At 44.3% G+C, this 104491-nt stretch overlaps 1 protein-coding gene and 1 long non-coding RNA gene across 12 annotated transcripts; one reads left to right on the top strand and one right to left on the bottom strand.

The window, feature by feature from the left end:
- Window positions 1-3464: 3464 nt before the first annotated feature.
- Window positions 3465-93971, bottom strand: plekhg7 (pleckstrin homology domain containing, family G (with RhoGef domain) member 7). Of its 6 annotated transcripts, none has more exons than XM_073066040.1 (17): window positions 93841-93971; window positions 77604-78301; window positions 57977-58002; window positions 49727-49860; window positions 49529-49569; window positions 47130-47225; window positions 46226-46369; window positions 43025-43120; window positions 39831-39914; window positions 36230-36340; window positions 35634-35808; window positions 33658-33773; window positions 16137-16230; window positions 15961-16040; window positions 12708-12861; window positions 7076-7118; window positions 3465-3696 (listed from the first exon to the last, which is right to left on the bottom strand). In XM_073066040.1, exons 2-17 carry the CDS (start codon window positions 78282-78284, stop codon window positions 3609-3611), a joined length of 2163 nt encoding a protein of 720 aa, XP_072922141.1. In that variant the 5' UTR covers window positions 78285-78301; window positions 93841-93971; the 3' UTR covers window positions 3465-3608. The 6 variants fall into 6 exon arrangements, 5 of the variants coding, with proteins under 5 accessions (XP_072922141.1, XP_072922140.1, XP_072922142.1 ...); XM_073066039.1 differs by having other exon boundaries at window positions 7021-7118; XM_073066041.1 differs by lacking the exon at window positions 7076-7118.
- LOC140738573 (uncharacterized) lies at window positions 93914-98842 on the top strand. 6 transcript variants are annotated; one of them, XR_012101398.1, is made up of 3 exons: window positions 93914-94047; window positions 96134-96237; window positions 98713-98842. It is a non-coding gene; the product is annotated as an uncharacterized lncRNA (long non-coding RNA). The 6 variants fall into 6 exon arrangements; XR_012101397.1 differs by having other exon boundaries at window positions 93979-94047; window positions 96109-96237; XR_012101395.1 differs by lacking the exon at window positions 93914-94047 and adding an exon at window positions 94073-94187.
- The last annotated feature ends 5649 nt before the right edge of the window (window positions 98843-104491 follow it).

Consider the following 104491-nt stretch of genomic DNA (forward strand, 5'->3'; position numbering starts at 1 on the left):
GGCTCGAACTCGGGTGTGAGGGAGCAGGACCCCAAACTGCGGGCTCGAACTCGGGTGTGAGGGAGCAGGACCCCAAACTGCGGGCTCGAACTCGGGTGTGAGGGAGCAGGACCCCAAACTGCGGGCTCGAACTCGGGTGTGAGGGAGCAGGACCCCAAACTGCGGGCTCGAACTCGGGTGTGAGGGAGCAGGACCCCAAACTGCGGGCTCGAACTCGGGTGTGAGGGAGCAGGACCCCAAACTGTGGGCTCGAACTCGGGTGTGAGGGAGCAGGACCCCAAACTGCGGGCTCGAACTCGGGTGTGAGGGAGCAGGACCCCAAACTGCGGGCTCGAACTCGGGTGTGAGGGAGCAGGACCTCAAACTCCGGGCTCGAACTCGGGTGTGAGGGAGCAGGACACCAAACTGCGGGCTCGAATTCGGGTGTGAGGGAGCAAGACCCCAAACTGCGGGCTCGAACTCGGGTGTGAGGGAGCAGGACCCCAAACTGTGGGCTCGAACTCGGGTGTGAGGGAGCAGGACCTCAAACTCCGGGGTTCAAACTCGGGTGTGAGGGAGCAGGACCCCAAACTGCGGGCTCGAACTCGGGTGTGAGGGAGCAGGACCCCAAACTGCGGGCTCGAACTCGGGTGTGAGGGAGCAGGACCCCAAACTGTGGGCTTGAACTCGGGTGTGAGGGAGCAGGACCCCAAACTGCGGGCTTGAACTTGGGTGTGAGGGAGCAGGACCCCAAACTCCGGGCTCGAACTTGGGTGTGAGGGAGCAGGACCCAAAACTCCGGGGTTCGAACTCGGGTGTGAGGGAGCAGGACCCCAAACTGCGGGCTTGAACTCGGGTGTGAGGGAGCAGGACCCCAAACTGTGGGCTCGAACTCGGGTGTGAGGGAGCAGGACCCCAAACTGCGGGCTCGAACTCGGGTGTGAGGGAGCAGGACCCCAAACTGCGGGCTCGAACTCGGGTGTGAGGGAGCAGGACCCCAAACTGCGGGCTCGAACTCGGGTGTGAGGGAGCAGGACCCCAAACTGCGGGCTCGAACTCGGGTGTGAGGGTGTAGGACCCCAAACTGCGGGCTTGAACTCGGGTGTGAGGGAGCAGGACCCCAAACTCCGGGCTCGAACTCGGGTGTGAGGGAGCAGGACCCAAAACTCCGGGGTTCGAACTCGGGTGTGAGGGAGCAGGACCCCAAACTGCGGGCTTGAACTCGGTTGTGAGGGAGCAGGACCCCAAACTGTGGGCTCGAACTCGGGTGTGAGGGAGCAGGACCCCAAACTGCGGGCTCGAACTTGGGTGTGAGGGAGCAGGACCCCAAACTGCGGGCTCGAACTCGGGTGTGAGGGAGCAGGACCCCAAACTGCGGGCTCGAACTCGGGTGTGAGGGAGCAGGACCCCAAACTGCGGGCTCGAACCCGGGTGTGAGGGAACAGGACCCCAAACTCCGGGCTCGAACTCGGGTGTGAGGGAGTAGGACCCCAAACTGCGGGCTTGAACTCGGGTGTGAGGGAGCAGGACCCCAAACTGCGGGCTCGAACCCGGGTGTGAGGGAACAGGACCCCAAACTCCGGGCTCGAACTCGGGTGTGAGGGAGTAGGACCCCAAACTGCGGGCTTGAACTCGGGTGTGAGGGAGCAGGACCCCAAACTGTGGGCTCGAACTCGGGTGTGAGGGAGCAGGACCCCAAACTGCGGGCTCGAACTCGGGTGTGAGGGAGCAGGACCCCAAACTGCGGGCTCGAACTCGGGTGTGAGGGAGCAGGACCCCAAACTGCGGGCTCGAACTCGGGTGTGAGGGAGCAGGACCCCAAACTGCGGGCTCGAACTCGGGTGTGAGGGAGTAGGACCCCAAACTGCGGGCTTGAACTCGGGTGTGAGGGAGCAGGACCCCAAACTCCGGGCTCGAACTCGGGTGTGAGGGAGCAGGACCCCAAACTCAGGGCTTGAACTCGGGTGTGAGGGAGCAGGACCCCAAACTGCGGGCTCGAACCCGGGTGTGAGGGAGCAGGACCCCAAACTCCGGGCTCGAACTCGGGTGTGAGGGAGCAGGACCCCAAACTCAGGGCTTGAACTCGGGTGTGAGGGAGCAGGACCCCAAACTGCGGGCTCGAACCCGGGTGTGAGGGAGCAGGACCCCAAACTGCGGGCTTGAACTCGGGTGTAAGGGAGACAGAGTTGCCACCAAGGGAGCAAGAAGGTGGAGAAAGGAATTGTGGATTTTGATACACTTAAAGTTGTTGAGTTGTTATTTACTGTTTATCTGGCCTTTTACCCGTAGCTTCCCATAAGCCTTGACGATGCCTCAGGAGCTGCAGGTGACCCAAGAATGAGTTGAAATGGTGAGTTCCCATTCCTGACAGCATCAGTGAAGGCAGCCCAAGATCACCTGCTTATATATTGGCCCACCATGCAACAGACTGTAAGATCGTCACACAGGAGCCCACACTGCCCATTAGATCTGTAGTCTTTCTGCCAGGGCCACTGCCCATGCTTTTCTTCAACGTGCATTTATCCAATTCCTCCTTCAAGGTCTCAGTGAATCCTGCCCCCATCACATCTTCAGGCAATCAGTAATAATCGTCAGGAAAATTATAGTCATCAGGCCATCTCTGGGTGACAAACACCTATGTCATGGACAACCTGTACATACAAATGAGCTCCCAAAATAATGAATACAAATCTCTAACTTATCTTGATTCCTACAAACAGCAACACCAACTTATCCCCCCTCCCCCTTCCCCAAGTGTTCTTTATCAATCTTGCATACTTTTGATGCCTTTTTTTTTTACAACGTGTGGAGATGTGGTTACAATATTGAGGGATTCTTGTGTATTTTCCAACTGTAAAGCAAAAAGAACCTGATCACTATCTGGGAACAGCCTATGATGAGGCTGATTTGCTTGTCCAGTTCCAGAACCATTACCTGACAAATTCCCCTAAAACTTAAGCCTGTTTCAGTCCACAGGAGAATAATCATCTCAGAGGTCTGATCAGCGAGTTTCTGGGTAGTAATGGTGAATACTCTTGCAGAGGAGTAGAAAATTCAGCAAAAGGTTTGGATTTGTCACACAAGTCAATGCACAGAGAGTGACATTCGGCTAATACCCCAAGCAGCAGCACACTGTGGAATGCTGTTGGTTTCAGGTGGCAGGTGAAGTATCGTTTTTCTTAAATTCTAATGTTTTTTCTGTAAATGCTTGCTTGAAAATTAATCTCGGGGTAGTATACGGTGACATATACGCACTTTGATAACAAATTTACTTTGAACTTTGACATTTGGCCACGCCCTGCATCCTGAACACCTTGATGCAGAGCTGCGACCTCTCTGTTCAAAGCAACACAGCTAGAGTGGGCAGTGGGTCTTCAGCCTTGCTGAGACACAGACAGCACGTGACATTTTATCCAGAAATGTCCAACCTATCCAGTTTGCCATTATAATGTGTTACTATTCATGTAGAATATTGAAATAACGGATATGTAAAAAGCCTTTATAATTTTATTAAAAACCTGAAGTACTTTCAAAACTGAATACAGGAGGTAGTTTTTTCCAAAATACACTGAACAGAACGGGGTACACGGGTAGAGTTTGTGGCTGGAGTTAAATCTCTGCTGATTCATTCACAGTTGATCGTGGTGGAAGTTGAGGAGGGTTGATAGCATCCTTGTATGCAGATGATGCTGTCTCAATGTGTGATATCCATGTTTTCTGAAACAAAAAAAACAAATTCACAGTGTCTCCACCATTGTTCTGTCACAATGCAGACTGCTTCTATTAAAGGGAGACACACTGAGGAATTATCTCAATGAGGAATTCGTTATTATTTCCCAGTGCAGGTTTGTGTCTGCAGAGAGCCCTGATCTAGGAGTCTGTGCAAGACTTATTGGTGACAGAGAAGTAAATTGAGATCATATATTTGTCACATGATCTGAATTTCTATGTTTTAAAAACTATTCTTGGCCCTCGACCATAAGACACAAGAGCAGAATTGGGCCATGCATCCCATCAAATCTGCTCCATCGTTTGATCATGGCTGATTTATTCTCCCTCTCAACACCATTCTCCCCATAACTTTTGAAGCCCTTACTTATCAAGAACCGATCAACCTTCATTTTAAGTATACCCAGTGACTTGGCCTCCACAGCTGTGTGTAGTAATGAATTTTATAGATTCACTACCCTCTGGCTAAAGAAATTCTTCCTCATCTCCATTCTAAAGGGAAGACCTTCAATCTGAGGCTGAGGCCTCTGGACCTAGACTCACCCACTATTGGAAACATGCTCTCCACATTCACTCTATCTAGGCCTTTCAGTATTTGGTAGGTTTCAATGAGAATCCCCTCAATATTATGAGCTCCAGTAGGCACAGGCCTAGAGCCATCAAATATTCTTTATATGTTAACCCTTTGATTCCCACAATCTCATAAACCTTCTCTGGACCCTCTCCAGTGCCAGCACACCCTTTCCTAGATGTGGGAGCCCAAAATTGCTCACAATACTCCGAACGTGGTCTGATAAATGCATTTTAAGAAGGCAAAAAGTGGTTGCAAATGAGTCATATTCTGCATGGAGGTCAGTGACCAGTGGTGTACCTCAGGGATCTGTTCTGGGACCCCTTCGTGATTTTTATAAATGACCTGGATGAGGAAGTGGAGGGATGGGTTAGTAAATTTGCTGATGACACAAAGGTTGGGGGTGTTATGGATAATGTGGAGGGCTGTCAGAGGTTACAACAGGACATCGACAGGATGCAAAACTGGGCTGAGAAGTGGCAGATGGAGTTTGATCCAGATAAGTGTGAGGTGGTTCATTTTGGTAGGTCAAATATGATGGCAGAATATAGTATTAATGGTATGACTCTTGACAGTGTGGAGGATCAGTGGAATCTTGGGGTCCGAGTCCATAGGACACGCAAAGCTGCTGCGCAGGTTGACTCTGTGGTTAAGAAGGCGTACAGTGCGTTAGCCTTCATCAACCGTGTGATTGACTTTAAGAGCCGAGAAGTAATGTTGCAGCTATATAGAACCCTGGTCAGACCCCACTTGGAGTACTGTGCTCAGTTCTGGTCACCTCACTACAGGAAGGACGTGGAAGCCATAGAAAGGGTGCAGAGGAGATTTACAAGGATGTTGCCTGGATTGGGGAGCATGCCTTATGAGAATAGGTTGAGTGAACTCAGCCTTTTCTCCTTGGAGCGATGGAGGATGAGAGGTGACCTGATAGAGGTGTACAAGATGATGAGAGGCATTGATCATGTGGATAGTCAGAGGCTTTTTCCCAGGGCTGAAATGGCTAACACTAGAAGGCACAGTTTTAAGGTGGTTGGAAGTAGGTACAGAGGAGATGTCAGGGGTAATTTTTGTACTCAGAGAGTGGTGAGTGCATGGAATGGGCTGCCAGCGACAGTGGTGGGGGCGGATATGATAGGGTCTTTTAAGAGACTTTTAGATAGGTACATGGAGCTTAGTAAAATAGAAGCCTAAGGGTAACCCGAGGTAATTTCTAGGTAAGTACATGTTTGGCACAGCATTGTGGGCCGAAGGGCCTGTGTTGTGCTGTAGGTTTTCAATGTTTAAAGCCTCAGCATTACATCCTTGCTTTGATATTCTAGTCTCAGACAGGGTAAGCTCTCACTATTCCAGAGTTTTGGCCCTCCCTTACAATGAGCCCAGAACTAAATCAGTGTTCAGTGGAATGGACATCAACAGCCCCATTCATTTCCTACTCACTCAGCAGGAGCGTGTTCTGACCTATTGGCTGTACCCTGCCAAGGCTTTGTTTATTTGGGGTGCTCGTTGTGCACCCATTCCACCAAACCCCAGCATTCTCTTTTTCTGCACCCTCAGATTGATAGGCCAATCCTTGTCCAGGAAGATCAAAGACCCTTACCCAAACTGTTCCCAGCCCCTTGTCTCAGGCACTATTGCCTTGGTTTGATCCTGAGCTGACTTCTGATCACCAAGACCATGCACTCCACATCTGCCTCACTGCAGCACATTACACTCCATTCCAGTGACCTCCCCGCTGGCTTCCCATTGTCCACCACCTGCAAACCTCCATTCATCCTCAAGCTGTTGCTGGCATTTAGTTCTGCATCAAGTCCCAGTCACCATCAGTCCCACACTTGTTCTTCCACTGCTTGTCTAATACTGCTGCAAGGAAGGTTTACATTGCACCTGTGTATACAATAATAAACTCGTCTTTGACTTTACTCACTGCCTCCAAGAACAATCGTATTTCAAATCCATCCATGGCCCTGCTCATTAACTGGGTTTCTTCTTCGGGCCCTTGGGCCTTCAGCTGTAGCTTAAGCTCGTATTGAATCCTGTACCAATACTCCAGCCCAGCCATGAGGTAATGTTGCAGCTCCACAAAACCCTAGTTAGACCACACTTGTGTTCATTTCTGGTCACCTCATTATAGGAAGGATGTGGAAGCTTTAGAGAGCGTGTGGGATCCCACCTGAACTAGACGGCTGACTTAGGGGTTTTCTCTTTGGAGCAAAAGAGGATAAGAGAAGACTCGATAGAGGTCTACAAGATGATAAAAGGCAAAGCTAGAGTTAACCACCAGAGACTTTTTCCCAGGCCGGAATTTTAGGGGGCATAATTTTCAGGTAAATGGAGGAAAGTATAGTGGGGATGTCAGAGGTAAGTTTTTTTTTACACAGAGTGAGATGGGTGCATGTAACACACTAGCAGTAGTAGAGACATTTAAGAAACTCTTACACAGGCACATGGATGATAGAAAAGTGGAGGGTTATGTAGGAGGGAGGGGGTGGATTGTGGTCAGCACAACATCATTCACCAAAGGGGCTACTATGTTGTCATGTTCTATGTTCTAACCATGTTCCCCCTCCTTTAACCGTACTATTGGGAGCCATGCCAGAATTTGCTGGTCTCTTGAGCTTTAAAATCCATTGGTCTTCGTAATCCAACATGGAAACAAGCCTGTGGGCCTAAATCATCCATTCTGACCCAGATACTAGTCCTGGCACAAAGTTCAAGTCTTCCATTTTGTAATTTAGTTTTACCTTAACAGACTCAGAGTGTGCTTGAAGGGTGAAGATTCCTATGCACTGCTGATACCTGTTTTGATGTATGACTAGAAAAGCGTCACGCAGTCCAGACCCTGCAGACAAAAGAACCGGATGTAGCATTAGTGAAAGGAATAAGTGAAACCGAGCAGCACTGGGTCCAGAAAACGTGTGGTCTCATATTGTCTGTGGACTGTGAGAGGAGGTCATCATGGACTTGCCTACAGTACTCTATATCAGCTAACATAGATGTGCTAACCTGGCCTGTCTTTAAAGCAACTGCTCCTGTTGGGAATTGCAGGTGTCTAAGTTGGCTGTATGCTAGGAAGCTCTTGTACTCCTGTCCCTACAACGAAGGTTTCTCAGGTTAGTGAAGACTTCATTATTATTCTGTGAATACTAGAGGGTGTTGCGTACATTATTCTATCAATAAGATTATCATTATAAAGGACAACCACAAAGCAATGGCCACTCCTATTATTCTGTCCTTAGTGATGACTCAGTCTTTATTTCAGCAACACCCAGCGTATATCATTGGGCGGATGTCACAACAATAACCATTTTACCCACAAGCATTAAGTTTAGTTGGAAGCACCTAACTCACTCACGTAACAGGTAATTGCACTTGTGTAAACATAAGAGATTTGCTGGAAATCCAGAGCAACACACGCACAAAATGCTGGAGGAACTCAGCAGGTCGGACATCTGTAGGGAGAAATAATCAGCTGACATTTCATCAGGACTGGAAAGGAAGGGGACAGAGTCCAGAATAAGAAGGTAGTGGAGGGGAAGGAGTACGAGCAAGCAGATAATAGGTGAAACCGGGTGAGTGGGGAGGTGGACAGTTGGTTGGGGGGGGAGTGATGTGAGAACGCTGGGAGGTGGAAGAGATACAGGGCTGAAGAAGGAGGAATCTGATAAGAGAGGAGAGTGGACCATGGGAGAAGGGGAAGGAGGAGGTGAGGAGATGAGAAGGGGTAGAAGGTGATCCAGAATGGGGAATAAAAAAAGAGAGAAGAGGGAAAATTAGCAGAAGTTAGAGAAATTGATGTTCATTCCATTGGGTTGGAGACCACCCAGAGAGAATATGAGGTGGTGCTCCTCCACCCTGACAGTATCTGAGTATCTCTCACCCTTCGGCGCCCAATAGCAGTAAAACACTCGTTACCTGTCTAAAGATCTACTCAGTTTTGTTCAAATCGTGCAGTTTTATTTTTAAACATTATTTTTAATTGTGATTGTTGACTACCTGGAGATGAAGTGTCCAGACCTGGAAATGTTACCTGTTTTCACTTCCACAGATGCTGCCTGGTTGGGGAATATTTTTTTGTTCTATGATGATAAAACACACTCTCCTTTCCATTGTACTGCTCCCCCAGCATGCATACACGGGTAAACTTTACATGGCTGATGTGTGATCATACACCAGTCAGAATCAGTGTGATATCGTTGATGTGATGTGAAATTTGTTGTTTTGTGGCAGCAGTCCAAAATTACTATAAACCTCAAACAGTGTAAGTTAAAAGGAATATCATGTCATAAACCACCACCCTCCTTCGTCTGGCAGAACTGGTCCTTACCATCAACAATTTCTCCTTCTGCTCCTCCCTACCTTCTGCAAACTCAAGGGGTAGCCATGGGCCCCAGCTGTGCCTGCCTTTCCATTGGCTACGTGGAACAGTCCATGTTCCGAGCCTTCCCTGTAATGCTCACCAACTATTCCAGTGCTGCATTGGTGCTGCTTCCTGCACCCAAGCTGAGCTCGTCAATTTCATCAACTTTGCCTCCAACTTCTACCCGGCCATTTCTGACATTTCATTCTTTCTCGATTTCCATCTCTGGAGACAAACTTTCTACAGACATCTTCTACTGATTCCTACGGCTACCTTGACTGTACCTCCTCCCACATTATGTCCTGTAAAACTGCCCTTCCCTTTTCTCAGTTCCTCTGAGTCTGCCACATCTGTTCCCAAGATGAGGATGAGATAATTCTTTTTAGGACATCAGAGATATCCTCCTTCAAAGAATGGATTTTTCCTTCCTCCACCATTGATGCCCCCACCTACATCTCCTCCATTTCCCAGACCCCATCTTCCCACCATCTTAACAGGGATAGAGTTCCTCTAGTCCTCACCTACCACACTCGGAGCCTCCACATCCAAGACCTCATTCTCTGCATCTTCCACCATTTTCAACAGGATCCCACCACCAAACGTATCTTTACCCCACCACCTGCCCACACTGCTTTCCACTGGTATTGCTCCCTCTATGATTCCCTTGTTCATACACCCTCCCCACCAACCTCCCTCCTGCAAGTGACAGAAATGCTAAGCTTACCTATTCAGGCCCCCAAACAGCCCTTGCAGGTAAGGTTGTCCATTGTACCTGGTGCTCCAGCTGTGGTTTCCTCTACATTGGTGAGACCCGGTGTACAGTAAACTGGTGTCTGCTTTGTCAAGCACCTCCATTCCATCCACAAAAAGAGGAATTTCTCAGAAGCCAGTCATTTTAATTCCTATCCCCATTCCTGTTCTGACATGTTGGTCAGTGGCCTCATCTTCTGCCACAATGAGGCCACTCTCAGGGTAGAGAAGCAACATCTCATATTCTGTTTAGGTAGCCTCCAACCTGACGGCACGATCATCGATTTCTCCTTCTGGTAATTTTTTGCCCTCCTCCTTCCCTCTTCTTCATTTCCCCACTTTGTCCTCTTACCTCTTCTCCTTGCCTGCCTATCACCTCTCCCTGGTGCCCCTCCTCTCCTTTCTCCATGGTCCACTCTCCTCTCCTCTCCTATCATATTCCTCTTTCTTCAGCCATTTACCTTTCCCACCCACCTGGCTTCACCTACCACTTTCTAGCTATCCTCCCAACCCCTCTCTCCACCTTTTTATTCTGGCATCTTAACCCTTCTTATCCAGTCCCAATGAAGGGCCTTGGCCCAAAACGCCATCTGTTTATTAATTTCCATCGATGCAGCCTGATATTCTGAGTTCCTCCAGCATTTTGTGTGTGTTGCTCTGGATAATGAGGCAACATTCACCTATTATTGAATTTTTATTGGTCAGTCATAAATTCAATCGGCCAAGTCTGGATTCTAAATTAACCACATGTAACTAATTGACTGGCCACCATAAAGAGGTGGCAAACAAAACAATTTTGTTGCCACATGACATGCAGTGCCCACACCCATAATAAAAAGGTACATGATGAATATCTTTACTGCCAAATGAAGCAGCAAATTACTTTTTACAACCCGAGAGCAGGGAGATGTTTTCACAGGAAAACACTGGATTCACTCTGCTTTTACTTTTTCTTCTGAATTTGTGAGTGAGCACTGGATATCCAGGGATAATAACAGTTTGTGAGTGAGCACTGGATATCCAGGGATAATAACAGTTTGTGAGTGAGCAGTGGATATCCAGGGATAATAACAGTTTGTGAGAGAGCACTGGATATCCATGGATAATAGCAGTTTGTGAGTGAGCACTGGATATCCAGGGATAATAACAGTTTGTGAGTGAGCACTGGATATCCAGGGATAATAACAGTTTATGAGTGAGCACTGGATATCCAGGGATAATAACAGTTTGTGAGTGAGCACTGGATATCCAGGGATAATAACAGTTTGTGAGTGAGCACTGGATATCCAGGGATAATAACAGATTGTGAGTGAGCACTGGATATCCAGGGATAATAACAGTTTGTGAGTGAGCACTGGATATCCAGGGATAATAACAGTTTGTAAGTGAGCACTGGATATCCAGGGATAATAACAGTTTGTAAGTGAGCAGTGGATATCCAGGGATAATAACAGTTTGTGAGAGAGCACTGGATATCCATGGATAATAGCAGTTTGTGAGTGAGCACTGGATATCCAGGGATAATAACAGTTTGTGAGTGAGCACTGGATATCCAGGGATAATAACAGTTTGTGAGTGAGCACTGGATATCCAGGGATAATAACAGTTTGTGAGTGAGCACTGGATATCCAGGGATAATAACAGATTGTGAGTGAGCACTGGATATCCAGGGATAATAACAGTTTGTGAGTGAGCACTGGATATCCAGGGATAATAACAGTTTGTGAGTGAGCACTGGATATCCAGGGATAATAACAGTTTGTGAGTGAGCACTGGATATCCAGGGATAATAACAGATTGTGAGTGAGCACTGGATATCCAGGGATAATAACAGTTTGTGAGTGAGCACTGGATATCCAGGGATAATAACAGTTTGTAAGTGAGCACTGGATATCCAGGGATAATAACAGTTTGTAAGTGAGCACTGGATATCCAGGGATAATAGCAGTTTGTGAGTGAGCACTGGATATCCAGGGATAATAACAGTTTGTGAGTGAGCACTGGATATCCAGGGATAATAACAGTTTGTGAGTGAGCACTGGATATCCATGGATAATAGCAGTTTTTGAGTGAGCACTGGATATCCAGGGATAATAAAGTTTGTGAGTGAGCACTGGATATCCAGGGATAATAACAGTTTGTGAGTGAGCACTGGATATCCAGGGATAATAACAGTTTGTGAGTGAGCACTGGATATCCAGGGATAATAACAGTTTGTGAGTTTATGAGTGAACATTGGATATATGCAGATAATAACAGTTCAGGCACACTCAGAAATATTTTTCAATTGTCTTTCTAAAAGATTAATATTAATAATGTTTGAGCAGGTTTTCTAAAATGCTTCATCTACTTCAATCTGTCTTTTATACTGTTATTTAGTAGTAAAACAGTGAATACAAGTAAACAAGCACTGGGATATGTTTTTTCATAAAAATGTCCATACTTATTGTTACTAATTCATTAATCAGTGATAGTCTCTGCTCAAAATTACTTTGGCATGTGAGATAATTTTTTGGATTATCAGCAATTTGGGCACACACACTCAAAATGGTTCACCACCCCTGGAAGAGTAAGGCTGCCAAAAAGATACACTTGGGTGAAATGATTCACTTTGGAAAATTGAACTTTAAGGCAAAGTACAAGGTTAATGGCAGTAGGAACAGAGGGATATTGGGGTCCAAGTCCATAGATACTTCAAAGTTGCTGTTCAAGTTGATAGGAAGATGTAGACCTTCATTAGTCAAAGGATTGAGTGCAAGAGCCACGAGGTCACATTGCAGCTCTATAAAACTCTGATTAGACCACACTTGGATCATTGTGTTCAGTTCTGGTCACCTCATTATAGAAGAATGTGGAAGCTTTGGAGAGGGTGCAGATGAGATTTACCAGAATGCTGCCTGGATTAGTCAGAAAGGCTGAGCAATCTAGGGCTTTTCTCTTTGGAGCAAAGGAGGATGAGAGATGACTTGACAGAGTTGTATCAGAGGTATAAATAGAACGGACAGCCAGTGCCTTTTTCCCAGGGTGGAAATGGCTAATTCTAGAAGGTATAATTGTAACATGATTGGAGGTATGTTTGGGAGGTGATATCTGAGGTAGGATTTTTTTACACCAGTAGTGGTGGGTGTGTGAAAAGCTCTTCCCGGGATGCTGATGCTGATAAACACATTAAGGAAACTTTGGAGATTCTTAGATCGGCACCTGGATGAAAGAAAAACAAAGGGCATTGTGGGATTGATCTTGGAATAGGTTAAGAGGTCAGCACAACATTGTGGGCCACAGGGCCCGTACTGTTTGATGTTCTAAAATAGTGAACTGTACCAGCTGAATAGAATGGATCGATGTTCTTCAGCATCAGTCTGTCCAGTGGAATGGGTTGGTCAAGTACACAACACACAGCTCCGTCCCTGACCATGGCTTGTAGCTCAGGACTGGATGAGGAGTTTCTGAACCCGGTGTCTAGGGCTGCAGTTTTCTGCCAGAGTATAAAATCATTAATCCATCAGCCAAAACGTTCCATCATACTTCTTCCAGATGCCACTTTCCCACTCCTCCCTCTCTCCCTCACTCCTTCCCTCCCTCCTTTGCTCACTCCCTCCCTCCCTCCCTCACTGCACTTCAGACACCTTAACTGGAAAAAATGGACAAAGTCTTCACAGGCACAGGATCGAGGTAAGCTGCGGAGAGTTGAAAAATCAGTCAGCTCCATTTTGGGTACTAGCCTCCCTAGCATCCAAGACATCTTCAAGGAGCGGTGTCTCAGAAAGGCAGCTTCCATCAGTAAGGACCCCCACCACTTAGAGATGCCCCTTTCTCACTGTTACCATCAGGAAGAAGGTACAGAAGCCTGAAGGCACACACTCAGCGATTCAGGAACAGCTTCTTTGCCCCGCCATCCAATTTCTAAATGGACATTGAACCCATGAACACTACCTCATTATTTTTTTAAATTTCTGTTTTTGCACTACTTACTTTAACTATTAAATAATCACATTTATGATGAATAAGCTCTTCTCGGGCTTCCAGCCGAGCACAGGTATCTATTATAACCAATGTTTTGATGACAAACTCTGCTATCTTCTTCAGGGATGAATCCCAAGAAGACTTTATTCATCATATATACCGGGAAAGCACTATATCCATTTTTATGCATATATACTTACTGTAAATACATAGAAACATAGAAAACCTACAGCACAATACAGGTCTTTCGGATGCAATGCTGTGCCAAACATGTCCTTACTTTAGAAATTGCCTAGGGTTACCCATAGCCCTCTATTTTTCTAAGCTCCATGTACCTATCCAAGAGTCTCTTAAAAGACCCTATTGTATCTGCCTCCACCACCGTCACTGGCAGCCTATTACACACACATTCACCATCCTCTGCGTAAAAAAACTTGCCCCTGACATCTCCTCTGTATCTACTTCCAAGCACCTTAAACCTGTGTCCTCTTGTGGCAACCATTTCAGCCCTGGGAAAAAGTTTCTGACTATCCACACGATCAATGCCTCTCATCATCTTGTACACCTCTATCCAGTCACCCCTCATCCTCCATCGCTCCAAGGAAAAAAGGCCAAGTTCACTCAACCTATTCTCATAAGGCATGCTCCCCAATCCAGGCAACATCCTTGTAAATCTCCTCTGCACCCTTCCTATGGTTTCCACATCCTTCCTGTAGTGAGGTGACCAGAACTGAGCACAGTACTCCAAGTGGGGTCTGACCAGGGTCCTATATAGGTGTAACAGTACCTCTCGGCTCTTGAACGCAGTCCTACGGTTGATGAAGGCTAATGCACAGTACGCCTTCTTAATCACAGAGTCAACCTGTGCAGCAGCTTTGAGTGTCCTATGGACTCAGACCCCAAGAATCCTCTGATCCTCCACACTGCCAAGAGTCTTACCATTAATACTATATTCTGAATCATATTTGACCTACCAAAATGAACCACCTCACACTTATCTGGGTTGAACTCCATCTGCCACTTCTCAGCCCAGTTTTACATCCTATCGATGTCCCGTTGTAACCTCTGACAGCCCTCCACACTATCAACAACTCCTCCAACCTTTGTATCATCAGCAAATTAACTAACCTATCCCTCCACTTCCTCATCCAGGTCATTTATAAAAATCACAAAGAGTAAGGGTCCCAGAACAGATCCCTGAGGCACTCCACTGGTCAACGACCTCCATGCAGAATATGACCTGTCTACAACCACTCTTTGCCTTATGTGGGCAAGCCAATTCTGGACCCACAAAGCAATGTCCCCTTGGATCACAAGCCTCCTTACTTTCTCAATAAACCTTGTATGGGTTACCTTATCAAATGCCTTGCTGAAATCCATATACACTACATCTACTGTTCTACCTTCATCAATGTGTTTAGTCACATCCTCAAAAAATTCAATCAGGCTCGTAAGGCACTAATCATATTATACCTCTCCAAATGTTCATAAATCCTGCCTCTCAGGATCTTCTCCATCAACTTACCAACCACTGAAGTAAGACTTCCTGGTCTATAATTTCCTGGGCTATCTCCACTCCCTATCTTGAATAAAGGAACAACATTTGCAACCCTCCAATCCTCTCCTGTCCCCATTGATGATGCAAAGATCATTGCCAGAGGCTCAGCAATCTCCTGTCTCACCTCCCACAGTAGCCTGGGGTACATCTCGTTCGGTCCCAGAGACTTATCCAACATGATGCTTTCCAAAAGCTCCAGCACATCCTCTTTCTTAATGACTATATGCTCAAGCTTTTCAGTCAGCTGCAAGTCATCACTACAATCGCCAAGATCCTTTTCCATAGTGAAAACTGAAGCAAAGTATTCATTTAAGTAACTCAGCTATCTCCTCCGGTTCCATGCACACTTTTCCATTGTCACACTTGATTGGTCCTATTTCTCACGTCTTCACTAACAGTTTTCCCCCTATGATTGCATTGTACTGCTGCCACAATGTTAACAAATTTCACAGTATATAGCAGTGAAATTAATCCTGATTCTGAAGTAATGTTGCAGCTCTATAAGGCCCTGGAATACTGAGTTCAGTCCTGGTCTCTCATTATAGGAATTGATGTGGAAGCTTTAGAGGGTGCAGAGGAGATTTACCAGGATGCCACCTGGATTAGAGAACATGTCTAATAAGGAGAAGTTTAGCAAGCTAGGACTTTCTCTTTCACATGAAGGTGGATGAGAAATGGCTTGACAGAGGAGCACAAGGTGATAGGAGGCATAGACAGAGCCTTTTCCCAAGAGCAGAAGTGGTGAATACAAGAGTGCATAATTGGAATAAAGAATAGAGGAATGTTATTTTTTAAAAACAGAAAGTGGTGAGTGTGTGGAATGCCCCCTCAGGGGTGATGGTAGAGGCAGGTACATTAGGGACAGATAGGCACATAGATGAAAGGAATTAGAGGGCTATGTAGGAAGGAAGGTTTACATTGATCTTGGAATAGGTTAAAAGAACAGCATGACATTGTGGGTCGAAGGGCCTGTACTGTGCAGTAACGTTCTATTCTGTATAGAACCCGCTAATGACTATTTTCTGAAGTTATAATGTGGAAATAATTCATTACCTTTTTTGCATTTTTAATCTTTGTGATTAAGAGTAAGTCATCAAAAAGAAACAAATGCACATCCAGGAATTTTGTAGCTCCTGTTTATAAAAAAAAACATGAATTAGAAACAATTTATTTTACACACTTGATAATGAGCATGACTGCTTTTCCAATGTGGAATGAGAAACACTGACCTACAAGGCCTAATCTTCCTTCATATAAAATCTGTCTGTTTGCAGGCGAGAGAAGACCATCTAAACTGTTGTCTTTGACCAGATATCGAAGACTCTGCGAAGAATCAGGAAAGGAAGAATCAGACCAAAATCTAACCTGTTAAGCATTTCCATAGAAATGGTGAGGATTTACTGAGAGTGGCACGATGCCATTACAGTCAGAATTCAGAGTTAAATTCCGGCCTCATCTGCGAGGAGTTTCTACATTCTCCCCATGAACGTGCAGGTTTCTTCCTGGTGCAAACACGAGGAAATCTGCAGATGCTGGAAATTCAAACAACACACACAAAATGCTGGTGGAACACAGCAGGCCGGGCAGCATCTATAGGAGAAGCACTGTTGACGTTTCGGGCTGAGCAGGCCAGGCAGCATCTATAAGGAGAAGCACTGTCGACGTTTTGGGCTGAGTCCTGACGAAGGGTCTCGGCCCGAAACGTCGACAGTGCTTCTCCCTATAGATGCTGCCTGGCCTGCTGTGTTCCACCAGCATTTTGTGTGTGTTGTTTCCTCCTGGTGTTCTGGTTTCCACCCACAGTCCAAAGACATACCAGCAGGTAGGTGAATTGGTGGTGCAGGCCAATCTTTGCACCACTGTGCTGTTTCGCACTTACCATTAAATTTACTGTTGTATTTACCAGCACCATGTACATTGTTTACTCTGAGCTTCATGCAAGAAGGAATCTCACTGCACCCTGATGTACGTGATACTGAACTAATCTGAATCGGAGTCTCATTACGTCCTCCCCGTGGAATGCACCAGCTTTCTTTATATCCGCCACTTTCTTCCCACAGTCCAAAGGTTAACAGGTCATTGAAAATGTCCCTGTGATTAGGTTAGGGGTAAATAAGGATAATTAGGCGTAGCTGGGGCCACATGACTCAAAAGGCCAGAAAGGCCTGTTGTGCTGTATAAATAAAAATTCAGTGTTGTGATGGACTGGATTTATGATGTTTTGGAGCCAGTGTCCACTCCAAAGACAGTGCAGTAACAGGCCCTTTGACCCACAAGTCTGGTGTCGATCTTTCGGTTGGCATTTTTTACTCATCCCATTTTATGCCCCCTCATTCCCTCCAAATACCCCCCCCCACAACCCAGATTCTAGCACTCCCCAATAGAGTAAGAGCAATATATGCTGAGGAAAGGTCTTGGCCTGAAACATCGACTGCTGACTCTTTTCCAGATATTCTGCCTGGCCTGCTAAGTTCCTCCAGCATTTTGTGTGTATTACTTTGATTTCAGTATCTGCAGATTTTCTCTTGTTTGTCTACCAGCCCACAAGTCTGGGGGACATGGGAGGACAGGGTCAGAGGGAGCAAGCGTGAACTCCACACAGGAAGAAGTGTACACCATTAATGAACCTGGATTCCTGAAGCTGTAAGGCGTCAGGCCTACCAGTTGTACCAGTGTCTGTCGGGCTTACACTGGATTTTCTGGGCCATTGCCGGTAACCCCACTGGAATCGGAGACGTGTCACTGGCGGCATGATCCAAGACCCCAGTCAGCCTGGGCATCCTCTCTTCTGCCCTTCCCTTCAGGCAGGAGGTAGAAAAGTCTGCACTCACATAACACCAGACACAAGGCAACTGCTACCTCACTTGTCAGACACTTTAACCATAAAATGAACTCTTGACATCATAATCTACCTTGCTTATAGTTTACCTGCACAATGCTTACGTTTTATTCTGCATTGTTACTCTTCAAGCCTGTTCTACCACAATGCATTGTGTAATGATCTAATCTGTATGTACAGTATGCAAGATAAGCCTTTCACTGCACCTTGGTAATAAAAGCAATACCAGTACATTCACTCCCTCACTAGTTGTTAGCTATCCTGCCTCGCCAGGGAGTGTTCTTTAGCCTCCTTCCCACTCCCTTCTGTCTTGCTAATGATTATGCTTTGTGTGTGCCCTTGGCCAGAGGAAACAACCTGTTGATGTTCACCTCACTGTAAGCCTGCACATTTACAGCAAGAGAACATAACTGGAAGAGTAGGTATGTGGGAGGGTGCAAAATCTCTCACAGCTGGTGAAGTGCAGCCTTTGGGAAAGGCAGTAAGTAGCGTGGGAGTGATGATGACAATGGACCACCCCAAACTACAGTGAGAAATGCGCTGGATTTTCCTCATGCTGTGAATTCTGCTTTCAGACCTCCTACACTTCTCCAGTCAAGACCACTGGACTCTACAGCGCAGTACACACCCGTGACTTGCCTTGACTTGACACCCTTTGACCTCTGATGCTGTGCTGACCTTTTAACCTACTCCAAGATCAACAAAACTCTTCCCTCCTACATAGTCCTCCATTTTTTATCATCCATCTGCCTATCTAACAGTTTCTTAAGTGCCTCTAATGTATCTGCCTCTACTATCACCCCTGGTAAAGCACTTTACACACCCAGTACTCTCTGTGTAAAAAAACATTACCTCTGGCATCTCCCCTTATACTAAGCCTAGTGTACGCTCAAGGAACAGCACCTTACCCTCTGACTGGCCATGTCACAGATTCTGGACTCAACACTAAACTTGACAGTTTCTGAAACCAATCCTCCCTTTTTTTTTGCAGAACAGGTCAGTTCTGCTAGAAAGTTGCTCACTCACCTTTTCCTCTTCATGGAGGCTGACTGACCTGCTGGGTAATTCCAGAGTTCTCTTTCATTTTAGATTTCTAGCATTTGCTGAATCTGTGTTTTTCTCTCTCTACTGTCCTCACTCATCTCCCTCTGTCCTCACTCCTCCAGAGAGAGCAGATATGACGGACAAGCATTCATCTCCTTCCTTTAGGGGGCACCAGAAGCATCTGGGTCCCCTGAAGAACCATGGTCCTGCCCTGTCACACACATGTTCTCCGTTCATTTGACTCCTCTCCCTCTCTGCCATTTAAAGCATATTTGCATTTTTTGGTTAAAGAGTATCATTGACGTGTGAAATGTGCACCCTGTTTCTCTCCCACCACGGATGCTGCCTGATGTCTTAATACTTCCATTCCAGTTGTAATCTCACTCTTGAGATTCTCAGACCTGGCCTTGGCTGACAGCACTTGGATACCATGAAAACTTTTAAATGGTGCTTTTAAACCTAACCCAAAGCATTTCACTGAAAGGGTAAGTAAGTGCTTGGCATTAAATGAGAGGCACAGGAGTTTGGGGAGGTTCTTGAAGTAATGAAGTTAGAGAACGAGAAACAACAGTGGCTGCACACCTGACCTGGGCCAAAATGCCAGATAAAATAAGAAATAAATAGTTTAATACACTTGTTAAACCTCAGTCTAGGGGAAACTCCAATCTTAAACCTCCGCTGCCGTGCGGCTATACCCACTCATGGGGAAGGCTTTGGGAGTACACCCCGAGGGAAAACTCGAGCTAGAATCCCTAAGCAGTCCTGCATTGAGTTCAATGCTGACTGGAAACTCCGCGATGCTACTGGTACCAAACTCTATCAGTCTCTGCCGTTCCTTTGGGTTCATCAGATGCGTGGAGAGGGGGAGCTTGCTACGTGGGCAGCAGCTTGCTCTCCATATCGGACTGCTCAGGCTTGCTAGGACACAACATCCATGGTCAATCCTGACCGACAGAGGCCTCACCTCACAAAACCTCAGTCTGTGATATTCTTGTTCAAACTGCCCTATGTGTCTGGTCACACTTGTTTGTGGCAGAAGTGGTTGGGACATGTATGTGAATAACTTACAACCTCAAGGGCAGTTTCCACTAGAGCCGGTGAAATATTCCTTCAAGCAAATACAATCTTGGGGATTATCTTTCATGGTATTTCATTACAGAACAGCTCTATAGATGCATAGTGGGGAACATCCTAACTGTTTGTGTTATGGCCCAATATGGAAGCACCAATGTTCAGACAGAAAAGCTTCACAAGAGAAGCCCTCCCCACCTTTGAGCACATTTACATGGAGCGCTGCCACAAATGCAGAGATTTTTGGTAGGCTGAAACCAGTGCAAGAGGTCGTAGACTGGTGATGCTGTCTGAGGTTTGTAAAGAGCTCACGAGCTTTCAGCAATCAAAGGGAAGGAGCTGAGAGTGGAGCAGCCATTGTGGGAGAGTCGGCTAGCTGTGGCTCAATAGGCCTAGGCAACAACAGGCAGAGTCAGTAAGCAAGTATCTAGTAAGTTTTTTTCTCTATTAATACATAGCTATAGGCATCCGTTAGTCTTGTGAGACCACGGATTTGCGCCTTGGAAGGTTTACAGGGCGCAGGCCTCGGCAAAGTTGAATGGGAGACCAGCAGTTGCCCAAGCTGCAAGCCTTCCCCTCTCCACACTACCAATGTTGTCCAAGGGAAGGACCCAAGCAGCTTGGCACCGGTGTCGTCGCAGAGCAATGTGTTGTTAAGTGCCTTGCTCAAGGACACAGCGCGCTGCCTCAGCTGAGGCTCGAACCAATGACCTTCAGATCACTAGACCAATGCCTTATCCACTAGGCCATGCGCCAACACTAATACATAGCTAGGGTACTGAGAATGGATCTGGAGATAGTGTTATGTTCCTTGTGTGAGATGTGGGAACTCTGGAAGATCTCCAGTCTCCCCGATAAGTACACCTGCACAAAGTGCATCGATCTGCAGCTCCTTAGGGACCATGTTAATGGAACTGGAGCTATAGCTCGGTGGCCCTCGCCTCACACGGGAGGATGAGGAGGTGACAGATAGGAGCTACAGGGAGGTAGTCACCCCTAAGTTACAGGAGGCAGGTAACTGGATAACTGGCAGGAGATGGAAAGGGAATAAGCAGCCAGTGCAGAGTACCTCTGTGGCTGATCCCCTTAATAATAAGTATACTGCTTTGGATACTGTTGGGGGAGTCGTTCTACCAGGTCTCCGGCACCGAGTCTGGCTCTGTGGCTCAGAAGGGAAGGGGGAAAAGAGGCGTGCAGTAGTGACAGGGATTCCATAACTAGATCATCAGAAAGCGGACTCTGTGGATGTGAAGGAGACAACCGGATGGTATGTTGCCTCCTGGGTACCAGGGTCAGGGATGTCTTGGATCAGGTCCACAATGTTCTAAACAGGAAAAAGCTAAAAAGCTAAAAAGCAGAACTTCCAGTGTAGTAATCTCTGGATTGCTGCCTGCCAGTAAGGGTAGGAATAGGATAATTAGGTTAAGGAACTACAAGGATAAAAAGACCCTGATAGGTGTTGCCTCTGAATAGTAGTCAGGATGTGGGCTACAAATTACAAAGGAGATAGAGAAGGCATGAATAAAGAGCAATTCTGCAATACTCATGGGGGATTTCAATAAGCAGGGAGGTTGGGAAAATCTGTTTGGTACTGGATCCCAAGAGAGGGAACTGCAGAATGCTTACTAGATGGCTTTTTAGAGCAGCTTGTGTTTGAGCCCACTAGATGAAAGTCAATTCTGGATTGGGTGTTGTGTAATGGAGTAATGGTGGACAAACTTCTTAAGTATTTAGTGTCAGTTTAGACTCCAGCAGAATGTTGGAAATGCAGGAGTGTCGGGCAGCAGTGAGTGAGGTGGCTGTTACAGAAGAGAAGGTGCTTGGGAAGCTTAAAAGCCTAAAAGTCACCTGGACCAGAAGGACAACATCCAAGAGTTCTCAAAGAGGTAGCTGAAGAGATTGTGGAGATATTAGTAGTCATCTTTTCACTGGATTCTGGAATGGTTCCTGAGGACTGGAAAATTGAAAATATCACTCCACTCCTTAAGAAGGGAGGGAGGCAGAAAAAAATGGAAATTATAAGCCAGTTAGCCTGATTTCAGTGGTTGGAAAGATGTCTCAGTCTATTATTAAGGCTGAGGTTTCCAGGTACTTGGAGGTACATGATAAAATTAGTGAAGTCAGCACAATGTCCTCAAGGAAAAATCTTGCTTGACAAATCTGCTGGAATCCTTTGAGGAAATAACAGGCATGGTAGACAAAGGAGAGTAAGTGGATGTTGTTTATTTGGATTTTCAGAAGGCCTTTGACAAGGAGCTGTACGTGAGGTGTTTAACAAAATAAGAGCCCGTGGTATTACAGGAAAGGTACCAGCATAGATAGAAGATTGGCTGACTGGCAGGAAGCAAAGAGTGGGAATAAAGGGCACCTTTTATGATTGGCTGCTGGTAACTAGTGGTGTGCCAGTGGGGTTGGTGTTGGGACCACTTATTTCCATGTTGTATTTCAATGATTTGGATGAAGGAATTGATAGCTTTGTGGCCAGGTTTGCAGATGAATTGAAGATAGGTGGAGGGCCAGGAAGTGTTGAGGAAGTAGGGTGTCTGCAGAAGCTAGACAGACTGGGGGTATGGGCAAATAGGTGGCAGATGGAATACAGTGTAGGGAAGTGTATGGTCATGCACATTGGCACAAGGAATAAAGGTGTGGACTATTTTTAAATGGGGAGAAAACTCAGAAATCAGAGGTGCAGAGGGACCAGGGAGTCCTTGTGCAGGATTCCCTAAAGGTTAACATACAGGATGAGTCGGTGATAAGGAAGACAGATGCAATGTTAGCATTCCTTTTGAGAGGATTAGAGTACAAAAGCAACGATGTGATGGTTTGAGCTTATATGCCATTGGTCAGACTACACTTGGAATACTCTGAGTGGTTTTGGGACCTTTAGCCAAGAAAAGATGTGCTTGCATTGGAGACAGTCCAGAGGGGGTTCACAAGAATTACCTGAGAAATGAAAGGGTTAACATATGAGAAGCGTTTGATGGCTCTGGGCTTGTACTCACTGGAGCTTAGAAGAATGATAGGCAATTTCATTGACATCCATCAAATATTGAAAGGTCTGGATAGAGTGGATGTGGAGAAGATGTTTCCAATAGTGGAGGAGTCTAGGACTAGAAGGCACAGCTTCAGAATTGAGAGACCTCCATTTCGAAAAGAGATGAGGAAAAATTCTCTAGCTTGGGTGTGGTGAATCTGTGGAATTCTTTGCCACAGGTGGCCGTGGAGGCCAAGTCATTGAGTGTATTTAAGGCGGAGGCTGATAGTTTCTTGATGAAGCATGGTGTTAAATGTTACAGGGAGAAGGCAGGGGAATAGAGTTAACAGGAATGATGGATCAGCCGTGGTGGAGTGGTGGAGCAGTCATGATGGGCCGAATGGCTGAATCTGCTCCTTTGACTTATGGTCTTACTATTCAAGGATCCATCACCCAGGTGGATTCACTCTTCTCACTCCTATCATTGGGAAGGAGGCACAGGAGTCTTGGTATCCACACAGCCAAGTTCAGGGACAGAACTACCCTACAGCCATCAGGTGTGAACCCGTGTGGATAACTTCACTCACTACAACTCAACTGATTCCATAACCTATGGACTCACTGCCTACAATTCATGTTCCCAATATTTTTTAATTGCATGGTTTGTTTTCTTTTGCACATAGGTTGATGTCAGTATCTGTTTAAATATGGCTTTCATAAATTCTATTGTATTTCTTTATTTTCTCAAAGGTAGTAAATGCTGACTCGCATGTTATTTGATAATAAATTTACTTTGCCTTTGACTTCCCAATTAATTACTGTACGTCCCATCTGCCATAAAACTTAATCATAAGAAGAATTTCTGCTTTGAACTGTGCCCCTTAAGTGTCTTGAGAGGAAGGGATAAAGTGGCTGACTGACACCAGACCCTAGTGAAAGGTGAGGCAAGGAACCAAATGAGGAGGGTTGGGTGGGCAGGTGCAACACTAGGAGGAATGTGCGGCTGATAGGCAGATGGAGTGGAAAGAACCAGAGGAGGTTTACAAAAATGACCCTAGGAATGAGAGGGGATCTCATTGAAACCTATTGACTATTGAAATACCTATACTGAGTGTAGGTGGAGAGGATGGTTCCTATAGTGGGGGAGTCTGGGATCAGAGGGCACAGCCTCAGAATCGAGGGAAGTCCCTTTGGTGCAGTTGAAGAGGAATTTCTTTATCCATAGAGTGGTGAGTCTGATGCACCGATATAGTCAGCAGAGGATATTTAAATGGGATATTTAAAGCAGAGGTCAATAGAGGTCAAAGCAGAGGTCACATATAACTCACACAGCACAGGAAGTACACAACAAGGCACCGTACATATAACTCACACAGCACAGGAAGTACACAACATGGCACCGTACATATAACTCACACAGCACAGGAAGTACACAACATGGTACCGTACATATAACTCACACAGCACAGAGGATATTTAAATGGGATATTTAAAGCAGAGGTCAATAGGCCTCAATAGAGGCCTTTCTACTGATTAGAAAGGCGTCAAAGATTACAGGAAGAAGGCATAAGAATGGGGATGAAAAGGGTAACTAATCAGTCCTGATGGAATGGCGGACTCAATTTGTCCCTAAGTATTATGGTCTTTACCGTCTACACAGGGTGGTGGGGAACCAGCTGGTCAGACTTGCACATTGGATGTTTGTCCATCTCGTTGTGTGTGGTCTTTCATTGATCCTATTGTGTTTCTTTGTATTTACCATAGGAATCTCTGGGTTTTATATGGTGATATATATGTACTTTGATAATAAATTTGCTTTGAACTTTTGAACCAGACGCTGTTTCGGGCTGGAACCATCTTCAACAGATGCTGTGCTAAAAACAAATCAAGCTGTTGATGAAATGTTGCTGAGATTATTTTGGGAATGGGAATCATCTGTTTGTTTGGGGTAGAAATGTTCCATATCAGCACTGGAAATGCAGGCTCAGAGTTGTTTAAAGCCTCAGGAGACGCTGTTTCTGCCTTGGTTGACAGGTTAGAGTCTCTGAAGCTGCCTGAGGCGAACAAGCGCTCAGGTGGTGAGCATCACGTCCGGTCCTTCCTGTTCCACGGCAGGAAATCTGGGTCATTAGCCTGGAGAAAATGGTTTCAGCTGCCTCTCCTAACGCTCTGGGGAGTTTAAACCTCTTCTGCAATGGTGCTGACAGTCTTGTTAGTTAACTGGAAAGGGCTAAATCCTTTCCCTACAGGGTTTTAATTGTAATGGTGAAGCAACTACCAGACTTAAGTCATGTTGGCCATCAGACCCTTCTCATATTAACACAATAAGACATAGGAGCAGAATTAGGCCATTCAGCCCATTGAGTCTGCTCTGCCATTCCATCTTGGCTGATTTACTATCCCTCTCAACTCCATTGTCTTGCGATGTCCTCTCCACATCCACTCTATCTAAGCCTTTCAATAATTGATAGGTTTCAGTGAGATCTCCTCATTCTTCTAAACTCCAGAGAGTCCAAGCCTAAAGCCATCAAATGTTCCTCATTCATTAATCCTTTTATTCTTGGGAGACCTCCAATGCCTTAATGCCTTCAGCATTATATCCTTATTTTTATATTCTAGTTCTCTCAAAATAAATGTCAACATTGCATTTGCCTTCCTTACCACCAACTCAAGGTGAATTTTTCCCCGTTTAAAAAAAATTGCCCATGTCTTTCTTCCTTCTACCAAGGTGTATGACCATACACCTCTCTACACTATATTCCATCTGCCACATTCTTCGCCAATCTCCTAAGCCATCTGGCAAACTCCCTGCTTCCTTAACACTACCTTCTCCTTTGCCTGTCTTTGTATTGTCCCCAAACTTAGCCATAAAAAGCCATCAATTCCATCATCCAAATCATTGACCTATAACGTGAAAAGAGGCACTCCTAACACTGACCCCTAGGAAATACCGCTTGTCACCGGCAGCCAACCAGAGAAGGTCTCCTTTATTCCCACTCTTTGCCTGCTGCCAGTCAGCCAATCTCCTATCCATGCTCAAATCTCTCCTGTGATACTTTAGGCTCTTATCTTGACCAGCAGCCTTATGCATCACACTTTGTCAAAAGCCTTCTGAAAATCCACATAAACAATGTCCATTAACTCTTCTTCGTCTATCCTGCCCACTATTCCCTCAAAGAATTTCAACAGATTTGTCAGGCAAGATTTCCCCTTAAGGAACCATGCTGACTTTGACATATTTTATCATGTGACTCCAAACCTCGTCCTTAATAATGGACCCCAACATCTTCCCAAGCATTGAAACAGGTCAGGCTAACTGGTCTATAATTTCCTCTCTTCTGCCTCCCTTCCTTCTTAAAAAGTGGAATGACATTTTCAATTTTCCAGTCCTCCAGAACCATTTCAGAATCTAGTCATTCTTGAAACATCATTCCTAATGCCTCCACAATCTCTTCAGCCACCTCCTTCAGAACCTTGAGGTGTAGTTCATCTGGTCCAAGTAACTTATCTACCTTCAGACTTTTCAGCTTCCCAAGCACCTTCTCCTTAGTAATAGCAATGACACTCACTTCTGCCCCCGATACTCTCGAATTTCTGGCATAGTGCTGGAGTCAAAAACACAGCGAAAACTGATGCAAAATACTTATTGAGTTCACCTGCCACTTCTTTTTCCCCCATTACAACCTCTCCAGCATCATTTTTTAGTGGTTTGATATCCACTTTTGTCACTCTTTTGCTCTTTATATATCTGAAAAAACATTTGATATCCTTGTTTATATTATCTTCATATTTCATCTTTCATCTCCTTATTGCTTTCTTAGTTCCCTTTAATTAATTAAATCCCAGCTGTCCGCACAACCTGAGCTGTTGGCACTGGCAATACTTGGTCACAAAATACTAGATACACTTCTGAACTATGATCACTGCATCCACAGCCTATAATTTCTCTTTAAGAAACATGCTTTTGAACTGTCTAAACGAATTAGTAAATTTACGATCTCCTGAAGGACTCAGCAAACTTGACTTTCAGGAATGCAGGTCGGCTGCACAAAGTCAGCCATTGCTATGAAGAGAGTGATTTCAAGCCAGATGAAAGCGTTGAGGTATGAGATTACCTCTTCCAACATCCTCCTAGCCACTGGAGCACAAGACAGATCTGAATCGGAGGGAAATGAGAAATTGCCGCATTATCTGCTTCATGGAGACGTGGCACAATCGGAACATGTCAGACAAGGCGATCACACACAGGGGCTACTTGATCGACCAGATGGATCGATCTGCATTCAGGGAAGGCAAAAAGTGGGGAACTGTTTCTCATGATAACCTCTTTCTGGTTAGATGTAGCAATCTTATCATACTCTTGTTCTCCCTACCCAGAACATCTAATGATTAAGTCCTGACTGTTCTACTTACTAAGAGAGTTCTCTATAACCCTGACCATAATTTATGTACCACCAAGAGCAGCTGTTAATCAAGCACTCGATGTATTGAGTTCCAAGATATACAAACAAGAAATAGCCTACCCTGACGCCCTTCACCTCATTGGCAGGGACTTCAATCAGGCTTGATAGAAGAAATCTCTGTCCAAACATCATATTACTTGCAGTACCATGGGTCCCGACACACACGACCACTGTCTACCATCAGGAATGCCTACTGTTCCACCCCTAGAACACATTCAGGAAATCAGATACTCTAGCTGTCCTCCGCCTACCTGCAGAGGCTAAAGAGCGAGGCTCCAGAAGTAAGGACAACAAAGAGGTCCTCATGGGAGGCAGAGGAATAGCTACAGGTTTGCTTCAGGTCATGTTCAGGGACTCTTCAGAGGACCTGAGTGAATAGGCCACAGTTTTCACAGTCTCTATAAAGTCACTTGTGCTCGTGAATCCCCACAAAATCATTCAGAGTTTTCTGCAACTAGAAGCTTTGGATGAACCAGGAGATCTGCAATCTGTTGAGGTCTAGAATGGTGACCTTCAGGTCTGGCAAGAGATCCTTATGTGACCTATGGAAAACCATCTCTCATGCAAAATAGCAAACTCAAAACACAGCAGGGCTTGAATGCCATCACCTCCTACAAAACCAAACAAAGCAACATAAATAGGTACATATAGCTTAGTAAAAGAGAGGGCTATGGGTAAGCCTAGTAATTTCTAAGGTAGGGACATGTTCGGCACAGCTTTGTAGGCCGTAGGGCCTGTATTGTGCTGTAGGTTTTCTGTTTTACTACAATAAGGTTTCACTCCCAGATGAGTCAAAGGCTTTTCTGCTCACTTTGGCTGATAACTTCATGAATTTCCACAGCCATGATGACTCTGTGATCTCTGAGGCTGACGTGAAAGCTTCCTTCAGGAGGGTGAACCCATGGAAAGCATCTGACCCAAACGGTGTACCTGGCCAAATACTAAAGACCTATGTTGGTCTGCAGGCTGGAGTGTTTATTAACATCGTCAACCCCTTACCTCAGCATTCTGAGGTATCCGCCTGCTTCAAGCAGGCTTCAATAATACCAGTGCCCAAGAACATGACACAATGACTATCACTTACATCCACTGTGAGAGTTTGGTCATGAGCACATCAACTGCTGCCCTAGGAGAGACTTGGATTGACTTCAATTTGCTGACCGTCTCATCGGATCTACAACAGATGCCATTTCATTGGCTTTCTGCTCACCTGCACCATCTGGACAGCGAAGATGCTCTTCATTGACTACAGCTCAGCATTTAACACTAGCATCCCCTCAAGACTAATCAATAAACTCCATGACCTATGCCTCGTCATCTCCTTGTACAACTGGATCCTTGATTTCCTCACTTGCAGACTTCAGTCTTTCCGGATTGGCAGCATCTCCTCCAGAATCACCATCAGCACAGGAGCACCACCGGGCTGAGTGTTCAGCCCCCTGCTCTACTCACTTTACAATAACGGTTTGGCATAGCTCCAATGCCATATTAAAAGTTGTTCATGACACCACTTTGTTGGCCAAATCAAAGTTGGTGACCAATTTGCATATAGGAGTGAGATTGAAAAACTGGTTCAATGATGTCACAACAAGAACCTCTCACACAACATCAGCAAAACCAAACAGCTGGTTATTGACTACAGGAGGAAGAAATCGGGGGTCCCTGAGCCAGTCCTCATTAGGGGATTGGTGATGGATAGGGTCAGTAACTTAAAATTCCTGGGTGTTATCATATCTATCCTGAGACCACATGTAAATGCCATTTAAAAGAAAGCACAGCAACTTCACTTTCTTAGATGTTTGCACAGATCTGGCTTGCAATCTCATGCTTTGACAAACTTCTATAAATGCACTGTAGACAATATCCTGACTGATTGAATTGTGGGAACATTGGCTGGTGGTGTAGTGGCATCAGCACTGGACTTCAAGGCAGATGTTCAAACCAGAGTTCAAACCCAGCCGGCTCCCAACCTGGGCAGCAGCATTATCTGTCTACAAAAAAGTAGTGGACACAGCCCGGTCCATTACAAGATATATCCTCCCCACCACTGAGCACATCTACAAGGCGAGCTGCCACAAGAAAGCAGCAGCCAGTATCAAGCACCCCCATCATCCAGGCCATACTTGCTTGTCACTACTACCATCAGGAAGGAGGCACAGGAGACTTAGGTCCCACACTACCAGGTTCAGAAACAGTTACTTCCCTTCAACCATCAGACTCCTGAACCAGTGTGGATAACTTCACTCAACATAACACTGAACTGACCACTGAACACAACCTTTGGACACACCTTCGAGGACTCATGTTCTCCGCGTTATTTATTTATTTATTTATTTATTGTTTCTCTGTATTTGCACAATTTGTAAACTTTCATTTGCGTGTAGTTTTTATTTGATTCTATTGTACTCCTTTGCTCTACTGTGAATGTCTGCATGAAAATGAATCTCAGGGTTGTTCTTGGTGACGTATATTCACTTTGAACATTGAATATGGTAGATCGTCTAAATTCCAATGTCTCGGTTTAGAATGAGTTTAAATGATAGCATCTGGAGGGTGGTGGAACAGATGGTGATGCGTTTACTTGTTACTCATGGAGATAACATTCCACACTACCACCAAGACAATGACATCCTTCCCAGTGACTAATAACTCGCTTGGCATGCAGTGCAAAAGCAGTGAGATAGAATATGAACTCAGCAGGCCAGGCAGCATCTACAGATGAGAGTACAGTCACCATTTTGGGCCGAGACCCTTCACAGGACTGAAAGTAAAAAGCTGAGGAGTCAGAGTTAGAAGGTGGGGGAAGGAGAGGGAGAAACACATGGTGATAGGTGGAACTGGGGGCGGGGGGTGAAGTAAAGAGCTGGGAAGTTGATTGGTGAAAGACATAGAGGACTGGAGAAAGGAGAATCTGAGAGGAGAGGGTAGAAGAAAGAAAAGGTGGAGGAGCATCAGACGGGGGTGATGGGCAGGCAAGAGGTAAGGAGTAACGTGAGAGAGGGGAAAGGGGAAGGTAAGTGGTGAAGGGGGGGGACATTACCAGAAGTTTGAGAAATCAATGTTCATCCCATCTGGTTGGAGGCTACGCACTAGGGTTATATGGTGTTATTCCTCCAATCTAAGTGAGACTTCATCACAACAGTAGAGTAGGCCACGGACTGACATGTCAGAATGGGAATGGGAACTGGAATTGAAATGTGTGGCCACTGGGAGATCCCGTTTTTTCTGGTGGACAGAGCGTAGGTGCTCAGTGAAGTGGTCTCCAATCTATGTCAGGTCTCTTCAATATAGGGGAGGCTACACCGGGTACAATAGATGATCCCAACAGTCTCACAGGTGAAGTGTCGCCTCAACTGAAAGGACTGTTTGGACCCTGAATGGTGGTGAGGGAGGAGGTGTAGGGGCAGGTGTGGCAAGGATAAGTACCAGGAGGGAGATCAGTGGGGAAGGACGAATGGACAAGAGAGTCACGTAGGGAGCGATCCCTGTGGAAAACAGAAAGTGGTGAGGAGGGAGAGATGTGTTTGATAGTGGAATCTCTTTGGAGATGGCAGAAGTTATGGAGAATTATGTGCTGGACATAGAGGCTGGAGGGGTGGTAGGTGAGGACAAGAGGAACCCTATCCCTGGTGGGGTGGCGGGAGGATGGGGTGAGAGCAGACTGCGTGAAATGGAAGAGATTTGGTTGAGGGCAGTGTCGATGGTGGAGCAGGGTGGGAAGAGGTATAATCCAGGTAGCTGTGAGAGTCCGTGGGTTTATAATAGACATCAGTAGATAAGCTGTCTCCAGAGATAGAGAGAGAGAGATTCAGAAAGGGAAGGGAGGTGTCAGAAATGGACCAGGTAAGTTTGAGGGCTGAGTAGAAGTTGGAGGCAAAGTTAATGAAGTCAACAGGCTCCACATAGTTGCAGGAAGCAGCACCAATGCAGTTGTCGATGTAGCGTAGGAAAAGTTGGAGAGTGACACCAGTGTAGGCTTGGAACACGTAGCCGACAAAAAGGCAGGCACAGCTGGGACACATGGCTACACCTTTTGTTTGAAGAAGAAGTTATTGAGAATGAGGACAAGTTATTCTGTCTTATATCTGGTCTGGGTAGCCTCCTACCTGATGGCATAAACATTGATTTCTTGAACTTCTGGTAATTACCCCACACCCCACCTCTACCATTCCCCAACCCCCTTCCCCTCTCTCACCTTACCCCTTGCCTGCCCATCACCTCCCTCTGGAACTCCTCCACTGTTTCTTTCTTCCATGGCCTTCTGTTCTCTCCTGTCAGATGCTCCCTTCTCCAGCCCTTTATCTCTTTCACCAATTAACTTCCCTGCTCTTTACTTCATCCCTCCCCCTCAGGTGTCACCTGTCACCAGGTGTTTCTCCCTCCCCTCCCCCATATTCTAACTCTGACTCCTCATCATTTGTTCTCCAGTCCAGCTGAAGGGTCTTGGCCTGAAATGTCAACTGTACTACTTTCCACAGGTGCTGCCTGGCCTGCTCAGTCCCACCAGCATTTTGTGGGTGTTGCTTGGATCTCCAGCATCTGCAAATTTTCTTGTGTTTGTGATAAAAGGTGATCTGGAAGGGGTCGGTATTTCCTCCAGTTTCCATCACAGGGGTTCAGGTACCAAAGCTGTGCCAACACCTATACTTTCTTCGAACCCTCAAACAAACTTGTATGGATGTACGTCAGAAAGTACCCTAACAGGGATGGGCTTCCAAGATGGCACTGAGATGGTCCCTGCCAAGGTCATGGCTCAGATTAGGTTGTTTTTTTTTAAATGATTCCTAAGGATTTATTTTTTGGAGATAGGGTGGGGAGTTAGGGATCAGGTTTGGGTTTTGAGACCCGGATGCAGGGTAATTGGAGGACAGACCTGGGTCTAAGCCTCCTCTGCATGTTCGAAGGCCAAGGACCTGGATGTGGCTGGTTGTCCGGTCTGCTAATCAGAAAGGACCAGGGCTGGTGTTGTCGGCATGTACTGGGATCAAAGTCCCTTGCAGGCAGGCGTCATGAAATCTGGCCACCCTCTAGGTGTGCGAACGGTGAGACCTGTGTTTAACCCCCAGTGTTCCGATCAACAAGTCCGCAGCTCATTGCCTGGGTTTCAAGTCCTCATTCGGGGTCTTCATTAATCATCATCAGCAAATCCTGGGTCAATGCCAAGGACCAGAGCCTTGGCATCGGTCAGAAGCTTGAAAGCCGACTAGATGTCCAGAAGCTGAGTCCATTAGCAGGAGCCCCAAGTCTGCACGTCCAGTGGGAAGGCGAAGGCCCAGTGTCTGCAAATTCACAAGTTCATTGGCGGCTGGAAGCCAAAGTACACGGCCTGTCCTGAAGTCAGAGGACTCTTTCTGAGAATGGGTGGGTGGGAGGGAGGAGCAAAGCTTGTTTTGGTGTAATTGCTTTGACCCTGTGTTATTCTGATAAACATAGAAGAATACAGCACAGGAGCAGACCATTCAGCCCACAATGTTGTACTGAACCAGCTAATAAGCAAATCAAAAACACCCAAACACTCATTCCTCCTACCTACACAATCTCCTTACATCCACGTGCTTACCTAAACATCTCTTAAAAACCTCTAATATATTTGTCTCTATTGCCATTCCAGGCATCCACCACTCTCTGAGTAAAAAGCTTACCTTCACATCCCCCTTCAACCTACCCCCGCTCACCTTCCATGCATGCCCTCTGGATTTAGGCATTTCAACCCAGGGAAACGTACCCTCTCTCATAATTGTGTAAACCTCTATCAGATCTCCCCTCAGCCGCCGGTGCTCCAGAGAAAAGAACCCAAGTTTATCCAGCCTCTCGTGACAGTACGTGCCCTCTAAACTAGGCAGCTTCCTGGTGGACCTCTTCTGCGCCCTCTCCAAAGCCTCGACATCCTTCCTACAGTGGGGGAGACCAGGACTGTAGGCAATACTCCAGATGAGGCCTAGCCAGAGTTTTTGTCCTACTCCAGACCAAACAGTAATGGCTGATTGAATTAGTGATGCAGGCTCTGGACTTATGTTCCATGTACTGCGTTTTGCACCTTGGCCCCAGAAGAACAAGGTTTCGTTTAGCTGTATACTCTACGTGTGTATGGTTGAATGTCAATAAACTTGAACGTGAGCTTGAACTGAGAATTCAGGAAATGGTGGGGAGGTTGTGAGCTCAGAGTAGTGAGCTGATTCACGTTGAAGCCGACTAGTTCACCACGGGAGAACATGCACGAGGACCCTATCAGAGACAAGAGCCAAAGGAAATGTATGGATTGAGGGTTTAGATGAAAGCAAAGAAATTAACCAAGAGTTTAAGCAGAGGTGAGAAGTGGATGCCGGGCAGCAGTAAAACAGTACAGAGAACAGACCCACCTCAGGCACAAAGGCTTTCTTGTTCCTTTCCCAGACTGCAGGCCAAACAATAATCTCCTGGAGCTGCTGGAACTTCTGAATCCCTTCCAGCCATTTCACTTTTCCTTCAAGATCACCTGACACAGAGCACACAGACAAAGCTATCAATAAAAGTGACTTTCACACTGAAGTGATTCCTTAAAGTTGTTATAGCCGGGGGTAGTAATGGGGACAAGCTCCCAGTGCTTGTTAAATGCTCCCAATGGTATTTGCCTCAAATAGCCTCTGACAACCAACTCTAGCTCCTGGCCTTCATGTATGGTTTAATTACTAACCTTGGAAAAAAAAGATTTTTACTAACTTGAGAAGAAGCAAAGACATTCTGGTGCCTTAAAACCAGTTGTTCATCAGCCATGGTTGGCGGCTCACCTAGAAGAAGGAAATTTCTGATCTCCAGCCTCAGCTGCCTTGCGGCCATACCCACTCGTGGGGAAGGCTTCAGGAGTAAACCCCAAGTAAAAATCTGGAGCTGGAGTCCCTAAGGTAGTCCTATATTGAGTTCAATGTTGACCGGCAACTCCTGCAACCTCGCTGGTGCAAAACTCCATCGGTCTCTGCCGTTCCTTTGGATTCATCAGCTACGTGGAGAGGGGGAGCTTGCTGCATGGGAACAGCTTTCTCTACGTACCGTACTGTCCTAGCGTGAATATTGACTGAATGTAGACAGCTATGATGCATTATCCATGGTAGATCCTGACCAACACCCTGAACTATTCTTCTAGACACAGATTATTTGCTGGAACTACTTATAGTGTCCCTTCCAGAATAGGTGGCAGACCTGAGCTAGAGATCTGGCTGATCACCAATTAGCTAATCACCAGTTTTAGGTGGGAATGGCAGTCGACCACTGGGGAGAGTGGGAGATCACATCACCAAGGGAAGACTGTTCTTAAGTTCAGTTCAACTGCTCAACTGCCTGAGGGGTAAGGAGAGCTCTGTAGTGTCAATCCCCCCCCACCCTTCCTCCCAGACAGGCTTCAGTAACTGCACTCCAGCCAATTACCTGTATTTCACTATTTCACAAATCACTATTTCTTGCCATTATCTTTTTGTTTGTTTGAATAACTCAATAGAGTTCCTGTAGAAAACTTGGTCCATTGACCGACCACCCACACGGAATTAATGTTTTGACTATTAAGAGTCAAAGTTATCTTGTCAGGGTGTTGTATCCCTTTGTTCTGTTACTCTGGAGAACATGAACCTGCATTGTCATGCATTTCCAAGTAAAGGCGCAACAGCATGTCATCTAAAACTTTGACAAACTTCTATAGAAGTGGAGAGTGTCCTGACAGGTTGCATCGTTGGCTGGTAGGGAAATGGAACTGTGTACAGAAAGTGGATACAGCCCAGTCCATCACAGGCAAAACCCTCCCCACCATGGAGCACGGCCACAAGAAAGCAGCATCCATCACCATGGCCCCCAGCGTCAAGGCCATGCTCTCTTGTCGCTACTACCATTGATCAGGAGGTACAGAAGCCTTAGGTCCCACACCACCAGGTTCAGAAACTGCAAATGCCCTAGAACCATCAGGGTCTGACTTCATTCACCATAACTTTGAACTGTTTCCAAAATCTACAAGCTCACTTTCAAGGACTTTACAACTCATGCTGTCAGTATTATTTATTTTCATATTTGCAAAATTTGTCTTCCTTTGCACATTGGTTGTTTGTCAGTCTTTGTTTATGTATGGTTTTTCATAAACTATATTGTATTTATTTATTTTCCTCTAAATGCTTGTAAGAAAATCAATCTCAAGGTAATATATGGTAACATATACATACTTCAACAATAAATTTACTTTGAACTTTAATGTAAATTAACATTCAAATTAAGGTTGCAGGTCTCCCATTGTGGCAAAACGGACAAGTTTGCACTCAGTGGGAACCCTTGTCCTGACCAGTTAGAGTACGGCCCGGAGCTAGGGATGTGCACTCACAAATAGAATTGTCCACCCGCCTGATGATGGCTTCGATCTCTTTCTTTGCATTTGCATCAGTGCTTCTGTTCCAAAGACTCCTCAGGAGCAGGGGGTACCTTGTCAGCCTCTGTAGCGGTGAGACCAGCAGGTCGGAGAGGTGCAGTCGCTTGCACTGTTCGTTCTGTTCACACCACTGTCTTGTGCAAAACAAAAACAGAGGGAAACTTTTGTAGGAACAACACTGAGCAGCAGTTAGTGGAATGTGACAGTGATACCGTGTTTATTAAAGAACTAGCAAAGAGTCATAGTGTTCTACAACAAGGACACAGGCCCTTTGGCCCAACTCGTCCATGCCGACCAGGACAAACACGAGGAAATCTGCAGATGCTAGAAATTCAAGCAACACACACAAAATGCTGGTGGAACCCAGCAGGCCAGGCAGCATCTATAGGGAGAAGTACAAAGATGTTTCAGGCTGAGACCCTTCGTCAGGACTCAGGTCATCTTATAGATGCTGCCTGGCTGCGTTCCACCAGCATTTTGTGTGTGGTGCATTACTACACACTTAATGTCTTATCATAGGCAATGTTAGAAAGTAGGAGTCGGTACTATACTTTAAGAAAGATTCCAAAGTCCTCCCTGGTCTTCAGATTATTGAGGTAGAGGTTGGCTGAAGAATAGTTCAGGCAGTACTTCTGATGACTGCAGCACAGACTGTCCTGGAACTGACAGAAAACAAATTTCACATCAGATCGGAAAATCTTCCCCTTGCCACAGAACAATATTTCGGAAAATCCGGAAGTATGGATCAAGTCTAAACAGACCTGCCTGTTCCCACCATGGATGCCAGAGTAAAATTCAAACTTACCTGTCATGACTTAGACTGCCAGAGAGGTCCAGGTCGATCTACTATGATGAGACACAGTGCACTGAGAGCCCCTTCCGTGACCGGCGGACAGATTGAACCCAGCCCAGAGTAAATTGAACTGACAGATATCTAAACCACAGCAGCGGGTTAGCTGGATAGTCAGCTGGATATTAGCTGGAGCACCGGATTAAATAACACTTACTTCAAAAAAATCTTTAAGTAAAAAACCACCTTTAAAATTAATTTAATTAACCTAACTGAAGTAATACTTATCAGTTCTCTCCGGTGAAATGAACAAGAAGGCATTCTCAATATCCCAGGTCTAACTTGGCTCATGATGTTCACTCCATTCAATGCTCTTGAAGTGTGGGGAATTGCTGCAACTTTACACTCTCATGGTCAAAATGCAGTCACCAAAGTGACCATGGCAAACTCTGGGCTTCGATTTTTTGGGACTTCCACAAAATGTTCTTTTTTATTTTTCCAGGTGAGGACCTCACTGGTGAAGCCAGCATGTATTGCCCACCCCTTGTTGAGCTTGGTTTGCTGAGCCATGGTAGTTAAGTGTCAAACACATTACTGTGAGTCTCGTGAGAGCAAACATTAGCCATATTTCTAAGGAAGCATGTGCTGGCTCTGGAGAGGGTCCAGAGAAAGTTCACAAGAATGAGCCTAGGAGGAGTGTTGGGTGGTTCTGGGGGGAATGTACTTGATAGAGTTCAGAAGGATGAGTGGGATCTCATTGAAACCTACCGAATACAGAATGGACTAGAGTGGATATGGAGAGGATGTCTCCATTAGTAGGAAGATCTGGGATTTGAGGGGATAGCCTCAGAATAAAGGATGTCTCCTTAGAACTGAGATGAGGAGAATTATCTTCGGCCACAGGGTAGTGAATCTGTGGGGTCATTGCCACAGACAGGCCAAGTCATTTGGTGTATTTTAAGGCAGAGATTGAGAGGTTCTTGATGGCAAGGGAGTTAAAGGTTACAGAGAGAAGGCAGGATAGTGGGGTTGAGTAAAATAATAAGCAGAGTTGCCTCAATGGGTGAAGTGACCTGATTCTGCTCCTATATCTTATGGTCTGGAGTCACACAAGTCGGAATAAGGACACTGTTTCGACAAGAATTTAGTGAACCGGATGTATTTCATTTCACAACAGTCTGGTATATATTAATGATTAGAAAGATAGAAAAAAAATTACTGGATTAGAAACTCCAAATTATTAACTCAAACTGAAGTCCGCAGTTGCCATGGTGAGATTTGAATGCAGAGCTTCGGATGTTGTCAAGAATGGGTCAATGGTTCCCTGGATCGAACCTCAAATGCTGCTGACAGGGAGACAAGGCCATATCTCTCCCTCAAGCATCAATCCTTTGAGTTTCAAGTTCACCCCAGGATGCCTGAAGAGTTGATGGAGTTAGGGAGATGGAGGGGGGGCCTTGGGAGATTCAAAGGAAGGATGAAAAGCAGAATGAAAACAGAGAATGCTGGAAACAGTCAGAAATCAGGCAGACAGAGAAATAGATTAATGTTTAATTACAACTGTGGACTCATCAATCTGAAACATTGTCACTAAGAACGGTAGCATTAAACAGGCTCTCAGCCCATTGAATGCATGCTAACTGTCTACTATCTATTTACTCTAATCCTATATTAATCCCTGCATTCTCACTGTCTATCCTGCCCTCCCCTCCTCCCCATCCCACCACCCAGTCTACCATCTACCATGCACTATGTGCAATTCAAAGCAGCCAATTAATCTACTAACCCACACACCTTTGGGATGTGGGAGGAAACTGGAGAATGTGTGGGGGGCGGGATAAAGAGGGGAACCCCACACGGTCACAGGAAGAATGTGCAAACTCCACACAGACAGCACCATAAATTAGAATTTGACCTGGATTTCAGACACTGTGAAGCAGCAGCTCTCCAGCTGCCACACTGTGTAATCCTCATTCCACGGATACTGTCTGACCTGCTGAGAATTCCTAACATTTTCTGATGTTATTTCAGTTGAACAAAATCTGCTGTATTTTACTCTTGAATACCACAAGTAGACTTATGCTTACATCAGTGTAAGGCAAGACCTCACAGCCCGGAAACCATGGGCACTAATTTAATTCCCCAAAGCAGACATGCTTGTACTCCTAGATTAGCTCTTGATGTATAAACAAATTCTCTTGTGATCTGCCTGTAATCTTTGCTGCCCTTGCTAATCAAGAACCTATCACCCTCCCCTTTAAATATACCCAATGACTTTGCCTCCACAGCTGCCATTAGCAATGAATTCCAGAGATTCAACATCCTCTGTCTAACGAAATTCCTCCTCACCTCTGTTCTAAATTCTGAGGATGTCACCTCTAGCCCTTGCCTCCCCCATCTTCTCCATGTCCGTTCTACCTAGTTCTTTCAATATTTGATAGGTTTCAACAAGATTCTCCTTCATTCTTGTAAACTCCAGTAAGTACAGAGCCATCAAATGCTCCTCATTAACACTTTTATTCTTGGAACCCTTGTAACTCTTGGACCTACTCTGGGCTTCTCTAATACAACACATCCTTTCTTGGATAAGTGGCCCAAAACTGCTCACAATACTCCAAATGTAAGTCTGTATCTGTCATTGTTCTGGAATTATATAGAGATGAGTGCCTGGCATTCTCTAAAAAATCTTCATTTTCAAGAACTCATCGAAGTGCAAAACAGTTTGTGTGATACACTCACACTTACCGTTGTGAAGATCCCGGGAGCTCACCAATGCTCAGTCAACATCAGAAAAATATTCCTCATTTCTGTTCGGTCTGAGTCTCCTTCATTACACTCCAGAAGTACTTCACTGTCTGGGACGTTATGAGATCTTGAAAGGAGCTATATAGTAAATTTAAACTCTTTCCTTTTTCTCTGAACACTGGCTCCAGTGACAATGGGGGCACTCTGGATGCAAATTGTGTTGCTCCTCATCTCAGTGAGAATGAAAATCAGGAGCTTAGAAAGGGCCATCAGTAATCATGTCTCAGATTTAAAGTCTACTCCAATATATTGAGGTAGCCCCACAGAGCAGAGCCCAGTACTGAGTTTTAACCTGTTGTGACTGCCACTCTTAACCAAGTGATGCTGGGTGCAAGCTGTGTGGATATCCAGCTGGCCATGGGCAGTGACCTTTTGTGGTCCATAGGCCACAGAGCTGCTTGATAACGGTTTTTATTCTAACGTTAAGTAGAATGGGCAAAGACAGGGGTAGCAGGAAGTCAGGACAGTTGATAAAGCTTTTTTCATATTAAGAGCAGGATGTTTATCTTTCAGTAAGCATTGATGGTCTGAGATATTAAATATTTAGTAACACGTACCTTTGACAGCACTGCAATGAGAGATGATAGATCCCAGCAGGTCCGTATTGCATCTAGAAGACTGCTCAAGAAGTCCAAACTCACCTGGTAAGATCAAATAATGCACAGGGTTATGGCGATCGTAATAAAGTCATAAAGTTATAGAGCAATACAGCTCTGAAAAAAAAGCCCTTTGGCCCATCTGGTCCTGCTGAACTGTTACTCTGCCTAGTCCCATCGACCTTCATCCAGACCATGGCCCTCCATACCCCTCCCATTTACTTATCTACTTATCCAAATTTCTTTTGATTGTTGAAATCGAACCCACATACTCCACTTCCACTGGCAGCCTATTTCACCTTCTCACCACCCTCAGGTTCCCCTTAAATATTTCACCTTTCACCTTTAACCTATGTCCTGTGACCTCTGGTCTCACTCAACCTCAGTGGAAAAAGCCTGCTTGCGTTTACCCTATCTTGTTGTTGTTCCTTTCCATGCTTGCCGTTTCTTTAGTTTCGTCTGTTTTACAAGACAGAATTGCTAGCTCGACACTCAACCCAGCATGGGTGGAAAGCGAGCGAGGAACCCGCCGGTGTGCTACTTCAAGAAGGCAACGTGTGTCCTTGAAAATCCCCACCACCCAGGCTATGCCATCTTCTCGCTGCTACCATTTCTGCTTGAGCGCTCAGGTCTTCTTCCACCCGTCTCTTAAATAGAACCAGTCTCCCTCAAAAGATACCTGGCAGGTCAGCTATTTTGAACTGTGCTCCTAAACTGTGGAATTCAATGTGTAAAGCAATAAAGGATGCAGACTCAGCTGAGACTTGTAAACGCCAACTCAAAACCTATTCATTTAACCTTGCCTTTGTCTGTTTGTCTTTTATTTTTATTTTCATGTTTGCACTTTGAATGACATTGTCTCTATGAAAAATGCTCTAAAAATAATAATTATGATTATTACCATTGGGCAGGAAGTACACCGGCCCTAAGACCCACATTGCTAAGATCAAGAAGAGCTGCCTCCCTTCAATAGTTTGATTCTTGAACATCGCTGACTGCTACCTCAAAAGAGCATCAGGGTGACCTCTGTAAACACTTTGCACTACAGTGAACTGCAGAGACCCCCCAAGCATTACTGGAGCGGCCTCTGAAGCAATTAGGGATTAGCGCTAAAAGTTGGGATGCTGACAGAATGAAGAAGCCTAGTGCCAAAGTACTTCCTTTTTTTTGTTCTTTCGTATAAAAATTGTGTCTAATTAATGTTTATGTTTCCTTGTGAATGATGAGTCTCTGATGCTATGTACCCATGTTGCTGCTGCACGCAAGCTTTTCATCGCACCTGCGAATGAGTGTACTTGTACAAATGACTTCGGGCCAACTCAGCAACAAACTGCGTTTAAATTACAACTTTAGTGCAGAGAAAGGCTCAATTGGTTCACTGGATGTCAGGGAAGGAAAGCTGCTGACCTTGACTAATCTGGACCAGCTGGCCTCACATCCCACATCCAGTGAAACCCCACATCCAAGCAGCCCAGTGGAGAGCAGCGAGTGGGAATGAATCGAGATGGGGTGGTAGGCAAGGATGCTAGAGAATATTTAATTGGGTGCTAGAATCAGAGTTGGGGAGGTGAAGCGAGGTCAGGTTGAAGATCTGAAATTGGTAGGCAGGCGTTAACCAGAGGACACTGATTTAATGGCTCTTGCAAAGACAAGAGGCCAAATGGCCTCCTTTTGGGTAGTAAGGATCTCTGTGGGATGTAGAGAAATGAGAATGTTTGGGTACCAGATGGCTGAATTTAATGTTCGGTGCTGTTTGTGGTGTGGGAGATCCACCATATTGCCTACATGAGGCATAGTGATCTTAGATCAAACCCGTGAGATAGTTACAGTAACATCCCACAACTACACTTCCTCCTTATTGATGCAGTGGTTGATGTTCTTTTGGAACAGCTCCTTCCCCTCCACCATCAACAAACCCGTGGACTGTGTTTTTTGTTCTATTTTTGGACTATTTATTTGTTAACTCTATATTTCTTATTGTAATTTATAGTACATTTTATGTATTGCACTAAGGTGTATGGGGTGTCCAGGCAGGGGTAGCACCTCTGGTAAAGAGGCTTGTCATGTCCATTCTGGGGCAGCCCACTCACCTTTGGTCCCCACTGGATGTTCAGCTCTCACCTGTGGCTCCAAGTATGAGGGTGATTGATAGGTTTGTGGCCTAAGGTAGAAGGAGATGAGCTATACAGCTCTCGTTAAATGCACGTGCAGTTCAACTCTTTGAGTGACTATGCAGAAAGTTTGAAGTTAATAACTCATCTCCTTCTACCTTAGGCCACAAACTTATCAATCACCCCTCGTAGCTGTTTGCATGTGACAGCGGCCACACCGCGGTACACCTCTTTGACAGGAGGGCTAAACCAGGTGAGAGCGGCTGGTGGCCTCGTGTCCCGGTGAGGTAGGGACATGCCTGCTCACCATGTGAAACCAGCTCTGGTGGACTGGGCAGATGAGGTCTACAGTGAGATCCAACGGCCAGGAAGGCGGTACTGCAACGCTCCGTGGAGAGCAAAGGGCATGACAAAATACAGAAGGCGTCAAGGTCATCCTCTGCAACCAGGAAAGACCCCAGTTTATGGCGCTTGTTTGTACCACCTGACCCAGACTTCAGAGGTCAAGAGAGTGGAACTGCCCAGTGCAACAGCTTTTTGACTTTAAAAACTCTCTCACACAGGTCGTGAGTGATGGACAACCACCATGATGAACTGCTACCGCAAAACAACAAATTTCATAACTTAAGTCAATGATAAGAAACCTGATTCTGATTCAGTTCACCCAGCAGAGCTGCTGCCTCACAGCCCCAGAGACATAGGATCATAGAACATAGAAATCTGCAGCACATTACAGGCCCTTCAGCCCACAATCTTGTGCCAACCATGTAACCTAATCTGGAGATCAACCCTGACCTCTGGTTCTGCACATTCTCCCTACGAGAGCATGGACCCCTCTGGTCCCTTCCTCCAACATCCCACAAATTGACACAATCTCCAACAACAGTTCTGGGGGAAGCTGTTGGAAACGAGTGGAGAATACAAACTGGATTTGTGTGGGATCAGTGTAGACAGCTGACAATTGGAACGAGTCCAATGGGCTGATGGGCTTGTTTTCTTCTATGTGGCACTGTTTTCTATTCCAACTCCAAGGGCCCAGATTACCTTGGACAATTCATTGAGGTTTGCAAACAGTCTCCGAGGGTCAACGTCCAGAAGCCATCCTCTGCTCTGCAGATACTTCAAAGTATTCAGAAAAACCTGCAAGACAGAGTCACTTGTTGAAGCCAGGATGTGGTGTGTGTTCAAGGTTGCAGGGGATCTGACTACCGTATGGGAACATGTGGAGTGACTGTTCTTTGTGACTGTGCTGGGTTGTACAAGTCGGATGTGCTGTGACTTTATGGAACATTGGACAAATCTCAGCTGGAGTACTGGGTGCAGCTCTGGTCATCAGACTGTTGGAAAGATGGACAGAGTGCAGAGGAGATTCACCAGGGCTGGTGCATTTTCGGTAATGTCTGGAGAAGCTAAATCTGTTTTCCCTGGAGCAGAAGAGGTTCAGAGGGGACATATTTGAGCTATCTGGAATTATTGAGGGCTAAAGCTAGGATAGACTGCTAGAAACTATTCTCCATATCAGAAGTAGATAATACTAAAGGACCGATTTTAGGTAGGTTAAGGGGTAAAAGAGGGAGGTCATTCTGTACCCACTGCTCTGACAGATGAAGGCAAGCACTCCAAATGCCTTGTAACATCTGTGAACAAAGGAGAAATACTTTAAGGGGAAGATGAGGGAGAATTTCTTCACTCCGAGAAGTGAGAATGTGGAACGAGATGCCAGCGGGTTTGATTTCAACATTTAAGAGGTGTTTGGATAAGTTCATGAATGGGAAGGGGATTGAGGGTTCTGGTATGGGTGCAGTTTAATGGAACTAGATGGAATAGTAGTTTGGCATGGACTGGATGGGCCAGCAGAAAGGCCTGTAGTGACTCTACTTTCTATTACACTACGAAGTACCCACAACATCTTTAGGGAGCGATGTCTCAGAATGGCAGTGCCCATTAATAAGGACCTCCAGCACCCAGGGCATGCCCTTTTCTCACTGTTACCATCAGGTAGGGGGTACAGAAGCCTGAAGATACACACTCAGCAATTCAGGAACAGCTTCTTCCCCTCTGCCATCCGATTCCTAAACGGTCATTGAACCCTTGGACGCTACCTCACTTTTTTAATATACAGTATTTCTGTTTTTTGCACATTTTTAATCTATTCAACATGTAATTGATTTACTTGTTTATTTATTTTTATTATTTTTATTGTATTTTTTTTTCTCTCTGCTGGATTATGTATTGCATTGAACTGCTGCTGCTAAGTTAACAAATTTCACATCACATGCCGGTGATAATAAACCTGATTGAGATATTTTGACACATACAGCAACACTACAGGATACCAGGAATGGCCCTTCCCTTCTGTTGGTACCTCAATGTAAAATAAACCCGAGCAGTTTAGAGGGGACCTAAAGATTTTCACGCAGAAAGTGGCGAGTGGAAGGCACTGCCTGGGAGAGTGGTGGAAGCAGAGGTGCTGACAGCACTTGAGAGGTGTCTAGGTGAGCGGTTAAGTCATCTTAGCGTAGAAAGCTACAGGCCAAGAGCTAGAAGATGGGATTAATATGGATGGGTGCCCCATGATCAGCAGGAACATGATGGGCCAAATGTCCTGCTTCCATGCTGCATGACTCCATGATAACCTTGCCAGAGAACTCACAGACACCAGAACAAAGATTACTGGAATGGCCTTGGGCATCTCAAAAGCAATTTGGGATCAACACTGAAAGCTGGAATGCTGAAATATTAAAGAATCCCCTTTGGTAGCACTAACCAAGTGAGGGATTGTCCCAACTGAAAAAAACATCACCCAAGTGAATGGTGATAAAAGGGTGAAAGGAAAAGGGATGAGTACATCAACTCTCCACTTGACTAACGTGAACCATGTCCCCTCAGATCCCGGGCCACCCGAGGAAACACAAACAACCCCGATCTTGGGAGCTTTACAGAGGTTGTAATATTGCTTGTAACACGCTTCCAGCAAGTTGGACTCAGTCAACACAACAAGCTGTTGTCTCTCTTGATGACCCATGTTAGTGACACGCAGGTACACGAGCACGGTAGGAACCACAATGCAGACCAGGTGAGGGATACGGAAGTGCCATAGCGTGGTTGAGCTCGATGGGGCCTGGCCCATGTTCCTGCGGTGGAATGACAAGCTAGATTGTGTGCGTCTGTACACCGCTGGGAGACTGTACTGTCGATTGCTGGACATTGACACTCACGGTCTGTTTTTTCCAAGTGAATATGCTTCTTTGCTTGATATTTTGAATTATGTTACTCACTATTTCTGAATGTTTTTGCACCTTGGCCCCAGAGGAATGCTGTCTCATTCAGCTGTATGGAAACATAGAAAACCTACAGCACAATACAGGCCCTTTGTGCAATATTGCAACTGACCATGGAAGTCTCTTTCACAAATGGCTCTAGCCCTTCAACAGAGAACAACAGCCATCACCTCCCTCGCCTGAGCAGGAGGAGTGAACCGAAACAGATGCCTCACGATTCAGATGCCAGAATAGGACAACACACAAAATGCTGGAGGAACTCAGCAGGCCGGGTAGCGTCTATGGACAGGAATAAACAGTCAGCGTTTCCAGCTGAGGCCTTTCATCTGGACTGGACACAGAGTTGAAAAGGCCAGAATAAGAAGGTAGTGGGAGGGGAAGGAGTGCAAGCTGGAAGGTTATAGGTGAGAGCAGGTGAGTGGGTAGGCGTGTGGCTGGGGGAGAGGTGACGATGTGAGAGGATAGGTGGAAGAGCTGAAAAGGAAGGAATCTGATAGTAGAGGACACTGGAATAAAGGAAAGGAGATAGGGAACTGATGGTGGGGGAAGAGAAGGGGTGAGAGGGTCACTAGAATAGGGGAGAAGCCAACAGATGGTTGGGAGAGGGGGAGGAATGGGAAACTGAGGGGTCTGCAGGATTTGACAGGCTGGCAAGAGAAGAGAGCAACAGGGCTTCTGGTGAGAGAAACAGGAATGCTAGGAGGAGTGGGAACTGGAATCTGGCTGGTGAAATGGGAAGCATAGAAGCAGCCATGTGAATTAACGCACACAATCTACACATGTTCTCTTGGTAGCCATATGAATTATTTGTATGTAGAATGTGAGCACTAAATATTTGATACTCCCTTTATGGAATATTAGTGATGTCCCTCAGACTTAACTGCAGGAGGTTAGAGAGCAGAAGTGGGCCATTCTGTGACAGGCACAATGACACTCGACAGGTCGGAGCAGCCCACAGACTCACCTCCTCCATCACCAGCAACTGACCCCTGAGGTAGGTGCATTCCGTGGTGAAGATCTCCCACATGGCCTCCTGTAGCTTCTTCTCCTTCTGCTGCATCTCCGGGTGACAGTTCTGACTCCTCACCGTTTGTGGCCAGCACTCATCCTGACAGGGCAGAAGATGGATTATAGGTGCTGCTGTGGACTGTGCAGTTACATGTGGAGATGGTGAACTGACTGCCCAGTTCATGATATGAACCAACCCCCTGCCGTCACCCCATCTACACTTCCGGCTGCCTCAGGAAAGCAGTCAACATAATCCAGGTCCTCTCACACCCTGGTCATTCTCTCTTCTCCCCTTTCCAGTCCGACAACATGTATGGAATTCCAGTGCTGCGGTCTGGTCTTTTTACAGTTTATATTAATGGCCTCAATAAAGCGATTGCTAAATTTTCTAACGATGATTAGCAGGAGAGTAAGTTGCAAAGAAGACACAAGAAGGGATATAGGCAGGTTAAGTGAGCGGGCAAGGATCTGGCCAATGGGCAGTGTGAGAAAATCTAAAATTATTTATTTTTGCAGGACAGTCGAAGTTCTGGAGTGGGCTGATGGAAGCACTATCCATGCATGTGGCACTGCCAAGTGTCCAGGTTACAGAACGTACACGGGTAAGTGGAGCTCAGCTAGAGGTAAAGCTCAGTAGGGAAGCAGGCTTAAGGCTGCATGGCCAACAGCCAATCACGTGGAATTTCACCTTAACACACAAAGCAGTGAGGATCGAGACCCAGAAATACCCGATGCCAGCAGAAATCCTCCAGAACACTGTAGATGAACTGCCAACCATACTATCATCAGGTGGTGAGAGAGCCTGAGCGGCCATGGGAGAAACGTCTGGGCAATGAAATAGGTGTAACAGAACAAATTACCTTGTACGGTTGTGAGCCCTGATCCACACTGTCTGCGATCTCCAAAGTCGCCAGAAGGTTTTCTAGATCAGATATTGGCTTTTGCTTCACTTTGCTCTGCAGTCAGAAACATAAAATGAAAGCAGTGTGCTTAAAACCCCTTCAATACACACTAATACCACACCGGTCTCTTGCTGGAGCATTTTGGGATGCACGTCTCTGCCGACATGCACCCCAAAGGCTGCATATCCTTCCCAAAAATAAAACATCTTTGGGCTGAGGAAACATGTTCTTCATCAACTGAAATTTCTCACAGTGTCCTGGTGCCTATCAACTTTAGTTCAATGAGGGCTCTTTGATGAAGAACGACGTCAGTTGCAGTCGTTCTCATCTTGCCTCTGCAGTCCAGTTCTTTGGTCCATATCTGTGATAATAGGGCCTGGAGAATCGAGGTCTTGCAGACAGGTCATTGGTAAGCATGTTAATGCAGAGCAAACATGATGGAATTATTGTCAATGACACCTTCCATCATTACATAGAAGCAATGCTGAGCCTTTATAGAGCATTGGAGACACTGCACTCAGTGTATTGAGAGTAGTTTTGGGCTCCTTATCTAGGAAAGGATGTGCTGGCATTGGAGAGGGCCCAGAGGAGGTTCACAAGAATGATTCCGGGAATGAACGGGTTAACGTATGAGGAGCATTTGATGGCCCTGAGCCTGTGCTCACTGGAATTTAGAAGAATGAGGGGCATCTCATTGAAACTTATCAAATATTGAAAGGTCTAGATAGAATGAATGTGGAGAGGATGTTTCCAATAGCAGGGTAGTCCAGGACCAGAGGGCACAGCCTCAGAATTGAAGGATGTCCCTTTAGAACAGAGATGAGCAGGAATTTCTTTAGCCAGCTGGTGGTGAATTCATTGCCACAGATGGCTGTGTATATTGAAAGTGGAGGTTGATAGGTTCTTGATTAGTCAGGGCATCAAATATTGCAGGAGAAGGAGGTTGAGAGGGATAATAAATCAGCTATGATGGAATGGTGGAGCAGACTGGATGGGCCGAATGGCCTAATTCTACCCCTGTGACTTATGGAGTTAGGGATCACAACAGCCATTCAGCATCACAGTGCAACAGAATGCCAGCAGTGAAGAGGCAAGCAAAATGTGGGTACGATCGTTATTCACCCAGGGTTTGGCAGATCCCACTCAACGCAATGAGTTCACCTTCATCCTGAGGTGGAATGGGAACACGGTGTCTCAGAGTTCCTGGTGACATAAACTGAGCATTGATCCTGCCCCTGTCATATCTTAAGGGCTACAAACGCAAAACGCTGGAGGAACACAGCAGGTTAGGCAGCATCTATGGAGAGGAATAAGCAGCTGATGAGCTGGGCCAGGACCCTTCATCAGTCTTGATGGAAGGTCTCAGTTTGAAACATCGACTGTTATTCCTGTCCGTAGTCGCTGCCAGACCTTCTGAGTTCCTCCGGCACTTTGTGTTTGCTGCTCTGGATTTCCAGCACCTGCAGAATCTCCTGTGCTTATGTCCTAAGGGCTGTTAGTTGGGGATGTTCCTTCCTACACATTTGGAGAGACTGCTTCCACTGGTGCCCATACACCATGGCCACTCAGGGAAGTTGTTTGATTGCCACAGTCACCGTTTGGGAGAGTAGTAATGAATAACCCAACACTTCACCCAATCATAAAGGCCCAGAGGTTTAAGGGTACATGAAGAGGTCTGAGAAATACTGGACGATGGACTCTAGATCTGGTGCTAAGGACAGTTTTAAAGATGGAAGAAGTGCATTGTTGTAAGGTCAGATAACTCATGCCATCAGTTAACACCCGGCAATGTTGGTTTCACTGGAAAATATTTATCAATTATATATCAGTATTTAAAGCGAGGAAGAACATTTCGTCTACAGAACCTGACTGCTGACACCCCACTAAGGGTGGTGGGAGAGGCAGATGAATTATTGGGATTTAAGAAACTCTTAAATAGGTGCATGGATGATAGAAACATGGAGGGGTACTTAGAAAGGAAGGGTTACATTGAACTCAGACAGGTTGAAAGGTTGGCAAAACATGGTAGCTGAAGGGTCTGTCGTGTGCTGAGTGTTCTGTGTCCTGTGATCTATGTCCTACCATCAGAGACTCATCATTATAGGGATGAAATTAGGACTAGATGAAACAAACTTTCACCTGCTATACTGGGCAGATCCTGCCCAAGGCTCACAAGGAGGGTGGAGTAATTTCTCTGTTCTTTGGGAATGTTTGAAGCAAATCCGTTCAACCTATACCACAGTTTTACTACAATCCATACCAAATCAGTACCATATTTCATACTAGAATGTTACCAAATTTTACGTACAACATCTGAGTGAGTGATAGAATTTTAAATATGAAGACACAAACATTACCATTCCTCGTTTTGTAAAGGGCCATTTTAACTTCTTTGATTCTGAAAGAGAAAATTGAGATGGCATTATAATTTTAAAACATGCCCTGATTGTTAATCCGCATCTTATAAATCACACAGAACATTCCACCTACCAGGCTTCTGAAAAGTGACACATTTTGAACCAGGTCAATGGTTCCTAATAGGTCCATGAACTCACCTATATTGAGAGTGGGTGTCCATGGTGTACGATAAAGATGCTCAGCATCATTGGAAATTAATAAATCCCCTGGAAATATATCAAGTTCAGGCAAACAGACAACCATTGAACTGCCTCTGCGACTGGACAAGCACCTACAATGGACAAAAAACGCATCAGGCTGGGTTTTGACCACAGTAGTCATTGAATATTTCCATATGTAGAAAATTCAGAGCGGGACACAATGTACTTCCTTCAAAACTTGACTCTTGTATCTTATTTAGCCCCCAGACAGGTCCTTGCTGACCAGCACACAATCCTAGCCTCTCTACAGCCTCAGAACAACACCTCTGCATAATCTCACCCCTCATTCTTCCTGTAATCTCTCCTGAAACCCTCAGGGATAGACATTGCTGTGTTCGATTTTCAGGGGTAAAGTGACTAGTGATGTTTTCACAAGCTCTCATAATTGTCAGCCTGCAGCACAGCGGGTGCAACCTCTGCAAACAGCTCTCGAACGGACATAAAACAATATCAGAATTAGTTTTATCTCCACTGACGTTTATTGTTTTGCAGCATATGAATATGTATACAGTAAATTCCAGTTAATTGGGACACACCAGGACCAGTATATTTTGGTCCAATTAGCTGGTTTCATGGAAGTAGTTAAAAAGGTATAAAAAGACAAACTGTATAACAGATTAAATACTAAATGAAATACAGAACAAATTAAAACACTGCAATAGTACTACAATATTATAAAACTGGGAATTAGTTATTAATATTTATTGATGGAGGAGTTTATCCAGTGTACACAATGAATGGAATCAGCACAGACACCTTGCGTAGTTAATGGACTGCCTTCATACAATGCTATTGATGACTGCATCCTCCAAATCTTCATCTTCATTGTAACATTCAAGGTGATTGTCGATAGCTTCAAATTCTTGGTAGTTCTAAACTTGCTGAAGTAGTGAAACTGTTTCATTTCCACTCCCAGCCATTTTTCACATCTCCAAGCCTGAATGCTTAAAACCGCAGTAAGCAGAACAGTTCTGAATTGTCCTACTGCTTAATTCTCGCCAACCATCAGTGATAAAAATCACTGATTATTGAACACAAACACACACAACTGACACTATTTTAAAACTGTTTGCTGTAAGCATGGTGTAGTATCCAATGGTGTCAGGGTCCGGTCCTGAATCCGCGTTCCGGGTCTTGATCCGGTCCAGGGGCTCCGGACTCCAGGTCCTGCAGTTGTCCCTCCCGTCACCCGTGATCTAGTTAGGACCCTCCTGGCTCAAGGAGGCACACCTGTAACTCATTGAGCTGCAGGTGTTTATAAGGGGCCTTGGGACTGGGACCAGGCAGGTGGTCGTTTTGTTCTGTTTCTCCACTGGCTCTGAATTCGTCTCTGCATTCTGTTATCCTGTCCGGGCTCAGATCTACTCTTCATCATGCTTCTCTGTCCCGTACCAGTACTGCCAGGTTGGTCCGCTCCCCCACCTTTCTTCCCATGCGCTGGTCCCGCTTCTCCACTGGTTTGTTTTGTTCGCGCGGTCTGCTGGCCATTCCTGATTTTCCCGTTATCATGACTGTTGTGTTGGTCACCCTGGACCTATGCCCGTTCCTACTCCTTGCCTCCATCGGGCAGGTCTGGCTGACCTGCTGCTGCCCAGTGGGGGTTCTGCCCCGTCCTCCTCTTCCGCCTGAACCCTGGGATTGTGCCCCGCACCCGCCTAGGGGTCCGCGTCGTGCCCAAGCCTCCGGTGTTACCGCCTGGGAGGCAGCCCTTCCCGGGATATATGCGGCCCGCCCAGGGAGGGCTCTCCGCCAGCCTATCTAGCCAACTAGACTGGCCTGCCTGCCTGCCTGAACCCCGAGAGCCTGTCTACCTGAACTCGAACTCCGGGAGCCCGCTCCACTCTGCCTGCCTGAACCCCGGGAGCCTGTCTATCTGAACTCGAACTCCGGGAGCCCGCTCTGCTCTGCTTGCCTGAACCCCGGAAGCCCGCTCCACTCTGCCTGCCTGAACCCCGGGAGCCTGTCTACCTGAACTCGAACTCCGGAAGCCCGCTCTGCTCTGCCTGCCTGAACCCCGGGAGCCCGCTCCGCTCTGCCTGCCTGAACCCCGGGAGCCCACTCCACTCTGCCTGCCTGAACCCCGGGAGCCCGCTCCGCTCTGCCTGCCTGAACCCCGGGAGCCTGTCTACCTGAACTCGAACTCCGGGAGCCCGCTCCGCTCTGCCTGCCTGAACTCTGGGAGCCGCTCCGCTCTGCCTGCCTGACACTGTATCTACCTGAACCCCAGCTCTACCCTTAAATGCCACGGCATCCCCATCCTGCCCTCCCCCTAGTACTTCAGTGTCTGCGTCCTGCGTTTGGGTCCATTCGGCCGCGTTCCTGACAAATGGCCACCCAAGTGTGTACGACTGATGCCAGTTAGCTAGTAGTAATGACCCTCTGTGATGAGGGTCTTTAATGATGGATGCTGCCTTCTTGAGACATCACCTTTTGAAGATGTCCTCGATAGTAGGGAGGGTGGTGCCCACGATGGAGCTGGTTGAGCTTACAACCTCTGCAGCTATTTCTCATCCTGTTGAAATGATTCCTCTACACCAAATGTTGATGCAACCTGTAAGAATGTTCTCACAGTACATCCACAGAAATTTGTCAGAGTCTTTGGTGACATATCAAATCTCCTCAAACTCCTAATGAAATATAGCCGCTGGTGTGCCTTCTTCATAATTACATTAATATGCTGAGCCCAGGATAGATTTTTAAATAAGCAAACACGCTTTCCACTGCTGGACCCCCCCCCCACCCCCACCCCCATGAGGACAGGAGTGTGTTCCTTTAATCTCCCCTTCCTGAGGACCACAATCAAACCCTTGGTCTTACTGATGTGGAGTGCCAGTGTGTTGTTGTTGACACCACTCAACCAGCTGATCTATCTCACTCCTATATGCCTCCTTGTCAGCGCCTGAGGTTCTGCTAACAACGTATGTGTTATCAGTGAACTTACAGATACAATAGAGACAACACTCTTCCAGCCACAAGGGAGAGTGGCTACTGGACAAATGGCTGCTGTAGAGGTGAGTACTCCCAGGGAGAGGGATAGAGACAGCTTGCAAGAGGCATGGTCTTTGTCTTACAGGCAGGTCCTCATGGCAAGAGGTTGTTAGTGATGGCTCAGTAGAAATGAACGCAGTTTCTGACTGCTTGTGCTGTGGCGATGCCTGTAATGCTCGTGTCTGCTCTGCCTGCTGAGCAGGAAGAAAAATAAATTAAGTCCTTTCTTGAGTATGGAGTATGGGTGATACTTCTGATTCTGCAGGGATCAGCAAGCCAAGAGATGTGGCAGAGATCAGCGACAGCCTGGAATGACACCATTGCAGGCAAGTTGAGACTGACCTTGACCTCCAGGGGCAGAGTAGTCCAGCAAGCTGTGAGGCTGTATTGCAGGCTGGAAAGCCACAGGTCCCAATAAGGATCAAGAAAGTTCAAACTAAATCTATCATCAAAGTACAAATATGTCACCATACTTGAGATTCATTTTCTTAGAGATTCACAGTGAACATAGAAATACAATAGAATCGATGAAAGACTACACACATCCAATGTAAAAAATAAACTGTGCAAATAAATAAATAATACTCAGAACATGAGTTGTTGAGTCCTTGGAAGTGAGTCCATGGGTTGCAGAAACAGCTCAGAGTTGAGATGAGTGAGGTTATCCATGCTGGTTCAGGAGCCTGATGGTTGAAGGGTAATAACTGTTTCTGACTCTGGTGGTGTGGGTCCTAAGCTTCCTATACCCCGTTCTTGATGGCAGCAACAAGAAGACAGCGTGCCCTGGCTGGTGACCTTTCAGTGATGGTTGCTGCTTTTCTGTGGCAGTGCTGACTGGTGGGGAGGGCTTTGCCTGTGATGGACTGCGCTGTATCCACCATTGTCTGTAGGCTTTTCCATTCCTGGGCTCTGGTGTTTCCATACAGATCATGCTGCAACCAGTCAGAACACTCTTCACTCTGCATCTATACAAGCTTATCAAGATTTTAAGCGCCATGCCAAATCTGTATGAACTTCTAAAAAAGTAGAGGTGCTGCTGTGCCTTCTCTTTGATGGCATGTGCTGGTCCCAGGATAGTTCCTCGGACATGATAATGCCGAGGAATTAAAAGTTATTGACCTCCAATCCCCTGATGAGGACATGCTCATGGACCTCCAGATTCTTCATTCTGTAGTCGATAATCAGCTCTTTGGTTTTGCCGATGCTAAGTGAGAGGTTGTGGCTGTGGCACTATTCAGCCAGATCTTCAATCTCGCTCCTGTATGCTCTTTGTCACCATATTTGATTTGGCCAATGACAGCGACCAACATCAGCCAACTTAAGTATGGCATTAGAGGTGTATTTAGCCACACAATCATAGGTATAATGTGAGTAGAGCAGGGGACTAAGTACACTACATTGGTGCACCTGCGCTGATGGTGATTATGGAGGAGATGTTGTTGCCCATCTATGCTGACTAGGGTCTGCATGTGAGGAAGTTGAGGATCCAGGTGCGTGATGAGGCATGGACGTCTCAGTCTTAGAGCTTAGTGATTAGTTTCAAATGGATGATAATGTTGAATGAAGAGCATCCTGATGTATGCATCTTCACTGTCCATTGGTTCCAGAGCTGAGTGAAGAGCGAATGAAACTGGCAAATTGGAACTGACCACGTCAGTCATCAAGCAGAAGTGAATGTTCATGACCAGCCTCTCAAAGCACTTCATCACGGTGGATGTATGTGCGACTGGACAATAGTCATTCAGGCAGGTTCCCACATTTTTGTTGGGCACTGGTGTGACTGTTTGAAGTAGTTGGGTACCTTGGGCTGCTGAAGCGGGAGTAAACACTCCAACCAGTTGATTAGCACAGGTCTTCACTACTTCATCTGGCCCAGATGCTTTCTGTGGGGTCACCCCTCTAAAGGGGGTTTTCACATCAGCCTCCGAAACTGAAATCACAGGGTTATAGGGGGCTGTGGGAGCTCATGCAGCTGCCTCTATGTTCAGCAAGGCACTTTTAGCAAGGATTTCAGGACGAAGAAGTTTAATAAGTGCTGGTTGTCAAGTGCTGAAATAAAAATAGTTGCACTGAGATTGAAAATCTTTCTGCAGATAAATATTTGCTGTTGCAGTACAACTGACATCATTCAGGGGAGTTTTATGCCAGTGAGAGTGAACATCCTGATGATAAAGGAGGTGACAAACATCTTGGCAGGTGCCAAGACAACCAAAGCCTGGGTAAGTAACCAGGGATAAACCAGTTTTCAACAGAACACCATGGCTGCGTGAACTAACTTCAAGCCTCCAGCCTCGGACTCACAGACACATGGCTTCACTCATCATTTGTAACCTTTCTCTGTAGTGGGGCCTCTCTCCCACAAGCAAACATCCAGAATCAGGCCCCAGCTCTTCCTTTTATGTGCTCTGAGGGATGGGCTTTTATTGAGAAGGCCTATTCAGCAGCAGAAGTCAGTGGGCCCATGGGTTTTACTGAATTTGCAAGCATAGGTCTGTGACTGAAATGATCAGCCAATGATTGAAATGCCACCCAGGAGCCAATGAGCCTCTAGTCAATTGTACTACTTCACCGTTCTACCACTACAGCGCATCTTCAACATGAGCCTGGAGCAGAGAAGAGTACCCAGACAGTGGAAAACATCCTGTATTGTCCCGGTACCGAAGAAACCACAACCAAAGGAGTTGAATGACTTCAGACCTGTTGCCTTGACGTCGCACGTGATGAAGACCATGGAGCGGCTGATAATACAGAATCTGAGGCCACAAACCAGGCACGCCCAGGATCCTCTTCAGTTTGCGTATAAGGAGAAGGTGGGAGTGGAGGATACTATCACGTATTTGCTGCACAAATCACTCTCTCACCTAGAGGGGGTCAGTTGTGCTGTGAGGATTACATTCCTTGACTTCTCTAGTGCCTTTAACACCATCCAGCCCAAGATCTTAAGGCACAAACTAACGGAGATGGGAGTAGACTCTCACATGGTGGATTGGATAGTGGACTACTTGACAGATAGACCTCAGTATGTGCGGTTGGGAGACCGTAGGTCTGACACGGTGGTCAGCAGCACAGGGGCGCCGCAGGGAACCGTACTCTCTCCGGTCCTGTTCACCCTGTACACATCAGACTTCCAATATAACTCGGAGTCCTGCCATGTATAGTGGGGTGTGTCAGGAATGGACAGGAGGAGGAGTATAGGAAACTGATACAGGACTTTGTGATATGGTGCAACTCAAACTACCTGCGTCTCAATATCACCAAGACCAAGGAGATGGTGGTGGACTTTAGGAGATCTAGGCCTCATATGGAGCCAGTGATTATTAATGGAGAATGTGTGGAGCAGGTTAAGACCTACAAGTATCTGGGAGTACAGTTAGACGAGAAGCTAGACTGGACTGCCAACACAGATGCCTTGTGCAGGAAGGCACAGAGGCGTCTGTACTTCCTAAGAAGGTTGGCGTCATTCAATGTCTGTGGTGAGATGCTGAAGATGTTCTATAGGTCAGTTGTGGAGAGCGCCCTCTTCTTTGTGGTGGCGTGTTGGGGAGGAAGCATTAAGAAGAGGGACGCCTCACGTCTTAATAAGCTGGTAAGGAAGGCGGGCTCTGTCGTGGGCAAAGTACTGGAGAGTTTAACATCGGTAGCTGAGCGAAGGGCGCTGAGTAGGCTACGGTCAATTATGGATAACTCTGAACATCCTCTACATAGCACCATCCAGAGACAGAGAAGCAGTTTCAGCGACAGGTTACTATCGATGCAATGCTCCTCAGACAGGATGAAGAGGTCAATACTCCCCAATGCCATTAGGCTTTACAATTCTACCGCCAGGACTTAAGAACTTTTTAAAAGCTATTATTAATGCTTTTGAGATAGTGATTTAGATGCATATCATATTTTTTTTACTGAGCTAAGTATTGTATGTAATTAGTTTTTGCTACAACAAGTGTATGGGACATTGGAAAAAAGTTGGAATTTCCCCATGGGGATGAATAAAGTATCTATCTATCTATCTATCTATCTATCTATCTATCATAGTAACATCTTATCATGTTACACAGGTATAATGAGCAGAGGGGGGCAAAACCCAAGACAAAAGGAAGGGGGTAAGGTGCAATGCAAAGGACTGGGAGATCTCCAGCTGCCCAGTGGACACTGAGATTTCTGTGTTTCTTTCATTTAGACTTCTTACACCTGCTCTTGTATCTTCTGTTCTTATTCACAGCCTCAGAATACAAAGATTTCCCTTTAGAATAGAGATGAGGAGGAATTTCTTTAGCCTTTCTGCAGAATTCATTGCCACAGAAAGCAGTGGAGTATATTTAAATCATTGGGTATATTTAAAGTAGAGGTTGATACTGTAGGTTCCTGATTAGTGAAGGTTACGAGAAGGCCGGAGAAAGGGATAAGAGGGAAAATAAATCAGCAATAATCAAATGGCAGAGCAGACTCAATGGGCCAAGTGGACCAATTCTATGTCTTATGGTCTTGTTTGACCTCAGTTGTAATCGCTCTCTGTAGACAGCCATAGCTGTGGCAATTCATCTCTATGTTCTGGAATCCTCACCTTGATCCCCTTAATCTTCGCCAGTGATTTTGTTAAGCTTCTATGTGAGCAGTAAGTCCTGATTACATTTACTCATCAAATTTCCATATCCCTTTAATCGCTTCCTTCGCTCACTCAGCACTGAGTTGACAGCCATTAACTCCTCAACTACATTCCACATCTTCGCAGCTCAGTGTGTAGACATTTCTCTCGCCCTCTGCTTTAAACCCAGTTCAATTAACCTTATACCTGTGGCCCTCTTGTCAGGACCTATGAACTTTGACATTCAGCCTATATCGAGAAGGGTATCCAGTCGTCATTGAGCACCACAGCACAGAATCAGGAGCTTCGGCCCATCTAGTCTGAGCCAAACAATTTTTCTGCCTAGCCCCTTCACCCCACTCCTGGAATATAGACCCCCATACCCCTCCCATCCATATACTGTACTTATCCAACTCTCTCTTAAATGTTGAGATCGAGCCCATATCCACCACTCCTACTGGCAGCTTGTTCCACATTCTGAACCTAGAATCATACTGACCCAACTTTACCATACTGAAATAGTTCCTTTGAGTAAAGGCTGCTGATTATCATTTATCCTCCATTCCATCTACACGGACAGAAAGCAGAAACGGTTGAGTTGTTGTGACGTTCCATACCTTTCAGGCTCTGAATCCTGGGTGGTCTGGGGAAAGAGAAGAGAAAGAATCCTGAGATGCAGCTAATAGTTTCCTAACCATGCAGTTATTCAGGCAAATCAAATGACCCATGAGAAGCAATCATACATTAAAGTTCATTCACTTGTATAAAGTATTGTATACCATTTGAAGACTGCAGATGAAATAAATTACAAGCAGATTCTCATGTGGTGATGTCCATAATAATCTGATTGCCTTAGACCTTAATTCTCATCAGATCTGGGGAATATTTACCACTGAACATTCCTCAGCAATTTTAATTTCGATGAACAGGATGATACCTGCTCCTCAGTTCCCAACTCAGCGTGACCTCTCGCTCTCACAGCCTTGCCTCAGAGGCAGATGGCTCTGCTCAGCCAGTGGGTCCTCACTCAGTCTGCCGGAGGAACTCGGTGGCTGAGCAGCGCCCGTGGGAGGAAAGCAACCATCAGGGTTTTCGTTTGAAACCCTGTATAAGGGCTATTCCACAGATGCTGCTCGACCTGCTGAGTTCCTCCAGCCAATTGTTCATGGCTCCTGATTCCTGAATCTGTTCCTCCATTGCATCCTTATTGCTTCAGTGACAGGGTCTCCTTCAAGGAAATCACCATTGGGACACTGAGGATCGGATAGGTGTTTGAGATGTTAGATAAGTGCAAAGTTAAACAGGATTGTTGTCATGGCTGATTTCGACTTCCCAAATATTGATTGGCACCTCCTCAGTGCAAAAGGTTTAGAATTTGTCAGGTGCGTCCAGGAAGGATTCCTTACACAATATGTGGACAAGCCATACTGGATCTGGTCTGAGGTAATGAACCAGGTCAGATGACAAATCTCATAGGTGAGCATTTCAGAGACAGTAACCACATCTCACTGACCTTTAACACAGCCATGGACAAGGATAGAAGCAGACAGTATTTAATTGGGTGAGGGCTAATTAGAATGGTATTAGGCAGGAACTTGGGAGTTTAATTTGGGAACACGGAAAAGCACAGCAGAAATGTGGAGGTCATTCAAGGAGCACTTGCATGGGATTCTGGATAGGTTTGCCCCATGGAGGGAAAGGCTGGTGGGGTAAAGGAACGAGTGAAGCAGAACATTTAGTCAAGAGGACAAAGGAATCATACTTAAGGTACAGGAAGCAAAAATCAGGCAGTGCTCTCCAGATTTATAGGGTAACCAGAAATAACTCAAGAGTGGATTTCCGAGAGTTAGAGGGAAAATGAGAACCCCAAATGGTTCTACATGTATGTGAATCACAGGAAGATGAATAGAGTGAGAGTAGGACCACTCAGGGATAAAGGGGTAAATGTGCCAGGAGGCAGAGGAGGTAGGGAAATCCTTATAAATACTTCGCTTCAGTATGCACCAGGAAGAGAAACTGTCAATCAACTAGGAGTTCAGAGTAAAACAGGCTAATGGAGCATGTCTGTAGCCAGTGGTGTTCCACAGGGATCTGTTCTGGGAAACCTGCTCTTTCTGAAATGCTATAAATGATTTGGATGAGGAAGTGGAAGGATGGGTTAGTAAGTTTGCTGATGACAGGAAGGTTGGTGGTGCTGTGTAGAAGGTTGCTGTAGTTTACAGTGTGTTAGAGATAGAATGCAGAGTTGGGTGGAGATGTTACAGACAGAGTTCTATCAAAAAGTGTGAAGTGATACACTTTGGAAGGTTGAATTTGAAGGCAGAGTACAGGGTTTGTGCCAGGTCTTTTACAGCAGTCTGAAGGAACAGAGGTATTTAGAGGTCCATGTCCATGCAAAGTTTCCACGCAAGTTGACAGGATGGTTAAAAGACATATGGGGCACTGGCCTTCATTAGTCAGGAGACTGAGTTCAAGAGCTGTGAGGTCATGTTGCAGCTCCATAAAATCCTAGTCCTTTGTGTTCAGTTCTGGTCACCTTGTTTCACGAAGTATGTGGAAGCTTTAGGGAGGGTGCCGAGGAGATTTACCAGGATGCTGCCTGGATTAGAGAGCTTGTCTTATGAGGAAATGTTGAGCAGAGGGCTTTTCTCTTCAGGGTGATGAAGGATGAGAGGTGACTTGGTAGAGGTGTACAGCATTATGAGAGCTATGGATAGAGTGGACAGCTGAAACTTGTTACCAGTGTTGCAATGGCCAATATGACAGGATGTCAATTTAAAGTGATTAGTGGGCTCTTTTACACAAAGAATAGTGGGTGCCTACAATGCACTGCCTACAATAAGAACATTTAAGGAACTCTTAAATAGGCACCTGGATGTAAGAAAAATAGAGAGTTATAGGCTGTGCAGGAGGGAAGGGTTAGATTGATGGTTGAACAGGTTTCTATAGGTTGGCACAAAACTATGCGTCAAAGGGCCCATACTGTGCTCTATAGGTCTATGTTGTATGTTCCGAGTACCACCACTCCCAAAGCACTACATAGCTTAGATACATAGAGCAAAGTAGGAGAACACACAATGGTCCTCATCCAGAGGTCAGCAATGGAAAGGACGTGCAGCTTCAAGCTCATGAGTGTCAACATCTCTGAAGATCTACCCTAGGCTTAACATATTGATGCGATTATGAAGGCATGCCAGTGGCTATTTTTCATGAGGGATTTCAGGAGATTTGGTATATCACCAATGACTCTGAGAAATTTCTACCGATGACATTCTGACCAGATGCATCACCATCTGGTACGGAGGCCCCAATGCACAGGATCAGAAAACGCGATAGAGGGTTGTAAATTCAGCAGTCTTCATCATGGACACTAGTCTCCCCACTACCTGGGACATCTTCAAAAGGTGGTGCCTCAAGAAGGTCCATCATGAGGACCCTCACCATCCAGGGTTTGCTCTCTCAAGATGCTTGGAAAGCTGAAAGGTCTGAAGGTTAAATAAATCACTTGGATCAGATGGACTACACCCCAGAAGTAGCCGAAGAGATTGTGGAGGTAGTAGTGGTGAGCTTTCAAGAATCACTAGATTTTGGAATAGTTCTGGGGAACAAGAAAATTGCAGATGTCACTCCACTCTTAACTTAAGAGAGGCAAAAGATAGAATATTATATGCGAGTCAGCTTGACTTCAGAAATTGGTAAGATGTTGGAGTCTATTATTAAAGATGATGTTTCGGGGTACTTGCAGACATGTGACAAAATAGGTCAAAGGCAGCACTTTTTTCCTTATGGGGGAATAATACCTGACAAACCTGTTGGAATTCTTCGAGGAAATAAAAGGGAGACAAAGGAAAGGGAAGAAAGAAAAGGATAGACAAAGGGAATATGTTGTTTACTTGGATTTTCAGAAGATTGGCTGACTGGCAGGAAGATAGAAGTTGGCTGATTGGCAGAAGGCAAAGAGTGGGAATAAAAAGGCTTTTTCTGGTTGGGTGTTGGTTTAATGGTGTTCTGCAGAGGCCAGTGTTGGGACCACTTCTTTTCACGTTATGTGTCAATGATCTGGATGATGATCTTGTGGCCAAGTTTGTGGACAATATGTAGATAAGTGGAAGGGCAGGTAGCTTTGAGGAAGTAGGGAATCTACAGAAAGATTTAGACATTAGGAGAATGGGCAAAGAGTGGCAGTTGGAATACAATGTGTGGAACTTTGGTAGAAAGAATAACAGTCTGGATTTTCTAAACGGAGAGCAAGTTCAAAAATCAGAGGCGCAAATGTTATTGGGGGTCCCCATGCAAGATCCCTAAGGATAACTTTGGTTGAGTCGGTGGTAAGGAAGGCAAATGCATTCATTTTGAGAGGACTAGAATAGAAAAGCACCAGTGAATAATGATCCCTTCAATGAAATCGTCCAGATAGGCAATCTCTTCAATTATTTCACTTTCTCTACATCTTCTGTGTCTTCTTTTTGTTTAGATTGTGTTTTGGAAACTGTTGGAGCCTCTGATGTGCAGTTTGGAATTTGGTTGAATCTTATAGTCCTCTGCTGTCCCCAGAGAGGATCACAACCACAAGCCGATTTAGGGTCTGATGTTCTTGTTGGTGTGTTTCTGTGAGGGCCATCTGTTGATTTTTGTGTGTGAGAGAGGGAGTGGGGCTTTGATGCTATTGTTGCTGTTTGTTTTTGTGAGGGAGGGCGTTGAGGGCTTGATGTCATTGATGCTGTTTTTTGCAAGGGAGGAGACTGGAGTTTGAGGTTTTGATGTTCTTGCTGCTGTTTTCTGTGTGGGCGATCTGTTAGTTTTTTGTGCAAGGGAGGAAGTGGGGGCTTTTGGGGTTTGTGAGTTTTGTTTCTCTTTCTTTTTCATGTGGGAGAGGGGTGAGGTCTTTTCTTTCAAGAGCTCCCATTCCTGTGCTTTTTTTTCTGTATTTCGTGACTATCTGGAGAAGGCGAATATCAGAGTTATATTGTACATGCATACTTTGACAATAAAGTGAACCTTTGAACCTTATAGAGGCAAGGACATAATGCTGCAGCTTTATAAAATATTGATCAGACCACACTTGGAGCAGTGTGAGCCGTTTTGGGCCCCTTATCTAAGAAAGGATGTGTTGAAGTTGGAGGAGATCCAGAAGAGGTTCACAAGAATTATCCTAGGAACTAAAGGGTTAATGTATGAGGAGTGCTTGATAACTCTGGGTCTATACTCACTGGAGTTTAGAAGAATGAGGGATCTCACTGAAACCTATCAAATATTCAAGTGTCTAGATAGAGTGGATGTGGAGAGGATGTTTCCTAAAGCGGGGGAGTCTAGGACCAGAGGGCAGAGCCTCAGAATAGAGGGACATCCATTTAGAAAAGATGAGGAGGAATTTCTTTAGCCACAGGGTTGTGAATCTGTGGAATTTGTTGCTACTGACAGCTGTGAAGACTAAGCCATAAGGTATATCCAAAGTAGAGGTTACTACTCCATGTTCTTGATTAGTAAGGGCGTCAAATGTTTCGGGATGAGGCATGAGAATAGGGTTGAGACAGACAATAAATCAGCCGTGATAGATTGGCAGAGCAGGCTCAATGGTCGGAATAGCCTAATCCTGGTCCCAGGTCTTATGATCTTTTGGTCTCTTCGCACTACAAACATCAGGGAGGAGGTCCAGGATTCTGAAGAGGCACCTTCAACATTTAAGGAACAGCTTCGTCCACTCTGCCATCACAGTTCTGAACAGTCCGTGAGCCCGTGAACACCACCTCACTATTTTTGCTTTTCAATATGTTTCATATTGTAACATAGAATATTTTATGCACTGCACTGCACAGCTGCCACAAAGTAACAAACCTCACTAGATAATAAACCTGACTCTAATTCTGTTTTTAACCAGTTTAAAAGATTAGCTTTAGCTTTATTGGTCACAGGTGCGTTGAAGCCTACAGTGGAATGAATGTGTTGTTTGCACCACCCGAGGTAGAGGCTGTAGCACTCAATTTAAATGAACAAGTGATCTGATTTACATGTGGGGGGAGACGTTGCACTCGTTCCCTGCAATTTGGGGTTTTTGTTTCCATAAATGAAAAAAGAAAATGCTGGAAACTGTACTCAGTCAGTCAGACAGCATCTGTAGAAAGCTAGTCAGGTCTGAGAGAAAGATAAACAGGTTAGACTGGGTAAAGGAGAAGGTGGGGAGGGTAATAGGTGGAACAATAGGAATTTCTCTAGTAGGGTGAGACAACACAGCAGATAAGGGGCTGTCTTGATCAAGTTATCTTAGTCCCACTCATTATCCTCTCTCACCTTTGGGACTACTTAGACTAACTTGTATCTTTCTCAGTTCTGATAAAGGTCCTGGACCTGAAAAATTAACTGTTTCTGATCCTGCAGATGCTGCCTGATCTGCTGAGAGTTTCTAGCATTTTTTGTCTTTTATTTCAAATTATTAGCATCTGCATTTTTCTGGATTTGCATTGACTGTTTACGTGGCACTTTACAAACGAGATTGTACTCACTTTGATTGTAAGTCACAATGTAAACTCATCTCCATGCTGATGCAAACCGGACACTTTTTACAAAATAATTTCTGATCATTCATCAATCCCAGATCCCAATCCCAAAAGCTCAGAGCAGAGTTGAAGTTTTGCTGAGTGTGACGATAACATTAAGTGCATTTGAACTATTTTGAGTACGTGGTGACTTGGCTGCTGAATATATTGAAGACAGAGATCAAGAGGTTTTTAGGTATTAAGGGATATCAATGGCAATGCATCTGGTGCAGGGAAGTGACGCCATGATCTAATTGACCAGTGAAATAGGAATAATGGTCTGAAAGACCTATTCTCACTTCTATTTCACACTTTCAATTCTCTAATAGTGGTTGAAGTTAACCATGTCTGTCTGGGTGAAACTGAAATGAGGGAAGAGACTGAGGGAACTGTGAAAAACTGGTGAAGAAGTATCATTTAAGAAGCATTGGGATAGGTACAAGGGAGGGTAGGGCTGGAAGGGATTTTCAGCACGGGAAGTGGAGACAGCTGCGATGGTAACATGGGCTGATCGGAACCAGGAGCCTGTGTCGGTGCCGTATTGCTCCATATCTCTATGAGTGAAAGACGTGTGAAAAATAAGATTAAGGAGAGACAAGCAGCAATAAGGACAGAGGAACAGAGGAAAAAGGGAACATAAAAGGCAGCACATTGTCCGGTTTATTGCGTGATCATATGGGAGATCAGTGATGCATGGACCACATTTGCTACATTTCCCTTCACCTTTTGCTGCTTATTTCCACAATGAACAGCACCTCTTTTCCAACACAGATACAACGGGACACACGGGATAGTAGTGGGAGACACAATGAGCTGTACTGACCACATTTCCCATCCAGTTTTTGGATTAAAAATTGATGTGTTCACACTCATAATGGAGACAACCTATGGGAGTATGTGGGCAGCACGATGGCATCGTGATCAGTGCACCAGCTGTAGAGCGGGGGTTCAATTCCTGCCAATGTCTGTAAGGAGCTTGTACCTTCTCCCCATTTCCTCTGTGGCCCACATTTCAAAGATGAATTGTTAGGGTTAGTGAGTTATTAAATCATCATTAACATTTCTGGACCAAATCAGATCTGGAAAATTTGCAAAGAAAAATAAAAACAGAACTATCTAATTTTAGAAAACACCATATACACTTAGATTAACACTACCGAGGACAGAAGGAGGAGGAATAACTAACATAAAGAATTGACACAGCAGTCAGATAAAACTTGTAAGTACATATATTCATCAATGAAACCAGGAATCAGCACTCTCTGTGAGCGTATGCAGTTCTGATAAGAAGTACACACCACAAAATGTAAATGAAAGCACAGCTCAGACAAATGAAGAAATTATCACTACAGATGAAGAAGTTAACCAATGGAAAAGCATGGCTGTCCATGGAAGGCAAACCCAGGATCTGAACAGCCTAGATGTCGACAAGGCTCAGAGTGGGAGACCACTTCCCAGAAACAGACGCTCCTTGTGGCAATACAGGACCAGGTGGTTAACACATAAAATGACCAAAAATGCAGAATAAAAGATCAACAAATTGAAGATGATAAATGCAGAAAAGGCTAAGAGAAACCAGATACAATCCAATACATTACAGGGTCCTGCAGCAGTTTGACTCAATCAGGCACAATCATGTGGCAAGCATCATTCACCTAAATCTTACTTTAAAATACAATCTCAGAAAAGTCACCATACCTTACCAAAAATACCTTATTATAAGACTGATCTAGTTTTAGAGTCAGAGTCCCACAAATTACATTACAACCAATCCATTATTGCAGATAGATCAATCCATAATAACTGTCCAGGTAGAATAATACAGGGTAAACAAGGAAGAATAACTTACTTAATAGATATAGACATTCCAAACACAAATAACATACAGAAATCAGTAAGTAAAAAACACCAAAAATATGCTGAATTAAAAGAGGAAACTGAAGGACTGTGGAACATGAATAGAGTCTACATTGTTCCAATAGTATTATCTACAGCTGGTAGTATCCCAAAGTCACTGCACAATAGTATTAAACAATTAGGGTAACACAGCATAATTTACATACATCTCCAGAAAGCCACAATACTAAATACAATTAGAATAGTCTGAAAGTTCCTAGCATTTGAGAAATGAGTGTGTTCGGCTGTACCTTGGTTTTACCAGCTTCAGCTGAAAAAATAATAATAATAACTTATTTATAAAATACTTTTCATACAGATGATGTAGTTCACAGTGCTTTATACTGGGATAAAATGCAAACATGAAAATTAAAGACAAAAAGATGGCAATTAAAAGCACGTTTAAATAAGTAGGTTTGAAGCTGGGTTTAAAAATGTCATCTGAGTCTGCATCCCTTATATTTTTAGGTACGGGTTCATCAGAGCGGACCTGCCCATTACCTTTTGAGGGATATTAGTTAAATTTAAGACAGACAGAAGAAGACCTGAGAGCTCGAGCAGGATTATAAAACCAAAGTGATTCTATGATGTACTCCAGTCCTAGGCCATTGAGAGCTTTAAAAAGAAGTAAGTGAACCTTGAAATAAATTCTGAAAGAAACAGGAAACCAATTCGGACATAGCTGGCTATGTTAGCGAGTTGTGGCAATGCTATGTGGGTGATGGAAACATGGTGACACTTGCAGGTTGCTCAACACAATCCTCACTGATTAGATTTTATGCAAACAATACAATTCATTGTATGTTTTAATGTACGTGTAACAAATAAAACTAAAGCTGATCTTTTGAAGACTGGTTCTGCCAGTTGAGAAAATACATCATGACTACTAGTGGGAGAATGCTATTACAATCTGACAAGCTTGCACTGCAGTTTCCACAATAATTATAATAGAAATATGCAAAAGAGTTACAGAAAGCATGTGATTGAATTAGAAATGTATACATCTCATTTCACCTACAGTGCCTATAAAAAGTATTCACCCCCCCCCCCCCCCTTGGAAGTTTTCATGCTTATTGTTTTACAACTGGTGAAGCACCCAAGCAACAGTTGTACACGCTGTCTCTCTCATCTCAGCCACTGAATCTTGTAACTTCTCCAGAGTTGTCATAGGTCTCTTGGTGGCCTCCCTCACTAGTCCCCTTCTTGCACAGTCACTCAGTATTTGAGGACGGCCTGCTTCAGGCAGATTTACAACTGTGACATATTCTTTCCATTTCTTGATGATTGGCTTAACTGTACTCCAAGGGATATTTTCTTGTATCCACCTCTTGATTTGCACTTTTCAATAACCTTTTCATGGAGTTGCTTGGAGTTATTCTTTTGTCTTCCTGGTATACTTTTTGCCAGGATACTGACTCACCAGCAGTTGGACCTTCCAGATACAGGTGTATTTTTACTACAATCCATTGAAATACCTCGACTGCACACAGCACAGCCTGCATTTAACTAATTATGTGACTTCTAAAACCAATTGGCTACACTAGTGATGATTTGGAGTATCTTATTAAAGGGGGTGAATACTTATGCAATCAATTATGTTGTGTTTCAAATCTGTAATCAATTTAGATCACTTTGTAGAGATCTGTTTTCACTTTGACAGGAAAAAGTCTTTTTCTGTTGATCAGTGTCAAAAAGAAGCCAAATTAAATCCAGTGATTCAATTTTGAAAAACAATAAAACATGAAAACCTCCAGGGGAAAGGGGGAATACTTTTTATAGGCACTGTACGTTCTATAACCTTGCTTCATAATATATTTGGCCTCTCTGTGAATTAGTAGATGTATAAATTGTTGTAATATTTACCAATTATCCCTAATATTGTTAATCAGCCTGAGTCAATGGTTCCAGTTCTCAAACTTCATGTCACAACTCATGTAAAACTTTGATGTCCCCGGTTGTATTCTGACAAATATTAGCATTCATACAAAATACAAAAATATGGATGCTAAAGCAACACCATTATCTCAGCAACAGGAAATGAAGTATCGTACTACTCTTTATTATACTGGGAGTGTTTCAGAGATAATCTGTGATGCAAAAAAGAACTATTAAATTTAGGATTATTAGGCAGAGAGGGAACTGCTGATGATCCCAGCCACAGGATGTGCCTCATATCTTCTTTGGAGACCTGGGCAGTAGGCACAAAGGGAACTAGTAACCTCAGGGGCTCAATTAAGGGAATTTCCACTGCAGCTCACCAATTAACCGCTGTCAGTTCTCATCCCTGACCACTTGTTGACTCATTATATTTTCCTCTTTTTGAAGCCAATGCACATGGGAAGAGTTTCTGATCCAATTGTGGCTAACTTCGTGAAAGTTCCTGCACAGTCCTACACCTGCTCAATCATCTGATGAATAATTGGGACTTTTCATTCTTTCAAAATAACTTCCCTGATAGAAAAGGAGTGCAGAGATCACCCGTAAGCTTATGAAACCGTGTTTTCCTGTGCAAGACTAATTGTTGTGCCCAATCCGACAACGCCTTTCTCTGAAGTAGCAGGCTAAATATCCCATCAAAGTTCAACTAAGGAATCCAGCAACACTGATCAGAATATTGAGGAAGGAGGAAAAATCAGTGTACAGTACCGCATGTGGAACCTATGATAACCTGTTCACTTGGAAATCCCCATCAGAATTTTGCATGTTCCAGTGAGATCACATTTCATTCTTCTGGGTTTCAGAGAAGATAAAATCATCATGTCATTGAGCACAGAAATGAGCCCCTTGGCCCACCACGTTCATGCTGACACCCACACTCATCACTGGGTCTGTATCCGTCTATGTTGCTACAATTTAAGTACCTGTTCAAATGCCTCATAATGTCAGTCATTGTGACCCCTCTGGCAGCACATTCCAGATATCAACCACGAAAGCGCTTCCCTCTGATCCCCTTTAAAACTGCTTCCTCACACCCCAAAACCTATGTCCTCTTATTTTTGATATTGCCTCCATGGAAAATTTGATCATCTTCTCTACCTCTGCCTCTCACTCTCTTCTATCAGTTCTCTCCTCAGCCTCGTTCACTCTGGAGAAACAAGCCGACTCTCTACATTCTCTTTCCAGAGTCTGCTGATCTCTCCTCATTGGACAATCCCCCCGCTACAGAAATCTATCTAGCCAACCTTCCTAACAGTCCATCTGTCACAAATATCCATGGGGTACATTTTATGATTCTCATAGCAAATAGAAACATGGCAAGGTCTTACTTGCATTGGTAGTAACTATCGAAGCCATGCCACTTTCTTTAAAGTATTTATCAGGTATGACTGAAAGCTAGTTGTACAAGAGACCCATATTGACCTCACCACAGAAGCAGTAACCTCTCACCTACTGTTTGGTGGTGTCCATGTGGGTCTCTTGTGCAGCTAAGTCAGCTGCTCCAACACAATGTTCTCAAAGGACAAAGACACACTGCGTGACCTGTTGAATGCCAGTGTCAAATAGGCAGACCTGAAAAGATGATGTTGCCTGAGTTCAGTAACGGGATGGCCACTGGAAGAGTTAAATTCAGTGTTGTCTTTCTGCTGCCCTGTACTGTCACAACAACAAGCTATAAGTTATGTAGACCGGGACTGTATTCCCTGGAGATGGAGGAGTGACTTGCTATAGGAATGCAAGCTCATGAGGGGAATAGACTAGGTGAAGGTACGGGAAAGGGGTGCTGAAAATAAAAAGGTAGCATAGCGGTTAGCACAATCTTCAATTCCTACCATTGTTCAGTTCAGTTCAGTTTCAGTTTATTGTCATTTAGAAACCACAAATGCAATGCAGTTTAAAAATGAGACAACGTTCTCCAGAATGATATCACAAAAGCACACGACAAAACAGACTACACCAGAAAATCCACATAACGTTTGGTAATCCCCAATCCAGAGTCTGGAGAGGCTGCTGTGAGGAGTTTGTACATTCTAGTAGATTAATTGGTCACATGGGTGCAGTTGGGTGGTGCAGGCTCGATGGGCCGGAAGAGCCTGTTATCGTGCTGTATCTCTAAACAAAATAAAATTAAATTAAAAGAAAGAGCATAGGTTTAAGAGACTGAAAAGGAACATCAGGGCAGCCTCAGTGCAGAGGGTGGTGCTTAAACACAAGAGATTCTGCAGATGCTGGCGATTAAAAGTATGACACAATGCTGGAGGAACTCAGCAGGTCAGGCAGCATCCATGGAAATGAATAACCAGTCCATATATCGGGCTGACGCCCTTCTTCAAGACTCAGGAGAGTGGTGCTTATTTGCAATGAACTACCAGAAATTGGGGTTGAGGCAGCCACCTCAGCTACATTCAAAAGCCTTCTAGACAAGTACATGGATGGGAGAGGCTTCAAGGGTAATGGGCCAAACGTGGACAAATGGGACTAGCTTTTCTGTTTCCCTGCTGAGTACGGTAACTCTGACGATAGAAGGCACCTGCCCCTGCATATCACAGTCCTACAAACACCGACATTTGATTTAGTGACGTTGGACGATGGCAGTATACAAGGAGTATTATTCTGTTTCTTGGTCTATTAAGTCATTTTTTTGTGTGCAGACACAGTCTCATCTGAAAGGCCACACTATTGAGTGCAATCCTCCGTGTGACTCATCTGTGAAGCACAGATACTGGAGGAGCAGCAACCTCTTAGGCACTTAGACACAACAAGAAGAGGGATTAGACTGATCTCGTAAGCTACCTGACGACCTTTCTGAAGCACAAGATTCAGGTTTATTTAATTATCACCATCCATGTCGAAACTTACAGTGTTATTTGCGTGAACAACCAGCGCAAGCTAACGATGTGCTGAGGGTTGCCCGCAAGTGTTGGATACATTCCGGAACCAACGTAGCATGCCCACGTGCTCGGCAGAACAACACAGGACACAACAAAGCAGTAACAGCAAAACAAGTCCCATTCCCTCCCGTCCATCCACCTCCACAAACGACACAGTCCTCCAAGTCAGGCCATCTTCAGCCTCTAATGGACTCATGGATTCACCCTCATTCAGCTTCCACTTCCCCAGTGGACTCATGGCTCCGGCCAGTGGGCCTCAACTTCTGGCCTTTCACCTATGCTATTGGCCCCAGGACTTGCCACTAACAATGATAGAGAACCAAGACCCCAATTTCTAGGCTTTGAATTCCAGACCCTCCAGTAATCAGAACCCCGAATACCAGACCTCAAACTTCAGTCTCACCAATTCACGTGCCCTAGTGGCTCACTGGTGCTTGTGCCTCCTGCCTGCATGGCACTCCACTTCTGGAACTTGACCTGGGGAGAGGGAGCACCAGCACTGATTCTCGCTGAACATCCCATGTCCACATCACTGGCCTTCCAATGAGGACCAGAGGTCTAGACTCCAGCCTGACCTCTAGTTCCCCGACATCCCCATCCCTAAACTCTAACCTGATCCCAAGTTCTCCACTCTACCCCCAAATCTATCCCTAGGAGTACAAAAAAAATGACCAAAAAATAATTAAGTCTTAGCTACAGCCTCGACAGAGATCACAGCTTGGTGCCATCTTGTCTGGAAGAGATTCTGCAGATGCAGGAAATCTGGAGCAACACACACAAAATGCTGGAGAAACACAGCAGGTCAGGCAGCATCTATGGAGAGAAATGAACAATCCATGTTTTGGGTTGAGAGCCTTCAGCATTCCTGGTCATTGAATGCGATCTGCTTAAATTAAGGTCTTATTAAGCTGGTAAGGAAGGCGGGCTCTGTCGTGGGCACAGAACTGGAGAGTATGACATCGGTAGCAGAGCGAAGGGCGCTGAGTAGGCTACGGTCAATTATGGAAAACCCTGAACATCCTCTACATAGCACCATCCAGAGACAGAGAAGCAGCTTCAGCGGCAGGTTGCTACCGATGCAATGCTCCTCAGACAGGATGAAGAGATCATTACTCCCCAATGCCATTCGGCTTTACAATTCAACCGCCAGGGGAAAGATATGTTAAAGTGCCGGGGTTATGACTGAGCTTAAGTTACCATTCAATGTATTTTAGTAAACTATTTAAGAACTTTTTAAAAGCTATTTATTAATGCTTTTTTTGAGAGGGTGATTTTAGATGCATATCATATTTATACTGAGTTAAGTATTGTATGTAATTAGCTTTTGATACAATAAGTGTATGGGACATTGGAAAAATGTTGAATTTCCCCATGGGGATGAATAAAGTATCTATCTATCTATCTATCTATCTATCTATCTATCTATCTATCTATCTATCTATCTATCTATCTATCTATCTATCTATCTATCTATCTATCTAAATTAAGCTTCCAAAAGTGTACACCACCTCTGTTTATAAAACCCCACTGCTTGGTTGGACCCAATTTCTGATGACTTTGCTCTGCTTACAACCAATCCTCATTGATGAGTATAACGCCTAATTCAATGTAAAGGCAAATTTGGCAGGAAATTGAACTCAGCTCATTATAATAAACAGCACTTTTCATTTCTGTTGAGATCATAATATCAAGACCTTCAAGCACAATGGAGTTGCAAGCCCCATGCCCAACCATCCTCCTTTTGCAGTGGGCTAAGGAACGTTCATGGCAGAGTTATCATGACTCTGTTCCATTCCCCAAATTCTTGCCTCCATCATATTTGCTCCAACAATGACACTCTCCACAGAGGTACCTCTGAAAAAGTCTTTCTTCTTCCTGAACCATGGATTCCCCTCTACCACAGTCAACATCTCATCTGCATTCCACACCCTTTCTCTTCCACACAGCACCAGAGTAGAGGTCCCTATAGTCAGTTTCTCCACACTACACTCTGTATTCAATAGATCATCCTTAACAACATTCACCTACTTCAATGAGATTCCTCCACCATGTTTTTCCCTCTATCCCCTTCCAGAATTTTGATGGGCCCATTCCCTTGTGCATACATCTAGTCTCCTTTCTCATAACCAATTCCTCTACTCAAGACATCCTCCTGTGCAACCACAGACAGGTGATGAAAACTCGTTGCTTTACTTCTTCCCACCATCCAGTGACTTAAGCAGTCCTTGCAGGTGAAGCAAAGATTCACTTTCACTGTTGTACTGGATTCAGTGTTTATAAAGTGGTCTCCCCTGCCTCTGAGAAACTAATGCAGTTCTCATTGAAGGCTCAGTTCTCTTTCTACTGTACTTAGCAGTCCTGAAATATTTTTTGTATCTTTCCTACATGTCTGCTCTCACCCTCTCTCCTGCTGGACAGAGCAAGGACAGAGGTAACCACTTTGTAAAATGACCTGCAGGGATAACACTGTGCTCCTTGCTTTTTGCCAATTCAATTCTCCTTTCCGCTCCCACTCTCACCCCTGCTGTTATAGTAATGCTTCAGACAGATGACCTGACACAAGAATTGTGACGGCAGCTTGAGGTACAACACCTCATCTTCCATCCAGGCATGTCGCAGCCTTCCAGCCTCAGTACGGAACTCTACAATGACAGTGCAGATACTGGAATCTGGCTTCCAACTCCATTTCCAGGCCTCCTGGTTCAACTCCAGCCAGGATTTCAGGTAGGTTCCTGCCCCTCCACAGTCTACCAATCGCCTCAAACTGCTGTCTCACCACTCCCCTCCTCCTCTTTTCGTTGACTATCTCCCCCCTTTCCACTCTCAGTCCTAAAGCAGGGTTTCGACCTGAAACGTTGATGGCTCCGTTTCTCCCACAGATGATGGTCGACCTGCTGATCTCCTCCAGCAGATTGTTTGTTGCATATCAGGAGGCTCATTTTCTCAGTCTGTATCATCGGCCCTCCTGTGATATTACCGTTTATCTCTCTCCTCAGCCACCTGACAGCTCTGCATTTTCCAACTTTTACTTCCCTTCTTCTGCCCTTCTCTTTTCATTGCTTTTATGTTCCTTTATCTAGATGCTCATTCTCTCTCTCTCTCTCTCTCACACGCACAATGAACTCTACAGCTTTTCCTCAAAGCAAATTTGGCCTTATCCTATTAGAGAAATTTCCTTTGCCCTATCCTTCCTCTCCCCACCCTCTCCCAATCGCAGACTAACCTGCAATCTCCCTTTCCCAGTTCCGATGGTCTCCATGCTGTTTTTCTTTCCACAAATCCTGCCCGATCTGCTGTTGCCAGCATTTTCTTTATCAGTTAAGGTTCTGAGCACTTGCATATTTTTTGTTTGTCATTGCCATGAATACATTAACCAACATATTAATCACATTGACAAGTGCTGGCAAGGTGAGATTACTGTGGGTGCAATGGTAATGTTCTGAAGATGTGAGAGCCTCGGGAAATAACCACCCACTCATAAATGCTTTCATACAACTTTGTGATTTGGATAGCAGTCAGACAGCAGTTAAACGAGGCTCAGAGGAATCGTAACTCAGCCCTGATGGAATAGTGGAGCAGACTTGATGGGCTGAATAGCCTAATTCTGCTCCTATGTCTAATAGTCTTAAATTCCTTCTATGCTTTTATATCAACCATGCGTCAACTGACCAGAAAAGGCCGCAGGACTAGATGGGCTTTTATGATGATATGGCAGCTTCAGGAACTTTTACAAATTTGGGGATTGAGTTGAACTTTCTCCGTATTGGTTGTGTGAACTTCCTGATTGGTAGGACTGGAACATCACCAGCAGATGGATATGGACAGAGCTAAAAGAAATAACACATTACAGACTCAATGGGATGAAAGGCCTAATTCTGCTCATGTCTTATGATCAGATTCCTGAAATCTGAATTAGCAACCAAAAATGCTCAGTGGGACAAGCAGCATCTGAAGAGAGAGAGGAAAATGGAGTGAGAAGATAAGATGCTGTTCCTCAAACTTGTATCTCCATCTACGGTAATTACCTTTCTCTCCTTCCCTGCAACTTGAATTTGCTTGTTTACTAACACTTCTGGATTCTGATAACAGATCATTTATCTGAAACATCAACTCTGTTTCCTTCTTCACACTGAATTAGCTCTGTGAGTGGAGGTGTTTGTGAGTCAGTGTGATCTGTTCAGATACCCCAGTCTGTTTGCTTTGAGATATTAACACATTTCTGTTGTAAACTGTTAAAAAGATTTAATCTCTTCGGTGAAGTTTGTGCTGAGTATTTGAGTAGGCAATGCAAAGCTTCTCCAGCTACAATGACACTGCCAATACCGCTGCAAAGCTCCATTTATAGTTAACACACCTTGTTAAACATTATTCTAATGCAGAGATAAAGTTTCATTATTCATAGTACTTTACAGGAGGTCCTCTCCAACGTACATCAGGATCCCATTTCCGGGTTAAACCAAAACACAGTAACAGATTACTAAATAACACCAACTCCAAGATAAAGCATCCGGGCTTCTGAGAACTGAAAAGCCAAGGATGAGAAGAGGCATTGTAATATTGCAGTCTGTAAACACAGCGCTATGGAAAATAGCTCAGTTTGAGAGGCAATGCCAACATTTGCAAGTTAATGAGTAGGTGTTTCGGTGAATAACCCATGCAATGAGAAACTGCCCGGCAACCTTCCACTATTGTCTCAGTTCTCAGCTTCTAGACAAAGCCCTCGCCAGCACTGATGCACCAGCCAAGCAACCGCAGCTGCTCAGAGCAACCCTTGACGGTGCTCTGATAATGCAATTCCTGATATCTAACAGCGGACAGCAAACTTCCAGTACTGGGAAATTTGTCCATTGAACCTGTGACAGGTGAGACCTCCTCTAGGTTCAGTAATTCCATTCATTCCCAGACAGGAACGTCTCTGAGGGGAAGAGGTTACAGGAAACATACAGCTTTGAATTATTTAGTCATTTATTTACTTATTATTTAAAGATTCAGCGTGGAACGGGCCCTTCCATCCAACAAGCTGCACAGCTCAGCAACCCTCCTATTTACCACTAGCCTAACCACAGGACAATTTACAATGATCAGTTAACCTACTAACTGGTATGTTGTTGGACTGGGGGAGGAAACCGGAGCACCGGGAGTAAACCCATGTGGTTTGCAGGGAGAACGTGCAAACTCCTTATAGACAGCACCAGAATTGAACTCCGAAATACCCTGAGCTGTAACAGTGCTGTGCTAACATTACTGTGGCACCCAACTAAATGATCGCATTTAAACATACTTAATTGTTACCTAAGTAAAATAATTGCTTTTAGATTTTCTCATTCAGTTGTTCATTGCATTTTCAGTATTGAGCATTTTAAAAAGCCAGGAAGTCGCACCTTTCCTGCAACTGCCCATAAACATTTCGCACATTTCAATAAGACCACCTCTTATTCTTCTACACTCTGGGGAGTACAGGTACAGATCAAATCTCTTTTCACAGACCGATCTCTCCATTTTGGGAATCAATGGAGTCAGAGAGTTATACAGCCCCTCAGCTCAGCTGGTCTATACTAATCAACATGGCCCATCCATCCTAGTCCCATTTTCCAGCATTTGACCCATGACATTACAAATCCTTAATCCATGCACCTGTCCAATCCAGGGGAATTTCATTGCATTCCCTGTGTTGCAAGCACACCATCTTTAGGTTGGGATTCCAGATTGTAATATAATTTTCCAGGTGTGGTCTGTTTAATTTCAGCAAGGAAACTGTGCTGTTGTGCTCAAACCCTCTTGTAAAATAGAAGAGCCAGAATATCTCATTGTTCAGTGAGTGATAAAATAATTTAGCAGGACCAGAAGATCAGAAGGAACTGCTTGAAAGGATGTTTGAGGCAAAAATCCTTGCCATATTTAAAAAAGATATGTGGATGAACACTTGGAGAGCTGGGAACAGAATTCTTTTGGTTTCGACCATCACGGACATGAGAAACCATAGAGCCACTTCACGCTGGTACAAAAACGTGAGATAATCCCAGCACAGCTGCATGAATTTATTTCAGCTGTGGGCAAGTGATGAGGAAATGCAACCAGTTTAAACATTAAAATACAACTGCGGATGCTGTGGATCAAAGAATACGTACACAACGCTGGAAGAACTCAGCAGGTCAGGCAGCATCTGTGAGAAAAGAGTGGCCAACGTTTTGGGCCGAGACCCTTCATCAGGAACCCATTCGTACAGTTTAAACATTTACTCCTGGAAGATCCTAATTGGTTACCTTGCCCTGCTCATTCCCCAACAAGCGTAAATGGAAGTTTCTGAACTGGCTCCCCCCCGCCCCGACAGTTAATCTGATAGTTAATCATACTAGTTACACCCCACCCCTCTCTATCTATTACCCCCATCACTGCCCTGCTCTGTAGACTCTTTAAACCACTTTCAATAATGCCGTCTACATTGTAAATATATGGTGGAATTCATTTATACTTGCACAATTGATTCCATGGCCATCCTTTAACCTCCAACCTTGTTAGCTTTTTCCCCAAAATTTATGTATAATTCTTCATTTTTTTATTTTTTTATTCTTTATAATTGTTGCTTTTTGTAGCATGTCTTGCCCTGATGAATACACTACAGCGAGTTCCTAAGACATGTACAGTAAATGTATATGCTGAATCAAGTTGATCCTGGATTTTTGGAAGTGGGCCAGAGGTTAGGAGCAAGATTACTTTGTCCAGAAAGCCCACCAAGACAAAATGCCAGGGTTTACATTTAAATATGTTATAGCCAGGGCATCATATCCCAGCAAAGGATCACTAGCTTCTAAGTGACCAGGTCATTCAAGCCATTTACCTGCTTGATGAAAATAATGGAGAAAGACCAAATACAAGAAGTGTTAAAGCAAAGAAATCAGAGTTTTGTTGCATGTGTAAGAAGAAATATCCCCAAAACGTGTTTGAGCTATATCAGTGGAATTAAAAGGAAGGATGTGTGGTTGTACCTGCTTAAGATCGTCCAGCATAACCTGCTGGCAGTCAGCTCTTCGTCGTGCCCACAGCGGAATGCTTGTTTCAGTCTGATGGGCCCTCGGCACCCAGTCAGTCTTACAATGGCTTGCAGATAAAGGGCCTTCGACAATTTGCACACAGTCCTCGGGTTGTTGTGGCTGTTCGAGCATCTCCTTGCCTGATGGCATTTGTGCACTTGTGGACTGACCTGCAGGACTTGGACTCTGTGAGTTATCAGACAGTGTGGGGTCATCACTGAATGGATTCTCTGCCTTCCAGAGTTCCTGCAATGTCTGAGGTTTCAACATCTTTCTTCTCATTTTCCGAAGGGATGGAGACAAGGAGACCCTGGCAGGAGCTAACCTGTCAAATTGAAAGCAAGGGCTTTGGGAAACTTCTTGATCCGGGCTGAAAGAAAACTTAAAGACGGGTAATGACTGAGAGTTCACTATTATCTCACTGCATGGGCTTTCCATTTGAATCTGGTTTTCCGTTTGAGGTGGACTTGTCTGTACCTCAGCGTTGTGCTTCCAGGCATCCTGATTGTCTTTCAAACCATTATTTTTCTGAAAGAGGCTTTCATCACCTCCTAAATTCACCACCTCACATCCTTGTTCCCATGTTTCCAGATAGGTCCACAAGGCAGATTTGGCACACTGACTTCCATGATTCATTACTCGCGAAGCCGCACCTGTTTAAGAGAAAGATATGCTTTAAGGCATGCAACATTATGTAAGTTTAATGGTTTGCATTGCAGTATCTAAGGAGATAAGACCAAGCGAACACTGGTTAAGTACATGCTACTGTAAAGTAACATTCTTCAACAACATTTTTTCATTGCTTAGTGTGAGGCTTTGGCTACATGTTCTATGGAAAGTAGTGACCATGAGTTCTCAGTTCCTCCTCAGTCCCAGTTCCACATACCCCTCAATTCCCTAGTCCTTCAAACATCTACCTGCCTGCTCTTTGAGTGGTGCCAGAGATCCATCCTCCACAGACCCAATGCCCTCTGTTCAAAGACCTCAGTATTAACTACCTTGTAACTACACCCTCTTAATCAACATGGTCCCACAAGTTGAAGCATCTCTGCCTCTAGGCCTGTACTCGCTGGAGTTTAGAAAAATGAGTAGGGGATCTCATTGAAACCTATCAAATATTCAAAGGTCTAGATAAAGCAGACATGGAGAGGATGCATCCTTTAGACACCTTCTGGGAGTCTCGAACCAGAGGGCACAGCCTCAGAATACAAGGCTGTTCCTTTGGAGCAGAGGTGAGGAGGAATATCTTCGGCCAGAGGGCAGATCAATCTGTGAAATTCATTACCACAGACGGCTGTGGAGGTCAAGTCATTAGGAATACTTAAAGCAAAGTTGATAGGTTCTTGCTTAGTACGGGAGTCAAAGGTTAGGGGGAGAAGATAGGAGAATGAGATTGAGAGGGCCATGAAGGAATGGTGGAGCAGACTCAATGGGTCAAATGGCCCATTTCTGTCCCCATGTCTTTTGGTCTTATTTACCCTGTTAATCCCTTAGAATGCCCAACTCCCTTCTTCCCTAAAGAGTTACAGATTATGGTAATGACAATTTCTTTTGCTGCTGAGGAATAATCAAAGTTGAGCTGCATGTCCATTCTAAGCTTAGTAAGGCTGTAGCAATATAATGGCGACATCTATGGTGTAACAGTGTAATCTGACCTGATACTACGAGATCATGGGGTCAATGTTGTTACCTCCTCATGGTGGTGCTACCATGCTGGTGGGTCTGGCGATCTCCTTCTCTGTCTTAACCTCAAGGCTGTGGTACAACTCAGTGCCCTGGGTGACCATTTAACAGTCAACCACAATACTGAGTGAGGAGGGGTACCAAATAGGGCACATGAGTGAGGATGCCAAATTTCCTCTCTGAAGGGCATTAGTAAAGCAGCTGCTTTGCCCTCTTCATTACTGAGCAATTGTTGTGCCTTTTCCTTAACTACAGATTAAGAACAAGATTTAGATTCAACAGCTACCATAATAGGGTTTTGAAGCCGGGTCTTGAGACAGTCCCCTGATGTACAAACCTGCTCTAGGTTAACTACTCCACCACTACTCAATCCGTAAATATCCTTTATCCATTGAGTCACACAGCATGGAAACAAACATTTCAGCCCACCCAGTTACTGCTAACCATCTAGCATGTTACCCCACTGTATTTTTTTCTTATTCTCATCAACTTCCCCCCCAATTCTACCACTCAGCTACACACCAGGGGTATTTTACAGTCACTAATAAAACTCTGAGAGTCAATGGCGCCTAACGGCGACTCCTTTGCTTGCATCTTCGGAAACAGCTCTATTTCCATCTTTAATATCTTTATTTGTTCCTTTCAGGGTTCTTTTGAAGACCCTGACCTGGAGTTACACGCTGACTTCCGTTCTCTGCGGGAATGGGACCTGCTCTTGGGGTTTCACAACCAGCCGTTGTTCAACATGCTGAGAGTGCGGCCTAAGGCTTCGCTCGCCTTCGGAGGACCGAGATTTCATGGCTCTGGAGACGGGCGGGTCGAAGGTCAAGTCACGTCACTTTTATTGTCATTTCAACCATAACTGCTGGTACAGTGCATAGTAAAACTGAGACAGGACCATGGTGTTACATGACACAGTACAAAAACTAGACTGAACTATGTAAAAAAAAACAAAACAGAGAAAGCTACACTAGACTACAGACATACACAGGACTGCATAAAGTGCACAAAAACAGTGCAGACATTACAATAAATAATAAACAGGACAATAGGGCAAGGTGTCAGTCCAGGCTCTGGGTATTGAGGTGGCTGATAGCTTGGGGGAAGAAATTGTTACATAGTCTGGTCGTGAGAGCCCGAATGCTTCAGAGCCTTTTCCCAGACAGCAGGAGGGAGAAGAGTTTGTATGAGGGGGTGCATGGGGTCCTTCATAATGCTGTTTCCTTTGCAGATGCAGCGTGTAGTGTAAATGTCCGTGATGGTGGGAAGAAAGACCCCGATGATCTTCTCAGCTGACCTCACTATCCGCAGTGTCCTGGCAGAAGGTGTGTCATGGGAGATGGAAGATCTATGGCTGTGTGCCCAGAGACCTGAGATCTTTGGGCACAGAATTTGAAAAAAGTGACGCAACAGACTTTTGTCATCATAAACCAGCGAGTTGTTTGCTATGTCTCCCCTCTTGCTGTGAAACGGAGACACCTCTTTTACCCTTATCAAGGAGAGAGAGAGAGAGCCTGTGGTATGTTGAATACTGGGTGAACGAGTAGTCTTTGGGGTACGACAAGTCCGTGTCTTTGCTGCACGCTTGAGTGCTCGGTGGTGGGTGCCGATGCTTTTTTTTGCCAGTGGGGGGAGAGGGGGATTGTTGCTTGCTGCCGCTTACATATGGGAGGGAGGGGAGCTGGGGGGACTTTGGGGTTCTAACATTAAACTGTCGTTCATTCTTTGAGGCACCCCTCTGTTTTTGTGGATGTTTGCGAAGAAAAAGCATTTCAGGATGTATATTGTATACATTTCTCTGACATTAAATGTACCTCTGAAACCAATCAGCCCCAGTTTGTGATATGTGAAGAAACTGGAGCATTCAGAGGAATCTTGCACAATCATAGAGGGAACAGACAAGCTCCAGAGGTCAGGATGAAACCAAGGTTGCTGGAACTGCAAGGCAACAGCTCTTTTGAGAACTTTGTGTCCCTCATTTAAGCATACAAAGCAAATACCGGGCCCTTGCAGGATCGACTGTTACTGCTGAATGTCTCACAAAGCCAGCACAGGTTTTGATCCTTGTCAAGCGCAATACAAATTCTGGTCTCCAGGCATAAGCAAGGCATATTCACGTGCTCGATCCTAGTCCTCTGTGCATATGCTGTGTGTATGCACACATCTAACTGAGCAAGTGGGCATGACTGGCACTTTATTTGGCATGATAACAGGCCCTTTGGCCGAACGAGCCCATGTCGCCCAATTACACCCCATAGGTTTTTGCAGTGTGGTAGGTAACCGGAACACCCTGAAGAAATTTATTGTGGGAACATACAGGCAGTGGTGGGCAATGAACTCGGGACACTGGTGCTGTTATGCTAACCACTACACGATCATCCTGCCCTAAAATCTATGGAAAACACAAGGCTCAAGAGCAGACAGCCCCAGAGATGATTAGGAGCTGGAAGAAAACTAACCTGGTGTTCGGGATGAGATTAGGGAGAGATCCGGGCGGACGAATGACAGAAGTAAGGTAGGGCATGAATCACAAAGACTTAACAGAGGCTTGATGCCTGCTCTAGAGCTTACAAAAGGCACTAGTCTGGAGGAATCACACATTGGTCCCCGTCAGTGCAGGTTCCTTAACTTTCATATCCAAAGTGATCACCTCCATCTCTTTCCCTTCTTCTGTCCTCAACAACCCCTCCTCATCACTAGTTCAGCTATGGGCTGGAGGGTCCCCACTGCTTGGCTGGCTTCTCCTGAGCATCTCCTCAGTACTTTTCCCCCATCATCTCCTTCCACCCTCAATCAGGTCCGGTCCCCTTCCCCACAATCATTTCAGAATTCTCTCTCAACCTCAACCCCTCTTCCATGATTCTTAGAGCAGCTTCCATTTTATGAACTTCCTGTAGACACCGTTGGCCATCATACACCCCATCAGTATCCTATCTGTCCCTGTGTCCCTAATGTCCCATCCACGATCCCTTCCTATTTCTCACTGTCTCCCCTCCCCACGTAGATTTTCTAGGAAAGGTCTCTGATTGCAGTTCTGAATGGGGGCTTATCATACTCCACACAAGTCATTGGAGTGTGGATGTGAAAGAATATCAGATTATCAAGGCCCCAGCCAAAACCGGAGTGTGTCCATGTTCTGAAGAAATTCTGGCCCTCCTTTCTTTCACAACTGACTATGCAATTTGTTTAATGTACCAACCATCAATAAAGTACCCAATCCACGCACTGCAGGCATGAAGGGACACTACAGACTTTCATACCACTACACAGCACACAACCCACCCCACGTCACAGCAAGAAGTTGAGAAGTCGCTGATTTTCCTCAGCAAACTTAAGGTGAGAGGGAGGAAGTTTAGAGTGGATCTGCAGGACAAGCTTTTTTCCAGGGGGTGGGGGGTGTGAAACCAGCTGTCAAGTGTAGTCATGGAAGCAGGTACAATAGCAACAATTAAGTGTGAGAAGAAGAGATCTAGTTTAATTTGGCTTTGTGTTCAGCACAGACATCGTGAGCCAAATGGCCTTTTCCGGAGCTGTAGTGTTTTATCTTCTACGTTATTTATGCCATAGTTAAGGGAAGTATTTTTAATTCACTGTTAATAAGAAAAGAAAGTGTTTACTATTCATTATCTTGCTCATGATAAAGACTTGATCTGATCTTTTTATCTCTCTAATCCCCTGGATTGAACCAATTTCCTTCTGAGATTTTCATTCATGATTTTATTCCCGGCTTCTGCTACCTTCACACTCTGCAGGTATGCTGCAAGTAGAGGGAGATGGCTGAATTTAGTAATAGCTCTTTTTACCACTTTGGCTGAGCAATTGCTAAATCAACTCCAGGTTGGAAGGTTAAAGTCCGAATGCAAAACCCTGCGTGCAGCTTAGACAGCATAATAGCACCGTGTCAACAGAGAGCTGTACTTGCAGATAAAGTGCAATGGCCAATGTGAAATAGCAGGGCAATCACAATCACTTGCAAGGACTCTCCATCTCATGTTCTCGACATTTATTGTTTATTCATTATTATTGTTTCTTCTCTTTGTACTCGCACAGTTTGTTGTCATCGGCACTTTGGTTGAACACCCTAGCTGGGTGGTCTTTATTGATTCTGTTTGAGTTATTATTTATAGATTTGTTGAGTATGCCCATAAAAATGAATCTCAGGGCTGTATATGGTGATGTATTTACTTTGATAATAAAATTTACTTTGAACTTTGAATCACAAACAGCCCTCATGGCATCATTACACAGCTGAAACTTGCTGCATGTCAATTCTTACAGTGAAATAGCACTTGCTTTTTGATTGACAGTGAAGTGCTCTGAGATATCCCGAGGTCAAAAAGACTAGATAGATGCTTGCATTCCTTTTTTGTTAAAAGCTTCATTTGCTCATCAATATATAATTAAGCTTTAGTCTTTTACAAGTGTATATTGGTTTAGTGCAGTACTAAATATTCCTTTGCATTGAACAGTACAGAAACAGGCCCTTCAGCCCATAAAATTGTAACAAACCAATTCAATTAGTATTCAAATTGCCAACTAAATTAATCCCTTCTGCTACACACTGTCCATTTCCCTCATTCATGTGCCTATCTAAACATTTCTTAAACATTCCCCAATGTATCTGCCACTACCACCACCCCAGGTACCCACTGGGTAGTTTGTCTGGTTACACAAAATGCTGGAGGAACTCAGCAAGTCAGGCAACGTCAATGGAGAGGAATAAACAGCCAATATTTTGGGCTAAGACCCTTCATTGGAATGCTGCCTGCAGCATGATCCTCCAGCATTTTGAGTGTGTTACTCTGGATTGCCAGCATCTGCAGAATCTCGTACTTACAGATTGCCTGGTCGTCTGCCTGTTGCACCATTATGGCATTGAGGTTCGTGCTATGCCTGGATCACTGTCCATCATTGTCCAAGTTCACTGCCCTCCCCACACGAACCCCAGCCTGGTCAGCCCTTTGACTGCATTAACTTTCATGACTGTGCAGCTCTCAGTGACCTCGCGTCAAATGCTTAGCTCACCATTTCTGCATTTAAAATAGCTGAAATTAATTTGAATAGTGGAAAATATTTTAAAATGCATTAAATCATTTGAAACAAATATACAATGAAATGAAGAAAAATTAGTTAAATGCATTGCCGAGATCAATTACCCTTCAGAGTTCACGTTCAAAGTGAATTTACTTTGTAAGTACATATATGTTATCATATTCTCTCTTAAGATTCAATTTTTTGCAGGCATTTACAAGAAAATAAAGAAATACAACAGATTTTTACAAAAAACTATACATAAAACAAAGGCTGACAAAAACCGGTGTGCGAAAGACAAACTGCACAAATAAAAGTAATACTGAGAACATGAGTCGTAAAGAGTCTTTGAAAGTGAGACTGCAGATCTCAAAATCAGTTCAGAGCAGTGGTGAGTGAGGTTAACCACATTGGCTCAGGAGTCTAATGGTTGAAGGGAATAACTGGTCCTGGACCTACTGGGTTGGGACCCTGGGCTTCTGCACCTCCTGCCCAGTGGTAGTAGCGAGGAGAGAGCATGATGTGGATGGTGGGAGTCCTTGATGGCAATGCTCCGTGTAAATGTGCTCAATGATGGGTGGGGGGGGGGGGGGGGGGAGGTGCTTTGCCTGTGATGGACTAGGCTGTATCCACAACTTTCTAAAGACTTTTCTGTCCAGAGCATTGGCATTTCCATAGTAGGCCATGATGCAACCAGTTAGGATGTGCTCCACTATGCATTCACAGAAGTTTGTCACGGTTTTGGTCTCATGCCAAATCTATGCAATGTAGAGGCATTCTTGTGCTTTCTTTGTGATGAGACTTATGCGCTGGTCCCAGGATATGTTGATGCCAAGGAATTTAAAGTTACTGACCCTCTCCACCTCCGTTCCTCAATTGGCGATTGGCTTATGGACCTCTGGTTTCTTCCTTCTGTGGTCAACAATCAGCCCTTTGATTGCGCTGATGTCAAGTGAGAGGTTGTTGTTGTGGCACCACTCAACCTGATTTTCAGTCTGCCTCACAACTAGATCCTGCAGCTAAAGTGACAGAATACTTTGAAAAGTTCCTGCTGCTCAGCATGGTTGGCCTAGGGGTTTCAGATCAAGATGACTAACCTGACACAATATCTTGAATAGGTGATTGAAGTAGGCAGCAGAGGACGTCCAGCAGGCAACGTTAAATAAAAATGAAGATAAAAGAAAGGGGTGGACGGCTCTGTGGTGGAGCCTGACAGCTCCAGCAGCCTGGTTCAATCCTGACCTCTATGCTGTCGTTGTGGAGTTTTCACGTTCTTCTATGACCATGTGGGTTTCCTCTGTGGGTTGCAATGTCATGCAGGTTGATAGGTCACTAATAAATCAGTGTAAATTACTCCCAAGGTAGGAGGGTGGTTGGTGATTCAGGGGAAGTCAATGGGAAGGTGAGAGTGAATAACTTAAGAGAAAATGTGGGAGAATGGATCTGATGGAGTCGCTCTGAAAGCCAACATAGACAGACTCAATAAGGCTCCTATGTCATTAATAAATATTAGATTTAAAAATTGAAGACAACAGAGTAAACATACAGAAGGAAGGTTAAAGGCAAGTACTCAGTTTACAGACCTATCACTAAAGAAAAAATGTTGGAGGTGCTCAGAAGGTCAGACAGCATCTATGGAGAAAGGAACAGCGTTAGCTGCCTTTCACTGCTTGGCAGGATGCATCGTAACCATGTTTATAAATGGTGTGATGGGAAAAGGGGCCACACATCCAAGTTCATTAATAATGCTAAATGAGACAGAACTGTAAATATTTGTGAAGGGAAACAAAGTTACAAAAGGGGTTTTAGCAGACAGAGCAAGTGGGGAAAAATTGCAGTCAATGGATCTGAACCCATGTGATTATGAGATTATCCATTTTCAACCTAAAAACATCACAGACACAGTGCTTCCTAAGTAGTGGGAAACTGAAAGCAGGAAATGCCAAATCAGAAGATGCCCAGAGACTTTGGGTGATGGGGAAGAGGAATTATTTATGGCTGGGGTTCACAAAAATGTCAGAAATAGAAACTAACTCCAGTTTCTTACTGAGAGGTAATCCTTCTATCTAGTGGATGGAGTACAGTAGTATAGTTCTGGTGTACCATGAACAACTATTGGGCATCACACCATAGGAAGGATATTTGGTTTGAAACTGAGTGCAGCAAGCATTAGAATGCAAGGAGGGATCATCAAAACTAGCTATCCTCTTCGGAATTTAAGCTACTGTGATTTGACTGAAGTTTAAGATAATAAGGAGAAGCGTAAATAAAATAGAGTGCATTTTCACTCTTACTGACATTCACTGCTGGGTCTCCCAACGCCAGCATCATGAAAATCACAGATTACTGAAATAGGTGGCCCATAGGGCTACATAACAAATTTTACGACACATGCCGGTGATAATAAACCTGATTCAATTCTGACATAATGACTACATAAGCAAAGAATTCTAGAGAATGACTTACTTTTTGACATTCCAAAAGCTTTCCAACAACTACAGGCACTAGTTACTGCTATGGTCAAATGCAAAACTATAAAGTCAAACCAAATGTGATTACTTACTGATGCAAAGGCCAGTCTAAATTTATCACTTTAGATTAAGAGCCATTCCCTAATGAACAACCGCGTGGGATGCTTGGCCATCCAAATACAGCTTTCACTTCAGTATCTTTAAAGAGACATTAAATAGCTTTTCTCTAAAGAGCCTGGTGCCAATTAAATAGAACAGCACCTAAACAAATGATCAAAGGTGAGAAAAGGGTAATTTTGACTAACAATCAATTCTATATCTCTCTCATGGATCTGAACAGCAAATAGCCTTTTCAGTTTACCACATAAACTCAAAGTTCCCAAGCACCTCTCAGAGTGCTACAGCTTTAAGCTCATGGCGATAGAGATGGTGCAGATTACATTTCAAGTTATTAAATACTTTAATAGTTATTAAATAGTTGATTGTCTAATGACAATCTTGTGTAACCCTGGCTATATAACCACTCACATAATGGTTTCAACATTAAAGGATCCAAATACAGAATTCAACCGAGGCAAAAAATCATATTCTGTCATAGTTTATGTTCATAAACTGCTCTAGGTTACAATGATTTTTTTTTTACAATATTTATTCAAATGATGTGGACTTTGCAGGCTCAGCCAGCATTTAATTGCCAGAAGGTGCTTCAGAACTGCTCCAGTCCCCGAGATGTGCGTATGCCACATATTGACAGCATATTAACAGTCCACCAGCTCCTCAGTCAATATAAAGATTATAGTTTGTCCTTGGTAAAGAAGCCTGAAGTCCCACACTAACAGCTTGAAGAAGAGCTACTTCCTTTCAGCCATATAGTTCTTGAACCAACCTGCACAACTCTAATCACTTCCTTGATGTAGCACCAATATCAGAATCAGGTTTATTATTATTGACGTACGTCATGAAATTCATTGATTGCAGCAGCAGTACAGTGCAATTCATAAAATATACTATAAATCATGATAAGAAAATATATTAAAATTAAATAAATAGTGCAAAGGAGAGCAAAAGTACTGAGGAAGTGTTCATGAGGTCATGATCCATTGAGAAATCTGATGGCAGAGTGGAAGAAGCTGTTCTTCAGATTCCTGTATCTCCTCAGAAGAGAGCTTGATCACCTTGCACTATAAGAGATTTTGGCTTTCTGTTCAAATTGTGCTCTTGCTTATATAATTTATGTCTTCCTTCTGAATATTGTGTCTGTAATGCTGCTGCAATCAAGTTTTTCATTCTATTTGTGTATACACATGCAAATGACAATCATCTCATCATCTCCTTGTCACTAACCATCAATACTGGTGCACCTCTGGGCTGTAGGCTCTACTTTCTCTATCTCTATTATTCTGCGGCTAAGCAGAGCTCCAAAGACATCTACAAATTTGCTGGTGATATTGGTGTTGGCAGAATCACGCTTGGTGATGAGGAGGTGAATGAGAAAAGTCAATAGGTCCCGAAATGACAACCTTGATCTGAATGTTTAAGGAAGTGATTGTGGACTTTAGGAAGGTGAAGTCAGGCAAATATGCACCTGTCCTCATTGAAGGGCTTACGGTGGATAGGATGACAAGCTCCACATCCCTGAGTGTCAACAACTCAGAGGATCTATCCAAGCCCAAAACACAGATGCAACCATGAAGATGGCAGACTAGCACAGAAGTTTAAATTGATTTGGCCTGTCATCAGAGACTCTGACAAATGTTTACAGATGTACAGTTGGAAGCTTTCTGACCAGTTGCATCACATATTGGTACAGGAACTCTAATGTACAGGACCACAAGAGGTGGTCTCAGCCTGTTCCATTAAGGTATAACTCTTCCCACCAGCAAGGACATCTACAGCAGGCAATGACTGATGAAGGTAATATCCATCATTTAAGATTCCCACCATCAGGACCTTCTCATTGCCACCATCAGGACCTTCTAAATGCCACCATCAGGACCTTCTCATTGCCACCATCAGGACCTTCTCAATGCCACCATCAGGATCTTCTCATTGCCACCATCAGGACCTTCTCATTGCCACCATCAGGATCTTCTCAATGCCACCATCAGGACCTTCTCATTGCCACCATCAGGACCTTCTCATTGCCACCATCAGGACCTTCTCATTGCCACCATCAGGACCTTCTCATTGCCACCATCAGGATCTTCTCATTGCCACCATCAGGGCCTTCTCATTGCTTCCCTCAGCAGGAGCTATAGGAGCCAGAAGACCCACACCTCATGGTTCAAAAACTGTTTCTCCTTCACTGGCATCAGGTTCTCAAAACAACATGAAAAGCCCCGATTCCACCTCAAATTATATTTTCCTCAACTTGCACTAATGTTCCTTCATTTTCTTCTGATATTCTGTCATGCATGCATAATTTATGTTAATTTAGCTTGATGCAACTTATGTTGTTATGTTTGTAATTTACTGTGCTGCATTTGCAAAAATCTAATTTTATGGCATTTATACCCAGCGTACGTATGCCCAGGACAATAAACTTGAAAATCAAAACTTGACAAACATGATGACTAGACTTGGTCACAGATACTTCTTTCATCACTGAGATTTTTCTCCTGAGTTTGACTGTAGACATTAATCTTTGTGTCCTAAAAACTAGTACACATAGCTTCGAATCCAGCCTTCCACCTCTTCTTCAGGCAGCTCATTCGATCTACTCACCTTCCACTGTGTGAAAAAAGTTGACCCTCTTGTCCCTTTTAGTTCTTTCCCCTCTCACCCTAAATCTATGCTCCCTAGCTTTGGACTTTTTTGCCCTGGGGAAGACTGTTACTGTCCACCTTATCTACTGCCTCTCATAATCTTAATTTTAAATATGCTTCATTCTCCTGTGTTCCAAGGAATGAAGACATAGCCTTTTACTGTCTCCCTGTAACTTGGGCCCTTCAGTCCTGGCAATATCCTTCTAAATCTTTTCTGCACTTTTTCCAGTTTAACCGCATATATTCCTATAACAGGGTGACCAAAACTGTATGCAGTACTCCAAATGTGGTCTCACCAAAAATTTGTACAACTACTACATAATATCAAAGTTCAAAGTTCAAAAATGTATTATCAGAGTACATTCGTGTCACTACACACAACCCTGAAATTCTTTTTTCTGTGGGCATACTTAGCAAATCCATAGCACAATAACTGTAAACATTATGAACTATAAACTAAACAAACTGTGCAAATACAGATATAAATATATAGCAATAAATAACAGGCTTTAAATAACAATATAAGAGAATCTTTAAATGAGTCCTTGGATGAGCGTAGTTATCCCCTTTTGTTCAAGAGCCCAATGGTTGAGGGATGGAAACTGTTCTTGGACCTGGTGGTGTGCGTCCTGGGGCTCCTGTACCTGATGGCAGCAGCGAGAAAAGAGCATGGCCTGGGTGGTGAGGATCTTTGATGATGGATGCTGCTTTTCTATGCCAATATTTTATGTAGATGTGCTCAATAGTTGGGAGGGAATTACCTGTGATGGACTGGGCTGAGGTCATTACCTTTTGTAGGATTTTCTGCTCAAAGGTATTGGTGTTCCCATACCAGGCCGTAATGCAGCCAGTCAGCACACTTTCCACCACACACCTATAGAAGTTTGCCAAGGTTTTCGATGCCAAACCTTGGCAGACTCCTGAGGAAGAAGAGGCACTGACGTGCTTTCTTCACAATTATATTCATATGAGGGGTGCAGGACAGGTCCTCTGAGATACTGATACCCAGGAATTTAAAGTTACTGACCCTCTCCACCTCTGATCCTCTGATGATTACTGGCTCATGGACCTCTGGTTTCCCTCTCCTGAAGCCTGCAATCAGTTCTTTGGTCTTATTTACATTGAGTGAGAGGTTGTTGTTATTACACCACTCAGTCTCTCTCCTGTATGCTGATTCATCACCACCTTTTTTTAAATTAAATTTTAGAAATTACAAGGAATAAATGTGATAATAAAATAGTAAGAAAAATAATGTTGACCCTCCCCCTCCCCTTAACCCTCCCCCCCTTAACCTTTATTTAAAGAAAAGAAAGAAAAAAAAAAGAAAGAAAGAAGAAAAAGATTGCCTGGATATCGGAGGACCCCCACATGCTCCATGGAGTTCAAAATAATTTTGATATTTATTTTTACTTTCCCCAATTACTATGATTTTATCTTCAAAGGACCTGTGTATTTAATCCTATCTTTTGTAAGTATGGGAGCCAAATTTTCAAAAATATATCATATTCATTTCTTAGATTATACGTAATTTTTTCAAATGGAATACAACTATGTATTTCATTGTTCCAATGATCCATAGTTAAATATAAATCAGATTTCCAACTAACTGCGATAACTTTTTTGGCTACTGCCAATGCAATTTTTATAAATTTTTTCTGATACTTGTTCAATTTAAGTTTTGGTATTGTCCCTTCAATGTCTCCTAATAAAAATAATAATGGACTATGTGGGAGTTGTACTCCAATAATTTGTTCCAATAAAAGTCTTAAATTTATCCAAAATGGTTGAATTTTAAAACAGGACCAGGTAGAATGTAAAAAAGTACCAATTTCTTGCCTACATCGAAAACATTGGTCAGACATATTTAAATTAAACCACCTTTGATAGGTGTAAAGCGAGTTGAGCAGGGGCTAAGTACACATCCCTGTGGTGCTCCTGTGCTGATGGAGATTGTTTTTACCAATCTGAACTGACTGAGGTCTACAAGTGAGGAAATCCAGGATCCAATTGCACAAGGGGGCATTGAGGCCCAGATCCTGTACTCAGTGCTGTGACTGACGAAGGACAGTGTGCTAAATGCCCCTGTCTACCCATGATGCTACTTTCAACAAGCTATGCTCTTACACTTCAAAGTCTCTGTTCCAGTATGCTTTATAGTGCTCTACTATTTACAGGACACGTCCTGCTTTGGTTTGATTTTCCAAAACGCTTTACCTCACACTTATCTGTATTAAAATCCATTTGCCAGTCCTCAGCCCACTTCAAGGATAACCTCCTTGATTATCAACGACAACACCTCATTTTGTGACCTTTGCAAACTTGCTGAGCAGGCCTTGTGCATTTGTATCCAGATGTTGTATAGAAATAACAAACAACAAGGGTCCCAACACCGGCCCCTGTGGCACAAGTCACCAATCTCCACACTGATAACAATCTTCAGCCTCCACCCTTGGCTACCTACATCCGAGACCATTTCAAATCTACCCACCACGATTTCAAAGCTCTCTTTGGCTTCATGGGACCTCACCTTCCACCATTCCTGCAGCACGATAGTGTAGCAGCTAGTGCAACACCAGTACATCTCCAGCGATTATTGTTCAATTCCCACTGCTGTCTGTAAGGAGTTTGTACATTCTCCCAGTGACCGCATGGGTTTTCTCTGGGTGCTTCCAGATTCCAGATACAGGTTAGGTTTAGTAAGCACGGGCAGGCTATGCTGACGTGGCCCCGGCACAATCCTCGGACTGTGTTAGTCATTGATAGGAATGATGTATTTTGCTGTATGTTACAGTGTACATGTGACAAATAAAGCCAATCTTTAGATCTCTGGAGTTTTTACATCAGCCTACAGGGAGCATCTGAGAGAACAAATGCCACAACACCAGAGCGTGCATTTCCAAACTGCCTGGAAGGGCTGCCAGAAACTAGCAGCTACCAAGGCTGTGAGGAAAGCAGTCAGTGCAAATCCAGGTCATAGGACAACCCAAGGCACACCTCCTCCAACCAATTCATCACTGAGGCTGCATTCACATTATGACACTACCTGCTCAAGAAGATACATACAGTATGGGTGTCCAAAGAATAGGATCTGTTTGGCGGTCAGTTGGCTGTGCTTTATGCAGATAAAATGCTGAAGCTGAACTTATCTAAGTTCCACTCTGGACCTGTTGTTTACAACAGGAACCACTCCACTTCACTTAGTATCCCAGAACTAGCCCCAAAGCAATAATTGATAGCAAACATCATAGTGATAACATTAAATCTTCTTGCATGATCCTTCTTGCAAAAAGATTCAATGTTTCTAAAATAAAATCAGCTACAAACATGTTTAGCTCAAGAAAACAATCGGTAGAAAATGAAAATGGACACAACAATGGAATAATTCCCAAGGGCCTTTCCCGTGTGCTTCTAGCACATCGACGCAGAGCACTGTAACATCCACCATCAGGGACCCTACCACCCAGGACACGCTCTCTTCTCGCTGCTGCCATCGGGAACAAGGCACAGGAGCCTCCGGACTCGCAGCCCCAGGTTCAGGAATAAGTTCAATCCCTCAAACATCAGGCTCTTGAACCAGAGGGGGTCACATGTCCCGTCACTAACTGTTCCCACAATCTATGGATTCACTCTCAATGACTCTTCGTCTCATGTTCTCGATATTTATTTGTTAGTTTATGAATTTATTTTCTTTCTTTCTGCATTTTCACAGTTTGTTGTCTGCGGCTGTCCTTGTCGGAGCGATCTATCACTGACTCTACCATGCTTGTTGGATTTATTGAGAATTGCCGCAAGAAAATGAATCTCAGGGTTGTAGATGGTGACGTACATGTACTCTGACAATAAATAAACTTCGAAAACGTGATGATGGTCAGTTATTGTGACAGTGATGTGGGTAGGTAAACGCTGTCCCGGACGCCCGAGCGAACTCCGTGTTTATCATGTCCCTCACCTGCACTGTGAGGACCACTACTCAATAGGCTGGAGTGGAGATCGGTGCCGCAGCCCTGTGACACAGCAGGGGTGGCTCCGTGGATGGTTTGGGGGAGCAGTTCTCAGACTAGCTCCAGCCAACTATCTGTTTAAACTGGCTAGTAAACCCCGCTCTTTACCCTGACCCTGAACAAAACCACAAATGACAGAGATTAAGCATAAAGCACAGATTATCTAGCATTTCGTAACCTAATCGTTTTGACAATTTGTCTTTTTAAAGCACTTTTATACAAATCGGTAAGATCCACAAACCTCGATCCGACTGCCGCTCCTGACTCCGTCTCGGCTTCGTAGCAGAGAATCTCGGACGAGGGGGAAGCGGCGGCGAGTCCGAGACTGGGCTGGGCTGGAGCCAGGAGATAGAGGGAGGGGACTGGGCGAAAGGGGCGGTAACAGGAGATTGAGTCCGCCGCCAGTTCACTTGGCAACGCTCTGCTGCTCATCTGCGACAAACTGCAGGTAAACAGCAACTACTAGACCTTTGTACTGGTTATGAACTCCCGCTGAGGCAACTCTATCAGCGTCACCGTTCAAATGACCCACTTCACTATCTGCTTTGCAATATTTCTGATTTTTTCGTGTCACTTACAGGAAGCAAGGTATCGGTTACACAATGCCCGATTGTGCCACTTAATCCTTTTCGTTCGTCTCTCCTTTGCCTATTTTTGATGCAATGATACCGCCCACTGCTCCGAATGCTCCCTTCTCTCGCCGAACTGTGTTCAGCTGTTTGTTATTTTACGATCCGTTTCTGTCCCCAGCCTACCTGAGCGACTAAAAGTTAATCATGTCGTACACCTTCTAAACAGAAACAAATTGTCTATCAGGTTTTGCAGACCAAAGCAATATGAACATTTAGAGCTAATATGATAGCATTCACCCTGCAGCTTGAGAAGCAGAGTTAGAGTGAAATCTATCAGCATTACAGTGGAGTAAACGGAATTACTGAGGCATGAGAGAGCAGCAGGATTGGAAAGCTTTTAAAAACCAACAGAAGGCAATTAAAAAGCCATAAGGAGAGAAAACAATGAAGTACGAAGGTAAGGTTGCCAATATCATAAAAGAGGATATCAGAATTTTTGTCTGATATATACAGTAAAAGGCAAGAATGGACATTGGACTGCTGGAAGATGATGCTGGAGGTGTAGTAATGGGGACAAAGAAATGGTAGATGCACTTAGTAAGTATTTTGTATCATCTTCTCTAGAATATAAGAGGAAGGGTGTGATGCTGAGGCTTTATAAGATATTGGTCAGAATGCACGGAGTATTGTGAGCAGTTTTGAGTCCCCTATCTATGAAGAGTTGTGCTATCATTGGAGAGTGTCCAGAGGAGGTTCACAAGTGATTCCAGGAATGAAAGGGTTAACTTATGAGTAGTGTTTGATTACACTGTGCCTGTACTCACTGGAGATTTAGATGAATGGGGGAGGGGGCAGTGGTACCTCATTGAAACTTACTGAATATTGAAAGGCCTAGATAGAGTGGGAGTATATGACTAAGAGGGGACAGCATCAGAATTGAGGGACATCGATTTAGAACAGAAATGAAGAGGAATTTCTCTAGTTCGAGGGTCGTGAATCTGTGAAATTTATCAACACAGACAGCTGTGGAGGCTAAATTGGTTATATTTTAAATAGTGGCTGATAGGTTTTTGATTAGTTAAGGCATTAAAAGTTATGGGAAAAAGGCAGGAAAATGGGGTTCAGAGGGATAATAAATTAGCCATGATGGAGCGGCAGGGAGGACTAGATGGGCTGAATGGCCTAATTCTGCTCCTATGGCTCATGGTCTTGTGGTCTAAAATAACAATTCGGGACATTTAAAAGTGAAATCAGAAGCAGCTTACACATGGATATAGAATTCAAATGAAGATGTCAAAAAATCAAGAGAGTCAGATTTTGTGAGAAAGATGAAGCAGATTAATGGATCTGAAGCATGGATCAATCAGACAGAGCTCAAAGAGCTGAATATGCTTATAACTAATTATAACACCAAAACTAATGTTTCTGGCAATGAAACTCATTCTTGCACTCTGGTTATTAAACAGACAGATTTTGAAAATGATTAAGTATCTTTACTGTCACATCTCAACAGTTTGAAACACCATCTCAGTTTGTCTCCATTCTTATCTGAGAGAGGGAGAGGTGAGACTTATGGTATACCTAAACTAGAAAAACAAGCCCTGCCACAACCTGTTGCAATTTAGAAATATTGGGACAGTGTGACAAATACTCACTTATCAAAATTAATCTTTCTAATGATGTTGGTGCTGATTCAGATCTAACTTTGCTATTTGTGAGAGTGAAGACCCAGGTTCCCTACAATAGTCAGTGAGCTTCAGATGCACTTCAATGGCCATAAGTTGTTTTGTGATATCTTGATGGGATGAACTGTTGAGTGTTAGCAGAATTTGCCCTTTTCCTGGTGCTGCAATTAAGAATTGAATAATTTTATGTAATTCCCTGATTCACATGGTTCATATGTTTTCTCTGTCATGCTTTTCGGTTCTCTGTGTAAGCTGCTTGTTTGGGTTACTGTTGAAGATACGAGATGTGATCCATCCAATGGGGATGTCCGGATTTAGGGGAGGTCTCTCTGATTCGATGCAGCCTGGGGAGATCGAAGGAGGATCGGTGAAGGGGAAACGGTGAGCTCCAACTTGTGCACATTAGATTGTTTCATTGAAATGGGCCTTTTTCTTTTTTTGCTTTTTCTTTACTAACCCTTTAGTCAAATTAAGAATGATAAAGCTCAATTGTTTAATTGTATGCAGTGTACTGTCTGTTATTTCATGGTATGGATTTGTAACGGTAACAAATCACACAGCATCCACACAAACCGGGGGTTTCAGGATGGTCAATCTCACACGTTTGGCAGGGCCAGAGATTGTCTTTCCTAGACTTACGCAGCCAACAGAACCAGAGTGTTTCATTTAAATCTGATACTTATAAGAAGAAAGAACTACTGACATTCTTTCACACTGTTTGGACATCCCAGAGGACTTTCCATCCAATAGAATTATTTCAATGAAGATAATGTGAGAAACAAAATGAGAATTATTTTATATTTGTTGAGAGATAAGTACACTCAGTGGCTGCTTTATTAGGTACACCTGGGACATTAATGCAAATATCCAATCAGCCAATCATGCGGCAGCAACTCAGTGCATAATAAAAGCATGCCGACATGGTCAAGAGGCCCAGTTGTTGTTCAGACCAACCATCAGAATGGGGAAGTGACTTTGACGGTGGATTGACTGTTGGTGCTTATGGAGTGGCTTGAGTATCTCAGAAACTGCTGGGGTTTTCACACACAACAGTCTCTAGAGTTTACAGAGAATGGTGTGAAAAACTAAAAGAACATCCATTGAGCGGAAGTCCTGTGGAAGAAGAACCGTTGTTAATGAAAGAGGTCAGAGATTAGAATTAGATTTAAATTGGAAATTTATTTCTTGCCTCCATCTCACAGCATCAGGGAGTAAAAACCTTTATGGCCAGACTGGTTCAAGTTGACAGGAAGCTGACAGTAACTCAAATAACCATGTGTGCTCTGAACACACAACACATTGAACATTGAAGATGGATGGGCTACGACAGCAAAAGACTTCAAACATACACTCGGTGGCCACTTTACTACATACAGATGAAGTCTGTACCGAGTGTATAGGCAGGTCACTGGGAAGAACTTGGCATTTCCTTGAAGAGATCCATTTGATTTCTTACATTTGTTATAAGCAGAAATGTGAGTCATACATTTAACAACTTATTTGTAAGATGGTATTAGGTAATCATTGTTGCAAGTTTGCAACCTTTGTCTCTTAGTCCTGAAAATGCTCTTCAGTAAACATATGTCTTGTGCCTGTGACCTAAATAGCATCTTTAATTCTCAATAAAAACACAAAATGCTGGCAGAACTCAGCAGACCAGACAGCATCTATGGGAGGAGATAGTGACGACGTTTTGGGCCGAAACCCTTCATCAGGAGTGAAGTAACATGGGATGGTCGAGGGGGGATAAGAAGTGGGGGGAGGGATGAAGTAGAGAGCTGGGAAGTGATAGGCTGGAGGGAAATGGGCTGGGGGAAGGTGGAGAATTATGGGAAATAAAAGAGAAAGAAAGGTAGGGCTGGGGGGAGATTATAGTGAGGGGGGAAAAGAGAGAGAAAGAGAACCAGACTAAAATTATAGATAGGGATGGGGAAAGGGGGGGCAGGGGTATCAATGGAGGTCTGTGAGTTGAATGTTCATGCCGGCAGGTAGGAAGCTACCTAGGCGGGAGATAAGGTATTGCTCCATTGACCTGCGTGTGGCCTCATCTTGACGGTAGAGGAGGCCATGGACAGACATGTCGGAGTGGGAGTGGTCTGTGGAATTGAAGTGTGTGGCCACAGGGAGATCCCGCCACTGCTGGAGGACTGAGCGCCGGTGTTTGTCGAAACGGTCTCCCAGTCTGCGGCGGGTCTCCCCAATGTATAAATGGCCACATCGTGAGGACCGGATACAGTATATCACCCCAGTTGACTCACAGGTGAAGTGGTGCCTCAGCTGAAAGGACTGTCTGGGGCCTGGGATGGTGGTGAGGGAAGAAGTGTGGGGGTAGGTGTAGCATTTCTTCCGTTTACAGGGATAAGTGTATGGAGGGCAGTCAGTGGGGAGGGATGGGGGGGATGAATGGACAAGGGAGTCGCGTAGGGAGCGATCCCTGCGGAAAGCTGAGAGTGGGGGGGAGGGGAAGATGTGGCTGGTGGTGGGATCCCGTAGGAGGTGGCGGAAGTTACGGAGGATTATACGTTGGATCTGTAGGCTGGTAGGGTGATAGGTGAGGACCAGAGGGACTCTATATTCTTAATTCTCAACGTTTGTTTGTCTACTGTTATGAAAATGAAGTTATGCAGATCATAATTTCTTACTTGCACCTATTTCTTAACTTCTGGAAGGCGACCTGATAAAGCATGATTGTGAGACTGAGCCAGATATAATTCTCTTGATCAGATCTGTTTATATCTTCCTCAGATTGTCAAAAAATGTGACAACCTGAAATGCAACTTCAAAGTACAAGCTCAATGTCGAGTTATTATCAAAGTATATATATGTCACCATTCATTGAGATACATTGTCTTGCAGGCATATACAGTACAAAAAAAAAGAATTTATGAAGAACTATAAATAACAAAGACTGACAAGCAACCAATGTGGAAGAAGAGGACAAGTTATGCAAATAAAAAATTAAAAAGCATGTAAATTGTACTGAAAACACGAGTTGTCGAGTTTTTGAAAGTGAGACTCTAGGTTGTGGAGTCAGTTCAGCATTGAGGTGTGTGAAGTTATCTACACTGGGTCGCTACCCTGATGGATGTAGGGTATTAACTGTTCCTGAACCTGGTGCTGTGGGACCTAAGGCTCCTGTATCTCCTGCCTGATGGTAGTAGCGAGAAGGGAGCACGGCCTGGATGGTGTGGGGGGGTGGGGGGGGGTCCTTGATGATGGATGCTGCTTTCATGTTGCTGTGCTCAATGTTGGGGAGGCTTTGCCTGTAACAGCCTGAGCTGTATCCCCCACTTTTGTAGATTTTTTCATTACTGAGCATTAGTGTTTCCATACCACTCCACTCCACTGTGCCTCTATAGAGTTTGTCAAAGTTTTAGATGAACTTCAGAAACATTCAGAATAAACTCACAAGGAGAAGCTAATGCCTGCTTTAAACAAATGCAAGACAGTAAGCATTGAAATGACATTTTATTTCCTTTTGTTCAATGGTACTGCCACTAATTCACCACAATATTCTATCGTTTATATGGATCAGCTAGGAACAACTGGATGGACAGAACTATTCAAAGTGCTCCCCCATTCCCAATAAACTGTCAGGTTCCATTATGTAATGTTTATAAGGTTGCCTAACATAGAAATAAACACTGATATGAAATCAGGCAAAATAAAAATCAGTATAGTCAAGGGTGAATTTAATATACCTTAGGCCTCTGAAGGATTCAGGAAACAGGCAGGAAAAATATTCCTGCCTGTTTCCTAAATCCTAGTGATCAGCGTCCTAACTGTTCAATTCCATCCATTACCAGTGAGAATTAGACAACCGATTTTCTGGTGTAAAGTTCAAAATAAATTTATTATCAAAGTACGCATATGTTACCTTGTACTACCTTGAGATTCATTTTCTTGCAGGTATTTACAGAGAAATGTAATTTATGAAAACCTATATATACACATTGGGTGGTGGGGTGGAGGTACGTCTCTACTAAAGGAAGTGTAAGATGCTCCTTCCCTCCACTAGCTTGCAGGTCACTATTGGGCAAGGTGTAGCACATTCTTAGCCCCTCGATCAGGGTCACATGAAGCTTTGGGAACAGGTGGTGGATGGTCATATGAACAGCTGGTGCATATCACAATTCCTGGTTATGCAACTACTGACACCAGGCAGACAATCTCTGAAGAGTATTGATAATGGCTGGGGTCACCCATCTTGTAAAGACACTGTCCAGAAGAAGGCAATGGCAAACCATTTCTGGAGAAAAATTTGCCAAGAATCATCATAGTCATGTAGACCACAATTGCCCACATCATAAAACATGGCACGTACCGTAATGATGATTGCACATAAACAACACTGACAAACAACTAATCAAAATCAGACTCAGACTTTAATCGCCAAGTACCTATGCACATACAAGGAATTTACTTCTGGCAGATGTTGTCTCTCTGCTCATAACAATAATAATGATAAATATAAATGAAAATATAGATTATACATACAGGTAGTGCAATCCAAGTAATAGTTAGCCGACAGTTAACCGGCAGTTAACTGTTCAGCAAAGTGACCACAGTAGGGAAAAAACTTCTCCAATGCCTATTAGTCTTAGTCTGGAGGGATCTGAAGCGCCTACCAGACGGAAGCAGATCAAACAGTCCATGCGCAGGATGGGAGGAGTCCTTTATGATGTTCCCCACCCTCTTCTTCAACCTGGAAGAGTACAGGTCCACAATAGAGGGCAGGGAGGCTCCAATGATGCGCTCGGCAGTCCTCACTGTGCGCTGTAGTCTGGTTCTGTCCTGCTTGGTGGCGGCTCCAAACCACACAATGATGGAGGTGCACAGGACAGACTCAATGACTGCAGTGTAGAACTGCAGCAGCAATTCCTGAGGCAGACCGTATTTCCTCAAGAGCCACAGGAAATACATCCGCTACTGGGCCTTCTTCAGGATGGAGCTGATGTTCTGCTCCCACTTCAGATCCTGAGAGATGGTGGTTCCCATGTTCAAAATGTTCAAAAGAAGAAGAACTATGTAGATAAAAAGTAATACTGAGAATGTGTTGTAAAGAGTCCTTGGAGTGAGACTATAGGCTGTAAAATCAGTTCAGAAGAGTGTGATTGAACTTAATCACGCCAGTTTAGGAGCCTGGTGGAGATTTAGACTTCTGTATATTCTGTGAATATCCTTCCACCAGTCCATGCAGGCCCTAGTGTGTAACACAAGTGTCTGTTTCATTGTATAATTGCCCAAAAACATGTTAAATTCATTTAGATAAACAGGTAATTCAATGACCGGAAGCCATGGTTAAACTATGGTCTTGGTTTAATGCATGTTCAGAGGACAAAGGCAGTATACCACAAATAACCAGTGCCAGTGAGGAGAGGCTGAAATACCAACTAACGTGGTTAAAATCATCACCTTGAACGTGGAAGGAAGGCAGTAAATAAATTATCATACACTACAACCTCAAGAAAAAAGACTGCAATAGCTTCCTTTTTCATTTCATAATATATAAATGTTAGCTTTTTTAATCTCATATAGTAGCAGGAGTATGCCACTTAGTTGTACAGCGTGGAGAAAGGACCTGCACCTCTAACCTTAAAACTATGCTCTCTGGTTTTCAGTACCCCAACCCTGAAAAAAAGATTGCTCACCCTATCTATGCCTTCATGATTTTATATATTTCTATGAGATCATGTCTCAGTCTCCTATGCTCCAACTTGTCTGATCTCTCCCTATAACTTAGTCCATCAGTCCTGGCCACATCCTTATAAAACTTTAATTGCACTCTTTACAATTTAATCACATCTTTCTTATAACAGGTGACCAAAATTAAACATAATACTCCAAGCGTAGCCTCACCAACATCTTGTACAATCACTTCAGAATCTCCCAACTTCTATATTCAATGCCCTGAATGATGAAGGCCAACATGCCAAAAGCCTTCTTCACTGCCCTGTCTACCTGTGACTCCACTTCAAGGAAACTATGCACCAGTACTCCAGGCTCCTTTCATTCTATGGAAACTTCTTATCTAGATTCGCCTTTCCAAAACATATCTGAATTAAATTCCATTTACCACTCCTGAGCCCACAGGCCCAGCTAATCAAGTTCTCACTGCAATTCTAGTTATTCCTCTTGACTATCTGCGACATCACATATTTTAGGTCATAAGACCATAAGGCATAGGAGCGCAATTCGGCTATTCGGCCCATTGAGTTTGCTGCACCATTCCATATGGCTGATTTATTACCCTTCTTGGCCCAATTCTCCTGCCTTCTCCCAGTACCCTTTGACACCCTTTCTAATATATTTTAGTATCATCTGTAAACCTATAAATTATTCCTCACATATTCTCATCCAAATCATTAATATGGATGACAAATAACAATAGGCCCAGCGCCAATCACAGACCTCTGGACTCAGAAACATTCTTCAGATCTGGAAATTTGTATCATACTTATTATCACGGACTTACATAATGTGAAACTTATATCCCGAAGAAGGGTCTCAGCCCGAAACGTCTATTTACTTCCATAGATGCTGCCTGACCTGCCGAGTTCCTCCAGCATTTTGTGTGCGTTGCTTTGGATTTCCAGCACCTGCAGAATTTCTCGTGCTTATAATGTGAAACTTATGTTTTGTAGCAGCTGTATGGTGCAAAGATATAAAATTATTATGACAAAAAATGATAAAATTACAAGATGGATACATTATTTAAAATAGATTATAAAATTACAAAAATAGTTAAATAGTGCAAAAAAATTATAATGAGGTAGCTTTCATGGAATCTGATGGCAGCGGGGAAGAAGCTGTTTCTTAATTGTTGAGCGTGGGTCTTCAGGCTCCTGCACTTTCTCCCCGATGGTAGAAGTGAGAAGAGGGCATGTCCCGGATAGTGAGGATCTCTAGTGATAGGTGCTGATTTTGTGAAACACCGACTCTTTAAGAGGTCCTCAATGGTGGGCCAATGATCTGATGGTGTCCTCAAGGAGGAATGTGCCTGTGGTGGAGATGGCTGGATCCTTCCACACTCTGTTTCCCATCCACTGAGTTTTACGTTCAGCTTGCTAGCTCTCCTTGGATGCCATGTGATCTAACTTTCCAGAGCAACCTATCATGCTGAACCTTCTCAAAAGCTTTACTGAAACCCATATAATACCACATCTACCACCCTCCCCTTGTCAACCTTCCTCATCACTTCATCAAAGATCTCAGTCAAATTCCTAAAACATGATTTCCCACGCATGAAGCCATACTGGCTAACCTTAACCCACCCCTGTCTTTCCAAAAGTAAATATATCTTATCCTTCAGCCTGCTTTCCAGCAATTTACCTAGCACAGATATTAGACGAATGGATCTATAATCACCAGTTCTGTATTCCAGTCCTTCTTAATAAAGACACAACATTTGCCATCCTGCAGTCCTCTGGCAGCTGGCCAGAGGCTAGTAAAGTTACAAATATCACAGCAAGGGCTCCCACAATTTTTGGATATACTTTGTCCAGATTAGGAGAATTGTCTACCTTCATACATTCCAAAATGCTTCCAAAAAATCTTGAACAACTTTGCCAGGTTTCCAAGTCTTCATGTCTTTCTCCATGGTAACAACAGAAGAGAAATAATCTTCCAGAACTTTGTTCATCTCTAGCGTCTCCATGCATAGAGTTCTATCTTGCTCTTTGAGGAGACCTATTCTCTCCCTGATCTCTCCTTTTCCCTTAATATACGTGATAAGTCTCTCAGGACTTTCCTTACATTTTCTTGCCAAAGCCTTCTCATGGTCCTTTTGGTCTACCTAATTTCCTTCTTGAGCAATCCAGAATGCTCCAGATACCTCCAATGACTTGTTTGACTCCAGCTGCTGTATCTGACCCAAGCCTCCTTCTATTTCTCAACCAGATTTACACTATCCCTTGACATCCAAAGGTCCCAACTCTCAGCAGTTTTGCCTTTTATTTCATCAGGAACAAATAATCCTTGAACTCTTGCTAACTTGCTTTTGTAAACCTTTTACTTGCCTGAGCTCCTTTGCCCACAAACAACCAAGCCTAATCAACCTTTGCAAGCTTCTGTTTAATATTGTCAAAATTCGCCTTGCTGTAGCTTAGAGTTTCAGAACTCTAAGCTACAGACTAGGTCTCTGTCTTCATAACTATCTAAAAACTATCAGTACTGTGGTCCATGGCTCCAAAGTGCCCCTTGAGTGTGACCTCAGTCACTTGCCCTTCATCATTTTCCAGAAGTAGATCAGGATTTGCCCTTACTTGTAAGGTCCACTATATACTGCCTGAGGAAACTTACCTGAATACGTTGAATACAACCCTATCTAGATCCTTAACACTGTGGTGATCCCAGTCAACATTCCAAAACTTGTAATTTCCTATGATAATTCTATTATCCTTAAAACTCTCCTAAGTCTCCCTGCAATTTGTTCCTCTAATTCCCAGGGTCTATTTGGCGATCTATAGTGTGATCATCCCTTTCTTATTTCTCATTTTCACCTATAAAGCCTCATCAGACAATCCTTCAGTAATGTCATCTCTAACTACTGCTGTGATGTTGTCCTTAATGAAAAAAGTAACTCCCGTCCTCGCTCCCCTCCACTTCCATCTTACCTGTAACCCAGAATGCTAAC

This window comes from Hemitrygon akajei, chromosome 14 (genome assembly GCF_048418815.1).
Source record: "Hemitrygon akajei chromosome 14, sHemAka1.3, whole genome shotgun sequence".
NCBI classification, from domain to species: Eukaryota; Metazoa; Chordata; class Chondrichthyes; order Myliobatiformes; family Dasyatidae; genus Hemitrygon; species Hemitrygon akajei.

Excerpts from the sequence above, each read along its gene's own strand:
- plekhg7 (XM_073066039.1), bottom strand. The coding sequence starts at position 78,284 with ATGAATCATGGAAGTCAGTGTGCCAAATCTGCCTTGTGGACCTATCTG. Across the intron at positions 36,341-39,830 it reads TCATTGCAGTGCTGTCAAAG|TTCCAGGACAGTCTGTGCTG; the intron begins GTACGTGTTACT and ends GTTTTCTGTCAG. Across the intron at positions 35,809-36,229 it reads ACTTTGGAATCTTTCTTAAA|TGGTGTGAACAGAACGAACA; the intron begins GTATAGTACCGA and ends TGCACAAGACAG.